A 142670-nucleotide genomic window follows, 5' to 3' on the forward strand; every position below is an offset into this window, starting at 1 on the left:
GTTGGACGTAAGTGTGCAGAATAGGATGAATTATGGTACGCCAGAACGTGGTCTGACTTGGAAACGGGCAAGGGCGGGACACGGAGGGCTCCATTTCCTCTAGGCGGACCTTCGCTCTGCTTTCTAGCGGGGATGGGCGCACCTCGGGCGGCCAAAAAAGATGGCTTCGTCCCGCTCCCCAGAGCCACTGATCCCACTTGCGTCATGGCTTCAGGGCGGCAGAATAGAATATATTTTGAAGGCAAGCAGGGTTTTAACTGTCTCCCAGCTTGGATTTCGTGACTTATGGACACTTTATGCTCCCCTGTACGCGGAGTGCGTAACACGCGAAAACGCGTTGCGGACATAAAGGTAGAAAAGGGCAGCCGGTCCCTCCCGGCATCCCAGATTTTGGAGCTTGTCGGACCTGAAGTGTGCAGAAATAATGATGTATGTAACGCCAAAACGTGGTCGACTTGGAAACGGGACGGGCGGGACACGGAGGGCCTCCAGTCAGCTAGGCGGCGCTTCGCTCTCTTCTAGCCGGGGATGGCGCCCCTCTTCGGCCAAAAAAGATGGCTTCGTCCCGGGCATCCCCAGACCACTGATCCACTGCGGTCATGGCGTTTCAGGACTGAAGAATAGAAATATATTTGAAGGCCAGCATGGTTTTAAAAAACTGTCTCCACTTGGATTTCGTGACTTAATGGACACTTTAGGCGCCCCTGGTACGCGGAGTGGTGCGTAACGCCCCGAGAAAACGCTTTTGCGGACAGAAAAAGTAGAAATGGGCATGCGGTGCCTCCCGGCAGCAGATTTGGAGCCTTGTCGTCCCTGAAGTGTGCAGAATAGATGATTTATGTACGCCAAACGTGTCTGACTTGGAAAAAAGGGGCAGGGCGGGGACACGGAGGGCTCCATTCCTCTAGCGGACCTTCGCTCGCTTCTAGCCGGATGGCGCCCGCGGGCGGCCAAAAAAGATGGCTTCGTCCCGGCTCCCCAGAGCCATGATCCACTGCGTTCTTGGCTTCAGGACTGCAGAATAGAATATATTTGAAGGCAAGCATGGTTTTAACTGTCTCCAGCTTGGATTTCGTGCGTTATGGACACTTTATGCTCCCCTGTACGCGGAGTGCGTAACTCCGAGAAAACGCGTTTGCGGACATAAAAAGTAGAAAGGGCATGCCGGTGCCTCCCGCAGCCCAGATTGGAGCTTGTCGGCCCTGAAGTGGCAGAATAGATGATTATGTACGCCAAACGTGGTCTGACTTGGAAACGGGGCAGGGCGGGACACGGAGGGCTCCATTCCTCTAGGCGGACCTTCGCTCTGCTTCTAGCCGGGGATGGCGCCCCTCGGGCGGCCAAAAAAGATGGCTTCGTCCCGGCTCCCCAGAGCCATGATCCACTGCGTCAGCTTCAGGCTGCAGAATAAAATATTTGAAGGCAAGCATGGTTTTAACTGTCTCCAGCTTGGATTTCGTGAGTTATGGACACTTTATGGTCCCCTGTACGCTGAGTGCGTAACTCGCCGAGAAAACGCGTTTGCGGACATAAAAGTAGAAAAGGGCATGCCGGTGCCTCCCGGCAGCCAGATTTGGAGCTGTCGGCCTAAAGTGTGCAGAAAGATGATTAGGTACGCCAAACGTGGTCTGACTTGGAAACGGGGCAGGGCGGGACACGGAGGGCTCCATCTCTAGGCGGACCTTCGCTCTGCTTCTAGACGGGGATGGCGCCCCTCGGGCGGCCAAAAAAGATGGCTTCGTCCCGGCTCCCCAGAGCCACTGATCCACTGCGTTCATGGCTTCAGGGCGCAGAATAGAATATATTTGAAGGCAAGCATGGTTTTAACTGTCTCCAGCTTGGATTTCGTGAGTTATGGACACTTTATGGTCCCCTGTACGCTGAGTGCGTAACTCGCCGAGAAAACGCGTTTGCGGACATAAAAAGAAAAGGGCATGCCGGTGCCTCCCGCAGCCCAGATTTGGAGCTTGTGGCCTGAAGTGTGCAGAATAGATGATATGTACGCCAAACGTGGTCTGACTTGGAAACGGGGCAGGGCGGGACACGGAGGGCTCCATTCCTCTAGGCGGACCTTCGCTCTGCTTCTAGCCGGGGATGGCGCCCCTCGGGCGGCCAAAAAAGATGGCTTCGTCCCGGCTCCCCAGAGCCAGTGATCCACTGCGTTCTTGGCTTCAGGCTGCAGAATAGATATATTGAAGGCAAGCATGGTTTTAACTGTCTCCAGCTTGGATTTCGTGCGTTATGGACACTTTATGCCCCCTGTACGCGGAGTGCGTAACTCGCCGAGAAAACGCGTTTGCGGACATAAAAAGTAGAAATGGGCATGCCGGTGCCTCCCGGCAGCCCAGATTTGGAGCTTGTCGGCCCTGAAGTGTGCAGAATAGATGATTATGTGCGCCAAACGTGGTCTGACTTGGAAACGGGGCAGGGGGACACGGAGGGCTCCATTCCTCTAGGCGGACCTTCGCTCTGCTTCTAGCCGGGGATGGCGCCCCTCGGGCGGCCAAAAAAGATGGCTTCGTCCCGGCTCCCCAGAGCCACTGATCCACTGCGTTCATGGCTTCAGGGCTGCAGAATAGAATATATTTGAAGGCAAGCATGGTTTTAACTGTCTCCAGCTTGGATTTCGTGCGTTATGGACACTTTATGCCCCCCTGTACGCGGAGTGCGTAACTCCCGAGAAAACGCGTTTGCGGACATAAAAAGTAGAAAAGGGCATGCCGGTGCCTCCCGGCAGCCCAGATTTGGAGCTTGTCGGCCCTGAAGTGTGCAGAATAGATGATTATGTACGCCAAACGTGGTCTGACTTGGAAACGGGGCAGGGCGGGACACGGAGGGCTCCATTCCTCTAGGCGGACCTTCGCTCTGCTCTAGCCGGGGATGGCGCCCCTCGGGCGGCCAAAAAAGATGGCTTCGTCCCCCCCCAGAGCCATGATCCACTGCGTTCTTGGTTCAGGGCTGCAGAATAGAAATATTTTGAAGCAAGCATGGTTTTAACTGTCTCCAGCTTGGATTTCGTGCGTTAGGGACACTTTATGCTCCCTGTACGCGAGTGCGTAACTCGCCGAGAAAACGCGTTTGCGGACATAAAAGGTAGAAAAGGGCATGCCGGTGCCTCCCGGCAGCCCAGATTTGGAGCTTGTCGGCCCTGAAGTGTGCAGAATAGATGATTATGTACGCCAAACGTGGTCTGACTTGGAAACGGGGCAGGGGGGACACGGAGGGCTCCATTCCTCTAGGCGGACCTCGCTCGGCTTCTAGCCGGGGATGGCGCCCCTCGGGCGGCCAAAAAAGATGGCTTCGTCCCGGCTCCCCAGAGCCAGTGATCCACTGCGTTCATGGCTTCAGGGCTGCAGAATAGAATATATTTGAAGGCAAGCATGGTTTTAACTGTCTCCAGCTTGGATTTCGTGCGTTATGGACACTTTATGCTCCCTGTACGCGAGTGCGTAACTCCCGAGAAAACGCTTTTGCGGACATAAAAGGTAGAAAGGGCATGCCGTGCCTCCCGGCAGCCCAGATTGGAGCTTGTCGGCCCTGAAGTGTGCAGAATAGATGATTATGTACGCCAAACGTGGTCTGACTTGGAAACGGGGCAGGGCGGGACACGGAGGGCTCCATTCCTCTAGGCGGACCTTCGCTCTGCTTCTAGCCGGGGATGGCGCCCCTCGGGCGCCCAAAAAGATGGCTTCGTCCCGGCTCCCCAGAACCACTGATCCACTGCGTTCATGGCTTCAGGGCTGCAGAATAGAATATATTTGAAGGCAAGCAATTTGTTTAACTGTCTCCAGCTTGGATTTCGTGCGTTATGGACACTTTATGCTCCCCTGTACGCGGAGTGCGTAACTCGCCGAGAAAACGCGTTTGCGGACATAAAAGGTAGAAAAGGGCATGCCGGTGCCTCCCGGCAGCCCAGATTTGGAGCTTGTCGGCCCTGAAGTGTGCAGAATAGATGATTATGTACGCCAAACGTGGTTGACTTGGAAACGGGGCAGGGCGGGACACGGAGGGCTCCATTCCTCTAGGCGGACCTTCGCTCTGCTTCTAGCCGGGGATGGCGCCCCTCGGGCGGCCAAAAAAGATGGCTTCGTCCCGGCTCCCCAGAGCCACTGATCCACTGCGTTCATGGCTTCAGGACTGCAGAATAGAATATATTTGAAGGCAAGCATGGTTTTAACTGTCTCCAGCTTGGATTTCGTGAGTTATGGACACTTTATGTCCCTGTACGCGAGTGCGTAACTCGCCGAGAAAACGCGTTTGCGCAAAAAGAGAAAAGGGCATGCCGGTGCCTCCCGGCAGCCCAGATTTGGAGCTTGTGGCCTGAAGTGTGCAGAATAGATGATTATGTACGCCAAACGTGGTCTGACTTGGAAACGGGGCAGGGCGGGACACGGAGGGCTCCATTCCTCTAGGCGGACCTTCGCTCTGCTTCTAGCCGGGGATGGCGCCCCTCGGGCGGCCAAAAAAGATGGCTTCGTCCCGGCTCCCCAGAGCCAGTGATCCACTGCGTTCTTGGCTTCAGGGCTGCAGAATAGAATATATTTGAAGGCAAGCATGGTTTTAACTGTCTCCAGCTTGGATTTCGTGCGTTATGGACACTTTATGCCCCCTGTACGCGGAGGTGCGTAACCCCGAGAAACCGCGTTTGCGGACATAAAAAGTAGAAATGGGCATGCCGGTGCCTCCCGGCAGCCCAGATTGGAGCTGTCGGCCCTGAAGTGTGCAGAATAGATGATTATGTACGCCAAACGTGGTCTGACTTGGAAACGGGGCAGGGCGGGACACGGAGGGCTCCATTCCTCTAGGCGGACCTTCGCTCTGCTTCTAGCCGGGATGGCGCCCCTCGGGCGGCCAAAAAAGATGGCTTCGTCCCGGCTCCCCAGAGCCACTGATCCACTGCGTTCTTGGCTTCAGGGCTGCAGAATAGAATATTTGAAGGCAAGCATGGTTTTAACTGTCTCCCTTGGATTTCGTGCGTTATGGACACTTTATGCTCCCTGTACGCGGAGTGCGTAACTCCCCGAGAAAACGCGTTTGCGGACATAAAAAGTAGAAAAGGGCATGCCGGTGCCTCCCGGCAGCCCAGATTTGGAGCTTGCGGCCCTGAAGTGTGCAGAATAGATGATATGACGCCAAACGTGGTCTGACTTGGAAACGGGGCAGGGCGGGACACGGAGGGCTCCATTCCTCTAGGCGGACCTTCGCTCTGCTTCTAGCCGGGGATGGCGCCCCCGGCGGCCAAAAAAGATGGCTTCGTCCCGGCTCCCCAGAACCACTGATCCACTGCGTTCATGGCTTCAGGGCTGCAGAATAGAATATATTTGAAGGCAAGCATGGTTTAACTGCTCCAGCTTGGATTTCGTGCGTTATGGCACTTTATGCTCCCCTGTACGCAGAGTGCGTAACTCGCCGAGAAAACGCGTTTGCGGACATAAAAAGTAGAAAAGGGCATGCCGGTGCCTCCCGGCAGCCCAGATTTGGAGCTTGTCGGCCCTGAAGTGTGCAGAATAGATGATTATGTACGCCAAACGTGGTCTGACTTGGAAACGGGGCAGGGCGGGACACGGAGGGCTCCATTCCTCTAGGCGGACCTTCGCTCTGCTCTTAGCCGGGGATGGCGCCCCTCGGGCGGCCAAAAAAGATGGCTTCGTCCCGGCTCCCCAGAGCCAGTGATCCACTGCGTTCATGGCTTCAGGACTGCAGAATAGAATATATTTGAAGGCAAGCATGGTTTTAACGTCTCAGCTTGGATTTCGTGAGTTATGGACACTTTATGCTCCCCTGTACGCTGAGTGCGTAACTCGCCGAGAAAACGCGTTTGCGGACATAAAAGGTAGAAAAGGGCATGCCGGTGCCTCCCCGCAGCCCAGATTTGGAGCTTGTTGGCCGTGAAGTGTGCAGAATAGATGATTATGTACGCCAAACGTGGTCTGACTTGGAAACGGGGGCAGGGCGGGACACGAGGGCTCCATTCCCTAGGCGGACCTTCGCTCTGCTTCTAGCCGGGGATGGCGCCCCTCGGGCGGCCAAAAAAGATGGCTTCGTCCCGGCTCCCCAGAGCCACTGATCCACTGCGTTCTTGGCTTCAGGGTGCAGAATAGAAATATAAGGCAAGCATGGTTTCACCTGCCTCCAGCTTGGTTTTCGTGCGTTAGGACACTTAATGCTCCTCGCTCTCACCGCTGTCCATGGTCTGAACCAAAGATGCCTTGACCCACGCATCACTTACCTGCCAAGTCTATCGATTTCCCCCCTCCACTCAAAAATGTGTTTTTCATATTGTTCCTACACTCGAATGTTTGAGTTTCAAACTTTGGGATGTCATTATTTGCATATTTCTTAATTCTGGACTTTTAATGAGGGAAAAGGAGTTTAACAAGATAATTTAACTTTTTGGGTGTGAAAACGATATCAGTTTTCATTATTTCATATTAGCCTATTATTCAAAGAAAAGTATTTTATAAAGGCTACACATTGAAACACGTCTAGGAGTCTTTAATGGTGAAGTGAATTGTTTGATTGATTATACACAAAAGATTGACTTTTGTTGATAATATGCACAGTTATTATGTAACGTAACGCATGCCACAGATGAAATGCAGAATGCTATTGTTTCGCCGTTTGAAGATTATTTTGATGAAACACACATATGCTGTCGCCCATAAAGCAGAGACGGGCACACGCCGGTGCTCTCGGAGCCCCAGAATTGGCCTGAAGTGTGAAATAAGGATATGTACGACAATGGTTGGACTTGATGACGGGTGGGGCCGCAGATATACTGCGGCAGTACCACAGATTTACTGAGTGTATGCGCAGTACACTGGGGCATACACTTATTAGTAACTGAATTGCAACGCCAGTATACTGGGCATACACATATTTGAGTTACGCCAGTATGGGTACGGTAGTAGCAACATGCAAAGAAATTTTTATAAGGAAGAACCCTTAAATAAAGAGGGATGGGTCAAAATTCAAAGTGTTAAGTTGAATTTAATATTCTTGTACAAGAAGGAGCGTTTTAACAGTGCAAGACACAAGAGGGTTTACAGAAGGAAAAGGTTCCCTGAGGAGCACTACTCAATAGGTTCTATACATTGTCAACAATGGGCTGTCTCTGACACTCCCTCTGGTACAGCTAACATCATAACATTCCTTTAGTTGGTTTATACTGCCTCAGTATGAAGCACTCTGATTTTACACTCCACATGGTACTCTCGTTATCGCGTCTATCCGTCCTTATACCACAATTTATTAAGTGTCCCTCCCACCAGCCTCAGTAAATCAGAGGCAACTAAGGGAGGTATGCGAGACAATACAAGAAACAGGACAGCCACCCCACTATCTGTATGAGTTAAAGAAATCTGCACCACAGTATAATCATAATTTTTATAAGCATTTCCCCCCTTTTTGTACTATTTGTTAAACCAGGTACAAAATATAATCACAACGATAAAAATAATCCGTGTTACATAATGATTCAAATAATTATGAAGATCTGTGCGAGCAAAAACCTGTTCTGGCGTTCTTAAACATTCTTATTGTTTCATACTTTTACTTTCAGACAGGAAAATTCTCCACCGGCCACTGCTGGCCCCAGCGGCTAATAATTGGTGTAGTAATGGTTACAATCATATCATATGCTTAATCACTCATTAAATTGTAAAATTCAGATGTAACAGCAAATTGTATAGTACATTTATGACTTCTAAAAAGAAAAATAAAGTCGGGCCTGATCGTCTCATCAGGGACCTCTTTCCCTGCCTACGGGTGTTGTCCCCTGAACGAGAAAAAAACAAAACCTTTTAAATGTATATACAATTTGCCATCAGTCCTTTCTCTCTTAAGCATACCATTACATACTGAAATCGGACACTATAAACTTCTTTTCAGATTTTCTATAGGTTCTTCATTGTGCTGTGATAATAAGACTAAACAGTGTGTTTCATTCTCAGTATGGGTTCTCCTCTCATGGCCGTTTTAGATGACTGGCTTCTACTCGCTGAAACGGACCCCATTCTTCGTACTGTCCTCATTCTCGTATCTACCGACACCATGTTCCCTTCATCTTGCCATGCCTCCCAAACTCCATCATGTGGGAGACAGGCTGATAGAACAATTTGTTGTTTCGTAGTGCAGTATGTAATTCATCTCTCTGTATCACATTCTCTCATACATTGGAAATGCAACAGACCACAGGGGACCAGGACTAATAGCAATTCCTACAGAAATTACAGTAGGAGTGTTCCCCATCGCCCAAACTTTATCTTCCATCCGTTGTGATTGGATCTGTGAACCTGAATGTCTGCAGCTCAATCTACAGTGAGGTCATCCTTCCTGCCTTTTTGTTGTTGTTGTTGGGGATGAAGGTTCAACAGCATAGATTCCAAAAATCTACAACACATCTCCTTTTTCAGCCAAAAGGCATGGCTAAAAGCTAAACTGTTCTGGCAGCCAGTTAGACTAGTGTTAGCTCAATTGTTTGTGGGATGCTCTAAATCCATCACAGTGTTATTAATTAAACGTTGCTGGTTGTAATAGATGTAATTTATAGCCCTCACATGTTTATTATTGTAACCCACCAGGCAATAAATGAATTCAAACCCACTGCCACCTGGTTCCATAGCCTTAAACTCATCTGGGACTCCTCTGAGAACACCAAGTGAATCCAAAAGACTCTAGATCAAATGAAGCTTATCACGTTTAACTCGTGCATGTCTTCTGTTTTAGTTTAGGAAACTGTGGAGTCATGGGAAGCAAGTATGTAGGCTCATTAAGTGAATCAGAGCGCAGTACCAACCAGAGTTTAGGCAAATTAGGTCTTACTCTGTCCCATTTCTGCATCCCATTCTTTTGAATGGTGCCAGGGTGCTCTGCCTCATACCTAAGGTGGTAAGTAGCTGTTTTATATTATCCACTTATCTGTAGGTACCGGTGCTCATTTGCAAGTGTCAGGTGTATCCAAAAGGTGACAGTCCGGTATAAATATCATTGTTCTTATCATCCACAATCAGCAGGACTAGTGGAGAGTGAATGGTACAATTAAGGCTAAAACTTAGAAAGCCATGGATGAGACAGGAAAAGGATGGTAACTGTTTGCCAGCAGTAATGCTGAGCTCACATACAACCTTTTCATTTTAATGGTCACTCAGTTTCCGCAATTACATCATTTCTGAAATGTGGTCCATTCTCACTAATAATGATTTCTGGAATCCAAATCTTGGTGCAATATGTGTTGCTACGCTTTAGCTACTGGTTATTGCATCATTTCGTGTGGTTGGATAATATAACTTCAATCCATTTTGAGTATAAGTCTATGATCAGTAGACAATACTTTTTTGTCACATTTTTTAATTCAATGAAATCCATGCATATCGTATGAAATGGATATTGAGCATTAGGCAGTTTACCTGGTCTTGGTCTGAATCTGCCTGGACATTCTGTTTCCCACACACTAAGTTTGACTGACTTATCTGATGGTTTTGTTGAACATTCCCTTTAGGCAGCTCCATCTAGTGATGCAAACGCAACCCCAGCCACTACTGTAGCTCTTCTATTCTAGCGCCTTATAATGCGCCCTATATATGAAAATAGTTTTAAAATAGGCCATTCATTCAAGGTGCGCCTTATAATCCTTATAGTGCGGAAAATACGGTATATGGACCGGATTTGAAGGTACTTAACATTTCAGGTTTTAGACAGTCTGCAGTCACAGAGACTATGTCAAAATTTTAGACACTCTGTAGGGGCGTCACTGAGACTATGTAGAAGTTTTAGACAGTCTGTGGGGACGTCACAAAGACTACATCCAGATTTGAGACAGTCAGTGGGGACGTCACAGAGAATAGTCCAGGTTTTAGACGTCTGTGGGGACGTCATGGAGACTACGTCCAGGTTTGAGACAGTCTGGGTCACAGAGACTACGTCGAAGTTTAGACAGTCCATGGGGACATCACAGAGACTACGTCCAGGTTTTTAGAGACAGTTTGTGGGGACGTCACAGAGACTACATCCAGGTTTTAGACAGTCTGTGTGGACGTCACGGAGACTACGTCCAGGTTTTAGACAGGTTGTGGGGACGTCATGGAGACTACGTCCAGGTTTTAGACAGTGTGTTGGGGATGTCACAGAGACTACGTACAGGTTTTAGACAGTCTGCGGTCACAGAGACTACGTCCAGGTTTTAGACAGTCCATGGGGACGTCACAGAGACTACGTCCAGGTTTTAGACAGTCTGTTGGGACTCACAGAGACTACATGCAAGGTTTTTAGACAGTCCGCGGGGACGTCACAGAGACTACGAACAGGTTTTAGACACTCTGTGGGGACGTCATGGAGACTACATCCAGATTTTAGGACAGTCTGTGGGAAAGTCAACAGAGACTACATCCAGGTTTTAGACAGTCTGCAGTCACAGAGACTACGTCTAAGTTTTAGACAGTTTGTCAGGATGTCACAGAGACTACGTCCAGGTTTTAGACAGTCTGTGGGGACATCACAGAGACTACGTCCAGGTTTTAGACAGTCTGTGGGGACGTCACAGAGACTACATCCAGGTTTTAGACAGTTTGTCAAGACGTCACAGAGACTACGAACAGGTTTTAGACAGACTGCAGGGACGTCACAGAGACTATGTTCAGGTTTTAGACAGTCTGCGGTCACAGAGACTACGTCGAAGTTTTAGACAGTCCATGGGGACAATCACGAGAGACTACGTCCGCGAGTGTTTAGACAGTTTGGGGGACGTCACAGAGACTACATCCAGGTTTTAGACAGTCTGTGTGGACGTCACGGAGACTACGTCCAGGTTTTAGACAGGTTGTGGGGACGTCATGGAGACTACGTCCAGGTTTTAGACAGTGTGTTGGGATGTCACAGAGACTACGTACAGGTTTTAGACAGTCTGCGGTCACAGAGCTACGTCCAGGTTTTAGACAGTCCATGGGGCGTCACAGAGACTACGTCCAGGTTTTAGACAGTCTGTTGGGGACCTCACAGAGACTACATGCAGGTTTTAGACAGCCGCGCGGGGACGTCACAGAGACTAACGAACAGGTTTTAGACACTCTGTGGGGACGTCATGGAGACTACATCCAGATTTTAGACAGTCTGTGGGAAAGTCACAGAGACTACATCCAGGTTTTAGACAGTCTGCGGTCACAGAGACTACGTCCAAGTTTTAGACAGTTGTCAGGATGTCACAGAGACTACGTCCAGGTTTTAGACAGTCTGTTGGGGACATCACGAGAGACTATGTCCAGGTTTAGACAGTCTGTGGGGACGTCACAGAGACTACATCCAGGTTTTAGACAGTTTGTCAAGACGTCACAGAGACTACGAACAGGTTTTAGACAGACTGCAGGGACATCACAGAGACTATGTTCAGGTTTTAGACAGTCTGTGGGGACATCACAGAGACTATGTCCAGGTTTTAGACAGTCTGTGGGGACGTCACAGAGACTACATCCAGGTTTTAGACAGTTTGTCAGGACGTCACAGAGACTACGTCCAGGTTTTTGGACAGACTGCAGGGACGTCACAGAGACTGCAGGGACGTCACAGAGACTCGACATAGTCTCTGTGACCGCAGACTGTCTAAAACCTGGACGTAGTCTCCGTGACGTCCACACAGACTGTCTAAAACCTGGATGTAGTCTCTGTGACGTCCCCACAAACTGTCTAAAACCTGGACGTAGTCTCTGTGATGTCCCCATGGACTGTCTAAAACTTCGACGTAGTCTCTGTGACCGCAGACTGTCTAAAACCTGGACGTAGTCTCCATGACGTCCCCACAGACTGTCTAAAACCTGGACATAGTCTCTGTGACGTCCCCACTGACTGTCTCAAATCTGGATAGTCTTTTGTGACGTCCCCACAGACTGCTAAAACTCTACATAGTCTCAGTGACGCCCCTACAGAGTGTCTAAAATTTTGACATAGTCTCTGTGACTGCAGACTGTCTAAAACCTGAAATGTTAAGTACCTTCAAATCCGGTCCATATACCGATTTCCGCACTATAAGGATATAAGGCGCACCTTGAATGAATGGCCTATTTTAAAACTATTTTCATATATAGGGCGCATTATAAGGCGCATAGAATAGAAGCTACAGTAGTGGCTGGGGTTGCGTTATGCATCCACTAGATGGAGCTGCACTAAAGGGAATGTCAACAAAACCATCAGATAAGTCAGTCAAACTTAGTGTGTGGAAAACAGAATGTCCAAGGCAGATTCAGACCAAGACCAGGTAAACTGCCTAATGCTCAATATCCTTTCATACGATATGCATGGATTTCATTGAATTAAATAAATGTGAAAATAAAAAGTATTGTCTAGTGATCATAGACTTATACTCAAAATGGATTGAAGTTATTCCAACCACACGAAATGATGCAATAACAGTAGCTAAAGCGTCACAGAGACTATGTTCAGATGTAGTCTCCGTGGACGTAGTCTCCGTGACGTCCCCACAGACTGTCTAAAACCACAATACATAGTCTTCACAGACAGTGAGCTTGAACAGGTGCGACGCACCTACTTTGAGCAGAAATGGCTAGGGACCGAGCACAGCGTGGCCTTATCCAAGGAGCTCTTCTGCCGACTCATAAGAAACACTATGACATATGATTTCTATCGCAAGAGCCACAGAGGACTGCAGATACCCCACCAAACATGAGGGTGATGCCATGGCAAAACGATTGGTGGATTACTATCCAATGATAAAAGGCCAGTCCAAACAGTGAGTGGGTGAGTAGATTTTTTGTCACTATTGCTGTGGATGGTATGATGGTGACTGTAATGTCATTTTTAATGTTCACTATGTATGCCTCGCAGGAGCATGTTGCTAAAAAGCTCATGAAGAGACTCTCAAATGTCAGAAGTCCAAGGAAGGCCAAAGTTCCTCCTTCGAAAAAAACACGACAAGACACGGAAGTCAGTTCAGACATCTCAACCACTGATGATGTCTATGATGGAGATTCTAGTGCATCCACCATATTCTGGAACATTCACCTATTAGTCCCATGGGCATCCCAGTGCTAGATCTGTCAACTAGAGCTAGTACCCCACTGCAGAGCCAGGACAGCAGTGATGAAACATGTATTTAACAGTGCAACACGCAAGAGGTTACAGAGAAAAAGGCTCCTGTGGAGCTCTGTCGTAGTTTTTAACAAGGCATTCAAAATGGGCTGTCTCGAACATCTTCCCACTAACGATTTCCTTTTTTGGTTTTCCCTTAGTAATGAACATTATGTTTCTGTGTCCAAAATGACACTTCCTTTACTCTGTTTCTCATGTCCTTGAACATTTTTAAAATTTCCTTCCCAGGCAGCTTTAACAAATACATGCTAGATAAGGGGAATACAAAAAGACAAACACACATACACTCCCTCTAAGAGTTAAAAACACCTGCAGCCCAGTACAATCCTAATTTTTATAACAACTTCCCTTTGGACCTTTTGAAATGATAAAAGTGTACTCAAAGTAACCAAACCTTACATAAAATGTATGTGTGAATAATGGAATATATAGTGTAAAATATTGCAGTAAGTCTGTAAATCTCACCGTAAGGACATGGAAAAGAGCCTCGCTGCTTAAGCCCAGTTTCTTAGGTGGCATGGTGCTGGACGGGAAGAGCAGTGTTTCCTGTGTAGGAACAACTAAGTCTCACCAGGCTGGTTTGACTGCATATACTGCATGGAAATATTATTCTCACCAAGATTCTTTGTCTAACTGAAGTCATTAAGCAAACATTAACCTATGTAAGATCTCCAACTCAGCATCAGTGTAAAAGTGCTCCACAGATTATTTTACATGTGGGTGAAAATCAGGACTTCATTTGATTCTGTTCATTCAAGAGTCCAAACTATGGTCTGAGTTACATTAGAACTCCTTTGACTTGTCAGTCTTATGATTCATGAGGTAGGCGTGTTATTCAGAATGCATGCTACTTCCTTAAAGGCTTTAAGAGTGATCATTAACACTTTGCTTCACTGATTCTAAACAAACCAGAGTAATGTGGTTACTTTCACTGTGTAATCAGAATAAAACTTTCTTGATTCATAATCGCCCCATCATTTACTTCAACCACATCATTTTGGTGTCAAAGAAAATAACAGATTACTTCAACATAAACTAAAACGTCTTGTGTCATCAGATACAAACATTTTCAGAATGATCTGGTCTGTGTTTACGAATCCACACTTTCAGCACCAAACCAGTGACCCACAGGGCTCAGTTTTAGGGCTGTAGTTGTTCTTAATTTACATAATGATCTGCCAAATGGTTCTACATTAACATTTTAGATTTTATTTGCAAACCAACCCTTTATTTTATTATTAAACTCATTGTCATCCTGAAGAATAAACTAAATTATGCATCTTGTAGTGGCAATCTGTTATCGGTCCAATAATCCTCTTTACCACCACTATTAAGCAAACCATCGGCAATACGCTTGACTGGTAATGAATCTTCCGACAAAGTAACTCTTTTCAAAAAACTTTACTTGAAAAGCAAAAAACAAAGTTATACGATTCAATCTTAACCGAACTGTCAAAAAACTGTGTTGCTCCTTAAGCTGCTTAATCATATCTGATGTTAAAGTGGCTGTGACATCACCAACAATCAACTTAAAGGAGCATTTCAACATTTTACAGCTAAACTGTTAAACACTTAACACTGTCATTATGGAAATGGCTTCAAAATGTAACTTTTACAAGTTTTTACATTGTTATCTCCAAAACTCTCTGCTGTCTGACTTCAAGTATTATTTCACCATATTTAACAGTACAATCGTATTTTATTATTAGTACTTTGCTTTTAGACTATTTTAATTTACCCTTAGGTGACTATATGTTTGCCAAGAATGTTCAGTTAGCCAGACAGTTCCTATATCAGTCAATACATATATATATTTAAGGTAACGGTGAGCCTGTCATTACATACCTCTATCATTATATGTCTAACATCTAAACTTTACATTATTTTTCTGGCTGGAGTTTACATTAAGCAGATTCATTTGAGTGTGTGGAGCCAACAATCAGCTTTGTGTTACATCTTGACTCATTGAGTCATCTCTGTTTCCGTCCTGCAGGTGTGTGTCATGCTGACTGCAGGGCTTCATGAGTGACATTGTTCTTTCTGTTGGACACATTCTTAGCACGCCTAACAACAGTTTCACTCATTGTCTTTCTCATATATCTGGGTCACGTTCACAGGGTTCACATGGCTCAGCAGATTTATCAATATAAAGATGAGTTCTTCATTTGGTTGGTGAAAATATTACACCTGTATTAAACTGCTGTGGGAAGTGTTGTTTTTTGTGTGTGGAGGGCTTCAGGATCGCACAGTTTAACATTTAAAGTATAGGACAAAGAAAAGTTGCATATGTTGCACGCGCCATGGAGACGACGTCACATATTACATACATACCTGTCCAGAGACTGATGTGTGATGTCAGCGTGGTTAACCTGAACCTCTTGTTCTCCATGTGGATGACTGAGGGGAGAGTCCTTCATATTGAGCCCATATATCAGAGATGCTTTGACATCATTTCTCACAGTTTGACCATCTGTGGCGTTAGATTGGACTGTAAGCTGTTTCATTTCATGTTGCGTCTAAACATTCTTCATGCTGGACTTAAACAACATCAATCATTTAAAATAATAAGACCAGCCTGAGGAACCGCCCTCTGAGCAGCATCAATGTGTACTCTATGACACACTCCGTCTTGAGCCTGTATCATAACCTCCTCACAGGCTCCATGGACTTCCACCAGGTCTGATGGTGCCCCCTGCAGGCTCCAGCTTGCCTCCTCTGACCACACTGACCCCAGTTCATCCTGAGAAGGCAAATCTGGATGTCCTGAAGGCCGACCGCAGAAACTGTCATGTGGAGGTTGATGTCAGGACTGTGGCTAGAGTCATCTCCACTGTGTACTGCACTGAGACAGAGATTTGATTTGATTTGTCCATTTCTATTGTGTGTGCGTGTATCTCATCATGTGTGCGATTTGTTGACTGCACTAGGAGTTTTTTGGGGCCACAAACAAAACAGTTATTAGGGCCACTAAAAGCTTAGGGCCGGCCCTGCTGACATCAACAGGAAGGGTTCATTATATTTGTATATAAATCACATATATATTTATACAATACCAGTCAAAAGCTTTGTGGTGTCCCCCCAAAAAACACATTTTAAATAACAGATGATTACAATAACACTAAAATAAATAACAGTAAAAGTGCATTCTGCAGGGTGTCGATTAGCTCAGTTGGTAGAGCATCTGCCTAAACTCCACGACCCAGCAACTGCGACTGAATCCAGTTGAAAACCTCGCATCCGATCTCTCGGAAACAAAAATGTACAATTGTTCAGAAAACCACACAACTTACAAGGCAGTGTGCACAACAGAATGCATCTGCTGCCGATTTTTCGTAGGGATGCTAACCGCATCGTCTCTTGGACACGCTTGCTGTGCTGCTGCCGCCGCTGTGTCACTATTGTCTCTTTGGGCGAGCGGTAAAGAGCCGGTAGAAAAGGCAAATCTCCCCGTCGGGGAATCGAACCCCGGTCTTCCGCGTGACAGGCGGAGATACTGTCCACTATACTAACGAGGAACCACGTGCTGCTGTTTTTGGCACGAAATCGAACTGGTGCCGCTGTTACAGCGGTTCCAGGGAATATACGGGGAGGCCTACCATTTCTTGATAGGCACTGCAGCTTGTAGTGTAACAGCCATCCAGAGTGTTCTCCTCTTTGATCGGGCATTTCGCAATCGGTTTGCGTTTGGGGAGTTCACGGATCAGTTCTGTCCTTAGGTTTAGCGGCCCAGGGTTCAAATCTGACCTGCGGTCCTTTGTTACAGGTTCTTCCCCATCTCTCTCTCTCTCCCCCCACAGTCAAAATTAAAGCTTGAAAAGGGCCAAAAAAGTTTGTACTTGATTATAATTGTTGAATGCTGTTTTTTAATGATGGTGCAGACTGGGTCTTGTTATTAGGGGAAAGTGTAAACAGAGGTTTGTAATTTAAGAAGTGGATCGTCTGTTTGTGTCTGTGTGGATTTTCTCATTCTTTAGTTTCACCTTTAAACTCAACAAACAACATTGAACTTAAATTTGTGTCTAAATTTAATAGTATGCATGCTAACCTTGTCAACATGGAATTTTCTAAGTGACCCCAAAGTTTTGAATGGTAGTGTGTCTGTGTGTGTGTATATATACACAACCCCTGGTTGCAAAAATGATGGAATCACCAGTCTTGGAGGATGTTCATTCAGTTGTTTAATTTTGCAGAAAAATAAGCAGATTGATGACACAAAACTAAAGTCATTTCAAATGGCAACTTTCTGGCTTTAAGAAACACTAAAAGAAATCAAGAAAACAATTGTGGTAGTCAGTAATAGTTACTTTTTTAGACCAAGCAGAGGGAGAAAAAAAATGGAATCACTCAAAGCCGAGGAAAAAATTATGGAATCATGAAAAACAAACAAACAAAAGAACACTTCAACACCACTAGTACTTTGTTGCACCACCTCTGGCTTTTATAACAGCTTGCAGTCTCTGAGGCATGGACTTAATGTGTGACAAACAGTACTCTTCATCAATCTGGCTCCAACATTCTCTGATTGCTGTTGCCAGATCAGCTTTGCAGGTTGAAGCCTTACCTGACATGCAGCCCCATATCATCAATGACTGTGGAAACTTGCATGTTTTCTTCAGGCAGTCGTCTTCATAAATCTCATTGGAACGGCACCAAACAAAAGTTCCAGCGTCATCACCTTGCCCAATGCAGATTCGCGATTCATCACTGAATATGATTTTCATCCAGTCATCCACAGTCCACGATTGCTTTTCCTTAGCCCATTGTAACCTTGTTGTTTTGAGAGATGGGGAAGAACATGTAACAAAGGACCGCAGGTCAGATTCGAACCCTGGGCCGCTGAGCCTAAGTACATGCGGCAGATGCTCTACCAGCTGAGCTAATCAACACCCTGTAGAATGCACTGTTACTGTTATTTATTTTAGTGTTATTGTAATCATCTGTGTTATTTAAAATGTGTTTTTTTGGGGGACACCACAAAGCAATGATGCTTTGTTTTCCATGTTCATCTAAAAATAATAAAAATAAAGAAAAAACATTGAATGTTGGAGCCAGATTGATGAAGAGTACTGTTTGTCACACATTAAGTCCATGCCTCAGAGACTGCAAGCTGTTATAAAAGCCAGAGGTGGTGCAACAAAGTACTAGTGGTGTTGAAGTGTTCTTTTGTTTGTTTGTTTTTCATGATTCCATAATTTTTTCCTCGGCTTTGAGTGATTCCATTTTTTTTCTCCCTCAGCTTGGTCTAAAAAAGTAACTATTACTGACTACCACAATTGTTTTCTTGATTTCTTTTAGTGTTTCTTAAAGCCAGAAAGTTGCCATTTGAAATGACTTTAGTTTTGTCTCATGTCTGTGATCTGCTCAGTATTTATGACTTCATATTATTTGTATTTGTTTGCAGTTCACAAAAACACTTCATACCATATAGATTATACATAGACGTGTAAGTCCTTTGTTATTCTTCATTCATATGTATTTACAGTGTTATTTACACAGCTCCATGTGTATTTTGACCTGTGCTGGTTTTTAGTTGTATGTTTTTGACATCTATCTAACATTTGTTATTAATGATTCAGTGTTTTTGTTTTCAGAATGTAAAATCAGCTTTTAAATTTGTGGCGGAAATGCGTTTTATTTTGTAAACAGGAAGTCATTTCCCCACGCGCGTGTCTCTTTGGCAGCCTCGTTGCTGACGTCATGTTGTGACGTCCTATATTTTCATGGCACCGTTCCTGTCAGCTCACGTAAACAGACTGCGCTCCCGTTAAACCGAGCCGCTGCAGTGCCGTTTGGACGTTTCTAATTAAACGTCGTCACAGTGTTATCAGCTAACTGGCTAACAGCTAGCAGTGAGCGCGAGCCGTGGTATTTTGTGAACCACGTTATTCCACGCGAGGAAGCTCGTGGTGGATGTTTTGTGACGTCAGCGTGTCTTCTGAGAGAAAGTGACGTTCATTTAACGACAGTTTCTGTCGACCTGCGTCTGGACCGGAGAGATGAACACGCCGCTCGGGAGGAACGGGTTGATCGGGCTGGCTGTGGGAGCCACGGCCGGCCTGGGACTGATCGCGTTCATCATTTACAAAGAGATATGCAGGAGGAAGTCCCACACGATGGTGCTCGAGGCCCGGCCAGCTCCCCGAACAGCTCCCCGAACAGCTCCCCGGCTCTTTGACGCGGCGGATGGGGCAGCTCTGCTGCGGGGGACGCTGGATGAACAGGGTGGGTGGCTCTGCTCTGCCTATCATCATTATATAGGGTGTGTGTGTGTGTGTGTGTGTGTGAAGTGTGTGTGTGTGAGAGAGAGAGAGACATGCTTTGGTTTGAACTGCGTATTATCCAGGTGTCCGCACAGAAAGGCTCCGAGTCTAGAACCTTCTTGCTGTGAGCCAACATGTCAGATGGTGCCATCTCTCTGTCAGCACTTCAACATGTATTATGAACATTTAAACTGTAATATTGCACATGAGCTGACACGTTGGTAAGGACCTGCTGTCACTGCAGCCTGGGTGAAAGCAGGAGGAAACACAGGGAATGGATGAATAGTTCATGTTTGGACAGATGTCTAATGTATCGTCTCCCTTTCTCTCCTCCAGAGTTGGAGGCTCAGCAGCAGGCTCTGGCGGCGGTGGAGGCAGCAGTGCAGGGTCTGTCCCCGGAGCAGCAGCTGGAGCTCAGGAACCAGCTGGACCAGGTGCTAAACTGCGTGGCCTCGCTGCGCTCTGAGGTGGCCGAGCTGAGGGGCGGCCTGCAAGACATCGCCCTGCAGATCATCCAGGATGTCAAGTGAGTCAGAGTGTGATGATCTGTCATACCATAAAGGCTCGTTGTAACTCAATCACACAGCTGCTTTCTGTACAACAAGTTCCAATAATCCGAATGTTACAGTAACATTCCCCTCATGGAAGCTGTGCTGTTGTTTGACTGATGTATGTCTGCTCCTCCTTTCCCACGTTCAGAAAGGGAGTGGAGGACAGTCAGCGGGTACGCCGTCGGCGCCATTTCGTACACAGGGAGCGCACTGACTCCAACAGCTCCAGCTCCATCTACTTCACAGCCAGCCAGGGTGTGGCCAGCACGTGTGACGAGACCAGCGAAGGAGGGTATGTTGTGGGCTCACTGTGGTCTGTGTTATATCATTAATTCGATGCTTGTTTTGATGAATGAATGTTTTTCCATGTTTGATGGTCATTGATTCACTGATCAGCGCAGCTTTTCACTGGTGTATGTGTCTCAGGAATGTTTTGGTTCCATGAAGCCTGGAAAGAGGCTTTGAGTCGAGCAGCGATGTAACATTGTGCACGTCCAGATCAGACTGAGATCCAGGTTTGATACAACAGTGGCTACTTTTAATGAGCTTCTTAACAAGCTTCATCAGCTCATTTGTGTTAATCTCTAAGACCATTACAGATGGTTAACTAGTTAACTAGGACATGCTAAGTATAAGTAACTGACTGACGTTCGGTCCTGCTTGCTGGCCAGTAACATAAGCACACTTATGTTACAGTGCAACACAACATTACATATTCATGAAGAAATCAAGGGAGTTATTTCCCCAAATTCCCAAACAACAACACACGTGATTGTCCATGTTAATACTTTAAACCTGTCCAGACTGCGACACAGAACCAGAGCTGAGCGTTTAGTTTCATTCTGCCAAAGAGAGCAGAGAAGATGTCAGCAGATGAGGGTGACGGTGACACTGATTCTGCTGTTGAATTTTCAATTCATTCACCTGCGACCCTCCATCGTGTGTCCCAGGTACTCGACAGCCTACGCCGAGTCAGACTACACGGATCGTGACACGGACCGGGAGGAGGGTGGGCGGGAGCCTGAGCAGGAGTCGGAGGAAGAGGAGGACAGGAGCTGTGCCACCGTCCTCACCCTCCGCCAGGAAGACTCCCAGGACGAAGAGGTGGAGGAGAGGGGGATAGAAGAAGAAGAGGAGGAGGATGATGAAAGGAGGCTGCAGCTGGTGACTGACGTTCCCAGTGGGGAACTGGCTCTCCTCCTGGCTCAGAGTGACATCCTCCACACAGGAGACGCCAGTTTAAAGGCAGAGGGCTTCCGCCTGCTGCTGGACAACAGAGCTGAGGTGAGGACATGACTCTCACTCACTGGTCACATGATGTAAAGTGGTTAGACACACACACACACACACACACACACACACACACACACACACCCTATATAATGATTATTATAGCAGAGTATTTAAGCAAAGAAACCCAAATAAAAGTCTAAAAGTTGTACTGAGCTGCATTTTTACAAAGAAAAGGATTTAAAGGTCCAGTGTGTAGGATTTGGTGACATCTAGTGGTGTAGTTGCTGATTGCAACCACCTCGCCTCAACATCTCCGTCTAAGCATAAAGGAGAAACCACAGTCGCAGGAGAGACATGACAGGCCTAATCTAGAGCCAACATGGTGGACCCAGTGTCTGGAGATGTCTCCACGAAGTAGTCTCATTGTTATTTTCAGGTGATTCTACAGTAATGAGAAGACAAGTTAGTATTTTAGATTCAGTTTCTGACTGAGTGTATGAACACATTTAAAGGGTTAAACTGCATCCATGGCTCAAAAGACTCATTGTGTAATTCCCAGAGTGAGAATGATTCAGCTGCACAGTTATGCACTGTGGGTGCAGCTGTTTCAGTACACTGATGAGAAGTGATGTAGCAGTGTAGCTGCTGTGGGACAAACCTGACATGACTACAACATCCATGTTGTTTAGGGAATGTTCGGGACAAATGTTTGCTTCTCTCCACCTCACGTATCTAATCAAAGTCTGTACATCCTCCAAACATACCTACATGTTGCAGAAAGAATGCCAAGTAGTTTAAGCAAGTTGGAATATACCCAACAAAAACTCAACTAGACTGTCTGCTCGCAAAGCTGCTGGCTCACTCGCGAGCACCTCAAGACATTAGACGGTGAAATCTGAGCCGTGTGCGCCTCATTGAACTGTGAGCTGGTGTTGCAGGTTGGGAGGAGGCAGAGGCGGCTCTGAGGAAGAACGGCCTGAATGCAGAGTGTCACAAATGGTAAAGATGATGCAGTGAACACACACTGAACAGCTCTGTGTAGATTCTGTTTCCACCGCTGACCCGTCTGCTTCCATGTTGATGTTTCTGGTTCAGGTTCGCTGTCCTGACAGGACTGAGCACACAGCATGAGAGCATGCACAGCAAACTGAAGAGCAGCCACATCTTAAAGGTTTCTGCTTTTGCTATTTGGGTTCATTTGAATATTTGGAACTATGAACAACATGACTGAGTTCTGTCTCCACTTAGGAGCATCTGGACCGGGCAGTCGCCCTCAGAGACAACGACCCCATGTGTTTCTACCTGCTGGGCAGGTGGTGCTACGAGGTGAGACAGGAAGCTGCTGGTGACTGCGATCAGACAGACTTCATTCAGGACATGACTTCAGCAGTGTGTCTCTGTGTCTGCAGGTGGCCACTCTGGACTGGCTGGAGAAGAAGGCGGCTGCCGCCCTCTACCAGAGCCCCCCCACCTCCACACTGCATGACGCCCTCGAGAACTTCCTCAAGGTATCAGCCTGCTGGGGTTGTCTAGACAACCCACAGGAAGCAAAGACATCGTCTCACACTTGTGGTGCTTTGCTCATTAGAACTAACAACCCAGCAATGACTCAAACAGCCTCTGTTGATGTGTCTATAATCCTGTGTTAAAAGAATGTCCTCTGTGTAGAAGAAGAAGAGATACTTTATTAATCCCTCAACAGGGAAATTCTTTTTTTCACTCTTACTTTATTTTCTATGCCCTGAACACACATACAAGGACTTCCCGTGCATAGACATGCAATGTGGAGAGAGATGGAGAGAAAGATGGCAGCCCCCCTAAGGAGTTGGGGGGTTCAGTGCCTTGCTTAAGGGCTCCTCGGCAGTGGTGAGGTGAACTGGCACCTCTCCAGCTACCAGTCCACATTCTATGCCCATTCGTAGGCATTGATCCACAGATTCTCGTCCAGCCACTGCATCACTTTCTCTTTATTTTTTGGCCAATCGCTACAAAGTTTTCAGGCAGATGTAGCTCTCATTTACATATTTAATGACAGTTTTATTTGTTTGTGGACAAGAGGAATCAGTACAACAGATGGAATGTATCCATGGAGTCCAGCTGAAGCTCATTCACAGCTGTCTTTTGAAATATTTGTGTGGTATTCCTGCCTGTATTGATGAGACTTATTGACGAGTGCATCAACAAAGGCTTCGCAGTAACATGCTTTTTGTTAACTGTATGGCTGTGTGATTGGAGATCAGAATGTTTCGAACATGAAATCTTTGTTTTGTTTGGTCTTCTAGGCCGAGGAACTCAGTCCAGGTTTCTCCAAGACCGTGAGGCTTTACATCGCCCAGGTAACCAATCAGATCCACCGTTTCATAGATCAGATAGAATGAACTCACCATCAACATGAACATGAACATGACTGACTCTTCCGTACACACAACTGGTACCCCTTCTTCTAAGTCATAAATGAGTCTCACAAGCGTGCACACACACGTTTTTCAGTATGAAAAGTAATCCATGGTGACAGTGCTAACATGATGCATGATTCCGAGTTGTAACTGTAAACAAATAGTGTAAAATAAAGAGAGCTCAAGGGGAGCTCACACTTTTGATGTATTGATGGGGTCAAGACATCTGATGCTGCTTTACAGTAATCGTTATCCGTAAACAAGTTCCTGCTTGTAAATTTGGGTGAATCTGAGAAGACCCTGACTTCATAAAGAAGTTTCCATATTTTTTTACTTGGGTTACATTCGTATTCATGTCTTTCTTCAGTCAGCTCCTCTGTGTTTGCATTGAGCCTGTAAACATGAATCATGATGTTGTTTGACTCGCAGTGTCACAGAGAGCTGGGAAACATCTCTGAGGCCACAAACTGGACTGAACTGGCTCTGAAGACGCCCACAAACTCTAACGATGTAAGAGATCACTGTGTGCTACATGACAGTCACCAGTGCGTGCACGTCAGAACACAGTTTATTGTTCTTTTGTTATTTCCAGGATGAAGAAACGTCTAAGCTGGAGGCTCAGCTTCAAGTCTTAACCCACAGAAAAATCTGAACCAGCAGACGGAGCCACAGCTGATGGCACCGATTGGCGAGTCAGGCCGTCAATAAGTGGTCATCCAATCAGTTGTGCTCTACAAACAGACTCCTCTTCTTTCCCTTCATTGGTGGATATCATTGTCAAACTGTCACTGTGAAATTCTATTGAGTTTATTAATGTCTAATTTATTTTCTTTAATAACTTTAATTGATAATATATATTGTAATGGATGTGGTATATTTATTGTTTTTAACTCTTTGTTTGCTTTTTAAACTGATTAAACACATCAGCTCCATTTAAGACATTTCACCTGAACTACAAAACACACACACACACACATACAGTACTTGCATGGCAAGAAAACCTGTTTTGTAATTTGGGTGTTTCAACCTTTTTTAGTTGGTTTTTGTATGAGACACTGTGCAGTTACTCAGAGCAGTGAGGTCAAACATGGGGACTAATGACCAAAGCCTGCTTCTGCTTCTACTGTTGAAACGTGTGGAAATGTTAACTGATGAGGAAACAGCAGGAATGTTTCACTGGTTCACTTTGCTCTTCATCGTTCAGATTCATTAATAGATCATGATTCTTGTTTATATTGTATGATGAATCACATATTGACCCCTCAGTAAGCAGTGAAGCAGCTGAACCTTCAAATGATCCTGATATTTTTTCCTTTGCGATTTGCTGCCTTTGAACTGTGTGTGTGTGTGTGTACATTCCTGTTATTTTCTGAAGTGACAGTGAAGCTGCTGTATGTTACTTTGACTTTATTTTCTATTCATTTATTGAAGTTCATTTTGCTGTTGCTGCTGTTGACTGACACTGACAATAAAATTCTGCTTTTGTAATTTTATGACCCTCCCTTTGTAACTAATGTGTCACTGAGAACATGTGAACAGGCGACAGTATGAAACTGATGATCCAGGACAACATTAACAAATGAGACATTTAATAGTAAAACAAATTTCATTTAGCTCTGGAGCTTATATACAGAAGGCTCTGGAAGAGACAGAAAAAGGACAAACCAGTAAAAAGACAAAATAATTTTTTTTTTTTTTTTTTAGTAATTCCATAAAAATGTAGCTTAGCATGAACTCTTTCCCTGCTAAATAATGTTTCAGCAGCATTCACACACATTTCACTGTCAGACCACTCAACAGAAAGTCAAAGAAAAAAGTTCTCAAACTATTTCAGATAGTTTTTAGGTTTCCTGCCCACTCGTCAGATGAACTGCAGAGGCACGCTGCATTCAGACAGAACATGGAGACTATTTATGGCTTTTGAGATTTAAATGACAAAGATAGAATAATAACTAATAATAATTACGTGATTAAGAGCTCATAATCATCAGAGAGCTTCTTGGCAGATGTAGTTCCGTGATAAAGATCTCCACATCATGAGATTTTTTTGTGATGGTGGAGATGCTATCAGGTAATTATTTCACGTAGTATTTCATAACAGTATAACGGGTCTTGTAATTATGAAATACTGCATCAAAAGTCTTGGGCTGAGTGCAGCGTGCTTCAGAATGAATGAGCCCTCAGGGAAGGTTTCTGTTGCATCAGGAGGGTTGGACCGTGCGATCGAGCCCTGACATTCATCTCTGATTCCACATCAGTCTGAGGCTTCATGTGAAGGCAGTAGTATGGAACCAAGATTACACATGCACAGAGACACACACACAAAACACTTTAAACCAAAAATGAGTCAGCAGTGTGTGTGTGTGAGAGACCCAGTGAGCTCAGTCCTTGGCATCACCCACTCCGTCAGCATTAATGGCAAACATGGCTTCAGCCTCCGGCAGGCAGGGCGAATCATAGATTTTACAGATCCTCGTCTCTCCTCTGCCTTTCCTCAGATACAGACTGCAAACACATCAACACGTGTTACACACTGGTGTCATTGTGTACACACTGTGCTGTCCTGTTATCAGGCTCCATTAAAAGATGCAGTGACAGTCAAACAAACACACAGCGTCACTCACCGCGTGGTGGAGGCGTGAGCCATAATGTTGCCTCCAATTGGTTTCTTGGGATCTGCAGAAAACATGGCGGCTCCATCCACCTGTGCTACCACCTGGTTGGTTATCACCACGGCAACACCAAACTGTTGTAACATAACACAGTTTTAACCTGCGTTAACATCACAGACTGGACTGGAGTTTAGTTTGACATGAATCATGTAGTTCTATCTCTGTTTTTTTTTTGTGAAGCACTCGGTCATGTCATGTCTCTGAGCTGTGTTTCCTGTATCTAAGCTGCTACAAAGTGATCATCACCTCGTCTGCCAGCCTGAGCAGCATGCGGAGGAAGCGTCCCAGGTGTCCCTGTCTGGCTGACAGCTCACCTCTGCCGGAGTAGTCTGTTCTGTACAGAGCTGTGGCGCTGTCCACGATCAGCAGAGCGTACCTGACACACAGCCAGAGAGAGGGAGTGTGTGTGTGTGAGTGAGTGTATGCTGCATGGAGACATGGTTCCACACGACAGCAAGTCAAGCACACGCCAAAATTGACTGACCTGGATTCAGCCATCATGGCAGAGGCTTGGTACAGCAGCTGTGTCTGATGGTCTGTGTTGAAGGCTCGAGCGTAGGCCACGTTGTCCAGAACATCACTTCCTACCAGTCCGTACCTGACAGCGGAGAGAGGTCACATGACATTCAAACACCGACTCGGACATTAAAGAGTCCTGTGCAGGTCCCACATTTCAATTCGCTTTCCCATTCTCAGACTGTTTTTCTATGATGAGTGCTGTCAGACTGAGGAGGAAATGTGCTGATTCACCTCTCCGCGACAGCGAGCAGCCTCTCTGGTCTGAAGGTGCCCTCTGTGTCGATGTACATGGCTTTACCTTCTCCACCACCCTGATCGATAGGCAGCTGTAAAACAGAGTGCAGAGTAACTCTCTCCATTCTGAACTAGAACTGATGCACTTTACTTCCTCTTATCACTTTAAACTACTACTACTCTTCAGTGTGACTCTACCTGACAGGTGACAGCTAGTGTGTGGCACAGCTGTGTCTTTCCTGTGCGAAACTCTCCAAACATCTCTGTGATGGAGCCCGTCTCTATGCCACCTGCAGGAAGAAAGACAGGTCACTGCTCGTCCTGGTCTGTGGTGGACGCTGTCCTCCTGCATACAGTAACAGACCACGATCATGTGATGTACCAACCCTGCAGGAGTTTGTCCAGCTCCTTGGAGCCGGTGGAGATCTGGATGATCTCTGCTCTCCTCTGGTGGAACTCGGTAGCTGTGGTGAATCCCATCGGCACTAGTTTGGCAGCTTCTGTCTGAGAGGGAAGAAAGAAAAGACTGCTGACTAAATATAGTACACCTCATGTAGTGATACATGCATCTGTATCATTGCACGTGCTAGCTGATACATAAACACACGTCAGCACTGAAATACTCATTTTGTTCATTTTGTCACTGAAACTAGAAAATAACTCAATGAAAGTGATTTTATGATGACAAAAACTCTGAAGCAATCTATTGACATTATTGTGAATGAATAGAAATGAGATGAATATGAAGAGATCCAATCAGAGCTGGTCTCTCTGTGTGGTATGGAAGCAAACATCATTTTATCAGCTAACGTGAGCTGTTTAACGCTGCATCAGGACAGTCCAGTTAGTGAGGAAGGTGGCCGCTGTCTCTTACTAGAATCTTGTCGGCCTTGGCCTCACTGATGCCCTTGATGTTGAGCAGCTCCTTCTTGGGTGCGTAGGCCACAGCCTCGATGGTGTGGAAACCTGCGTCCTCCAACTTCTTGATGTCACTGGCGCTGATTCCACATTGCTGAAACAAGAGACAGTGGAGCATTTATTCATCGGGAGAGAAAACCTGTAAACACTGTTGGATCAGGAACAGTCCTACTATTGTCCTGTGGGTGAAGCCAACCTGTTCTCTGAGCAATGCACAGGATGCTGTTGGAGATGTCAAACACTGTAGGTCTTTGTAAATGTCTTATCATGGCAATGATCCAAATCACCTCTATCATCACCTCTTTTAGCCACCATCTGGAACTCCACAAATCACTGTGTGACTGTATGTGGAGTGTTTGCAGTTGTGGCATATTTAACGTTACTTTGCACACCAAAGTGTGTGGATTAACAGAAGAGGCATTCTATTCTTGATTAGAAAAGAGAGCAGTGTCACTGCTGCACTACAACAGGGAGTCTTCTGTTCTCTCTCAGACTGCATCAGTGATTTTTAAACTGAAGTAAGGCAGCATGTAGTGATGACACGAGAATCAGGTTCAGTTCATCAGGTCGTGACTCTGATTTACTCTCATACTGTAAGCAGCTGACGTGAAAGAAAGCTTATTTCCTCTATGTCCTGCATACATTTTTATAGAGGAGTGTACGCCCTGCATTTAACAGTGTTTGTTCATTTTATTATCATTGTTTTTAAACTGATCCCAGAAGACTGTATTTAACCCGTGCAGCTCTGGTCTTCATGTTCAGACCTAAGCTGACAAGTCTTCTATCTGATTGTCACACTGATGTCGTGAAGTTACTGAGGTGGTACCCAAAGTGCTTTACAACAAAGCCATAAAACAATACATAACAAATAAATACAATTAAAAGTCCTGCAGCGCTGCAGAGTATTAAAGCCTTCCAGAAATACACAGAAAGGAGCAGACAGAATGAGTACACCTGAGAAACAGTACTTCCCTGGTCAGAATTTAACACCAATCTAAAGAAGTGTGTCTTAAGCTTTGATTTAAAAAGGCTGAGATCATTAGTGCTGCGAATGTCAGGGGGAAGTTTGTTCCACAGTCTGGGAGCAGCGACAACAAAAGAACGACCAACCCCTTGTTTCAATCTCAAACTAGGGGCCTCCAGCAGAAGCTGACCTGAAGAGCGCAGGGCTCTGCCACAATTGCGAAAAGTTAAAATCTCAGCCAGGTAGGGGGGAGTCAAGCCATTAATGGCGTTAAAAACAAACAACAGAAGTTTAAAATTAATTCTAAAACGGACTGGGAGCCAGTGGAGTGACGCCAGCACAGGGGTAATATGTTCACGTCTGGGCGTGCCTACTAAAAATCGGGGCAGCAGCGTTCTGCACAAGTTGGAGACGAGCAATAGAAGACTGACTGAGTCCAATGTAAAGGACATTGCAGTAATCAAGTCTGGAACTGATAAAAGCATGGATGGCCCTCTCAAGATCCTGCCGACTGAGAAAAGACGTTGGCCAAGAAACAGAGCTGAAAGAAGCTCGTGTTGACAACAGAGCTAATCTGTTTGTTAAATTTTAGCCTATTATCAAATGTTACACCAAGATTTTTGACATGTGATTTAAAACGGGGGCCAGAGTGCCAGAGTTTGTGGTGAAAACATTTGACATGGATGGTGAACCAAATAAAATGCATTCAGTTTTGCTGTTGTTTAAGTGCAAAACATTCTGTGCCAGCCACTGCTTTATATCTGTAATGCAGTCCAGTGTTATTGTTTGGTCTCATGGGCAAATATATCTGCAGGTCGTCAGCATAGAAGTGAAAGGACAGGTTGTGTTTTTATAATTGACCCCAGAGGTAGCATGTACAATGAAAACAGGATAGGGCCGAGAATAGATCCCTGTGGCACCCCACAGGGCAGGGATGCACTTGAGGAGCAGTGGTCACCAATCACCACTGAACCTGACCTAAACCACTGAAGAGCGGTGCCACAGATGCCAACGTGCTGCTCTAGGCGAGATAGAAGGACTGCATGGTCAACTGTGTTGAAGGCTGCTGTGAGGTCCAGCAGCACCAGCACAGCAGGATTCCCAGCATCCACAGACAGGGCAATATCATTGTGCACCTTTAACAATGGAAGGTGGACTGGTAGCTGGAGAGGTGCCAGTTCACTTGAGCAAGGCACCAAACCCCCCAACTGCTCTGAGGGCGCCTCTCTGTGTGTCTGCCCATCACTCCACCATCTTGTATTTGGGGTAAAAATGCGTGTAAACAAACTTGAGTGAAAAAAAAGAGTTTCCCCCTCGAGGGATCAATAAAGTATCTATTCTACTGTGGAAAGAAAAAATGAAACGTGAAACACAGCATCATTTCTAATAAGGAACACACTGTGCTCAGGATACACACCTCCAGTCTGCACAGAGGCTGCGGTCCAAAGTTCTCCTCCTCCTCCACCTCCACCTGCTCCCTGGCCTCGCTCCTCATAGCCATGACGTGACCTGAGCCTGCTGAACACAGAGGACGCAGTGACGTCATGTCAACACATGTCTGACATGTACTCCGTGACTTCACTTCCTGTGTGACAGTATGAGTACATATGTCTACACATATAATGTTACTGTGTGACAATGACCGTTAACACAGAAATAAAGTAACGTTTTTAAGTTCAAAGAACAATTACAATATTCATTTCATCACAGCTTTATTGTACAATTCACAAAACGTGATGCTCATCGCCCCAGTGGCTAAGCAAGTTAACGAACATTAGACTAACGTTAGACTAACGTTAGACTAACGTTAGACTAATGTTAGTCTAACATATTTGCTGCGAACTGAACACACCGAGTTGTAGGAGTGCAGCCGTTATGTTCACAGCCGGTTTAACGTGAACGTGTTTTATGACGCAGCTTCATTTCACATTCAAACTGTTCATTAGCATTAGCGCTGTTTTCGACAGTTCGATGCTGCAAACCAGCTGACGATGCTGCGAGCTGAGAGTTCATTAGAGTTCATGTTGCTCATATCTCACCTGTCCTCTGGTCGTGAGCAGCAGACGTGAGTGTTGTTTTGCTCTCTGCTGTCTTCTTCTTCTTTCTCTCAAACTCCACTGTCTGATAACCAAAGCTCCCGCGCGCAGCCAACTCAACAAACGCAATGACGTTGTACGTAAAGACGCCGCCTTTCACAAGGTTTCTGATTGGTCACATCCACAGAGCGTGTAAAAAACATCACATCCGGTCACATCAACGACTTTCTCTATCCTTCAAAGTAAAAGCTCACGGATTTCATTTGGACGATTCTAACAGGAAGTCTTAATCTGACAGTTTGAAAGATCGCAGAAGCTATAGTATTTTCATTTATTTTGTTCTTACTAACTCCATTATTGTAGGAGTTGCTTTATTTTAAATTCAGTTGAATTCATTTCATTATTTGTCACATATAATCAGAACAATTCAACTGAACCAACCAATGAAATAACTATGCTGTATACAACCATAGAATAGAATAGTTAACAGTAACTAGCCCTAACTTTACCTGGAGGGGTCATTTCTTCATTTGTTTGCATGGCTTACATGTTACACTGTTTTGGTTGCTGTACTCACAAAGATTAGATTAATATAATTGCCTTTAAGGAACATTCAGGATTCATTCAGCAAAAAGGCATGCCACAAAACAGCCTCATAAAATAAATAATAATACATTTCACATGACATGACAAGTCGTCAGCTCAGGATATGGAAACATCTACAGGTCTATGACAACTGAGCAAATTCAATCTTCTGAGGAAGTTCATGGGATATGATCAAAAGCAGAACAGATGTTTTGTCAGCTCCTGTTTCTAAAGGTCTTTTTTAACCTATACTAAATCCCATGCTAGTTACAGTTTTAACTAAAAGTCAATGTTGTGCAATTCAGTGCTTTAACAAACTTTAACAAAGTCACTGGATTCAAACATGACAGACAACAGTTGTGTAGTTATGAAGCTTTATTGCAAAAAAACTCTAAAACGTTAAAAAGACAAAGACATTTGAATAATATTGCACACAAGGGGAACATTTCACTGGGTTTTACACATCTCTTCTTGCTTTGGAGACCGAGGCCACCACTCCTCCTTTCTGTCTGCTCCCACAGCGGCATCTGAAACACCAAAGAACTTTATTAGACACAACTCTTCTCAGGGAACGTGTTAACATGATGAATGAAGCTTAATGCTCTCCGTCTGCCAGTGGCTGTGACATTCATAGAATTCTTAAATGGCAACATTTGGTCTTCTATGATATTTCATTTGTATTTATTTGGTCCACCCTGTTTAAGTGCACAGTTCAATCAGTCTGTAAAACAGTTCCAACACACCCTAAACCCGAGAACCTTTATGGAAGACAACTGTTGGACTACGCTGCATTAGCTTTAGTCAGATTCTACTGGAGACCGACTGAAGAGTCTCAAAATTCTCTTAGACACTCTTAGAATTCTGACTTTGAATTTGAACCAGTTCTCTGTGGATTTTTTGTAGTTCCTTATTTTTCCTCTGTTTTAATAAGCTCATGTGGTAAATGAGCTTTCATAATGTCAGTTTTCTTGTTTCAAGTCTAATACCTGGTTGCGTCATTTTCCCAACCCAGTTTAGACGAAATCACTCCCACTTCTGCATGTTGAAAACCTTGAAGATTGTTCCCATGGAAACTGCAATCATGTGGGTCACTCCCTGTAACTGTGAGCTGTAATTTTTCCAGTAAACACCCTCCTGCCCAGCTTGTTGTTACCCCTCAGCTGCTCACACACTGAGATTGGGAAAAACGACACAGCCAGGACTATCTGGTTCCAGGAGTAGCAGGATGGGGTTTGTCTTCAAGGTGGAGGGGCAGCCCACCCTGCCTGCTCCAGAGACACTGTGGCAGTGCAGAGCAGCTCTCAGGGAGGAGAAAACTCAGATGAGGTGATATGGTGAATTCATCAAATTCATGCCTCATGTCATTATTTTCTATGTAACTGCAGCTGTCATATGCCGTCGAAGCTTTGGTGATGAGATGGTAGAGCTGGGCAATATGGGCCAAAAGTCATATCTTGAAATTTTTTAGCTGAATGGCGATGCTCGATATATCGATATTTTTTCTGTGGCCGGATAATTTTATACGTCTATTATTAATGGCCTGCCGGTAAATGGCACTCATACTACAAATTCCACAATGCACTGCAACAGCTGACACACAGGTCAAGACTCTAACCCCACTGCTTTGGTTGTTTATTGACACATTAATCTGTGGTCCAGTGTTGACAACTTAGAGTCTTTTCAGACCCTTTAGTAATTTCTTTTTATCCCAATAAAAGCGACTAGCGACAAATCTAGCGACTTTTTCTCGTGTTATTGAAGACTCTGACGTGACGACGTCAACGAGCAGCAAGAGACCTGGACAGAGGGAGAGGAGAAATAAAAGCCAACTGGGGGCTCAAGGGAAGAAATGTATAGTCATTTTAACGCAAAATAAACGATATGGTCTCATGCTATATCGCGTTTGAAAATATATCGATATTGATTAAAATATCGATATATTGGGGCAGTGTTTAGCTCAGTTGGTAGAGCAGCTGTCCCATGTACAAAGGCTCAGTTCTTACTGCAGCAGCCCAGGGTTTGAATCTGACCTGTGGCTCTTTCCCGCATGTCATTCCCCATCTCTCTCTCCACATTCCTGTCTCTCTTGAGCTGTCTCTGTTAAATAAAGCTTGAAAAGGCCCAAAAAAAACCAAACAACATTGATATATATCGTCCAGCCCTATGGGATAGTGCTTTGGAGAGATGTGGACCTGGTTTCATCTGAACTGGGTTGGAAAAATTATGAAAAGTGCATCAGTCCTGATCCGGGTTTTCAGGTTCAGTGGATCACTGGTAAAGTCCCAACACCTCATGCCCCTGTTAGTGAACCCTCAGTGGTGACCCAAACACACAGTGACATTACAGCAGTTACCCTTCTCTGCATCTGATGTTTCAGGAACATTGGAAACCTCTGGCAAAACAAACAGCTCGGGTCTTTATGATATCAACACTTCCAGACAAACAACAGAACAGGGATGGGAACTTTAGATGGAGCTTACCTGGAATGGTCCCAAGACTGGAATTATCAAAGAACTGCTTAGGATAGGTTCTGGACAGCAGCTCTGAACTTCCACCCACATCAAAGAAGCTGCTTTTGGGGGAGTCAAGCAGAGAGACCTTGGGAGAGTCAAGCAGCTTCCTGGGAGACTCCAAACCCTTCCTGGGGGAGTCAAGTACTTTCCTGGGGGAGGCCATGACCTTCTTGGGAGTAACCAGAAACTTCTTGGGTGAGTTAAGGAAGTTGGAGTCAGAGGTCATGGGGAGGCCCCTCTTGGTGGGAGTGCAGGGTGAGGGAGGCCTGTCCATCTCAGACTTAGTCTTCACCTTCAGCCTGATGGCTCTGCTCTTCCACTTGCTGATCTCTGCATGCTGATTGGACACCAAGCTGTGACAGGGGGAGGGACAGGTGTCAGAACGGGACTAAAAGATGCGATGAATCACATGACCTGTCTGAGCAGTTCTACGCTCAGACTGCTCTTCTCACCTTTCCAGCTCTGTGATTTTCAGCTGAAGATGTTTGACTTCCTCCTCCAGCTTGGTCTTCTCCTGCAGGATGCTGCTCTTGATCACTACACCTCTAGGGTTGGTCAGTCTAGCATGAAGGTCTACACCCTGCAGGACTGAAGTCAACACGAACACATCAGTGTGAACAGCTGATCAGTCATTTCAAAGTTTTCTGATGTGACACTCCTTAAAAATGTTTTTTTATCTGCAAGTTTAAATATGCTGACTTACACGACTCCTCTCCTTGTTGCTGTGTTTTCCTCAAGGCCTCCTTCAGCTTCCTCACTGAATCTTCCTTTTCATTGAGCAATGTGGTCATCCTCTGGATCCTGAGAAAGAAAAGCCTCTGGTCAGAACACTCAGTCATGGAATGAACAGAATAAACCTATTCTCTCCTACGTGTGTCAGGTGTAGTGCGCCCCGCAAAAGATGGTAAACCTTTGGACTGAAGTGTGTCACAGTGAAGCCACACTCAATCAAGTATTTCTAACATGACAGAGAAGCCTTTCACCACCTGCAGACACTTTGAAAGAGCTAAATAGAAGCTAACCACACAGATCCTGACATGTCATGACAATAAGAGAAAAACAAAGGCTCAGGATGCATCCAAAGAGCTCTTACTCTTGCTGGTGTTTATCAGATGTTGAAGTCAGTTCCACCTCCATTTTGAACAGTTTATTCTGTAGTTTTTCCAGCTGAGCAGCGCTTGGTGATGCATTTTTCTAAACAGAGAAAGAAAGAGAAATATTCAGAAAAGCTGCTCAGTGTGTCAGAACAAGCGTGTGAACTGCTTGATGAAAATTAGATGTTCAGATGAACCTCAGACTCTCGCAGTTTGCTCCTGAGGGTTTGGATCATGCTCTCCTTCTCCTCCACCTGTGCTCGGGTGTCCTGCAGCTTGGTCTGCAGGAGCTGGGTGGCCTGTTTGTGGTTGGAGACCGTGTTGTTGGCTTTGATCTGGGAGTCCTCCAGCTGCTCGTTCTTTGCACACAAAGCCTGAAAAACAGAAACATCTGTCACAGACAGCTCTCAGGATGTTGCATGTAGGACTGCATCAGTGTGTGTTTATGGTACTGAAAGAACACAGTGTGGGTGTGGTTGTGTGGCTCATGGACAGCGTATGACATCACAGACATACCTTGACTTTTTCTGCAGTGGTCTGGAGCTGAAGCTGCAGCTGCTGGTTGTCCTTCAGCAGGGACAGCTCTGTCTTCACAGGAGCTCCCTCCAGCGCCTGCAGCACAGTGGAATTCTTGCTTCTCACCTCTCTGAGTTGAGAATCAGCCTGAGCCTGCAGCTGCTTCAGCTCATCAAACACACTCTGTTCATCAATGATGCCCTGCGGGAGTCACAGACATAGAGACTTTATTGTCATCCAACTGCACATTTCCATTTGAGCAAAATTATGATAACATGAAATTAGAAAGATGAACAATTAGCTCAAACAAACAGTTCTGTGTTGAGATGCTAACTAACAGACAAAAACATGTAACAACACTGAGGAATGAACGATACCTGCAGAGTCCTCTTCCTGCTGTTCACCACCGCAGATCTGCGCTCCATCTCGCAGCTCAGGACGCTGTCCAACTTGCTGTAGCTGACTGGCTGCTTGAACACGGCCTGCAGCTGCTCTGTGAACCTCTCCCTCTCTCTGACCTCAATCGACAGCTCACTGGGGAAGAAGGCCACGCTGGCCCAGAGCTTCTCTGAGATGCTGCCCATTTTCTGCAAAGAGCAACAGAATCATCAAATTGCTTCACTACAAGGTGTAATAATGATAATAATGAATAGGCTCAAGACATTGTCTTTTTGTAGAGACTGTGCATCAGAGCTCACCTGCAGGTAGAGACTCCTCTTGTCCAGCAGCTCGGTCAGTCTGGCCTCCCACAGTGCGTGGAAGTCCTCGTCCTTCACAGAGAGGCTGGGTGCCTGCACTCTGCACAGCAGCACGTCTTGCAGACGCCTCTCCTCAAAAACAGCCAGGTCTTTCTTCACCAGCTCCTCAAACAGATTCCTATAGCCCTGTGCTCGCACCTGGAGGTGTTCCTGGAGACGCAGAGAGCAGGAGGTCTCAGATTATCACTCCATCAAAGAGTAAGACCTTTAGAACATTTGAAATGGGAAATAATATAGATACGTACCATAATGTTGCCCAGACTCTGGACAGTCTGCACTCCCAGCTGGCAGAGAGTGCTGTAGGTATCCATGGTGGGTTTTGGTAGAGGGGTCATATAAGGGTTCTTCAGGGAACACTGCACTCTCAGGGCTTTCTCCAGAACTGATGAGTTATACTTAGAACAAGTGTCTACAAAGTGCTGGAATCTCTTGAAGGACTCCTGTAAATTCAATCATTTCAGTGGAGTCACAGTTAGATTGAGCTCTCTTAGCGGTTCAGCTGATGAGTCAGAAAAGTTCAGTGGTTACCTGAAGCTGCCCAGTAGAGTCCTGCAGCCGTGATGTCAGCGTCTCCTTCACCCCACCAGCGCTCTGAGCCAAACTGCTCAGCTGCTGTCGGAGTGCTGAGATGGTCGTGTTCGCTTCACTCAGCAACTGAAAGGAAACGAGAAATAAAACCTCAAACTAATAAGATCTATTTTTATGCAGATGAGATTATCTTGTATGCCCATATTTCTTCTCCTTTACTACTAACTGATCAGAGACAATTGCAGGACAGGCCATCTCAATTTGATGTCAGTAAATATTGAACTGTATGTTACAGCTTCTCTAGCGGTGTAGTTTTATTGAGTTAATACGGAGGTCTGGTGTAAAGTCCAGGTAAGTTTTTCTCCTCTCAGGCTACAATATCACTCCAGGGAGCAGAGATGCAGGATACAAAATAGCTTGCGTGTTTTTAAAGCGCTCGGAAAAAACAGTCTGTTTAATGCATCAATATGGAATTAGAACACTAACATAAATCGCACGCACTCTTTTCCCACACTGTACATGAACGCACCACAGAGGACCCATTTAGAGCTGTGTTTTATCTGGCTCCAGTAGGACTTTGGACAAACCTGCTGTGACGTGTCGGCTTGTGCTTCAACGCATGTTTGTTTCTCTCTGGACATCTGAAGCTTCTGCTCGAGCTGCTGCACCTGATAACAACAGAGATGGTGACAGACATTCAGAAACACTCTGAATGACTAAAAGATGATGGTGATGAAACAGATGACATTTAACTATTTTTCAGTTATTTCATTCTGTAAGTTTAGGATGGAAACTGTTCCTGTCTTGCTCTCAAATAACCACACCTGTATTCAGGTATCATATCCAAAAACCTTCCAACTGTACAGAAAACTACAAACTATAGGCACTTGCAACCTCCAGGTGACTTGTGGTCAGGTGACCAGTGAAAACACCAAGAGGTAACTGCACCCAACCTCCAATAAAACCACAACATCACTTTTACACTTTGCTTCTTATGTGGATGAAACAAGAGATCCGTTAATCAGTAAAAGTTTGAGGAGCTGGTAAGTTGGATTCTTCCCATTGTTTCCAGTCTTTATGCTAAGCTAAGAAGAGGCTTGCTGCAGCTTCATATTTAGCAGACACACATGACAGTGACATCAGTCCTCTCATCTCAGTCAAATCCTTGAAAACAATGACGGTCAATGATTTGAACCCACTTCTTGTTGCAGCTTGGCCTCTTGCTCTCCTCTCTCAGCCTGCAGCATGTTCAGCTTCTCCTGCATGGCTGAGATCTGTAGAAAATAACATACAAGTTGTTTGAGACTGTCTGTTTTAAGCCTCATCTAAGTTACCAATGACTATATAACTGCACAAATGTACCATCTCCATGCTGTCCTCCAGCTGTGCTCCGAGCTCATTCTTCTCCTGTGTCAGTCCCTCCAGGATCTCCTGCAGCTGATCTCCCTGAGCACCAGCCTCCTTCTCAGACAGCAGACTGTCTCTCTCTGCTTCAGTGCTCCTCAGTTTCTCCGTTAGGGTTTTCACCTGTGAGGCAGGGAACAGTTAAAAAGACAACCTGAGCTATGGCCTAAGCATGACTTAGCTTTGGGTGCAACACGTAATCAGGGCTGAGAGTGAAAAAAAAAAAAACCTTTTGGCACCAGCTGCCAAAGGGCTTGCCATCACTTCCAACCTCCTCCATCCACGCCCAGTGCCATTTATTTTTGATACCCTTCGACATCTTTAGTGTCATCCCCAGGCTTCATGAACCTGCAGTCCATCCTGTGGGTTAGGCTACAATGCTTGTTACTGCAGACTAACGATGCTCACTTTAGCCTTGTCAACGACACATGAAGTGCCTGAGTGTCAACACCTAGCCTAAGTTCTGCCCAGCCCTGCTTCTGATTGGTTAGTAGGCCTAGAATGAAAGCTGTGATTCTATTGGATTCAGAGAAATGTCTAGATAAATCTGGCCGAACCAAAGAACACGCACCCTTTCCTTTTTTTTGCAGTCAACAGCAGCATGCCGGAGCTCCAGCACACAGTCAAGCTGATACGCTGGAGATCCAGACGGTGCCGGAATATCGGCTATCAGCCATGCTTAACAGCTATTATGTGTGCAGCCTTCTAACAGATGATGTTTGACAGAAAAAGCTCTCTGATACAAACCTCAGTCTGCTGTGTCTCCATGCTGTCCTCCAGCTGTGCTCTGAGCTCATTCTTCTCCTGTCTCAGTCCCTCCAGGATCTCCTGCAGCTGATCTCTCTCCTCACTGAGAGACGTCACTCTGCACAGCAGCTTCTCCATCTCCTCTGTGGAGGTCTGACCGCCAGCCTCCTTCTCAGACAGCAGATTGTCTCTCTCTGCTTCAACGCTCCTGAGTTTCTCCGTTAGAGTCCACATCTGTGACAGAGACAACAGCAGTGTTTTAGGAGTTCTGGTGTTACTAGCCGATATCCAGAAAACAGTCCAATTAGGCTTGATGTCAGAATGACACATCTCTGCTAATACCTCTCTCTATTGTTCTCCACATTGACAGTTCAACCAAAGCCTGCACAAACACTTAAACTTCTTAAACTCTAGCTTCATTTTTAACTGTTTAGGATCCAAATATTCTACTCTAACTATTCAGTTACAAACCTCAGTCTGCTGTGTCTCCATGCTGTCCTCCAGCTGTGCTCTGAGCTCATTCTTCTCCTGTCTCAGTCCCTCCAGGATCTCCTGCAGCTGATCTCTCTCCTCACTGAGAGACGTCACTCTGCACAGCAGCTTCTCCATCTCCTCTGTGGAGGTCTGACCACCGGCCTCTTTCTCAGACAGCAGACTGTCTCTCTCTGCTTCAATGCTCCTGAGTTTCTCCGTTAGAGTCCACATCTGTGACAGAGACAACAGCAGTGTTTTAGGAGTTCTGGTGTTACTAGCCGATATCCAGAAAACAGTCCAATTAGGCTTGATGTGAGAATGACACATCTCTGCTAATACCTCTCTATTGTTCTCCACACTAACTGTTCAACCAAAGCCTGCACAAACATCTCTGGTATAATGCTACTCGGACTACAAATGGGAACCAGAACAGTTCCATTACCAAAATCTTGGTATCAAGTGTGTCAATTAAGTGTTCTTAAACTCTAGCTTCACTTTTATCTGTTTAGGATCCAAATATTCTACTCTAACTATTCAGTTACAAACCTCAGTCTGCTGTGTCTCCATGCTGTCCTCCAGCTGTGCTCTGAGCTCATTCTTCTCCTGTCTCAGTCCCTCCAGGATCTCCTGCAGCTGATCTCTCTCCTCACTGAGAGACGTCACTCTGCACAGCAGCTTCTCCATCTCCTCTGTGGAGGTCTGACCGCCAGCCTCCTTCTCAGACAGCAGATTGTCTCTCTCTGCTTCAATGCTCCTGAGTTTCTGAGTTAAATTCTTGATCTGTGATGAGGGGAACAGTTAGAATGATGATCTGGCTCTTACAACAAGTGTTTCATAAAAGCGTCAGGTTTTTATTGAGAAGAAAACAAAGTGTCAGACACTAACCTGCTGATCAGAACAGCATTCTTTTTCTTCACTCAGTTTCTGCAGATCAGAGTTCATCTGCCTCTGCTCACACAGCTCCTCTTGGATGGACGTCAGAAGCTCTTGTGTCATGGAAGCCTTACAACAAAACATTATCTTTTGTCAGTCAAATATACAACCATGGACAGAACATCCAACCGTGGAAATCCACTGAATGAAGATTACAAAATGAATTTGGCAAAATACTTTGATTACAGCCAAGTTGGACCATATGATGAGCATCTGTCTCACCGTGTTGGTGCTCTGCTGCAGATCATCTTCCAGCTGTTTCTTGTGCTCAGTGACAGTCTGCAGACACAGACTCAGCTGGGCTATCTGTGGATCAGATGTGGACCCATTATTTTTTTGTCTCCTCCAAATATTTCAAAACATTTCAAACACAAGACGGCAAATGTGAAAGAAAGTCAAGAAAATCTGATGATGATGATCAGTGGATTTCAGCAGAGCCCCAAAACACACCTAACTGATGGACTAAAGCCATGCTGCACCATCACAGCCTGGAGCCATAATACATATTTTTATTGTACAACTCATTCTTAATGATTTTGTTTTAAAGAAATGTGACAAAAATAAACTATACTTGGATAACAAGTTGTTCCAACCATGCAGTCTGAATAGTCAAGTGGATATTTAGAACATGCCCAAATCAACATGACAGCACACTGTGCTCGTCACTTAAAATATTACTCTATGATTTGTCCCCTGCCTTTTTTATTAACTGTAACTACAAACCTAGGTGTAATGGATAGGAGATAGAGACAGAAGACAGTGTGACTCTTTACAAACCTCAGTCTGCTGTGTCTCCATGCTGTCCTCCAGCTGTGCTCTGAGCTCATTCTTCTCCTGTCTCAGTCCCTCCAGGATCTCCTGCAGCTGATCTCTCTCCTCACTGAGAGACGTCACTCTGCACAGCAGCTTCTCCATCTCCTCTGTGGAGGTCTGACCACCGGCCTCTTTCTCAGACAGCAGACTGTCTCTCTCTGCTTCAATGCTCCTCAGTTTCTCCGTTAGAGTCCACATCTGTGACAGAGACAACAGCAGTGTTTTAGGAGTTCTGGTGTTACTAGCCGATATCCAGAAAACAGTCCAATTAGGCTTGATGTCAGAATGACGCATCTCTGCTAATACCTCTCTATTGTTCTCCACATTGACAGTTCAACCAAAGCCTGCACAAACACTTAAACTTCTTAAACTCTAGCTTCATTTTTAACTGTTTAGGATCCAAATATTCTACTCTAACTATTCAGTTACAAACCTCAGTATGCTGTCTCCAGCTGTGCTCTGAGCTCATTCTTCTCCTGTCTCAGTCCCTCCAGGATCTCCTGCAGCTGATCTCTCTCCTCACTGAGAGACGTCACTCTGCACAGCAGCTTCTCCATCTCCTCTGTGGAGGTCTGACCGCCAGCCTCCTTCTCAGACAGCAGACTGTCTCTTTCTGCTTGAGCACTCTCAAGCTGCTCAGTCAGAGTCTTTATCTGTTAAAGTTTGAACACCTCTCATTAGGATTCATTCACAACATGTCCAACATGTGTATTGCTCTTAAAGAATAAAGTATAATTTTTTTATAGATATAACATTTACAAAAAAGTTAAAAAAAAAAGTTTTACTTGTGTTTGCAACTCTTCTTGCTGCTCACTCAGATCCCTGGGAGGTGCATCCTGTTGGGATTTTTGTGCAGTCTCCAGCTGTTTGATGCGTTCCTTCTGTTCACAGTTCTTCTCCAGAGCTGCCCTCAGCTCGTCCTGATTCTCAATCATCTGTTTGGTTGAAAGATGTTTTCATTTTTCATGCAGCCACAGAGGCATGGATTAAAGCAAAAAAACTAAATAATCTTTTAAATATTATTTTTTTCAAGCTGCAGCCAAGTCATATTCTCCATTTGTAATTTGTGAAACATGTTACAGGTTACGTTACTTGACCAATGCTATAAAAAAAAAAAAAAAAAAAAAAAAAAAAAAACACTCCACTCAGCCATGTTCTCTAATGCAGCCTACAAGTTTAAATACCAACAGTGTTTTACAGGTTGATGAATAGCTGTTCACTTTTCTTTTGTCTTTTCAATCTATGAAATCAAACAGACTTTTTTGCCAAGCTTATCTCAAGTTTTACTCTTTCAAATAGTCAGCCATCTACAGAACTTTTCAGTACATTATTTTTCTACCTCATTATCATTAATGGTATTGTTTGAAGTGAGCCTCTTATGATTTAACAGAAAAATACATCATACAAACAGCAACTTTTGCAGCCGTGTCAGTCTGATGGCGAACTCTCACCCTTCTGTCATCACTACCATACTGTTAATAATCAAAGAAGCTCTGAGGCTTTACATTTGTCACGTACACTTATGTTATAATACAACATTTCAGCATCAAGGTACTATCAGGCTTCATTCATGATTTTGTACAGTCATAGTAACCAAAAACTTCTTATTGATTATCATAAAGTATCAGGGCGTTCCCGTAACCATGGTAATCATGGTGCCAGAGGAGAGGGAGAGACTGAATGAAGCCGTTCACACAGAAACACTGCAGACAGTCCACACTATAGTTGTTATTTCACACATGTAGCACACAGCAGGAGACTGTGTGTCAGACGAGTTCTCATGTGTTGACTAAACTCAAAATGACGTAGTTAAGCAGCTAAACTTTAGCATCGCTCCGTGTTTAGATCCCGCCCTGATGTGGGTCAATATATTGTCATTAGTCTCGCGCATACTGTTAACACTACCATTGGCTGTAGAGTGTGACAATCTGCCAATAAAAATCAGCCATCAGCAAACACTGTTTTGTTCTCCTCCGGTCTACACTGTTCTGATAAGTCGCCTCTGTGAAGTCTGAATGACGGAAATCCGTCGGAGCGAGGAGAACTTTAATCCATGCAGAGGGCTGTCACAGCTGACAGAGCTCAATGCGTTTTAACATCTGGTGAAGCAGTTGAATGATAACTCACCATGTCCACATTTTCCTGCAGGTCTATCTTGAGCTGGTCTCTTTCTGCAGTGATAGAAGCCACAGCAGACAGCAGCTTCTCCATCTCTCCATCAGAGCTCTGAACACCCGCCGTCTGGAAAGCGTCTTTCTCAGATCGCACACACTGAAGCTCCTGTGACAGACTCAGAATCTGCTGGGAAGATTTCCAACCATCAGTCAGAACACTGACAATGAAGGATCAAAAGAAATTAACACTGAACTCACATCAGATTCCTTCTGCTCGATGAGTTTAACCTGATCTGAGGTCTTCTGCCTCTGCTCCTGGAGCTCGTCCTGAAGAGACTGAAGAAGAACTTGCGTCTCTACAGCCTAAAAACAATCCAAAGAAACTCAGCTGTAATGATTGTTTCAAGAGGACCCTGCAAAACACCCTCACATGTACTTTTAGATTTTCTTCAGGTGTTTTGTATTGATGCAGTCACTCACCATCTGCAGCTCATTCCTGAGCTGGTCTCTCTCTGCAGTCAGAGATGTGACTGTAGAGAGCAGCTTCTCCATCTCCTCTGCAGAGCTTTGAACTCTGGCACTCTGCTCCTTCTCAGCTTGCACACACTGAAGCTCTTCAGTCAGCTGATTCAGCTAGAACGAACCAAATATACAAAAATAATTAGATTCATGCCGTCACTTCACTGATGTACCGTTTTCGATCTAAGGACTAACCAGAGAAAAGCTGACAGCAAGTCTGAGTTTAATCTCCTTTCAGAAAAGCGTCATGATGTCTTACTTGTTCTTGGAGTTCTTTGCTGATCTCCTCCTCTGTGCTTCTGGAAACTTCACTGTCAGCAAGCTTCTCCTCCAAATCCTTCACTAGCTGCAGCGCCTCGTTCAGTTTTTCTTCCAGTGATGCTCTGTGTCGTTCATGCTCCTCCAGCTAAAATGAAAACCATTACTTTGTGGTTGGGATTTACAGAACTCTATTCCAGCCCTTCAGTACAGGATATCTGCTGATACGATGCTGATTTATAAATGTTGCTGAAATATGGGACCAACTTCTCTACTAAAGGGGATTACCAATAAAATCTAAAGAACTCATTATTTCAGAGAAGCCGGACCACATTAATTCCACAGCTTACTTTCAGGCCTGTCTCTTCAATGGTGACCATGAGCTGCTGGCTCAGCTCCTGCTCCCTCAGCACAGCAGCACTAAAGTCTGCTCGGATTTTTAGATTCTCATCCTGGGACGTCTGCAGGGAGTCTCTGAGCTGCTGAGCCTCGTCCTGGTGCAGAGTTTGGGCTGAGAGCAGGTTGTCTCTGTGAGTCTGAACAGCGCATAGCTCCTTGGTCAACTCACACACCTGAGACAACATGGGGTAAAATCGCATGTTTAATATGATATGCTCTCCATCTTAAACTGATACTGTGTTCAGAGGATGTTTGGAGGACTGACCTGCTTCGTCAGGTTAGCCACTGTTCTCTCAAGTTCCACGCTGTCTATGAGATCTGAAGACAGACAGAGAACATCTTACAACTCCTGTCTGACTTTACAGACGGAATGATGCGCTCACAACCTATGCCCTAGTTTAAACTTACTTTTTGGGACTTTTCCATCGAGCAGAGTGGTGAGCTTGGTGTTCTCATTAAACGCAACATTCAGCTCTTTTTGGAGATCGTTCTGCATCTTTCTATAGCGGGACTTCTCTGTCTCAAGTTGAGCACGCAGGCTGGTCACCTCAGTGTCCAGCTTCTCATAGCTGGCAGTCAGAGTCATCTAAAGAGGACACCATGACAAGAAACACTCATCACATTCCATGGGACTGTGTGACTGTACATGCAGCACACAACACACAGTTACACCACTTTCAACATATTACGGCTCAGTAGACTGTTAATCCCACTTACAGTCGTCTCCTCCAAAGCAATGTTTTGACTGCGCAGGACAGCCCATTCCTTCTTGGTGTCTCTGCTGAGTCCTTCAGCATCATCCAGAGAGCGACGGAGCTTCGCCACCTCCTGCACCAAGTCCTTTCCGTTCTGCAAGGAGGCAACGTGACACAGTTAGCCTGCTTGATGACGAATCACCAATTTCAACCACTTTCAACTCTTCAACCACATGTCGTACTTCGACTTAACTTTACTCTACTAAACTACAATGTCTCACATACACCAGATTTACATTTTAATGTTGACTGTTGTTACAGTCAGCATCTCATCTTTACACTCAACTATTAAACTACACATAGTCTGCTCATGTACAGTATATTCTTTGTCTGCAACATGTTTTTATAACAGCAGTAGTTGTGGCATAGTATTGTGCATTAGTGTTGCATTTATCACTTATGCTTTCATTGTAAATATTGTACATCAGTTGTGAATTCCCTTATTTGAAAGATTTTATCATCTAGGTCCTTTAGAGTTACACACAATCTGTCTGAGGTTAACTGTAACAGCATCCACACACTCTGCTGAGAGAAACTTCATGTGCTGGCAGCATGGTGTACTTCATGATTTTTACATGTGATAAGACAGACATACCATACTCTGAAGTTCCTCCACAAAGTCACCTTTCCTCTTCAGCTCCTCAGACAGAGTTTCTAGTTTGTTCTTGAAAAAACAAGACAAGAATTACAATGAGATACAAAACTGGCACAGTCGTATGTGTTATGGAATTTTCTCTTTTTGGGTTACACGAGGTCACGTGTGAACCTTTTGGTCCTCGGCAGTATTAATTGTTTGTCTTTGCCTGGGTGCCACCATATCTCAACTCTGTGGTGTCCAGGGTCGAAGAGACCTGTTGCTGCATTCCTAGACATAATAGGTAGCTAATTGTTGACGTTCCATTACCATGAACAGACAACAGTGTCTCCAGACTAGAATGTGTTGAAGGTGAACACGAACATGGGTAAATGCCTTCCCTTTGACTATTTTGGGCGTAAAGTATTTGTGGCGTCATCTATGAGGGTTTAAAGTGTGACCACCAGCATGAGTTCATCAGAATGCGAGACCGACTCAAGCACTTCAGGTGTACTTTGAGAGTGTCTCTAGTTCTCCTTGGCCAAGAGTCAATAAATAATACAGCATAAGACATCAGAGGCTCCTGAACACTTTCTTCCCTCCTGACTTCACCATTGACCTTTGACTTCAGCAATTTCTCCACAACAATTGGCGTCACGAACAGGATTTCAACAGAACAAAGATGTGGTAAGTGCAAAGTTTTATTACTATGCCTTACCATGTCTGCGTTTGACGAAATCATAAAAAACTATGTGCTTATTTAATCTGCCTGGAATATAAAAACATCTAAAACCCACCAGGGGGTCAGGAGCTTCAGTGTCTTGGGGACAACGTCCTGGCTGAAACCTCTGGCGTTGTTTGGAACGTATGTGTCATACAAACATCCCAGTTAGATGTTCAATTCGGCATATTGATTAAAGTGAGAAATCAAGAAAGCTGACAATGGTGTAAAAAACGACTTTAAAAATAAATGGAGCTGTAACAATAATTGATTACAGAGCAGTGTACAGTGTGTGGATCTGAAGGGGGGCAGGTTGGGTTTATGACCCACTGCATTGCCACTACGTGGCTGTTTGTTTCCGGGGCAGTTTCGGGCTGCACTCGGCACAGAGAGACCCACCTGAGGTTTAAACTATAGAAAAGACATTTTCGGGGGAGTTTAAATACACCCTCGTTTGAATCAAGATCGGGGATCTACTCTGTGTCCTTTGGGAAACGTTGATTTTAAATGTGTATACACTGGGAGAGAAAAAGAAATACATTTTTCATCCTTTCACCTCAGATCACCACTGCTGTAGTTAGAAAGGTGTGGAGATTGACCTTTGATGCTGCTGTATTGTGGTTTGAAATCTGTTTGTCTGTATGTGTAATGTCCTACTGCGCAAGCGAAAATGGGTAATGATCTGTCCAAAGCAGTAGACAAATCTGAAAATATGCAAACTGACTCAGCAAAGGCTAAATCAAAGACAAAATATTTTTCTGTAAAAAAAACAACCAATGTGAAATTAGATGGTCAACCTGTCATTGATAAGCAGTGTGCTAAAACAAACACACACACACACACACATCTGACCAGGCATCACAGTTTAAGGCGATGTTTTCTGTTGGAATTGTCGGTAGACTGGAGGATGAGATTTCGTGTCTCCGTTCACTTCTCTTTTGTGTGAATGGATGAATGGCATGTGACCGTATGAGGGAACATTTGAGAAAGAAAAGCTGCTAATGGCTGAGATAAATGTTAACTTTAATGGTGGAAATCCATCCTGTGAGTCCAGATGCATCCAATAATGTATGCAGCGGCGGTAAAAAGAGATCTAGATGGGCTCCACATGCCAGGTGGCTCCACTCTCTTGCAGTACGCTGATGACCTCCTAATAGCTTCTCCATCAAAAGAAGCTTGCCACACAGACTCTATCTTTCTGCTACAGAGAGCCGAGTGTGGTCACAGAGCGTCGCTGGCAAAGTTGCAATTCTGTCGACCAGAGGTGACATATTTGGGTCATGTTCTGAAGGATGGACAACGCCTTTTGTCACCGGAGAGGGTGAGACTGCTAGTTAACATGCCTCCCCCCACAACCAAGAAACAGATGCTCTCTTTTCTGGGGATGGCTAATTACTGCAGACACTGGATTTTTGAATATGCAACTATGGACTCTGTTTTGAGAGCCGCCACACTGCAATCAGCTCCACCCGTGGTACAGTGGACTGAGGAAATGCACAAAGCCTTTCAAGATCTGAAAAATGCTCTCACAATGGCTCCAGCGTTGGGTTTGAGGGTTCCATCTACATGTGCATGAGAGAGATGGCTTCGCCACTGGCATTCTGGTACAGAAACATGGTTCTCATTATCGTCCCGTTGCGTACTACTCCTCTCGACTGACCCCTGTAGTTCTCGGTATGCCAGGTTGTCTAAGAGCAGTGGCCGCTGTTGCCATTTTGATTGACAAATCTTCTCCCATTGTACTGGCTCATGACTGTGTCGTGCATGTTCCACATGCAGTGTTACACATTTTGAACACATCTGCAACACAACACATGACAGCAGCACGCCGCTCAGGTTACGAGGCAATAATTCTTTCAAGTCCCCACATAACTTTAAAGCGCTCACCTCCAATAAATACAGCTACTCTGCTACCATTGATTGATACAGATGATGAGCATGACTGTATCGTCCTTATTGAAATGTGCACATCTCCGAGACCAGATCTGCTGCAAACACCGATACCAAATTCTGATATGGTTCTTTATACTGATGGTTCGGCTAGCAGACCATCTGACAACGTACATTTGGCTGGTTATGCAGTAGTAAATGGTTCTGAAGTTATTGAAGCAGGATCTTTGCCTCATGGAACTTCAGCCCAAGCAGCTGAACTGTATGCTCTTAGTAGAGCCTGCATACTTGCTTCTGGTAAAGTTGCCACTATCTACACTGACTCGCGATATGCATTCGGCGCTGCGCATGACTTTGGACAATTATGGAAAATGAGAGGTTTTGTCTCATCCTCTGGTAAGCCATTACAGCATCACGCGTTGGTAAATGATCTATTAGAGGCTATTTTGCGCCCGTCACAGCTCGCGATTGTAAAATGTGCAGCCCATACTAAAGGAAATGATCCTGTTTCACGAGGAAATGCAATGGCTGATACTGCAGCCAAACAAGCCGCACTTTCCTCCTCCTCCATGGTCCATCAATATACCTCCACACAACCCGTCAATCCAATTCCAGAACCTTCCGCTAATGATGTCGTGAAAATGCAAAATCACGCTGATGACAGGGAGAGAAGTCGTTGGTTGCGTAAAGGTTGTGCAGTTGATTCGGAGTCTGGCTTGTGGCTCCACCCGGATGGGTGACCAGTTTGCCCAAGAGCTCTCCTACATGTCTTGGCACGTGTGGCACATGGACCAACACATGTTGGAAGAGGGATGATAAATGATGTTATTCGTTCACAATGGTTTGCACCAGGCATTACACAAGTCTCACAAACGCTTGTAGACAGTTGTATGACGTGTCAACAGACCAGAAAGAAGAATAGCACAGTGAAGCATGACCATCTGGAACCTCTGTCAGGTTATTTTTGCAAATAGACTGTACATATTAAAATTGTTAAGGCATACTGTACTCCATCTAAAGTGCACTAAGTGCAACAACAGGACTGAGTCCTCATGAGATGTTAATAGGGAGACTAATGTCCACAGGGACAAGGTAACCTCTGACACCAAACAAAACTTCTGCTTTGGACGGATGAGTTTATGACTGATGGTTTCGTGAGCCGTTCAGACACCTGTAATGATAAAATTCAAAACGTCAGTTAATCTTTTTACATATTCAGAGGAACCAATTAATTCTTTTAATGACGGAAATTTTGTATTAATCAAATATCTAAAAATGTTTTGTCTCCCAGGTGGAACCAGGTGTTGGTGGCAATGAGGACTTGTATTTTCTGCGCTTTAACCAAACTGCCTAATAACCAAACTAACCAAACTGTTAACCCTGTTATGTTTGAGTGTCCAATTGACAGATGTGATGAGAATGATTGTTATGTTGCTCACCCCTTGATTTTCTCCCAAGGTAAATGGTCGTGGAAAACGCATGATAAAGCTCTGATTAAGACGGAGTTGAGTGCATCCAGGTTAATGAAGGTAACATTCACACCTACAGTGTCTATGATTGAACCTCTGGAGCTGTGGTGTTTCAAACTGCAATTGGAAAATGACCCAGATTGTAAATTGTGGAATGTTAATTACCAAGATTTCCCAGGGGAGGTGCACAGCTGTAAAACCTCTGATGAGGAAAAAACAGATGAAGGTGATAGGTTTCTCTATGCTGGTCATTTTTCTTCCATAAATACACTTGAGGCAGCCAAACCTAAATCAACAAGGCGTGATGGAGGTACAGGTGAAGTTTCTCAAACTCTAGTGCAAAAAACTAATTCGGCCTTCAGTCTAATGAATGATTATGCTCGTGATCGTAATCTCAGTAACTGTTGGCTATGTCAAAATATGCCTTCGTCCATACACTCACCGATGTCACATCCAGTTCCATTCACTAGAGCGGATTATAAAGTGTTCAACTGGAATGATTTGGCCACGAGATTTGAAGATGAAGCAGATGAGTGCTATACTCCTGCCTACCCTGTAGTCTCCACATGATACTGAAATTGCCTTATACATTGCTAAAACAGTCAATGAACAGTACCTACTGAGCAGTTTCAGTTATACTACAACTTTTCGCATTAATCATACACAAAAGTATCTAAAATTAGGTTTTGAATATAGAGTTTAAATAGTTCTGGCCCAAACAAACTGTTCAAAACCTCTTGGAGATCAGGTGTGTGTTCCCCAACCATATGTTGCATCTTTAATGGTGGAGGCCTTAGTTTCTGTGCAGCCGTGGTCCGGTGTTAGGTCCATAGAGTCAGTTCAGATACAGAAACGTAACTGCTCAGTGCCACAACAGACGGAGCGAACTCCACAATGTGATTGCTCAACTTATGTGCCTCCGGTGTTCACCCATGAGCTGCAAAATGTTTCCTTGTGTTTTCAGGGAGTAGGAGACGGACCTGATCATTTAGGACAAAGCAGTTGTAATACAGTAGTAAATGTCACTCTGAGACAGTCGTCGTTACCTGAGAGAGTGTATCTAGTCTGTGGAGATAAAGCTTATCGCTGCATGCCCTATGAGTTGTTTCATGGCGTCTGCTATTTAGCATACCTAATTCCCTTGATCAGGGAAGTGGAATCCGCTGAGACTGCTTCATTATACCCGCCTCTACATAAATATAGAAGAGAAATCTCAACATCTCAAAAGATAGCCAGCTTCCTCTTGCCTTGGTACGGTATGTATATAACTCAACAGGAGCTTGAATCTCTGTCTAAAGTCCTGGAGAATCATCTCAATGCCTCCAGTAGAGCCATGTTAGCTGAACATACTGCAGGAAGTTAAAACTGTAGCTTTACAGAATCGTATGGCGCTTGATCTCCTGTTGGCAGCACAGGGAGGAACTTGTAAAGTTATAGGTACTGAATGTTGCTCCTACATCTCCGACGCGACTGCTGAGGTCATGGATATGGCGCATGACACAGCTCAAGGTATCAAAGAGTTACATGATAAACATGGGTTTAACTTTGGGGATTTTTCTGGTACCTTGGGGTCATGGGGATCAGGGTTAGTTAAATTTTTTGACTACTCTATTTGTCGGTGGACTCCTTATTCTTTTCCTCTGCACTTGTATGATCTCATTGATTAAACTAATGGTGATGAAGACAACAAGGTCAGTGGTCCAAGCACCCCAGGTGTGTATGTACGCCCAGAGGTTTCCAATCCAGTTGGTAGGAGGTATTATCATTTTGAAGGTTTTGGGGAAAGGATTCGAGGCTTTGACCTTGATGATCTTTCTCTTGGTGAAAATGATGAAGAGGAGACTTATGGTCTGTAAATGGATGGTGTCTATGTTTTCTGTTATCTCTGTGTTCCATTTTAGGTTAACTTTATGTGATGATTCTGGCTTTACTGGTTGTTTAGTATTGATATAAGAGATGTGATTTTAATCATTTAGAAATAGCCATTTTATGAATCAGTTTTAAAATCTATTTTCAATGATGGTTTTCACAGTAATGTAATACATGCTTAAAAGTTCAAAGTTACAATTTGGTTATGATGAAATGCAACTGATGGATATCGACTGTTCATGGAAAAGCTCTACGAAGATGGATTCCATGCCACCATGCATCGTATGTGCTAGTAACCTCTCCATGGTGTTGACCCTCTACTGTACATAATGTACATGGGTTGAAGATTTGGCAATATCTTGATTTCAATGATGATTGATTTCAGAGAGAGAAGAAATTTGCTCTAAAAATGTTAAATCAATTGTTTTATGGAACCCCTTCTAATTGCTAGGGTTTTATCTACTAGGTGAAATAATAAATTTGATCTTTCTCCTCTCCCAGTGGCATATTTGCACATGATCTGTGACCTCCCTGATGACCTTCTTTAACACCTTTGTGTTGTAGGGGATCCTCGCTAGCTTAAAGGCCCTTGTTGACCTGAAAGTGGAACTCACACATCATGGGAATGGGATGATGGGGTACATAAGAGGGGTTCTTAAGGTTTTTCACTGATTGTATGAGTTAATCTAAACCGATTGCTTTGTTTGAAAAATGATTTTAATGGATGGCCTTTTAGATAATTCTGTGTGATTACGAATGTTTTAATGTTTGTGTCAATCCCATTCTGACTGTACTCCCTGGTGGTCTCTAAATTTGGTAATTATTATTATTATTCGGTAGGTAGTATTGATCTTATGATCAATAAGAGGGGATTGTTATGGAATTCTCTTTTTGGGTTACACGAGGTCACGTGTGAGCCTTTTGGTCCTCGGCAGTATTAATTGTTTGTCTTTGACTAGGTGCCACCATATCTCAACTCTGTGGTGTCCAGGGTCGAAGAGGCCTGTTGCTGCATTCCTAGACATAATAGGTAGCTAATTGTTGACGTTCCATTAGCATGCACAGACAACAGTGTCTCCAGACTAGAATGTGTTGAAGGTGAACACGAACATGGGTAAATGCTTTCCCTTTGACTATTTTGGGCGTAAAGTATTTGTGGCGTCATCTATGAGGGTTTAAAGTGTGACCACCAGCACGAGTTCATCAGAATGCGAGACCGACTCAAGCACTTCAGATGTACTTTGAGAGTGTCTCTAGTTCTCCTTGGCCAAGCGTCAATAAATATTACAGCATAAGACATCAGAGGCTCCTGAACACTTTCTTCCCTCCTGACTTCACCATTGACCTTTGACTTCAGCAATTTCTCCACAACAGTATGGTCTGGTCTATAACAATTAAAAGGATTTTTTTAATCTTGTACATATTTGTTGTTAGTCATGGAGCACGCAGCTGTGGACTGAGGCTTACTGATTATTAAACTCAGCAGTAAACACTAAGACACATGGGATAACAAGAAGACCTAACTGATGTGTTGTAATGTTTTGTGTGTACTGTGACTTACTTGAAGCTCCTGGCACTGCAGCTTAGAGGATTCTACGGCCTTCTTCAAGCTAGAGATTTCATTCTGCAACTCATTCTGTAAGATCACAAACACAATAAACACCGATAACAAAGCCAAACACATACCGTATATCTAACTGTACAGTCTGAACGGAAACACACTTCACCTCATGCTCTTTCCTGAACTCCTCCTCCAGAGACTTGAACTCGTCCAGCTCTCTCCCCTCCTTCAGCTCCTGTGACAGAGTGGCTTTCTCTTTCTCCAGACTTTCAATCTGCTCGATGAACATCCCCAGCTCCTGCTTCAGATAGTCCCTCTCACCAGCCACCATGTCCTACGAACAGAGTTTCATCAGTTAAAGCAGCACTTGAAGTCCTAATGTTCTCTTTTCATTGTTGTGAGATGAAGCACAGTCACTTTACCTTCTCTGAGGCCAGAGTTTCACACAGCTGGATGGTCTCTGCAAACGCTCTCCTCATCTGGAAAAGCCAGATCAAAAACAATGAACAGTATGTAAAATGAGATGATGTGGACAGTTTGATAAAGGAGATCAACTTCTAAACAACAAACTGAAGGTGTCAGATTATCTCAACATTCTGCTCCTATTTGGAAGCCAGAGAGCGGGTACATTAAACACAGCACACCTGTTCATCAGTTCCACTCTCAGTGTGGCTCTGCTCTTCCAGCCGTCTCTCCAGGTCTCCCACCTGGAACTCCAACATCTCCACCTTTTCTGCAGCCTTATGTTTCTGCTCAGCCTCTGCCTGCAGCTGCAGCTCGGCTGCCTTCTGGTCCACGGTCTGGATTTTCTCCAGGGCCTCATGTTTCTGCTGGGCTTCTGTTTGGAGCTGCAGCTCCAGCTCGGCCACTCTGCCATCTAATGTTTCGATCTTTGTTATGGCCTCCTCTTTCTGTTGACTCACAATTTCCAGCTGCTGCTCAAGGTTGGACACTTTCCCTGAAAGCTCACGCATCCGGTCTGGAGACACAAAGTCTTTAGGACTAGAAGAAGAAAAAAAGGATAAGATAAAGATGATTCATTTATTTAACAATGAGCTACAACAGTCAGAGACCAGGGTTATGTTCTACACACAGTAGTAAAGTACAGTGTAAACACACAGAATAAAAAGACACACAGTGCAGTGTACCACAGCTTAAAGGCCAGAGTTACACCTTGTTTCATTTATGCCACACTGGGTGTCATACACAGACCTGTTCACACAGTCCATGCCGTCATACATTTAAGGCTGTGCATGAACCCTCGTAGTCTTATGAATGTGGTGAAGTTAAATTTGGGCTTTACAGGGAAGGGTTCACAAATATGTACGTCTCTTCCACTATGAGAATTTAATGATCTATAAAGAGCTTCTCAGAACTTGGCCAATAAGTCCTGTAATTCACAAAATATTCTGTTTTGTTCAAAAGTAAAGCAAATGAGTACCCTAAACTGTTATTCCTCATTGCTACTGTGGTTATTATTTTACTATTATTACTTGTTCTGTTTTCTTAATGTATAATAGGCACTCACAGAAATACATTTGATTTAGTTGTTCTTGAATAGAAGAGTTAGTTCCTCATGTTAATGAAACAGGAAAACAAAGCTCTAATTCATGACACACTGGTTACACATCATACCATCATGAATTATTAAAGGGAAATGAAAACTATTCTAAGTGTAGCAGAAAGACAGTCACCTGTCTCCAAAGCTTTGCATGGTCACAGAGCTCTGACTCATCTCCATGTCATCTGGTGGCTCATCCGGAATCTCCCACTGAGAGTCAAAGTCCTCATCATCTGTTAAAACACACCACGTGAGCACTTGACTGATGGGAACTTTGATTGGCAGTGTGCACATTTATGTGCTTGTCCTTACCTTCGCCCAGCTCCATCAGACAGGAGCAGTCTGCTTTCCTCTTCCGACTAAACGATTCTGCAAAGCTGAGGTCCGATGAGCCGCCACAGATGGACGGACGGGCAAGTCTGAGCATCTTTCCTCCCCACGTAACCCTGCGTTTGGGCATCTTAAAAACAGGACACAAGTCATTATGACTATGATAATGGAGAGAAAGATGTACCCTAACCACTGCTTCATTTAGAGTCATATTTACCTTGTGAACAGGAACCAGGTTTGAGCTGGTGACAAGAAGTTTGGTTAAGTTTTTGATCCTGTCCTCCTGCTCTCTCTGGAGCTGATCCTTTTCTTGGAGCAGCTGGGAGAGAACCTCCTTTTCCGTCGCTGTGGTCTGTGTGACTGAAGAAACCTGTAGGGAGGTCATCCACGCGTCAGAGGGGAGAACGTGCTGCTGTCATCCAACATGCAGTGTTAGGTCGAACGCAACATGACTGAAGAAAAAAAAAAAAAATTGTTTTGACACTTGCCTCATGAAGCCGTCGCTTGAGGTCCACGATTTCATTGCGATATCTTTTGAGCAGGGCACCGTCATCAGACACCTCTGTCACATGAGGGTCGTTCTTCATTTTCTTTGCAGTGCTGGCAAACTGATAGAAACAAACAGTCTGCTTTAATGCTTCATGTTTTTAACTCTCATAACTGCTCTCTCTGGACAGAAATCTGCATGTTTCACAGACCTGAAGAGTGCTAAGTGTCTCATCCAGAGTGACAGGAGTAATAGTGCAGATGATGACAGTTTTAGCGTTCCCACCCAAGGAGTTCTGCAGGATGCGGGTCAGCTTACTGTCTCTGTAGTTGGTGAAGCCCCTGAGAATGACGTTAGTCAGGTCAGCACCATGAATTCAAGTTGTCCCGTGAATAACTGTCATCCTCTCATCAGCTCCCTTCATGTAAACATGAACGGTTTACTCCTAAACAATGCAAAATACTTTGTTTGATCCCCAGTGGTCCATACACTTTATTCTTTACTTGGCAATGTTCGCTAAACATTAGTCAGCCAGTATCTTTCCTAATATATGCAAAGGATCACCTGATGTGAATCACCTGTTAAAGATAATGAGTGTAATGACCTAAAAAACACCCGCCAAAGAAAAGTACTGGACAAAGTGTTACAATTAGAAAGGAAAGCTACAAGTGGAGCTGTGGCAGGATACCCAACTAGTCAGCTTTTTAACATCATCCAGGCAGATGCTATAGTGAGTATAAGTCATGTTAACACAAACAGGGATGTAATAAGTGCATTGCATGTTCAGTTTACTCACTTTTGGCTTTCGTCAGTCAGCTTCTTGATCACTTGGCCGAGTGTGAACAGGCTGCGGTTAATGTTGCAGCCTTCTTTGAAGCGCGCGCCTAGAATATCAGGACAGATGGATTACTGTAAACTCAGTACACACTCTTCTAACATAATGCCAGCTCTGGTATGCATTTCATGCTGCAGTCTCACCTTCAGCTCCTGTTTGACTTGCTCTCTCAGATCCAGCTAGATCAACTAAATTCTAGAAGATGAAACAGAACAGCAGGTGACCACATAAATTATCACACACACACGGTTGAAAACAAGCCAATGATAGGAACTAGCTTACCAAATGAGACACGATAATGGCTCCGTCAGCGTTTTCCCCTGACGCTGGGTCACTTCTCTCTCGACTCTCCAGGATCTGAAAAAAACAAAAACAACAACTAAAATTATCAGAAATCCACATTTCCCAGAATCCTGCACGTTACTGTATGTTGTGGTGTTGCTTACCATTCGAAAAATGGTGTGTGAACGACTGCTCCGCTGGTTCATCTTTGTCTTTCCGTAGTGACGGTTCTCTACAGAGGCAGAGTGAGCAGAAAACACATTGGTTGTTACAGTCTGCAAAGCACGCTCTGTATGGATGACTCATGTATGACAATAACATCAGATCCTACTTTCTCCTTTGCGAATCCAGGCCAGGGCTTGTGCAGGAGAGGTAACCAGCTCCTCCGTGAGGTCAGCCACAAAGATGTTTTTCTGCACACAGTGATCATCAACACACAATCAAAGTTCATCTTTTCAGGATTACTGCCATTCAGTGCTCCGTCTTCCTATAGAGCTAAGGCACAGGAGAAAATTCTAAATCATCTCAAGTGATTCTCAAGTGAGGAGAGCCTCTCCAGAGGCTAATATATCCTAACTTTCCCCCATAATGCAACCCTATTAGCATTTCTAACTTTATCCCCTCTAGTCTTCCTCATGTAGCCTCCAAACCCCGAGCTGAGATCACTCCTTATTTTTACTTTTATCACCTGTCGCTAATTCATGTTAATTCTGTCAGTAACAGCCTGCTGTCTGTGAGTCAGTGTCTGTACTCGGCCAAAGATCATCTGTATCCTCTCTCCTCCATTACTCTTTTTGCAGTTCAATGCAACATCAAGTGAGTCATGAATCAGCTAAAATGTTAAACAGTTACAGAAGGACCTTTTCTGTATATATCAGTTATATCAATATTTTAGTTTGAATTATGCAAATTTTATTACAATGTGTCATCGTAAATCAAATGTATTTCATCATAGTGTCATGTCTAATGCTGCGGATTTCATTTTCAGGCTTCTCGGCCAACAGGATGTGATTTTTTTAACTTTAAAGTTATGTGTGTGATTTGATAAACGGCATCAAACCTCCACTTACATTGATTGTCTCTCGGACTTCCAGTGGTTTTCTTTTCCAGCTGTCAACGAGCAGATCAGTCACTGTTTCATTGTAGATCTCCATGTAAGAAACCCTGAGAAGGAACTCCTTCTTTGGACACTTTGGGCAAAAAAAAAAAAAAAAAGTCATTGGTTAAAACAAACTGTGATTGCACAACTGTGGCATGATTCAATTGTGAAATAGTCCTTACGTTTTTAATGGTTTGGAAGACGTCTTCCACAGCGAGCGGAATCACGCCAGGAAAGCGATCACTCCCCATCATGGTGAAAGTCTTACCAGAAGAAGTCTGCCCATAAGCAAATATGGTGCCTGTAGATCAAACACAGAACAGGTGCACAAAATAAACTCCATGCAGTTACACGGAGTGTATGAAACAACTCGCTGTGTTCACTTTACATGACATACCATTGTATCCTTGAACAGATGAAACGACCAGAGGCTTTGCGATGTCCTGGTACAGCTGGTTGGTCGTTTCTTCAGCAGTGAACACTCGGTCTGTGAACAACAGAGGAGGAACATAAGTGTACAGCAGATGACTTCATAGTAAATGTGTCAAAGGAACCAAATCATCCAACACATTTCTTTATCCTGTACGTGCTGCAAAACATACCGAAACTAAAGCTCTTAGTGGAATTCCCATCATCGATCTGATGAATTGATTTCTTATCTGCTTTCCAAAACAGCTCGACAGGCTCTGTGTTCTCTGCACCCTCTTCCCTGAAACAAACAAACACATTCAAGAAGGAAACATTAACTCTGTAAGTCTTAACAAGAGACAAAGTTTATGTCATTCTGTGAGAATTCATTAGAGGATGGATTGCTAAAGAATCAGCTACAACAAAATGTTTCTTATTGTCATTATTACTCTTGTCACTGCATTCTTTCCCATGACACGTTCTTATGTCTTGGGCCAACTGTCTTTCTTTGAGAATCCATCCTAATAATATTGTACATGTATATTGTATTCCCTGGAATATTTCTGTTGGACCTAATGAAAATTAAAATTTGATTGCAAAAAAACAAAACGTAAGATCTGGAGGAGAACATCGGTTTTGTTCTGAATGGCATCCTCAGTTATTATGTAATGACATCAGACAATGGTGTCTTGATTAATGTATTGTGGAAACAATGTATAGTAACAAGAGGTCACATCTTATTATTAGACAAAAGATAGAGTCACAATTATCAATTGTGAGGTGAGCCCTGTGTATATCAGCTCACTAAAATCTTTACATGAGTATGTCTGAATCTTTTTGACACTGCGCTCACAGCCTGGCTGTGTGTATGGATGGTAATGTCTGTTAGAGGTTCAGACTGATGCGTCTGAACAACAATTGGACTGATAGAACTCCGTAAAATCTGTTCCAGATGACTGGAGTTTAGGCAGGACTCTCGGAGAAACAACAAAACACATTTTTAATTAATTTGTAGTAAAAAAACAAAACAAAAACATGCAGTGTGTTTCAGTACAGAGTTTAAATTTGCATTTACACATGAAATCAGTTAGCTTTGACATAGACTTGGTATCCATGTTGTCTTTAAGGATAGGACACAGATAAAATGTCCATGGATACAGCTGCAGACAGAGCTGTGTTCCTAAGGCCCCGTTTACACGTACACGGGTATTTTTAAAAACGGAGACATTTCCCTTCGTTTGTACCTATCTTTTACACGCAAACGGTGAATTCGCCTCTGAAAACGAATCTTTCTAAAAACTCCGGCTAGAGTGGAGATTCTGGAAAACTCCGGTTTTGCGTTTGCGTGTAAACTGAGATAAACGGAGTTTTAGGCAGCGGATGCGCCAAAAGTGCGACCAATGTTTACTTGTTGCTATGACGATGCTCATGGAAGCATTATTCTGATTGGCTTGCAGAGGATTCGCCTTCTTCCTACACTGCCACCCACAGGCTTGGCGTAGTTATGACGGCGCTCGATGGCGTATTTATGCGGGTTGACTTTTTTGAAGACGATGCTATGTGCACGATGTTATTTTGGAAAACGGAGGGAGGGAAATATTCGTTTCTCAACATACCCGGCTACGTGTAAACGTAGCCTTTATGTTCCACAGTGGGCTGAATAACGTCACCAGACTTAACGGCGCCATCTCAGGACGTGACGTCGTGACGTTTGTTCCAACAACAACGGTTCAAATATCCAAAGTATGTAACTGTCATTCACATGCAGACAATAAGCTCCGCAGCATTAACGTCAGGTTAGTCCAGTAAATACATGAATAAATAAAGTTCACAGTAACGTTAGAGCAATGTTTTATTGTCAATAGCTACACAATGAAACAATGAAACACAGACCGAAGGCTTCAGACTGAGGCTGACGTTAGTCGTTAGACGTTAGTCAGCTGCAGACCGGGACTCCGCTCAGTAACCGACTGTTGCTTCAGACTTACCTCGCTATGAGCGGGCGGACTCGAACACAGACCTTAACGGCCGACTCTTCTGTCATCTTTCTTTCGGATAGTTACCCGCCTAAAAATATTACGCCTAAAAAGTGCAGCGCGCGAGCGAGCGAGCGAGCGAGCGCACTGCTGACTGCCTTCACCGTTCAAAATCTGCTCCGCTTTTATTTGATTGGTCAACGTCATCGGGCGGACTGATCCACGTGACCTGACGTGACCAAAAAACCGGTTGGACTAGTTTTAGTAGCGACTGATATTTATTTATTTTTAATCGTGACAAAATATTTAATAGCTCGTGTAAGTGCAAAAGCGTCCGAACGCAGAACTAGTTTGTTTATCTTAATTTAAAAATAAAGTTAATATAGACGCGCCCGATGGGTGACGGGTGAAAATGCGACTAGCTCGAGGGACGTCATCAATCCGCGTCTAAGATGAAGACACATTGGAGGAACACATGAGAGAGTTGTGGCTTTTGTAGTCCATTTGAAGTGAATAAAGTGAGCGTTTACAGCCTCATCTCTGCTGAAATGTCTCTGTTTCATGTCAACAGGTACGTTTATTATATTATACGTCAGTTATTATGTCACGTTACTTCATGTAGCAGCCACAACATTTTACACATCACATAGCAAAACTAATATGCACTAAAGTTTTCTTGATTTCTGTTCTAGATCAAGCCGATGAGCGTGACATATTAACAGGCAATTAAAGGTCCAGTGTGTCAGATCTGGGGCCTTTATTTTCAAAATAAGGCAGGCATAGAATATAATATTCATAAGTATGTTTTCATGCATGTATAATCATGTTTTTGTTTTTGTTACTTAAAATCATCCTTTTATATCTACTGTACAGTGGGAGCGGCTCCTCTTTCTTGGAGGCCGCCATGTTTAAACACCATGTTTCTACAGTAGCCCAGACAAACTAAATCCTGACTCTAGACAGGGACCTTTTAAATGTTGTTTCTTCTTTATACTAGGGAGGTGAGGGTGATGTGAGGAGATTGCAATGCAGCGATTACACCACTAGATGCTTCTACACACTGGACCTTTAATCTTTGTTAAAATGCACAAAATACATGTATTATGTATATTAATACATAATCACTGAAAGGAGTTCAAATTATATTTTGGCACACAGAGTAACCATTATTTATTTTAGACATTAAAACATTTAAACTGGCAGATTTGTGCTGAAAACATGATTTATGAAGATTTACTAACAGCACAAATAAAAACAATATGGATCATAATGTTTTGTCTCCTGTATGTTTCACTTCTCTCTCTGCTCTCCTCATCTCAGTCTTCATCTTTTCTACGATCTCATGTTTCTTCTTGTTTTTCCTCTTCTTTGTTTGGGCACATTCCAGTCATCACTGTTAGTCTTTGAGCCGTGAGTGTAGTGACTGTCATCATGTTGTCATCTGCAGCACACTGTAATAAACAGAGCAGCAGCAGATCACTGCAATGTAACATTCAGCTACTATTTCACTTCAAACCTGAATTTCTATTCAAATTCTACCGTCATCTAGCAGTCACTGTAATGTAGTATTAACTACGTATTAGTGTAAGTAACGTTAGCCATCTGTCTAGTATGGTAAAGAATAGTCTTGCATGACTAGTTCATCAGAACTGTATAGCTCAAACATCACAGGCTACTAAATGGGCCAAAAGCTGCTGTGCTTTGATGGAAGTGAAGAATCTGTAACATGACATTCAATTTTGTCACGTTGCTCTCAGATATCTTGGAGAGGAGGAAAACGAGAGCGCCTCCAAGGAGTCTCGGTCTCAGGCGTTGCTGGCTAAACTGCAGCAGAAGGCAAAAGAGAAGCAGAGACAGAGTTTGACAGAACCGAGACGACTGCGACCTGAAGGACAGACAGAACAGCAGGACATCAAAAAGGAAAGAAAAGCTGACGAGGACCGCAATCAAGAGCGTCAAGGCCAGAAAAAGAGGAAATCAGAAGCAGAACCTTTGTTTGGGTCGGACTCTGACAGCCAAGATGAGCCGGTCAAAGAGAAGATGAAGGACAAGAAAGGAGCAAATGAGAAACAGAAGAAGAAGAAAAAGAAGAAGGACCAGTCAGGTATGTGCTGGTTCTTGTGCGCACTCATACATTATGTTGACATATCAAATCATTTATGTGATCAGTGACTTCATGTTCTGCTCATTTTAGACTGCAGATCTCTGGTTGGCTACCAGTGTTTATGTTGTTTTAATATGAACAATGGATCAAATCATTATCTTTAAAGTGAAACAAGTCACTTGCAGTTATGAACTCAGAGAGATCAGAAATGTACGATATACTGAACAGACTGTAAGAGAAATCTGAATGAATATGAAGTCTAAACTCAACACAGAAATGGAAAAATGTAACTTAAAAAAATATATATATTTTTTTTAGATTTTGTGGTCTCTGTACACTTTTTGCATCTGAGTTGGTTATAGTTGTACCTAGTCCTCCCATTGTTTAAAACTTACTCTTATGTGTAGAATCACACTATGTATCACAACTCTATAATAACCAAATTTAAGCAGCCTTATTAAACAATTCCTTTATTTTATTAGTTTAAAAAATTAAAAAGAAAATCATCTGACATTTTTAAAGCTCTAAGAAATCTACTAGAAGTAGTTTTTTTTTTTTTTTTCTCACTCTCTCAGCGGCATACACTCATCGAGAAAAACTGATAAAAGACACGCTCAGGGGGCGCTCGGTAGCGTAGTGGGTTAAGCGACCGCCCCGTGTGTAAGAGGCTATAGTCCTCGCTGCAGCTGGCCCCTGGTCCCCCATCTTCAGCTGTACTATCAATAGAGGCATAAAAGGCAAAAAAAAAAAAATCTTTAAAAGACACGCTCAGAAAAAATGATGTTTTTCGTTATATAAAACCCTGCAGATTAGGACTGAGTAAAGTGGTTAAAAGTGTCATCTCAGAGGATTTGCTCAATATTGTGATGTTCATTAATATCAATTAAAAGTTCAAACTAGGGATGAAAAGTAATGTACTCCTGCTCAAGTCACTGTAACTCTTTAAAGTGACTTTTAAAGTCAGTGGTTTTACTTTCACTACAGGTCTTTCAGACACTGTGACTGGAACAGACGGACAGAAGGACGCAGCAGGAGGAGAGGACGTGGAGACAGAAGATAAAACACAAAAACAAACCACAGAGAAGACTTCTGCTCCAACTGGGTTCACAGTTCTGGGAGGATTTGAGAACAAACCTGTCCAAAAGGTACAGTGATTCTGTTAATGGTGTTAGAGGGTCAGGGGGGGGTCAATGTTCTCATCCACAGTGTGTGTGTTCGTCTGTCCACAGGTCCACAGAGTCCTGCCTCAGTGGCTCGCTCAGCCTGATGTGATTCACAGAGACATTAAAAGTAACCTGGTCCCCGTCTCTGACATCCCAGGACTGTGTGCTCCGCTCGTGAAAAAGTTACAAAATAATGGAATTCAGCACTTTTTTCCAGGTAATGATGCAGACTGAAGTTATGAATGTATTCAACAGCCAGTTTCCAAAGTTCTCAAAGTGGTTGAGAATAAGCCAGAATTATTTCACTCACATTTATTGAAGTGTGGAAGTGTTTTTTTTATTTAGGCTCTCATCCATGGAGGGTGTTACCTACAGTAGACAGCGGTCAGAAGCTAAACAGTATTTTTATTTCAGACAGCCCTTCCTAACAGAAAACTGAAGCTTTCCATCTTCACTCCAAAGCCACCAGACTTCTTTGACAAAAACAGAATGGTACATCGCAGAACATGGGAGCTGCTGGTCTACGGCTGCCTTGATTGATTTATTTATTTCTGTTATTGTGTAAATGTGTTTTTTTACACGTTAGTTCAGATCTGAACTAAGTTTAGCTGTTTCAAATCAAGGCAGCGGTAGACCAGCAACTCCCGTGTTCTGTGATGTAACTTTCTGGTTTTGTGAAAGAAGTCTGATGGCTTTGCAGTGAGGATAGATCAATATAACAAACCTTCAATAAATCCAAACTAACTCTTAGTATTGCTATTACTTCATATGTTTGTCACTCTGAACAGTGTTTGCTTTGAAAAGATGCTGTTGAAGATGTTTTGGAACTGTTGGTGTATTAAGTGTACACTAGAGAAATGAATCAAACGTGTGAAGAATACTGTGACCTTTCACAGTGCAAACGGAGGTCATCCCAGCCATCTTAGAGAGCGCACATCAGGGCCTGCTGATTGGACGAGGCGGCTACAAGCCCAGAGATATTTGTGTGTCCGCACCAACAGGCAGCGGCAAGACACTTGCATTTGTCATGCCTGTCATTCAGGTGAGCTGCCCATCCTCTAAGTAGCAAGGCATGCATACAAAATGTACAGACACTGCTGTATGTGTGAAGAAGGAACATGTAGAAAGCCTCTCCAATTGTCTCTTCCATGAGGTGCTGATGGAGCGGGTGGTGTGTGAAGTCCGGGCTTTGGCTGTGTTGCCCACCAAGGAGCTCGCCCAGCAGGTCAGATTCTTTCAAAACAGAGTCTGGATCACACAGTCCAGTTATCCAGTTCACACCACAGCAGAGCTCAGCTCACATGTTCTCCTGCACAGGTTTGCAAAGTGTTCACATCGTACGCTGAGGGAACCACTCTCAAAGTGGTGATGCTGGCTGGACAGAAGACCTTCGCTGCAGAGCAGGCTTCACTGTCAGAACTCAGGTGAGTCCAGCCTCATGGGAACTACATGTTAGTGTATGAAGACACGTGAGGGTGGAGCGTCATCATGAAGCATTTATGTCACTGATGAAATGTATTGAAGTAAATCCACTGTAGTATTATACTGCACCATCTGTGCAATTTTAAGGTACTTGCTGTTGTGGTACTTTTTTTTTCAATGATTCCAAACTGTAAATATTAGGAGTAATATTTAATTTTTATTATATATCTTTATATTAGAATGGTGGAGCTGTTTATTTTCAGATGGTGCATGGTGTAAACAATTTGGGAACCAGTATAATGAGTCCTTTGACCTTCTGTACTCTAACAGAAGTGAAATGCTACAACCAGTTTTTACTTGTTACTAGTTATCTGGATTCTGTCTGGAAGAAACAAATAATGAATATCTAAGGTTTGATGATTAAATATGTGAATTTGGATTTCATATTGATTATTATAAAAATGATCAAGTACCAAAAGTGTGTCATTTAATCTGATTTAATTGACTTTACTCCTACTTGATCACATAGATATTAGTTTAGATATAAAAAAAAAGAGAATTTGAGTATTTTTACTTCATGTTTGGCTGCTTGTCTTCATTCATCAGCAGTTGAAAATATAAATATATATAAAATTGCTCTGAGATAATTCAAGTCCAATCTACAGTTGCTTGTACAGTAATCCACCTTGCCCTGTGTGCCGGCTCATGCTAATAGACGTTTCATTGAAAAAGTAGTGACATCATGCAAATAAATCTCTTAAAGTGAGACTGTGTCAGTTGTGTTGAAAAGCCACTGTGGTGGTTCTTCTAGGATAATAATAAATATATTAAACTGAATCATGAAAGTCAGTGACATATCAGTATGTATCTAAGATTTGCTAACATAAGCCAGAATTAAGCAGAGGTCCTATCAGACCATGTCAGGCTGTAGCAGTGTCCATCATGAATTCAGTTATTGTTTTGTTAGAGGAACACTGTGCTGCTGATTCTTTCAGGTGATGCGGTTTGTTTTGTTTTTCTGCATGGCGTTTTATATATATTAGCACCAGGGGCGCCAAAGTCGATGAAGAACTTGTCTTATTCAGCTGGTATTTGAAGGAGGAGTTGATGTTTGTACATTAATTCTAATAATAAAGAATTCTTCTTGCTCTGATTGGTCTTTTTTCTTCCAGAGGCGGCATGAGACGCAGTCTAGCAGACATTGTTGTGGCTACTCCAGGTCGACTGGTCGATCATATCAACAAGAACTCTGGCTTCTGTCTGGAACACCTCAGGTTTCTGGTGAGTTCAAGTAGTAAAAGCTGCAGAGATATAACTGACTCTCAAGTCCACAGACCACTACGACTACTAGACTGTTGTACTTAATTAAAATGTGTGCTTTCATTCCAGATCATTGACGAGGCTGACAGGATGATTGACAGCATGCACCAGTCTTGGCTCAGTCAGGTGGTAAAGGCGGTGTACAGATCAGGAAGTGGATCAGAGACCATGTCCATGTTTAGGCGGACTGAGCCGGCATACATCACAGCGGCCAGGTGAGTGTGTGTGTGTGTGTGTGTGTGTGTGTGTCCGGGGGGGGGGGGGGGGGGGTTTAGTCTAGCTTAGCATAAAGACTGGAAGCAGGGGGAAACAGACTGTCCTTTTTACATTTCTGTCTGTGCTCAGATCAGTTTTGTAGTACTCAGGATTGGTCTGAGACCGGTCTCAAGAACACTTTTTCAATGCTTTTGGGGATATCACTAAAATGCCAGTGAATTGTCTGATTTCCTTGTTAACATCATTACTGTGATTATATGTAAAATTAAACCAATCACTCATTTGTGATCTAAGTTTTTTTTTTTAACTGCTGTCAGCCCCTCCTTTACATCAAGCAAATGAATGCAGGAGAGTGAGGAAAAGTTGTGTCTGTCTGGGAGAAGAAGCCAAATCTTCCGTGATTCAAATTTTAAATGAAGTTTTAAAATTTCTTAAACCACAAACGTTTATTTGCAAATCACGTTCAAAAGAAAACACACAGCAGCCTGTGAAATCTGCAACACACCACAGACAGAGACAGTTACTACAGCACGGGTGTAGATTGAACAAAGACAACATAAAGTGTTAATGTTGCAGCAGATGTGGAGGTGTTGGTTGGTGTATCTTTTACTGTAGGTAAGATCTGGATGGAGTGTTAAATGTGTTTCTCTCTCAGCCTGTCTCCTCCTCAGATGCCGCTGCAGAAGCTGCTGTTTTCTGCCACGCTCACACAGAACCCAGAGAAGCTGCAGCAGCTGGGCCTCCACCAGCCCAGGCTCTTCAGCTCCATCCACGGTCAGTCCAGCGCCTCATCAGCAACCCCCACCCAGAAACAAGACCGCTTTGACTTCCCCCAAGGCCTGACGGTAAGCGATGACCTTTGACCTCCAGGATGGATGAAACTGTCAGGGAATTGGGTCACTTTGCTAATGACTACTGATGATCTTTGTATTTTTAGGAGTATTATGTGCCCTGCACGTTAAGCAAAAAGCCCCTCCTCATCCTCCACTTCATCCTGCGCATGAAGCTCAGCCCCATCCTCTGTTTCACCAACTCCAGAGAGACTGCACACAGGTTGAAGAAGACATTTCTTGAACTGTCACGTGCTGTACGCTCTTTCAGCATGCTCTGACTGTGTTCTCCTCCTCAGACTTTACCTGCTGGTGCAGCTCTTTGGTGGAATTCAGGCTGCTGAGTTCTCCTCCAGACTCTCTCCTGGTGAGAGGAAGAAGACGCTGAAGGAATTTGAACAAGGAAAGATCCAACTGTGAGTGTCTGTGTGCATACATGTGATATTTGTATACCTGTTTACAGACAGTAGTCTGTCAACATTTACTATGGTGTAGTTGTGGATTGAAGCCCAGTCACATCACCCTATACTTTCTAGCATGAAGGAGAAACCTGAAATCTGTCTAGAGCCAGTGTTTAGTTTGTCTGCTCTGGGCTGCTGTAGAAACATGGTGGTTCAACATGGCTGATACCAGCAGTATCTGTAGATGTAAAGTCAAAGGTAACAAAATCATGATACTTATTTTCAGGTTATCATACACTAATGAAAACAGAATTATGAATATCACATTCTGTAAATAGAGTCCTCTAAATCTGACACTGGACTTAGTCCATCATATATACTATACATCTGCATATTTCAGATTAACATCAACCAGTCCTAAGGACCAAGTCACCAGTTATCCAAAGAAATATTAAAGTCAGTGTAAAGGGCAATTCTGAGATTTCTTTCAAAATACATTAAATATGTTGGAAAATAGTTGCTAAAAATGTGAAAATACTGTGGATAATAATAATGTGGAGTTAGAGGTTCCAACTGTTTTTCACCAGTCCAGGATTTTGTGGGCCGGTCCCAAAGGATGGTTCAATGGCACGCTGAGGCCACCCTGAGCATACATATTTTTAATCATTCAAATTTGGCTGGGTGCTTACACTTTCTTCTTTGGTCTGACAAACTCAGAACACATTTATTCTTACTTTACACAGACTTTAATGATTACATGATATCAGTCTTAGACTGCTACTCTGAGGATGAAAAATGTTCACGAGGCAGAAAATTCAGCTCAGTGAAGGTATGATATGTTTAGCAGCATGATATTACCATGTGTCCTTGACATCTGCCAAGCATTACAGATGTTCAAACCTGAAGTGCTGCATACAGCAAGAGGATATTAGCTGAAAAAAAACAGCTGATAAGTCAGCACTGGATTTGATCAAGTCTTAAATATTTCACCAGAATTTCAGCTCTGGTGAAATATTATTTTTCAAATTAAATCCAGCCTGTCACGGCTCCATGTTCTATTTGACCCAAATCCAGCAGAACAGAGACAGAATCGGAATCATTATAAAGAAGTGACTCAGTAACTTTGACTGCAGACAACAAATGTACACATCACACAGATACAGATGCAAAGCTAACAAGATGAAAACCTACAAGCAAGAGCTCAGTACCTACACACAGGTGCCTGTGTGTGTGTGTGTGTGTGTGTGTGTGTGTGTGTGTGTGTGTGTGTGTGTGTGTGTGCGTGTGTGTGTGCGTGTGTTTTTGCAGTGTGAGCCTTGAATGAACTGTGATGATGTCATCCTGAAGGTTGATCAGCACAGACGCAGCTGCCAGAGGCATCGACGTCAGCGGGGTCAGATGTGTTGTGAATTATGATGCACCGCAGTACATCAGGACGTACATCCACAGGTGAGCCGCCTCACACCTGGACTGCAGGTTATCCTCCATATCATGTCCTGACTGAGCCTTTGTCCTGACCTGTCTTTGTTCAGGATTGGAAGAACAGCACGAGCGGGGAAAGCAGGCCTGGCCTTCACCTTTCTGCTTGGAGTACAGGTGAAGCATTTCTCTATACTCTATATGCATAATTACTGGAGATGTCGATATATTGATTTAATATTAAAAATGGATCCGTGTGTTTGAATTTCAATGATGGAAATCAAAAGCAGGACTGATGATTGTCCCAGTAAACCTTCAAGTGACTGTTTTAGGTTTAAAAAAAGTATTTTTCGTTGTCACGCTCAGGAGAAGAACTTCCTGCAGATGGTGGCAGAAGCAGGAAGCCCCGGGATTCAAAAGCAGATCGTTAAACCTGAGAACCTGAAGGGCATGGAGGCCCGATATGAACAAACACTGCAGGAGCTGGCTAATGCCATCAAGGTAACACGTCTCTTCTGTCTGTGTTGAATGCAACCAACTCTAATCTTTGATTCAATAAATAATGAATCTGTCCGCTTCATTGATCTCCTCAGGAGTAGTCAGGCTTCACCTTCCAGCTGTGAGATATGAAAGATTATTGAATCACTGTTTGTTTCTGTCTGCAGGATGAGAAAGCCAAATGATGGAGGAGCGGTGCAGGACGTTCTCCTTTCTTCTGAAGATCAGCTGTACAGCAGCACACCAGCCCAACACATGACGAGGAGCTGCAGACAAACACTGACTGATTTATGTGGCTGAAAACTTTTTGGTTTTTGTTATTCTTCCCATCAGTCTGCCTGACTCTGACAAATAAGCCGTGTACACAAGTGAGATTATCAAAGAGTATTATGAAGTGAATAATCGTGTGTTCATAAACTGTTCTATCATTTGTGAAGTGAAATTACATCATCTGTTTTAATACGTTTTATTGGAAATACGTGTCTTTAAATGTCTTGACCAACAGTCCAAAAGCCAGTGAGCTCCAGCTGAATGCTATGAACAGAGACACACTGCACATGGTGTCTGTGATGTGATGCTTCTTGTCCTGACTTCAACCTGTGGAACAGAGGCAGACAACAGGCGACTTGTTTCAGTCCAGCCAGGCTTTAATTCACTCTGTCCGTACAGAACACACACACACACACACACACTCTGTGTGTGTCATCAGTCCCACTTGGAGCTCTTCCTCCTCATGTATCTCTCTCCCTCGCTGTCGATGGCCTCGTACAGCTGCTGGTCGTTCTCCTTCATGGCGTGCATGTAGCCCAGGTATCCCACACAGAGGGTGATGGTGACCAGTCCAAACGCCATCACCGGTTTGTTCTGGAAACACAGCATGACACATGTTATCACGTACACACACACAGTCACACTCTGGCTGAAGGGTCCCGCCGTTAACGTCAGTGTTGGCCTCACAGGTTTGATGAAGAGCTCGGGGTTGACGGCCCGGAACAGTGTGGTGGTCTGCGCGCCCCTCAGCCCGGGTGTCCTGTAACCTTTCTCCCCGGCACTCTCCTTCCCTTTACCGGCCTCCTTCTCCGACATGTCGGGTCGGACCTGCCCTCTGGCAGGTCTTTAAATAAAAATATGAGATACCACAACTCCAGATATGTTCATGTTATGCTTCTGCCTCCGTGAATGCGGCCATGTTTGAAAGTCAAAGAGGACTGCGCGGACAAGAGGAGAGAAGAGGAAGACGTCTGACGTCACAGCGCCCCCAGCGGCGCGAAACGCCATGACAGGCACCGTGTTACAGCAGAGTCAGCCCATGGACCCTTAATATACCATTAATATACTGGATTATTAGACCATTAGTGTTTATGTTGATAAAAAGATCATGTATAATTATGATCCTTGATGTTGATGAGGCTTATATTTTCTATTCTTATTAAACCTTCAGCTCCAGGATGGCAGGTACCTGGCTGCTGTGATATGATGATGACCTCTGCAAAGTGGAAGGAGTAGCTGTAGGATCTCGAGCTCGAGGCCTCGTCACTGTGACAAATGGATCCACTCTGCTTCACTAATAATATCAAACGAATGGAATAATTTTTTTTGTAAGTAGTTTTTTTTTTTTCATTTTTTTATTGCATTTTACTAATGTCATTTTTTTTTAAATCCTTTTTACTTTCTTCCTGGTTGAAGACCCCTGGTTTACAGTGTGGAGAAGCAATAAACAGCAAGCCAGTAATTGTCCCCATCTATTATACATTTGGGTTACAAAAGGGTTTTCTTCACTCGAACCGAGGACAGAGGACAGAAGGTGTCACTCCCTGTACAGATTGTAAAGCCCTCAGAGGCAAATGTACTTTGTAAAGCCCTCAGAGGCAAATGTACTTTGTGACTTTGGGCTATACCATTAAATTTTGATGATGATAATGATGATGGTTTTATTAAAGGGTCAGTGTGTAGGATTTAGTGACAGCTACCAGTGGTGTTGCAGATTGCAACCAAATGAATACTCTCCCATGCCTCGCCCTTTCCTTTCAAGCATGTAGGAAACACTCTGGCAGCAAATATACATAAAAAGCAAACGTCCATATGTAGATCAGTGTTTGGTTTGTCTGTTCTGGGCTACTGTAGAAAAATGGCGGTTCAAAATGGTGGCCTCTATGAAAGAGGACTTGCTCTCAACTGTAGATATAAAGGGCTCATTTTAAGACAACAAAAAGCACAGCAATTCTTATATACAGGTTATGATGAGTGTCATCAGCAGGTTGGAATAAGTCCACTTGTCCACAGGATGAGACGTCCAGTTGAGCTGTGATTGATGGTCAAGGTCACATGACAAGTTACTGAGACACTGACATGTTTTGTTGTGGCGTACACACCACTGTTGTTAGCGTTTGTTTCAATTAATTGTTTGAGATGAAGAAATTACCATTGCATGCTTCTTCTTAAATGTCATACTTTTATAATATTTTTCTATGGCTTTCATGTAAAGCACTTTGGGTACCGTCTGGCTATTGTAAAGGGCTATATAAATAAACTTGATTTGATTTGATCATAATATAAAAAGAACTTTTTACATTTTCCATTAATTTTAACCAGAAAGTCAAATATCCCGAACTAGTGGTGTATGATGATAAGTAGTATTCATATAGACTAGGTAGAAGACTAGACTACACTGTGCGTACTAGACTAGGTAGACTAGTATAGTAGTATTCCAGTTTCCCTTCCTTTACTCAGATGTACCATTTAACTGGGCACCTCCCAGTGGTTTGAATAGCCTACTGCAGGGATCCTATTGGTTTTTCTTATTGACTGATAACTGCTATCTTTGTACTAAACAAATACCACAACATTACAACTACACCAGAATCACATGAGAAGATAGTGTAGTGACACTGAACTGAACAATCAAAGTGATTAGAATGAGCACAGCTGGAATATATATGGACCACCATAAGAGTAAATTATTACAGGCTTCGGGATTTTCAGACTGGAGATAAACGCTGACACACATGAGACACAGGCAGCAGGAAGGCACACGCCTGAGGCTACATGTATTATTCATCAGCAGTAACATGATCTGACTCATCAAAGTTACATGTGTCAGTGCAGGTGGGAGAATAGGGAAATAAAACATAGCTGGTGTGTGTATTTGATAATGATGATATTTACGATGTCCTCCTCCCCCACACTGAGCATGAACACAACAGGCAGCACATATTATTTGCATTGGCTCCATGGTGATGTTCTCTGTGTACACACACACACACACACACACACACACACACACACACACACACACACTTAACTTCATGCTGTCAAACAGGTGATGTGGGAAGTTCATTCTCATACCATTTCTGATAAAATCACAGTAAACATAGAAACGAAAGAGAATGCGATGTGACATACAGCTGATCATATCACACAGAGCTGTATGTGGGTGTATATGACATGAATGTGCTTAGATAAGGTGTGACACAGAGCCCTGCAGGTGAGGAGGACACAGCACCGAGCCGACGCCATCTGCTAATACACAGAGGACAAAACTCCCGGTAAGTTTTCTATTCTCTCTTCTATTTGAAACCCACACACACACACACACACACACACACAGCTTTTTATATAAGATTTGAGCATTGGCATTGAGATGAAATAACATATTGTAGTTTTCGGCCGACTGTGTGGATGAGGTCTGTGCTTTGTAATCAGTAAACACAGAGCGGACTGTTCAACGACGCGGCTTTAAAGTCATTAATATTATATATATATATATATATATATATATATATATATATATTCTGTGCATATTTGTAATAAATAATAGATTACTTATGATTATATTCAGAGGACGAATATAATTATGCCAACAACCTACTAACAACCACTGATACAAAGCTCTGTATAGAACAGAACAGACACTTCCAAGACAACTCTAAATTTTATTTTGTATCATATACTGTGTAGTACATATATACATATGTCGACAGTACACTTATACATATTGGATTTAGATTTTATTTTTTATATTATATATATATATATATATATATGAAATATATTTTTATTTATATCACTCCAGGTTTACTTAAAGTTTTATTTTTGTATGTTTATCTTCTGTCACTCATATTGCATCTTGTGCTGAGCTGACCTGTTTTTCTCGTCCACCATATTTCATATTTCTGTTGAATCTGTGTTAACCTATATATGATATAAGTCAAAGTAAAACCAAAACAAGTGACTGAATCTTATTAAATTGCTCATTAAATTATCAACACACGCCAGCCATGGCCTGATGTCGCCTGGAATTTCAACATCTTGTTGCTGTTAGAATAAAGCGACCATCCCCTAAGTGAATCTCAATCTGCCACCACCTAAACCAAGACCAAGTCAAAACCTTCTCGAGGCTTGAGGTGGAGTCAGGATAGAGCTACTTAGGTAGCTAATCTTTTTCAAATCTCTTTGGGCATGTGTGGTCACAGCTGTAGGCGGTGCAGAATTTACAGACTGCTGTGTGTTGTGCTGTGTCTTTCCGTGTTTTGTAAATTTGAATATTTGGCTGCCATCTCCTCAGACAACCAGAACTTCCCCTTCTCCTGTTTCCCACATTTGCTTTCTTTGAGTGCATGTGAACGGGGGGGAGGAGGGCTCACAGCCGTTAACAAAAATTAGTTACTGGATTCACTTAGTTGCTGCAGGAAAAAAACAATAAATAAAATAAACAATAAAATTAGATAGTGCTCAGGCAGTGTAGTGATAACCCCACAGTTGTGGTCTTGAAATAAAATCCAGAATGTCTGAGACTGAGACAAGATCAGAGACATTAAAAAAGTGGTCTTGAGACCAGTCTTAAAAACGAGACTGATCCGGTGCAATGAATGGCTTACAGGAATCTGTTGTGAATCTAAAGCACGTTATTGTAGGTATCTGTGTAGGCTGTGCTGTATTCAGTTCCGACTAACTCTTGGTTTCTCCCTCAACAGGAGAGGAAGATGAACTGGGGTTTTTTGGAGAACATCCTCAGTGGGGTAAACAGGTACTCCACTGTGATTGGACGGATCTGGCTCTCTGTGGTCTTTCTCTTCAGGATCTTGGTGTATGTGGCGGCGGCCGAGCAGGTGTGGAAGGATGAGCAGAAGGATTTTGTGTGCAACACCGAGCAGCCGGGCTGTGAGAACGCCTGCTTTGATCACTTCTTCCCCATCTCACAGGCACGTCTCTGGGCCCTGCAACTCATCATGGTGTCCACCCCATCCCTGCTGGTGGCCCTGCATGTGGCCTACAGGGAGCACCGGGAGGCCAAACACAGGAAAAAACTGTACAAGGACAAAGGGAGCATTGATGGAGGTCTCTTCTGCACCTACGTTGTCAGCCTGGTCTGTAAAACAGCCTTCGAGGTGGGCTCCCTGCTCACTTTCTATTTCCTGTACAACGGCTTTGAGATGCCCATGCTGCTCCGCTGCCGCCAGGATCCCTGTCCCAACACGGTGGACTGTTACATCGCCAAAGCCACGGAGAAGAAGATCTTCCTGTACATCATGGGCTGCACCTCCATTCTGTGCATCACTCTGAATTTTGTGGAGCTCATGTACATCGTGTGGAAGCAGCTGTGGAAATGTTTTGTCAGACACTACGCCCCCGTGGAAGAGCAGGCCTTCAGCCGGCCATCTGTTTCCATTGTCAACAAGTTTGCCTCCTCTGAGCCGACAGTGCACACAGACAGCAACACACAACCTGTGTCAACTGAGAACCAGCTCGTCCAGTAGAGGACTGGGACTGACTCACAGCTCATGTTGCCTGCTCAGAGTGAAACCACAGCGAAACTGTGGCTCACCTGATAAACAAACACAGACAGCGTTTACTGATTTTTAAAAAAAAAATTTAAAGAAAAATTTAATTAAGAAAAGCTACGACAAGCTGCCTTTTCAGGTACAAGTGTGAGGAGACTAATTACAGATACTAGTGAATAATTAAATATAATAACACATTGTATAAGTCCGGATATCTGCAATTAAAGATTTTGTTTAACTGGAAGCATGAGTTCTTCTTTACACTATAATAGGATTAGAGTTATAATGGTCAAATTTGGTTCATTTGGCATTCAGACAATTTTACACATGAAGACAGTCCTTATATTATTTAGCATGAGAAAACATTTGTTTTATGTGGCTCTGGAGAACATTAATCAAGTCTGAGATAATAACCTGATGACCTGGTCACATCCACATCATCAGAGTTCATCTCTCATTGGGCTTGGAGATCACAGATTGTTCTGCATGGAGGTAGGGAGGGTCTAAAGATGCTGTCAAGTTCATTCTTGATTTTTTAAACATCAACAATTCTTTTAAAAAGGACATAAACACATGTTTTGCTGACACAACACTTGTTTTAAAGAAAGTGCATGTCAAGACGTCTTCATGGCAGACATTTTGCCTTGTAAAAGGAAAAAGGAAAAGATGATGGTTCCATCAGGCGTCCCAGTAAGTCAACATGTAACCTGTTTAATGACGTTAATGACTTCTTTGTTCCAGCAGATTTATTTCAACTGTCTTCTAACAGTTGTGTTGGATTGGCATTTCTTCATGTAATGTTCTGAAAATGTCATTTAATATTGAACACTAGAGTCAGAACTATATTGGACACCAAATGTAATAGGGACATGCTTGGACGTCTATTTTTATGCACACAATGCTGTTTAGTTCTTAGATATATTAGTTAACCTTGTTTTGTTTAACTAAACAAACTGCAGACATCGATTATAATTTTGACTGGTAACAAAAGCTTCATTTAGTTATCTTGAATGTGGTTATAGAAAATGAAATTATTTGTATAAAATGTAAAAAACAAATACTTAAATGAGGTTAAAAAAAAACAAACAGACAGTATGTCGCTGTCAAACTAACTCAGGGTCCCATCAGTTGTAGCTGTTTATTTATATAAGCTTCAAAGTTAAGATCAGTTAATCACCTTGTGAACTTTCTGTTGATCAGCACTACCCATTATGTCTGTGTTGCTTGTGAACATTTTAAGTGTGATAATAAATGTATATATACACACACACCTTTAAATCTGCTCTTCTTTCTCAACACACTAGTTAAAGAGCCATTCTGTCAGATTTAGGGGGCTCGATTTACACAATATGACAGAAATGGAATACAATATTCCTTACTATCTTTTCCTAGACACGGATGTCTTTAGCTTGTATATATTTTTATATTTGTATATTTTTATTTTTTATATATATATATTTTTTTACATCTTTTACTTATATTTTATACTTCATGTCTATGCTGTTTGGGATAAGAGGGAAACGTAATTTCACTGCTCTGTATGTCCTGTACATATAGCAGCATTGACAATAAAGTTGACTTTGACTTTTTATGAATGTATAATCACCTGAAAATAAGAATCATTAGTTATCTCAGAAGAAAACGTATAGCCGCAGATACTGCAGGTCTCCCACAGAGTAGTCGAGAACAGACACTTGTACCACACTGGCTCAAGGGGCTTTCATGCATGCAGTCACTGTAACCTTTCCTTCATACTAGGAAGGGGAGAATTGCAATTCACAATTGCACCACTAGGTGCCACTAAATCCCATACATTGGTGAACTGGCAACTGCAAACATTGTTAAAGGACCTCACTAAAGTACCTTGTCCTCTTACTGAAGTGCATTTCTTTTCCCCCACATGTACTTGTCTCAGCCTATAAAGTAGACGCAACAGTGATGTAACAACACAAATGGTTCCCATTTTGTATGAATATGTATACATTATTTTTGGAACATTCAGTCTTCATGATAAGCAAACAAATAATGGATAAACACATCCAAATGGGGGAAACAATGACCTCTGAAATACTGATGAACATTTATTAGAAGAAACCCATGTACTACTGTAGTTCTAGCCCATTTGTTTTTAATTGAACAACTTCAACAAAATCATTTTCCATTCAGTTTGCATGCATCCGCTACAAACTCGACACCATAAAAAAACAAACCAAACAAGTCAAACTGGTTGTAAAAAAGCTGTTCATTTTAATAGTAAGACTGCTGGTGGCAGTGAGTGATTTCAAACTATATACACCACACGATAATCAACATCTTCAAATCACGAACTACACACAAGACAATCCATTTCATAGTTCATCTGTCTGAGTCCCACATTTCAGTTTCCAGCCAAATGTTCAGACTGTTTTTGACTTTACAGTCCATAAATAAAAACATGCTATACACTATTCTATTAAAAAAAAGACAAAAATCGTACAGACGGTATTACAGTATATTTCATAACAACTTTTTTTTCCTTTTTTTTATTTAAATAACAGGATGTGTAAAAAACAAGTAGGGCACCAGTCTGCAGCAGATTTTACTCATTCTAGTCCTGAGATTCTGCTTCTCAAAAATAAAAAGACAAGTCAGTCACTTTTTTCCAAAAGTATGGTGGGCCACATTTCCTGCAGCTGTTTCAACATCATGTCTGCGACATCGGAGAAGGCCTTGTCTATAATTACTTTCACCTTACTAAGTGATTTCAAATTCTGACGGTTGTTGAACCTGACACACGTGTCTTTGGTGTTCGGATTGGATGGTTTTTTCCACGTTTCCGGTACCTCAACTTTCCGTGTCAAGGGATGCTCACATTTATTTGACTGTTCCAGAAACTTTAAGAAAGACATTTCGAATCCCATTGGTTTAAAAGCAGCCAGTGGAGCGCTCTGCTCAGCCAGAGTCTCCTCCTGTATTACTGCAGGGCAAGAGGAGTCTGATTCATCGTCCCTGCTGTACACCACGGCGACCTTGGTCGTACGTGGAATTTTCTTACGTTTCACAATTTTCCCGATCAGTTTTCGTGGACGTCCTCGTTTTCGCTTCAGCACCACAGAGCCATCTGAACTTTCATCATTTGACAATTTGCTGTCAAACAATGCAGCAGGGATGCTGCCTGCTGCTGCCCTTTTGCGTAGGACAGGCTTTGAATATTCATATTCCCCTCCTTCCAGACTGGGTTCTGCTGTCAACTCGTTGTCTGACAGGTCAGAGGTGTTGTCCGACTTGGAATCATCACTCCTGATGGAGCGGCATTTCTGTCTGGGGAACTTTTTGCAGAATATGAAATGACTCCTCTGCTGTTCCAGGTACTTTTCTGACAGTCCGTGTCCAATGTAATGTTTTAAAATGCTCCGCTCTGATTTCATGACTGACTCACAACCTTTAATCATACAGGGGTACTGTAGAGGAAATTTCTTTGTGCACATGGCGGATGCCTCCACTTTTGATTTCAAGGAGGGTTTTCCATATTTAGTCCAGTGATTATTTTTTACTTTGCCAACTCTCTTTGCCTCATTTCCCCGCTGTAGAATCTTTTTATTGCTCTCAATGTTTTCCTTCCCATTACTTGTCTTGGTAATTTGGTAAAGCAAAGTCTTAGAGCTCTGTTTCATCCCATCTTCTTTTATCCGTTGATTCTTTAGTTTGGGCTGGTACAGGTCTTGATGCTTTTTCATGACATGTCTGAGCAGGTTTGACTTTGTGGCATATGAACGGTCACAGCCTTCAATTTCACACTTGAACGAGCCATTTAATTGTTCAGGTTTGGCTAGCTTCATATCTTTATGCTGTTCTTTGACGTGTCCTACATACTTCGAGAAACCAGTAAAAGATGCTGTGCATCCTTGGTGGCCACAGGTAAACTTGCCAAGTTTGATGCTGGACAAGATATTCCCAACCTTATCAAGACTGAACTCATGCAGCTGAAGATAATGCTGCAAAAGGTTGGGAACTTCTTGGAAAACCCTGGAGCAGTCTTTGACTTGACATCTGAATTCATAAATTTTGGGGATGTCTGCCTCTGGATCCTCCTCATCGTGGTCCATTACTTCATCCAGTCCCTCACTCTGGTCCTGCTCTTTGTTCACCTCTAATGCTGACAAAGCAGACTGATGAACTGCCCTGTAGTGGAGGATCAGATTGTGCTGGATAGTGAAGGCTGCCACACAGCCTTGATGAACGCAGCGATATGGTCTATATGGACTCATGGCGTCACCTGAGTTGGGCTTCTTCTCTTTTGTCTTCTTAGAAATCTCTATATTGGACTGACTGTTGATTGCAGATGGTTTGTTGGGATACAGGGGTCCATTCATCTGAGGCATGGCAGACAGAGTGTGGGCAAGAGGGGCTGACATTTTGGGCAAAGGGGCTCCGACTAGTTGACCACTTGCATGTTGAGTGGGCACCTTGGGGAAGTTTCTTTGGTGTCCATGTGACCACTGTTCTGATGCCATGCCTGCTTGTACTGACTGGAACGCTAAGGTGGAGGTCTGGGCCTGTACTGGTGGAGTCATTGCTTGGTTGTGCACTGGAGTTGGTTGCAAAGGATGAATGACTGTCAAGCGACTGTCATCTTGAAATTTCGTATTATTTATGTCCACGTTAGCACGTGGTACAAATGCCTGTGATGGGCATTCACGTTTTACTGGATCTTGGGGTGAATACAGATGTGCTCTGTTCTCCACTGAAGAATGAGTAGCCGCTGTGGTTTGGGCCTGTTTTTGAATAGCAGCAAGTGCAGCAGTTTTTTCCTGTCTGCGCTTCATGTCTAGATCTGCAATTTCCTTAGCTGATAATTGGTGAGCTGTCTGGTAGTGGGTGCGAAGGTTTGAGTTACGAGTGAATGCTTTACTACATTTCTGACATTTGAATGGAGCATATTGGCCATATCTTTTTTTAACCACATTCACCATGTCAAGTGTGTAGTTGTGTGTTTTAGACAGGTGCTTCCAAAGAGCTTCACCTGACATGGAACTGAATGTGCAGTTTTCATTCTCACAAGCAAACGGCTTGACAAAGTTTGGTGATGTTGATGTCGTTGAGCTTGGTAAATAGACCTTTGCAGCTCCTGCTTGGCTGTTTGCAGTATTGCTATTTTGTACCATGGAAGCTGACAACTGATCAGGTATTTCTCTGACCAAGTCGAGCCTCTCAAATGCACTTTGAATTTCTGTCATCCACTGTTGCTGGCTGGCAGATAATTGAGTGGGCTCGAGATCTGCATCATTTGCTGTGATGCCTCTGGGGCTTAGAACCTCCTTCTGCGGGGTAGAGGTCTCTCTGAAAGAAGTAAAGCTCTGTGTGTTCAGTAGATGCTCAATTTCGTCTGAGGGTCCTGGGATCGCAGAGTTTTCTTGAATGACTTGTCCTTCACTCTTTGCATCACAAGTATTATTGGAAGGACTACACAATGGACCAAAAGACATGGGATTCTTTGAATTTGCATTAGGGTCAGTGCTTGAATGACATGAGCTGTGTCTACGCTGAAAGTCTCCAGCCAAAATCTGCTCCCGCAGTCTCTTTTTAATATCTTGGTCAGTTGTCCTTCTTTGTGTCTCAGCCTGCTTGCTACTTGTTACTGGACTAAACTGACTATCAGGTAACAGTGTCTGCATCACTGGGTTTGAATCTGTATCTGGTGTCTGAATGGCGATCTCAGAGTGATAGCCTTCAGTGGGGTTTGTGGGGACACCTGCAGGAACGGCAGTGGACGAGTTTCCTGTGAGCATTTGAGAAAGAAGAGGGTCTGGAAATTCGCTTGCAGCAAAGGTATCAACACTTGGCTGGGGGTAATGAGCTTCACTATACGAGTTGTCCTCTCGCTTCAGCTGGACATTTTCTGTATGTTGTATGACTGAGCTCCCTGGCAAACGTTCACCAGCTCCATAGGGAACACACTGGTTTCGGAACAATGGGTGGGCAGCATGTGTGTGCACAAAAAGATCGGACATGTTGGATTCGGTCATGATTTGTTTAAGAATATCATCATTTGTCTCACCATTCCCATATACTGGCAAATTATCTTGTGGATAACTAGCAGTGGGGTAATCTTTTGGAGCTGTTGAACCATTCGTTACTGACTGATGGGACTTCTGATAAACAGCAGCAGGATTATAAGACAACTGGGGCTGGGCAGTGCTGACAGTTTGCTCTGAATTAAGGAGGTCAAGAAATGACGCTGGCAGGTCTGTGTTCAGTTCAGACTCATCGTATGGTTTACAACTTGCACGCTTGGACAAATGACCTCCGAGGGATTTGGGACTATTAAATTCTCTAAAACACCTGCAACAAATAAATTTGCCATCCCTAAGGATAGCTGGCCATTTGGTCCTTCGGTTTCTTTTGGCGGGCTTTTGATTTTCAGAAACGTTTTCAGAGATGACAGGGGCATTTTGAGGTTGGTTGTTACCAGAGTTATTTTGGCTGGCAATGTCTGGAGAAGAAAAAATGGACTGCACATGTGTTTGCACTGATTCTGTTTTTTCTGGAGGCACGGAACCACAGACTAAACCACTTTGCATCTGGGATGTATATGGCAAAAGCAAGTTGTTTGTTGCTTGTTGTGACATTTCCTTAGCTCCATCCATATATGAAGGCAAAACTGCTTGGGACCCATTTTCCATTAGTGGTGACTGTAAAGATGCTGCTGGTCTGGTCATGGCTGATCCCATCATAGAACAAGATGGGACACTAAGCGGCAGAGCAGTACTGGAAGAATCAACTTGTGGGATCGCTTGCATGTTAGATGGATAGACTTGAGAAGAGCCACAGTTTGGAATTTGTTCACTTCCAGGGACTGAAGGCCAATTTTGACTACCTGGATGTGTATCACTTCCTAACTGAGAAAGAACAATGGGATTTAAAACATTTTCCATCACATGTGAAGCACTGTGGTTGTTGGCAGATGAGGAATGGGGATGTAGGGCATTATATTTTGTGCTTGTACCCATGTTAGCATAAGGGGGTGATTGGATAACATTCTGCCTCTGCACTCCATGAACTGGTATACTGTTGCCCTGCTGGTTCTGAAATGAGACAACTGAACTGAGATGTCCGACAGATGACATGCTCGGTGCTGGAGCGTAGGTTATCTTGAGTTTAGTTCGAGCAACTTTCCATTGTTCGTAGAAGTCTGGGTGAACCGTTTTCATGTGCTTGGTAACGCTTCTATGGGAGCTGTAGTGTCTTGTACATGTTTCAGATGCACAGTGAAATCGCTCTCTCTGTCCTGGGTGGGGACCTGTGCTAGTTGAGGATGTCACAGAGTTCTCTGGTCTGTTCCCAGTTAGTGGCTGTGGGGTTACTGTTGGAGGAAGTGGTTGTGACATTGCTGGCTCTATAGAGTTCTGGAGAGGTGATACCGTTGACAGATTGCTATTACACATTGGCCCTTGTTGCCCTGGCAATGTTAAATTGCAGCCAGAGTTGTAGCTCACTGATCCAGTAGTTGCATTACTGTGGAACATTTGTGGCCGACCTTGTGGGACATCTGTATTATAGTTATGCGTCACATTACCTAAGCTAGCTTCAAATGGAGGTATTGGTTGATTCTGTTGGGGTGGGCTCGTATAATCTAAAGAATGACCACCTGAACCATCTCTGTGTCTATTAGTATCAGACAAGTGAGAATTCACAGGCTGAATCACAGAATTATTTAAACTCTGTGGATGACTGGATGAGAAAGGCATATTCTGTTGTTCATGTTTGACTTCGTATCGTTCTAAGGTTTCTACAGGTCTCTCAGTGGACACTGGCATCCTTCCATGATCTGGATTAACAGCACATTCAGTATTCCAGTTTTCTAGGGAATTCTCCTGTTTAATTGGAGTGTGATTGGAAAGCATCTGTTCAATGAGTGAGGGGCCAGGCTGCATATTTTGTGAGATCTGTTCAGAAGATTGGCTTTCCTCTTCCTGGGTGTCGTGCTTCTCTTGGTGCAAATCCAGCTGCTGTTGTGTATGGAATACCTTTCCACAGTCCACAACTTTACAAGTGAAAGTTTTATAATGTTGTGCCTCGTGGTCATAGAGTTTGAAGGCCTCATTGAAAATCTTTCCACAGTTTGGAAACATGCATCTAGCCTTAAATACAGAATGTGTTTTCCTGTGTACTAGAAGCTCAGTGTTGGACAGGAAACTTGCCTTGCAGTTCAGCTGGATACAGATGTAAGGCTTCACGCCACAGTGGACCTGTAAATGATCATTAAGGTGTGTGACGTTAACAAAGTGGCGGCGGCAATACTGGCAGACAACCTTTTTGCTCTGCATTTCAAGGAAAGTTTTCGCTTCCTCGTTGTCCCCATGGGCTTTAACATGTGCAACAAGATTTTTGAAATATTTGAAGCTCCTTCTGCATTTTCCGACAGGGCACACGTTTTCCTCACTACAGTTCACGTTAGAATTAGCCACTCTGGCCTGCACGTTGTTGACCAACGCACCATTTTGCCCCAGGGAATCAGCATTTTCATGAAGTTCATTCTCTGTCTTTGCCTTTAATGCAGCCATAACAGGGGCAGCCGTTTTAGGATTAGCCAATTTCTTGTTTGTTTTCATTGCAGTCAGCCTTTCCTTGCAAGACTGCTTAACATGTGATGTTACGTGGGGAATCAATGTGTCTTTTGAGGTAAAGGTTTGAGCACATATTGGGCAGCTGTACACTCCACCACTCAGATGAGTCTGTGCATGGCGTACAATCCTGTGGCCAAGAAACTCTTTGTCACATAGCACACAGTACTGCATATATGCCTGCCAGTTTCGGAACCTGGCTGATATGAAACCCTTTTCTCTCAGTTTCTTCATTTCTCTGTTTTTTTGTCTCTTGTCTGTTATATCTTTCAGTTCATAGGTGCCGCTGATTAAGTGGTCTGGGATACTCTTATACTCCTCCTGACTGAGAAAGTCTTCCTCTTCTTCAGGGTCCTCTGTATCATTCAGCAAGTCAATGGATGACACAATTGAAGCTTCTTCACCCATTAATGCTAGACAATGGCGCTTGAGTGTTTTCCAGTCCCAGAACTCCGGGTCAAAAGGCCACTGGGTTTTAAAAACCAGCAGAAGCTCGCAGCGTAGTGAGTTGGGAACAGGCATATTCTCCTCCTCTAGTTTTTGATCTGGTTCATTGTAAATAGTCTCTACAGCATAGTATGAATCCACTGTGGGCTCCAAAAGGAACTCTGTCAGCTGGCAGGCTCGCTTGACTTCCAAGTCAGTGGGAAGCAAACAAGAAATAGTTTTACACACAGTGGCTTTGGTGCTTCCATCCTCTGATTCCATCCGCAAAGCCCTTATGCACATTTCAATGCACACTGGCAGTCCAACGCTGTCAATCTATAAAAGAGGAGGAAAATCAGTTTAAATTGACAAATACATGGAACACAATTTTTCTGAAACTCACCTGGAACTTGTACAATTGATAAAGCAATAAAGCAAGCAATTCATTTTTTGACACTCTCCTGCTCGACAAAGTTACCAGCTACAAGATATGGCTGCTGGTAATGTACATTTTTCACATCAATAGCAATGTGAGTCATTACTCAATTAATAATGAATCATTAGAATTCTTACTTGTGAATATATTAAAAGGGGTACTACATCAACAACCTACTGACCTGAAAGGTGGCTTAGACATATGTACACCAAATATGGCTATATACGCTTCCATTTGTCTTGACCATGCAGGGGAAAAAAAATAAATCACAGACTGCTAAAAACACTACATTGGGCGACATTGGTTCATAACAAAATGATCAAACAGACAATGAAAATGTTGATTATGAAACCATTGTAAATCAAATTAATTCAAACTGATCATGGCAGCTGTTTCACATTTCGAACTGCCACATAGTGAGCATTTGATCCTAAAACGATTCCTTCAAACTTAATTTCATTCACTTCATTTGTATGTACATGAGTATGTATTGGAATGTGATGAATGTGATGGTAGCATCTGTTTGTTGGTGGGTACACAGTGTGATAATACCACAACAGTTTACTGACCTCTGATTGGATGACCTTGATGAGGAACAGGATGTGGTACATGGTTTTGGAAAGTAAAGACATCTGGCGGCATCTGTCGAGAAAGGCCTGCTCTGATGGTTCCAATCGCTTCAGCAGCTTGCTCCAAAACAAAGTGAGTTCCCTAATTTAAAAAAAAAAAAAAAAAAAAAAAAAAAAGGGGGGGGGAATCTCAATATTATTAATACCAACATACAACAGTCACAAGAAAGTAATAGAAGTCTATCAACCATAGACACTGAGCGTGCATCAACACTAAATACTGACTCATTATGTGCTATTGGTTCATTCGGAGTAAATGAACATACGCAGGCCACTGCATTAAACTTCACAACATGACATTTTACTCAAAAATCAGACTACTATGACATCACCAGCAACCTGTTATGTATAAACACATACATGTTTGTTAGTACGATAAACATATAGTTGGCTGAATTCCAATAGAACCATACTGAGGTATCATGAACAGCTCTGTACCAATTTGTCCAAAACGGACACATTCAGATTACCTAATGAAGTTAGTCTATGTTCTAACACAACACTGTTCATCTTGGAGACCCAACTCATCAAAAACATTTAAGTTATCAGCAAGCATGCAAAGAGTTTAGCTAGTAAAGACAGCTATATTCTTACCAAGCACAGTATGTGTCTCCTTGGAGGAGCTGTCGGGTCAGAAAGGCCGAGCATAAGCTGAAAGCTGCCCTCTCGTCTCCGTCAGACTCCAAGTTGCAGATCATCTCTAGTGCATCACGGCAGTCCACCTTTGAAAGCTGCATAGATAGACCACATATACAGTAAGTACAAGTATGTTTTACTAGGAAACTAAATATACACTTAATCAAACACCCACAAGCTTCATCAGCTGATATATTAAACAACAAGAGATTCCAGAAATGCCTCCAACAGTCTCAAATTACTTTCAGGTGTAGTCTGCCATCTTGTGGATGATGAACTTATCACAGTAAATGGTCTAAAGGTATGAACTGAATGGAAAGCATAGCACAGACAGCAGAGGAGGAAGGACTGCAGCTATGGATAGTAGTAGTAGCAGATGGATATCAGTACTGCTTATTGATGTGGTACTTTAACTGGTACTCAACTGTACTGTTTTCTTGAACTACAAACAAATACAAGTGTGGTTGTCTCAGCTCTGTTGCTCCACTTACCTCATCCATCAGCTGATTCTGTTCTGAGGTAGCACAGAGGCAGACGAGGTACATCTGCTTGAAAGGTCCCTTCCCTTGGAAGGCAGGACACTGGGAGCAAGTCTTTGCCAGCAGTGCAGCCTTCCCTAGTTGATTCTCCTTTATCAGCTGCTTCACTCTCATCTCCAACAGGACAAGCCCCTCCTGCTCCAGGAACTCCTCAACTGAAAGCCAGTCAAAATATTGATGTGACATTTTATGATTTTTTTTAATGGTTTGTGCAACAAGAGGGCAGCAAGCACTTTTTTCTTTTAGACAAAAACAAGAACAGTAATTAGCCCCTGATCCATTCAACCTTGTGCATGATTCATTCTGATCATGCACAAATATTATGATACTGTTGATCAAACATGCAGGTCTCATCCACTTCACATTACATCACATGCACACTGTATAAGAGAGAGTGTAGATCACAGGGCTCGTCATTGTCATCTCCTGGTAACTAAATTGATAATACACATTTATGACCCAATCATCATTAAAAACGAGATGTGGTTAGATTTTGGTTGTATATCCTGATTGCACCATTTTTATAAGCAGGATGGGAGAGAGGAGTGAACAAGAGGAGATGAGGAGTGCCAGTGGATAAAGATTTGGGGATTTCTGGTCTGGGCTCAGCCACCAATGTTTCATGATCCTGATGCTTATGTTTGACAACATATTTTTTACTCCACTGTATCATCTGTTATCCTGCATGCTGGGGGTTCGACTCACTGTCATTAGATTATACTTTATTTATCCCACAATGGGAAAATTCTCTGTCACTGACATAAGAGATCTATCAAACATTGGATCATCAGTAACAGAAAACCTGTGTCTTCATTTATAAGACCCCTCTTGTTGATGCTGCTGAGATACTGTACTTAACATCACTAGTTGGCTTCAGAGCTAATAAATCCTCGTATCAACTCTAAAGTGGGGAAAACTGGTTTCTTGTACGATGCACCTCACTACTAGAATGAAGTGCAACAGTTTGAAGTTCCTCAGAGACTTGAAAGCTTTTCAAGTTTTAACCAGTGTGGCTGTGATGGATACTTTGAGTGAAGTGATTTTCTTGTGATCTCAGGTTATATCATAAGATATATTCCTTACTTTTAACAATTAGACTAAATATCATTAACAATCTTATGAAGAATAAAATATCATTATAGAGATCTACAATTATAGTTCCTACTTGGATACATTCAAACCACAGACTGTATGCACTATGTAAGTTTTTAGAACCTTGTTTGTTGAGATGTGATGTACAGGCTCTATCTGCAAGAAACACCATCAGCATTTCTCTGCATAAATTATATTTTACTATACTATCTTTATGAGCCTGCTGCAGAGACAAATCCCTGCTGCATGATACTGCCACTATCAATGCTCGTGGCCATGGTGCATCAGCAGACATAGACAAAAGCTCATTCTACAGGTTTTCAGTCAATGAAGTGGAACTGTCAGACATGTTTTCATGTTGTTTAACGCTGTGTGGCTGACCAGCTTATTAGCCTTCTTGCTTGAAAGATGATATTAGAGGTGCACTTTTACCCAGTGAGTGTATGTTTGGCATGACAAAAATGTGTGTTCATGTTTGTGAGTAAGGACACTTGGGTTGTTGTTAAAAGTCTGTATGTCTTGTGCTGTGTAGCTCAGAGCAATCTCAGAACCCATCAGCTATCATCCGACACCGGTTAAGCCTTTAAGGGCAACAGCCCTGTGGTGTAGCCAGTGGATTTCTGGAAAACAGGTAAGTAATATCTGTGCCAAGACTTCATCTGCAGTCCAATGAGCAAACTGATACGCAAGAATGACAAGAAAGACACATTTGTGCTAATCTTGACAAAACATATCTGCACATGAATGTTGTTCAAAAGTTCAAAAAAGCTACATCAATGTCAGATTAGATTACAAGTCAGCCACTAAGTTATGCCTCTTAAGCTCTCTACACTGACTGTTTCAACTGAAATGTGATTGGCTAATGCTACTACCAGAAACCTGAATTCTTCTAAACAACATTCACTACTCATAAAAAGTTAGTAATATTCAACTTTCAGGTGAAATTTATGGAAAATGTAAAAGCTGATGCTACAGTGATATTATATCATGAAAGTAGCATGAAAGAAGCATGCAATGCTAAGTTCTAATAACAGTGGTGTGTACACCACAACAAAACATGTCAGTGTCTCAGTAACTTGTCATGTGACCTTGACCATCAATCACAGCTCAACTGGACATCTCATGCTGTGGACAAGTGGACTTATTCCAACCTGCTAATGACACTGTCACACTCAACGCTCAGCACTAACTTCCCTCTGAGGACTTCCTGTTTGAAGCCTCACACTGACCAGGTACTGTTGATGATTGTTAGGTGTCGTCTTGGTGTCATGATGTCAGAATGTGAACAGCATGAGGACTGTTTCAATACAAACTGTCATTGAAGCAGAACATTTAGTAGAACATTCATGGATCACACACAAATGAAGGTCAAATGAAGTTCACTGTAAAGGTTAGAGTGCATTTTAGGTGCACTCTGAAATTTCATCTAAAAGTAGTGTATATATGCCTCCCTCCTTTTACTTTTACTGACCTCATAACCTTTTAGAGAGCTCTGAAGACCAGCACGGGAACTTACCATGTTCACTCTGAAGGTCCTCATTGGACAGAAGGCCTTGCAGGACCCTGTTGGTCCAAACCCCATCATGCTGGCCCAGAGCAGACAGCAGGGACAGCTGAGTGATTCCATTCTCCTGCAGCTTACTGTAAGCAAACTGTACACAACAAGAAAGCTCCATGACTATCTGAGCCGCAGTGCGTTCAGTCAAGGTTTGAACAAAAAATGAAAAACAAGTTTACGGTATCTTATTTGCGAACACGGTATATAAAATCTGTCTGAAATCATATTGTTCACTTGTCATCACTTCATTCTGAAGATGAATAGTGTTTTAGCACAGGTTGGACTGGACATTTTGAAAGCAGAGATATTTCACTGTACACTACACTACTGTTTTTACAAAGACAAGAGGACGGTGTGGGGTGGCAGTGTTTTGTTTTGCGGGCCTGGCCTTGCATGTTTTTCAAATAAATCAACATGACTTTGAGAAAATGTGATTCCTCAGGTTTACCTGCACAGATGACTTGAATTCTTTCCATAAACCATCTGGAACAGCCTTCTTCAGTGAGAGTAAAAGCTCCACAAAGCTCCTGTAGAATGAACAGCAATCAACCAAAACATGACAGCGATACTTTTGAATTTAAAAAGCCGTGATTTAGCTTTTGGGACAGTCTGATTACAGAGGTGAGCTCTCAGCTTTATCTGCAGTTAATTACATTTTAATGGTACTTACAGTGAGAGCCTCTCAATCACAAGAGGGACATTTTCACACTGCAGGGAGAGGTATGGAGAGGCCTGGGCATAACTCAGCAGGGCAACTATGTACACTTCCACCAACGGCAAAGGCTGGTCCTCTATACTCCAACGGTCTGCGTACTCAAGCAGTGTCTATAGAGAGGGAACCACAGTCATTACTTTACAAGCAATAATGCACATTAGGGCTGAAAAGACAAAGACAGAAACAAAAGGTTCAACAGTAAATCTAAGGAAGCATCAGAAGACCTGTGGGACTCTGTTTGAAGTCAGTTAGTCAGTTAATTCAAGCATTTTTATTTTTTTATTTGATATTTTATTAATGTTTGGCTGGATTTATAGTGATTGAGGTTTGCTAAGTTACTATTTACGAAAACTTAGTAATGCTGGTGTTTGTAGTTAGCTAAACTGTACCCTAACTGAATGAACTAACTAATTAGCCCGTTAGGTAACGTCAACATGTAACATCATTTAGTTTTTTGATGAGGTGAACGGACAAATAGGATTACAGTCCTGGTGCTGATTTGATTACATTGATCATTAAGCTGTCTCCAAATGACAATAAAAGGACTAACATTTATCCTAACCTCAGTATTCTCACTTACAACCTTTTTTATTTCATTTGACACACCATGAGCCTTTTACAGTATTTCTGAGACATACAGTTAAAAAAAATGACCATGCACATTTGAAAATAACATTCCCTGTTTTTTTTTCTTCATGAAAAGGACACGAGACAGATATGCTGGCTTTTAGTGTACATTCATCTCTCAAAGGCTTCAACAGGACTAGCATAACTGGCATAATAATAATAATAATAATAATAATAATAATAATAATAATAATAGAAAAACATTACAACATTTATATGATGCAGTAATGACTCTTCTTTCTATTATATAAGGACATGGTAATATCACAACCCATCAAGACTTCATTTCTGATCTGCTGGCTAATGTCCAATCAGTCTGAATCTTTTACCAATATTTGACGGTTTGCTTTATGGCTGCCAAGTTTACTGGTGACTTGTTTAAACTGTCTAATCCTTGAGTTACTTTGGTCACTAGAGTTGTGCTGTTGTGACCACAGGTTTCAGGTTTTCAGGTGAATAGTGTTAGAACCAACATTTGAAGAAAAGCTGGGCTGTGGACCATTCTTTACCAAGAGCCATTCAACTGGATACTTCTACACTGCTGAATGCATAAACACAGAGTGGTCAGTCAGGTTCATGTTTTACCCTGACAAAGTTAACATTGTGAAAGATGTCCATAACTTTAGCATGCATGTTTATGTCTTTGCATAAAATATAATTGGAAGCACAGCTGTGGGAAAAAAAAAGCAACTAGTAAGTTTTTCTGTGAGCATCCTGATCATTGAGAACATTCGTGCTGACCTTGGTCAGAAAATGAAGTGCAGTCTTGTTATTGTGGATTTGTGCCAGAGAGAGCAGGCTGCAGAGAAGAGAACCAAGAGCAAACATGGCTCTGTTTACAGAGCATGCTCTCCGCTTCTCACATATCTCAACTTCAGCATACACACATGATCTTCCACCCACAGCATCTCCCTCTGGGCTTTTTACTCTATGTTGAACTTAACACAGTAACCATTACAAAGCACTGTGCCTTTCAAATGTATCATTTCTGAATATTGTTGTGTACTTGATGCAATTGATGCTCATCTCCATCCTCATCTCATTCTACACACTGGTGCTTTAATGTTCACTTGACTACAGGTGACAGTTCTGCTTTGTCCAACTGAGATCACGTTATTCAAGAAAATCTCATTTTTATGCCTGCATCTACTAGAGTTGTCACGATACCAAAATGAGTAACCACGACACTATACCAGACAATGTATCACGCTTCCGGGTATTATCGCGATACTGCAGCCTTTTTATTATTATTATTATTATTATTATTATTATTATCATTTTTACGAATTTCAATGTATTTGTACAATATATAAATACTGTCTAATTATATTATATTAATTACTTATAATGTTGTTCGGTGCATGATAAACATAATACTGGTGAAGTAAGAATTAGACTGAAACAAATATGTGAGTGCCACTGACGACGACGCCACAGCAGACTCAGTGCTCGGCCCGGTGCTTCTGCCATGGTGAGTGTGTTGTCTCGTGTTTGTGACTGTAAGCCATGCATGCGTCTGGGCGAGACAGAACTTTAGCTTGTTGTTTGTTTTGAAGCGAGTTTCTATCGAAGCAGAGCTGTCTTCATGGAGTTCGTTCTTGCCAGCAGAAACACACGAACAGCCAATCAGTGTGCAGAAACAGCCTATCATATCCCCAGATGACCAGTAACAGGCAAACAGCCAATCATTCAGCAGCTGTGTAGTTCGGTTGCGGTTCCATGTTGGTTTGTTTACAAGGGAGTAGCATGCAGTGAGGAGCTGGGAGGAGCATAGAGGCGGCCGCTATGTAGCGGAAACTGGCACCGGTAGTATAGTAATCCACGGTAGGACCGTCGTGAAGAATTTCTAGTATAGTAGGAACCGTTACCATTTGGCACCGTGAAGTACCGTGCAACTCTAGTATCTAGTATTGCATCACACTTTATAACATACAGAATGCATTTTGATAATCAGAACAGTCTGTGTGCCAGTTCTGCACATTAAAAAAGATCTGATCCTTCCTGATGCAACCAGACCAAACCAGGGTACTGGGTTCCTGCTGGTAAAGAAAACACTCCCTGATAAATGGTGTGCTTTAGTGAAGTTACCTTAAGATCAAATTTGTTGCTGGAATATTGATGGATATGAAATGATCTCAGTGCTGTGCTAAAAAGAATGACTCATTTACATTTGATCAGTGCGTCTTTGGGCAAGCGTTCCAGGAAGTGACAGCAAGTTTTGGAAGTTGCCATCAGGCTGGAAACCTGCCAGCTCCATTTGTTTGCCAAAATCAACATGTGTTGCTGTGGGCGTGTAACATTTTATTTCTTTAATTAATGACAGCTTTACTCTATGTCTCTCTACCAACCATGATCTGAGTGTCTGACTGGCGGCCGGAGCATGATGTGGGGCTCCCTTTTCCCAAAAGTTGTATCTGGCTTAACTTCTCTCCCAGACGCAGGTGACGTTTTTTGTGGCAATGCCTGCGTGGAAATGCATGACCCCCACTGAAATGAATTGAAAAACACAGCGGGCCTGTCTGTCCCTGTCTGAACGCACACTTACTGCTTTGTCAGACTAGGTGTGCCCCAAAAATACCAACAAATATCAAATATCAGTGTTCATAGAGATTCGATCTGAAGCAAAACATTCAATCTTTGGATCACAAAGACATCAAGTAGGTCACAGCGGATCGTTCGATGCACTAGATAGTCTACATTGAATCAACATGTCTTAAATGTAAGCATCTGACTGGACTAAATATTAAATGGACAGACTAACCATAGTATACTACAGTTGACGACAGACATACTTATATTTGGAATACACAGAAGGGGAGAAGGAAATGAAAACTCACGTTCTGTTAAATTATATAAACACTGTTCATATCAGTGAGAGCAGGCTCAGTAACTGATCATCCAAAATGATCACAGTTGAATTAACAGCTCTCTAAAACAGTTTCAACAGGATTTAGGTTAACAGAATAAAATGGCAACTGGCTGGATTTTTAATAACGATATTGGACATATAACTTAATACACAGATTAGTTCCACATAATTTAACCAATTATGTCGCAGCAACTCAATGCATAAGACCATGCAGAGGTGGTCAAGAGGTTCAGGTATTGTTCAGACAACTTTGGAGAGGAACTGTGAATGTGTTGGTGCCACACAGGTGGTCTAGGCATCTGGAAACAGCTCTTTGGAGATTTTCATGCACAACAGTCTTTAAATTTTACAGAGAAATGTATGAAAGAACCAAAAACAGCCAGTAAGTGGCAGTTCTGTTAACAGTCCATTCATCCCAATCATTCACCCGGATCCTCTTACTGACCCGGGATTAACGAGTCTATGGCCACATATACAAAATTAAACCATAAATGTTGTCAATTATTAGGGATGGGCCCGATCCGATCCAGTATACCAACGTAAATTTCCAATCCATGAATTATGTCTGTGCTTTAATGTCTGCTGAAATGACTTCACAAGTGATTTCTGCCAGCTAGCAGGTTAGCATTGAGCAGCACTGGGGCTAGCGAATTTTTCCACATTGTCCGCTGTGTGGAAATATTTTACAGTGGAAGCGCCGCAAAGCAAGACAGCAACCTGCAATGTTTGCAAAGCCGAGAGGCGGAACCTCCGTTGCAACGTAAAATACCATTAACGTAGGCACCTAATGCATCGTGACTAGAGTTGCACGATACCCACGGTATACACGGTACCCCGCGGTGCCAAATCATAACCCTCGCTACTATACTAGAAATTTTACATGACGGTACTACCGTGGATTACTATACTACCGGTGCCAGTCTCCGCTACATAGCAGCTGCCTCTGCTCTCCTCCCGGCTTCTCACTGCATGCTACTCCTTTGTAAACAAACCAACATGGAACCACAACCGAACTACACAGCTGCTGAATGATTGGCTGTTTGCCTGTTACTGGTGACGTCCGGAGATATGATAGGCTGTTTCCGCACGCTGGGTCCACCCGTCTGTTAGCTGATTGGCTGTTCGTGTGTTTCTGCCGGCAAGAACGAACTCCATGAAGACAGCTCCGCTTCCATAGAAACTCGCTTCAAAACAAACAACAAGCTAAAGTTCTGTCTCGCCCAGACACGAGACAACACACTCACCATGGCAGAAGCACCGGGCCAGAGCAGCGAGTCTGCCGTGGCGTCTTCGTCAGTGGCAACACTAATTTTGCTTAAAAAACAAACGTCGTTGTTTCAAACTAACTTGTACAAATACACTGCAGTTTATAAAAATAATAATAATAAAAAAAGGCCGCAGTATCGCGATAATACCCGGAACCGCGATACTTTGTCTGGTATAGTATCGTGGTTACTCATTTTGGTATCGTGACAACTCTAATTGTGACACGATTAAAAATCGGTACAAATGCGCGACGATTCGCATCTATTGACAGAAAAAATGAATCGCGATTCTTCTCGAATGCAAGAGGTAGGATGTGTTATTTTACTTCTTTTTTTTAAAATTAGAAATAGGTTACGTTATCTTACAAAAAGTCACTGGTTGGTGATTAATTTGTTCAACATCAGACGTCAAGTCACGTGACTTACGTCACTACATAGGTACGGACCACAGAATGAGGGAAGACATGGCGACGGTAGAAAATAGCTTTGAAATAGAGGATGCACCGAGCAATTTGAAATCACCTGTGTGGCGGCATTTTGGATTCCCTATATACGCAAATACAACCGTGAGAAATGGACAGACAAAACCAAAACAGCATGTAAATATTGACATATAGCAGCAACACGAGCAACATGCAGCAGCAGCAAGTAACGTTACGCCATCCCGTGAGTGAAAATTGCACATTACACCAGTTAACTTGTGAGACTGTTTCTAAAGAAAGATAGTTATATAAAGATAAGATAGAGATATTTGTCATGTATTTTGTTGTTTAAGATGACCATGTAAGTTGCATTTTTTATAAGAACACAAACTGTTTGAGAGTTTCTGTAAAGAATTTTTTTTCCTACAAATAAAAAGATAATTTTATTTGGTCATAATTTGTCTGTAGCTCATTATGATTTAAAAAAAAAGTAAGAATATTGTATTGTGAACAAAAAATCATGAAACGTATCGAGTCGTGAGTTGAGTGTATCGTTACATCCCTACACTAACGTAATCAAAGGTTAACGTAATCAAGGCTTCAAGTCCTAGTAGTAGTCTAACCCTGTCTTGGAATTTAATAAATACTGACAATCATTTTGAAACCCTTAGAGTTGCATATTTGTTTTCAGGGTGGTATTTTTCCTGTTTTCTGACCTCAAGTTGCCTTTCAGGACATACATGCATACGTAACATATACTTGCCTGTAGAGAGGAGCTTGTTACAGCCTCATAAAAATCAACAATAATGATAATAATAAAGCAAACAGAGCTCTGGTGTCGGAATAGTATCATATCGGCAGATATCGGGATTGGATCGAAATTGAAAAAATGTGCATCCCTATCATTCATTACTCGACTTTTAACCTGTATAATCTCATTACAACATGTCTCAGTCCATATGCCTAAAACACAGCCAGAAGTCCTGCTACTATCGTAGTAAGCAGTTGTTGCCACTGTTAGCAATAGCTTCGGGAGTCAGGACAGGGCTGAGCTGACAGTGGATCAGTGTAACTTCCTGCAGACTCAGAATCAGTATCACAGATCCATCCTGCACGAGTTCATTTTTACAGAGCCAGAAACACAGGGGACCCAAGTATGGCTGCCACAAACGATTATTTTGATAGTCGACTAATCACTGATTAATTTTTCGATTAGTCGACTAATCGGATCATACGTAAACGATTAGTCGACTAATCGGATCATACGTAAATTGACTGTCCTGGAGAGTGACGGGTCGGCGGGCGTTGTAATGCTCGCGGACGGAGCCATGAGCCACCTTCCCCCCCGACTCTTTCCATGCTGACCCAGAGCCGCCGTGGAGGAAATGCGCCCGGCGGAGGCCAGCCAGCGCCGGGGAGAGGTCCCACGAGGGGATCCTCCCGTACCGTGCGGCCGTCTCTGACCCGCCAAGTTCAATCCCCCGGGCAGTTGTGGAAAAATCACGGTGATTGGTTAAAATTACAACACCGCCCTGAATTCACGGGGATTCACTAAAGTTGCGTTGAAGTTGCAAAACGCAACATCGTGAATTCCTGGAGGGTCTGTGTTATGGTATCATTTACGGTACAGTCAGGCCTGACGCCGATTACCACAAGTGTGTGTGTGTGTGTGTGACAGAAAAGCAGACGTGGCAGTGGAAGCTGCAGCCGCAGTTTCGAGAGAAAAGCAAAGTAAAAAAAAAAACAACAAAAAACGATGCGTCGACTACTAAATTTGTTGTCGACAGTTTTGTTTGTCGACATAATCGTGACTAATCGACTAATCGTGGCATGCCTAGACCCCAGAGACTCAAGAGACCTGTGGATCGCTGACTGATCCAGCAGACCCAGGTGATTTAACTCAGACAGGTGGATCATTTCCTCCACACAGCACAAAACAAGGAAGATTCAGACTCGGGTGGATTTCAGGGAGTGGTGTTGTCATGCTCTGCATACTGTGTGCACTGATGATTTGAACCAGAAGACTTCCTCTAGTCAAATGTAAGAAGACAAATACAGCAATAAGCAAGATGATACACACTTTAACAGTAAAGCAAAGCAATGAACGCAATTTTAACTGCAGCACTGCATGTTGTAATCAATGCTTTTATTGGCCGCACTTTATTGAACACAATAAAGTGTTTTTAGAGGCTAGGCTAATCTAGCCTAAACACTGTGAGGAGCATTTGAATTGCAGCATTATGTGTTAGCATAACCTGTTGTCATGCCACATTTCTATTGTGTGGCATTGAGTCTACAGTTGAAGAAGTGATGCTGACTGTGAGATGTGAAAATACTGTTGTACTCCAGTGGATCACCTCACAGGACTAGTCAGACCAGACGAGCTCTGAAGTCAGTAGAGTATGGGAGCGAGTGGAGCTGCACGCAGTGCACACAGACTGATTCGCAGACGCATGTAATGAATGTAAGCGGAATACTGCTATGTAGGTCAACCTACTTACTTACAACTGGTACAGATGTATTTTTTCCAGATGGATATAATGCCATAAAGATTTGGAAGTACTCGCAGCCTAACAGATGTTTCTGAATGAATGAAAGTTGAAAATGTTTTATTTCCTGCATCAAAGTTTTAAATGCACAAACAGTAGACTGCCCTTGTCGTAGAATAGCTCTCTAATGTGAATTTATTCAGCTTATACAGTGGGGCCTGTATTTCACTTATAGAATGCATATGCCTATGGACATGCTGACTCAAATGACTTAAAGGACTCGTAAGATTCGGATCTGTTTACTGAGTGACTCAGAAAGATTTGAGTCTGTAAAATGATCAGAGTTTGACATCTCTGGTGGAAAATGAGCAGACTGGTTTAAACTCACAGGAAAGTGAGAGTAACTCCGATAATCTTGTGTTAAAGAATACTATGAAAAGAGTACAACAACAACAACAATAATAATCATGACACATGAGTGTGATCAGTTCCTGTGTGCTCTGGTCAATGCTTGCACTTCATTGGTCAATTGACCAAAACAGGCTGAAAAAGAGTGCTGCTAGGCTTGGTTGTTTGGTGAAGGGCTGCACCTGCTCACTATCAGAGCACACAGAAGTGATCACTGTGCATGCAGAGTGTGTATCACCTGCCTGTAAACATGCAACACAACATGTCCACTGTCACAGACAATGTCACCTGGATACGAGAAAGAGCTCGGTCGAGGCCGCTTTAAACTAAAGTACGGGAATGTGAAGTGTTTACAGAGAGGTGGTGCATGGGTAACAGAGTCTTCAAACCACAGTGATCAAATGTCTGCACTATGACCAACTCACCTGTAAGATGCTTTATTCATATGGAAGAACAATGACTTGACTATACTACTGACTGACTTTGTGTGTTGTACATTAAACTAGATATCTTCTTTTTACTGCCACAAGCCTGAATCTCACAGCACTGTTTCTGGAGACAGTGGACAACATTTCAGTACAGCAGATCCAGCAAACAACAGCAATACAATGCAAGGTTAGTTGAGATGGTTGGTGCAGATCCGCCCTCCCCGTACTCTCTCACGCTCACAAAGCACGATGCACACGTATCTGTATCTCTAACCACTGGCTTGTGCAGATGATGGCTTACTAATGGGAATGCTTCGGGACTCGTGGGAGGCTGGCTTAAATGTGTGTGTGTGTGTGTATTGATTTTGGTGTACTGCTGTGCGTGCCTCTTCTGCAAACAAAAAAAAGAAAAAAGAAAAAAAAAAAAAGAGCGTGCGCTCGAGTCGGCACGTAGGCACACGCATTTCACCGCGGGAAAAAAAAACTCCAAACCGTGTGGTTCTGCCCTGAAGTCTTGTGTATTTCACTTTACAGACCGCTCTGCTGTTCGAAGCATGACTGTGAAGCAGTGAGCACGACAATGCCTCACACGGAGCCTCGCTGCTGGCTGTAGCTGGGCTCTACGTTACAACACACAATCAGTGAAACGACTCTCACGTGCACGCGCATGTAACCAAACATACGGAGCTAACAGCTAGCGCTGTGCTAACTGTTTTGGCTTCATATGCTCACGAGTAGCAGCCAATTATTAGCATGCTGAATCAGATATATAGAGACATGGTGGCGTGAAGATGTTGCTGCCAGTCTATGAGAGATCAAATCATTCACAAACACCACCTTCATTAGCATTACGGTTAATTGCCTCCTGCATACACAGCCACTAGTCAGTGTGTGCTAGTAGCTGGATGCGCTAGCCGTGTCAGAGGGAGTTGTATTCGGAAACTCCAGTTCAAGCACTGCGCGTACTTTTGTTCTGTGAGTGGGCAAAACACAAACTACAAGCACACAGTCCATTCAGCCACCGTTTGGCACTGCAGTCAAACATTATCCAGGAGCCAGGAGGTAACGCTACCGTTATTCTAGTGCTAGCTGGCTAGCCTGTTGGCTAAACATGTAAGGGAAAACAGCTCACCCTGCAGAACTCTTGGCAGTACTCAGAACTGGACTGGGCCGGAGGGTCGTCGCTTTGTCTCACTACGACTTCTTGCAGTTGTTGCAGCCGTTGTCTGAGTTCCCCAATCGTTTCGCTGGTACCGTTCACAAGAGCGCGGTCCCGTTCGGCCTGCTCGGCCTCTTCGTCCGCCATCTTCACACCCAGCTCCAGCGCGTACCACCAGCACCGCGTAGCTACGTATGCAGCGCGAGACGTCAGGCTCGTTTGAGCCGGGACTCGCCGTTCCCCGAAAATACACGAGAGGAGCCGAACGCTGTGGGGGAGGTGTTTGATAAACGGAGAGCCTTGCTGATGAAGTGGGTACCATAGAGATCCCATCCCATCTGTTATTGAACGTGGATGGATCATAATCTGATGATGATCTGATTGCTTTAGTTGTGCAAGAAACATTTGATACAATTCCTTTTTTTTCTAATAATCCAAAATATACTTAAAAATATAGAAAAAAGTGCAGAGATACCATAAATTAATAACAACAACTGCTGAATAATTACTCATGCTAATTATTTACTCCAGGGCTTCTTGCCTGGGCTGAACTCAGGCCTGCTGTGCTGATGATGAAACTGATAGTTCCCTTTAGTGTCAAACACATTTCTTCAACAGGAAGATGTCCACAACATGCATGTATATGTATGTTTGAATTGTAGTGTATCAAGTCAATCAATCACAATCAATCAATTACAACTTGAACCTTTTGTAATGATTTCCAAAAATGTTAATTAATCACTTGATAATATTAATTCTTCCGTTTTATGGGCCTTCCTTGTTATTAACTTTTTTCTAACTGTACTTTATTTTGTGAATTCAAGTGTAGGCTGTAGTTCCCTTGTACAGTGAATTTTGCTTAAAAGAAACATGTTTTAAAAACTGTTCACAAGGCTTTAAACTTAACACATTAGTTTTATGATGAGAGACAGCTGGACTAACGTGATATTTTGATGTAAGTTACAGTGTAAGCTTACAGCACTGCTGGCTGCCATCAGATGCTCCGATGTACTGAGCTCAGATCAGCATTCACACCAGGACCTAGCTGTAGTCTAAGCTGTGATCTGCTGGAGGTTTTGAAGTGATACTTCAACAGTGGGAGAAAAATCATCTCACCTGAAAATGAATTGATATTAATAGAACTGGCTATGAATGTTTTAAGATGGCATTTATGGTTCTTAATTACACGAGTGAAGCCCTGCGTAGCACTAAGTTTACCATTGTTGATTTCACAAAATGTCTCGATGACTACTCGACAGATTGACATGAATCTTGGTACACACAGTCACTGCCCCGATCATCAGGTTAGAATTGATATTTACCCAATACTTACAAAACTAATGAGATCTTCTTCAACCTCATTGGTATTTGTGAAAGCTATGTAATGAATGAGTAGGAGTTATAAAGAATTCTTTTATTGAGAAAAACAGACAATACATTTTTTGTTGAGATGTAACTTTTTAACTTGAAAAGCACAACATCAGCTGACAGACTGTAAGGTGTGTTTGTTCTTTTTGGTGCTTGTAACCTCAGACTTATACATGCTCCTTTCTCTTGAGCAGCTTTTTAAAAGCCAGCTTGAAGTCATCATTGAAGCTGGTGTACAGCAGCGGGTTGATGAGAGAGTTGATATAACCCAGCCAAGTCAGAAAGTCCGAGAGAAGTTGAGAAGGTTGTAACACTCGCAGACCCACCAGAAGCTCCTTTAAAAAGAAAGGCAGCCAGCAGATAATGAAAGCCCCGAGGATGAGGCCCAGGATTCTCGCTGCTTTCCTCTCACGTGAGGTGCATATCTGGTTCTTCTCATCCTGCCCATCCACATCCGTCTCAAAGGATGGGATGCGGATGGTGGTGGTGAGTTTGTCAGTAGCCAGTGTGGGATCTGAGTTGGACAAGTCTGACACACAAAATGTGTGCGAAACACGACAATGGTCTACAGAGTTCTGACTGCCCATACTCCGGCTGCTGAGGTGCCGAGAAGAGCCGCGCTTCTGGTAAAGAGTTTTAGCAGCGTTGTAAATCCTGTAGTATAAGATAAGAATGATGATCATGGGAATATAAAATGCCCCCAAAGTAGAGTATATAGTGTAACCCAGGTGGTCATGCTCTATGATGCACTGTTGGAGACCATCTCTTCTCGGCCTCTGCCTCCAGAATAAGGGTGGCATGGATATGAACACTGAGATGACCCAGACTATCGCCACCATGATGGCTGCACGGCGTGCCGACCTCTTGCGAGCGTACTCGATAGCTTTGGTGATGGCCCAGTACCGGTCCAGGGCGATGGCGCATAGGTGCAAGATGGAGCATGTGCAGCAGGTCATGTCCATGCTCAACCACATCTCACATACCACCTGACCCAGGGACCATGACTCCATGGTGATGTAGAGGATGCTGATGGGCATCACCAGGAGTGCCACCAGAAAGTCTGTGACGGCCAGAGAGCAGATGAGGTAGTTGGCCGGCAGATGGAGCTTCTTGGTGGTGCAGATGGCGATGATGACAGCACCGTTGATGAGCACAGTAAGGAGGGTGAGGAGGCTGAGAACAACCACCACCACTGCCATCCCGTCTGTGAACTGGACCGCCTGCAGGCTGCCGGCAGGTGGGCTGGAGCAGTTTGTGATGTTGGGTCCAGAGGTGCTTCCCCCTGGGTAGCTTTCCATGTCCATCCCTGGACCCTCCCTCTCTGGAATCACACCCAGGGAGACAGCGCTCTCTCTTAAGGGTCAAAGGTCAGTCTGAAACAACAAAACAGGCAAATAGTAGATTAGCCAAAGTGAGCCCTGTCACCACATGATGCATACTGGGATACTGTGGCAAACTACCATGTCCCTGATCAGGAACCTGAATGAAAATATGTAGTAGTTTGCTTTTATGTTTAGGTTTCATAGTGATGTTGGCTGGTTCAGTAGTTTCACTCTTAATCTTACAGATACAAAAGTATCTTAATAAATGGTCAGATTGTAATTAAATTGGACTTGATCCCAAATGGGTAAATCCACTGCAATTTAGCGCCACTAAGATTTTTTTCTGTTGAATTCAGAGAAGTGATACATGAAAATGTGTTCACCAAGAATTGATGATTAATCATGCTCAGTTTATACACAAATGCATGTACTTCAAGGCACAAAGAACATTCAGTATAAAGACTTAGACTGGCAGCCACCCTGGATCACCGTGTGTTTAAAGCTTGGCATCTTCCTCAGGCAGGATTAAGAGCTCATTGTTGATGTCTGTCTACATAAAAACAGGAGGTGATATGATAATTGCATCCAAACAAATTGGCAAAGCAATAGATGCTCACACTATTGAAAAGGTAATACATATGTGATTTAGACTACGAGCAGTGGCACCATCAAATCCAGATAAAAAATGCAATATTTATCTGAGCTCACACTTCCATCTTTCAGTTCCACAGCTATACATTTGTTAATGTGTTGAGAACAGATGAATACATCTGAATCTGTTTTTATTTTTTTGGGCTGGTGGATTCAGGAGTCAACATGATCACATGTTTATACTCCTTACCAATCCTGTAAGCACCCCACTCTTGTGTCTATGGCTTTTGTTGTAACATTATCATAGTTCTGGTTAATAAATCTGATGTCACAAACAGATAGAGACTATCTGAACTTCTGATGTGAGTGACTCTCTCTCCTCAGAACACTATGAAAGTGGCTCAGTTGTCAGTGTCTTTTCCAGTCTGACTCCTCCACATTGTTGCTGTAATGAATGCTGTGGTCTGTAGGGGCTGTTAGCAGGAGTCCACTCTTGTTTCAGCTTGTCCAAACATCATTCATTATTGATTAGACATTATGAATAAGTAACATAACAGACACTGATTGATGATTGGTGATTTAAAGGTCCGACCATGGTCTTATTACTCCCATAGGTGTTCATGGTATAAGCAAAGTGACAGATTTGATTAATAGTAGTATTGTTAGCAGGGTCACTCAAGTTTTGTAGTTTCTCTAAAGTCAATAGTGTCATTATGGAGCAAAATGCCACTTTTTACTATAAGTATGTTCAGGCCCAGACAAGAGGAGGGTCTTCCTGATCATGTTCCTTTACTCCTGACATTTTTTCTATTTCATGTGTTTTTTTTTATTTCATAATAAGATTAACAGCACATTCTAGAGAAGCAGTAAGCCTACATTAACATTAGTAAAGCAATATAAATATATGAGTCAAATGTAATCTTAATCCCCAGAGCTTCCAGTTTCATCTCATGGTCTTCGTCAGAGAATGGCATTAGCTGAGTTAAACAACTCCAACCAAATTTGAGCTGAGCAAGTTAGCAGCCTCCATCTGGTGCTTAAGAGGATGAGATGTGGTTAACAATGTCCTGAAAAGTTTGTGGGTCAACTCCAACTTTTCCACCATAATTTTAAGGTTAAAACTGTATGACAGTATGTATAGTGGCCTTTAACAAAACAGATTTGCTTTTAACCTATGAACCCTCTAGAACCCTCAGGTCTTCTGGAAATTGACTTTTTATTGTCAGAACAAAAACTCACAGCAACCTTTTATTACTGTGGTCAACGTCTATGGAACAGCCTCCCTAAAGACGTGTGTGTGTGTGTGTGTGTGTGTGTGTGAAAAAACTTTGTAGTCTGAGTTTATGAAATGGTTATTCTATGTCAACACAACACACAGCTGCTGTTTGGATTTAAAGTTTGTGGAGCTTTTACTGTTGAGATACACTGAGGGGAGAAGCTTAATAAGGTGGAGTGGGTGTGTTGGAGCAGCTATGTGGTGACTCAGATGCAGCTGTCAATGTGGACATAATTGACTGCTGCTTCTATACAACGTCTCAACACACTCAAGCTGAACCAGTAATCACAGACAGGAGGCCCAGAGCAGCAGCATGCTGTGAATACAGTCAGCACTCAGGGAAAACACACCGACAGTGGATTATTTTAGACACAGATACCTGGGATGAACCCTGACTGACTTAAACATTTAAATCTTAAATCCCACGGTGACAAAGTCCCCCTCTGTAAAGGTCGCTGTGATGAATGACTTCATGAATGTGAATCACTCGCTCATGTATTAAAGATTAAAGGCCATTAATAAGAACAATTTCTGGGTTGTCAGGTTGTGAAAAATCTTTCAGGCTGCTGAGTCAGCTGAGTAAGTTAATGACAGAGACAGACAAGTGTCCCACTCTCTTTGACATCCATTAACTCTGTAAATGCTAATAAGACACTCTGAAACACTTTTCAAGAGGGTTATTTTAGGTTATGATTCCAGGTAAACACATAAATCTTTCAAACTCAACACCCCCAGTTTGTTACACAAGCTCTGCCTACAAATATGTCTCCAGGTGCAGATGACATCATTAGGGACTTTACAAAGTTCCTCCACACACACACACACACACACACACACACACACACCATTATACAATATCTGTTTACTCAAAGTGAGTAATCCTCCTCATGACAAAATGAGTAAAGTGGCTTTGACATGTTACGTTGGTGAAATTACTCCTTCACTTGACAGTCACAGTGCTTTTATCTTTTTATCTTCAAATCTGGAAACTTAAAATTCATAACAGGAACAGACATAACTGCTAATTGCAAGTCAGTTGACTTTCATGTGAGTGCTGGAATTTCTGCTCCTGTCAGCATTCATGGTTCATTAAATCAAGTCAAATCATAGATCGTAGATCACATCCTCTGTTGTGTCTGGATATTCTCAATTATCTGCCGAGCCATGAGCAGTTTTTGTGGAACTAGGACTAAAAATAGTTTTAGTACACACAGAATCAAATGAAACTGGGACTTGACATGTCTAAATTAAAACAAATCAAACAATGAAACAAAGTGAAATACACACACTAATTAACATTCATTAGCCTTCTGTTTTTATTAACTGAATGAATTGTCACATGGACTGTCTGTGTTACATTGACATCAAATCAAACACAGAAAACAAAGTGAAGAGGTGTACATTCCCATGCTGTCTAGCAGAGGGCAGCATACACCAACCAATGCCTAATACAATCCCAATTCCAAAAAAGTTGGGATGCTGTGTAAAATGTAAATAAAAACAGAATGCAATGATTTGAAAATCTCAGAAATCCATATTTTATTCCCAATAGAACATAAAAAGCATATCACATGTTAAAACTGAGACATTTTAAACTTTTCATAGAAAATATTAGCTCATTTTGAATTGATGGCAGTAACACATCTCCAAAAAGTTGGGACAGGGGCAACAAAAGGCTGGAAAAGTATATGGCACAAATCAAAAACAACTGGAGGAGTATTTGACAACTTATTAGGTTAACTGGCAACAGATCAGTAACATGGCTGGGTATAAAAGGAGCATTTCAGAGAGGAGGAGCCTCTCAGATGTAAAGATGGGCTGAGGTTCACCAATCTGCAACAAACTACGTCTAAAAATAGAGTAACTTTAATTTCAGAAAAGTGTGTAAGACCAGTGTAAGATCCCACCATCTACAGTGTAAAATAACATCAAAATAGGACCATCAAGGACAAGGTCAAAGGTCTTCGGGCCTTCAGGCAGCACTGCATTAAAAACAAGCATGATTCTCGGGATGCTACACAATGGTGAACATCGCTCTGTTCCAACTTTTTTGAGATGTTCTGCTGCCATCACTTTTAAAATGAGATAATATTTTCCATGAAATGATAAAATGTCTCAGTTTTAACACGTGATCTGTTAGTTTATGTTGTATTGTTTTGAACTGAATCACATTCCGTTATCATTTACATTTTACACAGCGTCCAAACTTTTTTGAAATTAGGGTCGTACAAAGCTCTGCCATTCGTTGTCATGAGAAGCTTGTTAATGACAAAATGAAAATCAATCAACTGTTTTATCACAACAGATAAACTATGTTAAATATTCCTAACTAAAAAAGCAACCATAACGGTCAGAGTAATTCAGAGAATTCAGAGTTTAACAGTAAAAAAGAAAAATGAATCTGCTTCATCAGGAGTGAATGAGTGTGGTTTGATGAATGAAGTAACAGCTCTCATCAGATTCTCATTCAAATATTGTTAAACCTGGACTGGTGGAAATACGTGACATCATGTTTCTTTTTCAAAAAAGCTCTCCTGAAACAGAAACAAATACACAAAATAGACTTTGTCAGAAAATTGTCTTTTCAGGGCCACATTTTTTAGTAAGAATAGACGTCTATTCGGCTTCAGCTACTAAATGGCTCCAGTGATTAATGTTTCAATAGGAACAGAGAGTAAATCTGTGGAAAAGATATCTGTAAACACGGTCTGACATATGACGACTGATACTTGCACATTGGTATGATACGTATAGAAAAATAGAACTCATAGAGAGGGTATTGTAGTCAGGTTGCAGTGCACAAAGAGAAAGTAAGAACCATTAACACTGGTCGACAGAGATGTGATTTCGCTTACAGGCCTGAATGCTGCACCCCTGCAGTGAGGGGTAACAGGGCTCTGTTACACTGAGGGGGCACTTTGCTGACTTTTGATCAGAGCTTTTGATGTGAGTTAGATTCTATATCCTTCAGTCACCACGTCACAATAAAACTGAGAGATTTGGGAGATTTTGGACCAATGTGTTTGACAGCACTCTCCACAAATATCATGAACAGTTCATCCCTCCAGTAGAATCAAAGCCAAGACCAAATGAAGCTGCACTGGCAGCGCGTGGTGGCCCATCACCTCACTAAGATGCTTTATGTTGTTTTAATTTGTGAACTGCCTTCAGATGAAGACATGTTCACTTTAACACAATGTTGCAATTCATTCTATGTAGAGAGACATAAACCGTGCTTCCACTGGCATCTGGATAGTTCAAGCAGTGGTCCACAGAGAAGAAAGCTTTGCTTATTCACTACTATAGCTGCACTATGAAGGGAAACCTTACAATAATATTTAAATAAAGTATAATAATAAAGTTAGTGTTTGTCCATTTTTCTCTTTCAATATGACACTGTGCACAAACTCCATAAAGAGATGGTTTTTCCCAGTTTGCTGACTGGCCTGAACAGCCTGGACCTCAAACCCTGTCAGACCCATTTGAGACAGCCAGGTTCCAACAACGTATGGCAACTGAAAGCAGGAGAGTGGAAGCTGTTGCTGAGATTAATGCTCATGTTCAACTTCAGGTGTTAACATACTGCAGAGCATTTAGTGAAGACTCCATTCGCAGTTCACATTATACTGCCTTTGTAAAAAAAAAAAAAAAAAACAGCTACAATGAAACCAAGTCTTGATTCATTTTCTTCTAAACTAATGACAAGTGATTCAGCCACATGGTGGAGTCAGAGGAATACAAATCCATCTCAGGAAATAAATAGTTTCTATGTGTGTTAACACAGAAAGAGGCTTTACAATGATGTTAATTGCAGTGTGTGTGACTGGTGTGTCATAATTTGTTACATAGCACTTTGATATGTGTTCACTGGGAACCAAAGCACAGTATCAATATAACCTGATCTTGAGACTCTCTCTTGAAGACGCCTGAGTTCATATCTTGTTTTGAGGCCTTTATTGTTTCAGTTTTCTACTTCTATGATGCACATCCTTCAGTCAATGAAATTAATGTAAATGTAAATGTAAATGTAAATGTAAATGTACTTTATTTATACAGCCCTTTACAACAGTCCTTTCGGTGTACCAAAGTGCTTTACAGCAGATAATAAATAAAGAGAACAATAAGTAAAAACAAACAAATTAAAAACAATAAAGGAACAGTAAAAACAATAAAATACAACAAAATCGAATAAGATAAGATAAAAGTGTCATCATACTACTGGGTGTTAAAAGCCATCCTAAATAAGTGGGTTTTTAGCCTGGATTTAAAGAGGCCCAGGTCAGAAACAAGACGCATCTTGACAGGGAGCTTATTCCAGAGCCTGGGGGCTTCCAGCAAAAGTTGATTTGTAGACCTCAGAGCTCTACCAGGATTGCGGACAGTTAAAAGTTCAGATAAATACGAATGGGCAAGGCCGTTAAGAACTTTAAAAACAAACATTAAAAGTTTAAAATCAATTCTATAAAGGACAGGAAGCCAATGAAGGGAGTTAAGAACAGGAGTGATATGCACACGTCTGTTGGTGTTGGTTAAAAGACGGGCAGCAGCGTTTTGCACAAGTTGAAGGCAACCTTGAGCTTATTAAGGCATGGATGGCTTTCTCAAGGTCGTGACGGCTTAAAAACATTTTAACTTTGGCCAGGAGACGCAACTGAAAGAAACTAGTCCTGACAACATTGTTGATTTGTTTGTCAAACCTGAGGTGACTGTCAAAGGTCACTCCCAGGTTTCTGACGGTTGAACTCAGCTAATAATGCCCACTAGGTAGTATTTCAGCATAGGAAACATTTGTACATTGCACAGAGAGTGTGAGTGACTATAGGATCAATAGTGGCCAGGGACGGCTCAGCAGCAGCCACACAAGTGGTACTTTGTGAACATGAAAAAAAACCCCAGCAGTGTGACAGACAGGATGGAAAGGAGGTCATAATAAGAGTAGTGGTGATATTGTGCACTCTCTTTTCACAGTCTGACACCCTTTGATGTCAGTGTGCTGTTTACCAGCATCCCCCATGATGTAACAGAAGGTCATTAGACAGTGGCTAGCACAGGACCTCAGCTGGCAAGATACAAACATATAAAGTTGACATGTGAACAGGAAGTGGATGGTAAGATGCTGCTCCATGCTTAATTCTGACTCTAACTACTGTGTACAACATCAAAGATCAGTGAGGACCCTCCTCGAGAGAACATCTCATGAGGCACGAGGAGGAAGAGGAGGAGGAGGGTAGAGAGGGTCAGTGGGTCTAGGAGAGAATGAATGAATAAAACAGAGAATGGCTGGACTGCGAGCTCAACTTATCAGAGTCACAAGGAGACCACAAACTATTCAACACCGTTAGATCTCTGCTGTAAAGACAGGACCCCCCTTGAAAGGAAGACATCTTCATGACATCATCATGACATCACGTGCCAGCTGTGGAAAATACTACATCAGTGAATCAGCAGCACCAAAACTACTCAGAGCATCCACTAGAGGTCAAAGGTCATCAACCAGGTGTTAGTGGATGACCCTTCACACTCTTGGCATGCTTTAGGCTCTGGGTGTCCAGAGGTACAGATAAAATGGGCCTTGGATAAATTCAAGACTTCCTTGAAAATACTGACTGCGAAACTACATGGAGAGTTACCAGTATCGTTACAGGTGGTGTGATTCGTGAGCCTTATAAAGCTGTGTGATATGCAGTTTAGAGATGCACCGATCCGATATTGATCGGATCAAGATCTAGATCAAGTATCTTTGACAATAGGCCGATCCATAGTGGCCAATCTATTCAGTCTAATTCTATGCTGTGCAAAACGCAAGCAACGTGCGGAAGCCCTCAGTTTTTTCAAAATGGAGCGACCGAAAGGATCGACTATCTGGAACTTTTTCACACTACCTCAGTCAACAAACTCGACGGCTACTCGCAATACCTGCGGAGTAAATGTTCTGAGTGGTGGTGGTAAAACTTCAAGTTATAAGACAACCAACTTAATCAAGCACCTACAGAAATTTCATGCCAGAGAGCACGCAGAGTTCATTGAACTGAGTAAACAAAATGGATTCGGTATAATGCAGCTAACTTTGAAGGAGGAAAAAATTCCACTTAATAGTGTGCAGGCAATACAAATCACTGAGAGGATACTGAACTTCATCGTTATGGATGGGCAACCGCTGTCATTTTTAGAAAAATAGGAAATGCTTTTAGATGTTGAACTAGAGTACAGCATCTCAGACCAAAACATATGGATGCCCAGCAGAATCCGCTGAGAACACCAATAACTCAGAATTGTGCAGAGAATCGTAAAACAGACATCAAACTGGACAGGAACAAAATAAAACTAATCAAAACCGTCTCTGTAAGTCTATCCAACAATTACTAATGCTGGTTTAGTTGAAATCAATCGTTAATTTACAGCGTTAGATGTAAAAATGGGCTGCAATGACAGCAATGTAACTAATCCTTTAAGGACAAACACACCATCACAAAGTATGTCCAGGAAAGTACAAGTTTTTGACTTACTTGATTGTTTTTCTGACAACCTATAGAGAAATGATCCAGAAACATTTAGAAACATTGTTATGTCTCGTCAAGTATGTTGAAGTTAGTCATGTTCATGTTCAGTGTTTTGTGTTCAGCACTTCCTGTTTTATTTTTGTACTCATCTTTGCCTCTCATTTCATTTCACCCAGACTTCCTCCCTTTGTGTTATTTTCCCGCCTTTGTAATTGTTTGCCCCGCCCCTGATTGGTTTCACCTGTTTTCACTCCCCTCATATATAAATAGTCCTTGTCTCCCTTTCTTTGTCAGTTTGTCTTGTTTGTTTCATGGAGGTGTTTGTCAAGTGTGACCACTCAGTGTTCAAGTATTCTTGTGTTCAGAGTCTGTGAGTAATTTTTTTGATCCTCTTTGAGAGTGCTTTTGTTTTTTTGCATCCTCTTTTAAGCGTCTTTAGTTTTTTTCTTGGATAATAAATACTTTTGCTTGATTACCAGGTAATCAGAGTCATGCATTTGAGTCCCTCAGAACTGTCTCAGGTCGTGACAAACATCTGTTCTATCACTACTGCTTACCACCAGACTCCATAAACAGAAACTGTAATTTTACTTTGTAAATCATCTTTGATAGTCTTTCCACTGTTCCCATAATCACCAATTTTGGTCAAGTTTAAATAAATTCTCAATTCAAAAAGCGGTTTTGGTCATCGTTATGGAATTTTCCAGCCTTGGGTTACTTGAGGTCCTCAGCTATAGTATGACCTCAAGGCCCACACATGACATAATAGATAGCTTGCCCTTGACGTTTCTTTAACATAAACAGATATCTGTGTCTCCAGACTAGAATATGCTGACAATAACACCTCCATGGGTAAAGACATTCTCTTTGACTAATTCTGGGCGTGTAGTATTTGTGGTGTTATCTTGGGGTTTAAAGTCGATCCACCAGGATGAGTTGGGCAGAATGTGAGACTGACTCAGGCACTTCTGATGAACTTTGAGAGTGTCTCTAATTCTCCTTGGCCAAGCGTCAATAAATAATACAGCATAAGACATCAGAGGCTCCTGCACACTTTCTGAACTCCTGACCTCACCATTGACCTTTGACTTCAGCAAGACCTCACCATTGACCTTTGACTTCAGCAATTTCTCCACAACAGCTATCATCTTCACATGGAGAATGAAGAAGCACACATGGCCAGTCTGGCTTTGCGAACAAAGCACAGAGAGACTGAGATCGACACAGGCAGAGTGTGATGTCTCTCTCTGTTCATCGACTTTATTCTTTTATTCATCATGAACACTGACAATGTACAAGTTTTCCACATGATTGAGTTCTGAATTTTTGTCAGACCTGTAGCCTGCAGCACAGAAGAGGAGCAGAGATCACTTTCTAACTCCACACACCCAGATTTCTTTTTTCCATTTTAAAACCTAGTCTAATCTTCAGCCCCAATCGATCCTGACTGATTGACATCACAAGGACATTCATCCAGCTTGCAGCAAAGTCTCCTTTTTGAATGTCATAGTAAAGGTTTTGTTGCTTGAGACAAAAAAACACTTCTCTGCTGAATCCAAGATGAATCATCAGTGACTTATCTCTCAAAGTACAATTCAGCAGGAGCTGTTTGGGGCTGCGTGCTTCCTGCTGTCTCACGTGGTCTTCCACTCCTCCTTCATCTCCAGTTTGTAACTTTGAGGGGATAGGATTGAATGTAGAGAAGGCAGGAGGCAATATGGGACAACTTAGATACTCCATCATGAATCTGTTATTGATGAAGTAACATTGTTATTAACTGAAGCAGTCTGAGGCCACGATGTGAATCACCAAAGCCAAGTTTATGTGCACTATCCGCATTTTAATTTAAAGCTTGAAAAGAGGAGATATCATGGGAGAGGGTTGAACAGTAGAGAAAAGGATAACCTACTGAAGGAAATAAGGCAGGCAAAAAAAGATGGCGGTAAGGAAAGACAAAGATGATGCAATAATGAAGGAAACAAGAACATGACAAAGTGGCTAAGGTGAAGAAAAAGGAGCAAAAGAAGGGAGCAGATAGAAGAGGAAAGAAAATGTACAAGGACAACATTTATGTTTTTGTAAAAGGACAGAGGACCTTGCATGATCACAAAATGACGAGATAATGCTTTAAGTTTGTTTGTATTTGTGTCCCACTACCAAGTGGTTTGGACCACTGACAATATAAAGAACAGGCAGCATAGGCGTGATGTCATATGGGGTGGACCTGAGGTGGGCTGGGTGCTCAAACAAGCCATCTGTAACAGTACCCACCTGTCAATCAAAGCGCCCACACTCTTAATTCTGCATAAATTTAAGCCTAATCATTTGAACAGTTAACAAATTCACCCTCAATACAGTTGTCATGTAATGATTTTAATGTAATCATTTTAATATGTGGACTTATGAACCCAGCGGCAACCTCCATGGCTGGAAAATTAAGCCAATGCGAAATTGCGGCCTTTGAGCAGCCGCTTGAGGCTGGCTAATCTCCTGTTCAGATTATATTAAGGCTTAAATTTATGCATAATTCACAGTGTGGCCGCTTTGACTGTCAGGTAGGTGCCGTTACAGATGGCTTGTTTGAGGACGCAGACGTCAATTGTTCGGCCTCAGGTCCACCTCAGGTCTGTGTCTTTACTGATTTTTAGAATAGCCAGGATGCGGAAGAAGCAGTACATCCAACATGGTGGCGGCCAGTGCTGCATATTTTAGGCTTCCACATTGACTTAAATTCCCAGTCACGGAGGGGAAACTACTGGCAGCTAGGGCATGATCTACAGGCATTGTTTAACGCTAAGTGTGTGTGTGACAACATGTGAGAAGTGACTGTTTGCTTGAAAACAATGGTAGCTGCTTAAGGTGTTAAGTGGCAGAAAAAGTCAGTCCAGCAGCTGAGGTTTTTCACTGGGTCACTTCCCAGAGAAGTTCACATCCTCTGTTGCACCTAACAATGTGACAGAACCTGAAACGGAATGCGTTCTGTTGTCTGCGACAGTGACTGTTACATCAATGTGACTACCTCCATTTTTGATCATGGATTACTCTGCTTTATCAAGATGTTTTGTGACACTGAACATCAAGTCAAACTATTCCTTCTTCATTTCTGTAACAGATGTTACCTGCCATGACACAGGTCATGACAGCTGTTTCGCACTCACACTAAATTTGTTATGCTGATTCCTGAAAGAATCAGCTCTGCACTATGGATGGGTGACTCATGGGTGAGAACTTTGTGAAAGACATTTGTCCACAAACAGTGGAGAACAAGTATTCATATTTGGTATTCAGGGTTGTGAATTATGCTGCTCATTGCAACCACTGCCACAGTGGTTACATCAATTTATAAAATGAAATACCATAAACATGGTGTCAACTATAATAAACAGAGAGGACTACCTGGTTCCATGTGCAAGAAAACATAACTGGAAAGTGATATTTCTTATCTAGTAATGTTAAACTGATTGTTTTCCTAAAAACATTTGCAATCTTTGAGTTAAGCATGATTGATATAAACGTGGGTGGACTATCCCTCCTTTAGGCTAGGCCATAAACTCTCTTCTGTCATGGACAGGGCTAATCCCATGTGACAACACCCTAAGGCCTGAGATCTACAGTAGTGGGGTTATGTCTAAATCACTTACCTCCCTAGACAGGGACAAAATCTTTGAGAATGACAAACATCATCACAGATGTTTTAAAGCAGATTATACCATTGTATTTTTTCCCTTCAGCAAAGAATCAAGTGCTATTTTGATTCCGGCCAAAGCACCAACTGTTAGGATTGCCTTGCCTTGTGTTTTCTGCTCTTCTTTGTGTCACATGTGTTATGTCTGTCTCTGCCTGGTTGTTGGCGCTGCTGGGTGTGGCCCTCTCACGTGGCTAATCCCACACTTGCATCCCATCATCCAATCAAACCTGTTCAGTATGAAAGACCAGTGCCATTCTTTCTACCTTAAAGACCTGCCAGCCAAGTCTTGTCATCCTCACCGGTTCTTTTTGCCACTATAAACTCTGAACCTCTCTGGACACCACCTCATCACTGACAAGCACATGTTAACAGCACGTGACACACAAAGTCATTATTAACTTGAAAATATCATAATGCCATAAGTGAGTTTCCAAGTTGTGACAGTTAATAAGAATAGGACACTTGAATGGGAGTCAAATTGGAAGCTCATTCTATCAGCCACCAAAGTGCACTTGAAGGCCTGATCCAATCTCTGACAGTTACTGAACCCAAAACACTCAACTTCCCCTTTCATCTGCCAGCTTCACGCCCGGTCCACTAACAAAAAAAAAAAAGGTTTTATGACCAACCTCTGTTGGAACTTTCAGGCTTACTTTAAATCTCAAAGTGCACTTGAAAGTATGATAAACCTTCAACAGGTACTGAGCCCAAAACACTCAAGTCCTTTTTAATCCACCAGCTTCAGTTTCAGTCTGCCAATAACAACAAAGAAACTTTGCCAGTCAATTTTTAGGCTTACATTAAATTTCAGTGTTTAAAATGGTGCACCATCTTCTTTTAAGCTGTTGGTTTGGATGGGCTGGTTTAGGAAAAAAGTGTTTTTCAAGTCAGCCAGTACTGGTGTTAACTACTTTTAATTACAAGTACACAGCAGAAACAGAAACCTAATTTTAAACTGAGATTCAAGAAATTTGATATAAATATTTATCCATGGTGATTTAGAATATTTTGTGGACTGCCTCATCTTTTCCACTAGTCAAGTATATGAACACTATTGCTAAGCAAAGAGCAGTATGGGTATTGTACTTGTTTTTCCATTTTTTCTTGTTAGTTCCAGAAATAGCTGCTTGTCACTCCAGTCAATCCACAAATAAATCACAGCAGACACTACTATTAATAATCACTGACACTGTTCATAAAACGTATCCTTAGGTTTATTAATATCATAGAAGACATATTTTCCTTATAAACTAGCTATATTGCTTTAGATATCCTTCAATATCTCCCCTCAGTCTTGCAATATGTGGGGTGTAGCAGAATATATCTGTAATTCAGGCTCTGATAAGACACTGGCTTTAACAACATGGTAAATTCAGAGCGATACTTGAAGGACTTCAGCCCCAAACCATTTGCAGAGCAGCCAGTCAGTCACGCCTGGGGAGCCCGTCAGTGAGGGCCATTACTCAGCTGCCATCTCACCTGGAAAATGGATGACCTTTCCAGAGTGGAGATTGCAGAGGTGATTTTGCGTCATCATAAAACTGCCAACATTCTGGCATGTCTGCAATTTAAGCATCGGCACAATTCAGCCCATATGCAGACAGTCCACTGTGACCTTTAAACAGTCAGATTCCATCTTTGAATTTAACACCACCCTGTGTTGATGTGACCATACTCAAGATAATACTGAAGAAAACAGGAGAAATAAATGCAAGCAGAATGAGAGGGTAGAGAGGCTACTGTCACTTAATATGACCAGATATGGAACAAACAGCATGATGGAGTGTTGAAATGACAGACGAGAGAAAGTGGACTGACAGATTTAGACAGATGAAAGGATGGGTCACATATAGCTCCACTTCATTTCACATCCAATGACATGTTCTGACAAGCAGGTACTACTGATACATCTTTATTATATGAAGAGGAAGGTTCAGGCACAATGAATCAACTATTGTTACATGGAAGTTATCAAGTCAACATGTTTGAAAAATAGAGTTATATTCTGCCACTTTAAATTGGATGACACTGAGCTTTATCCAAAGGTTGTACACTATGCTCCCCCTGTCCTCACACACTCCACCATGGAGATCTGAATGCCACATCTGTACTTAAAGCCCTATGAAACAGGGAGAAGAGTGCCGTTTACTTCCTCATCATTACAAATTTCCTGTAAAACAGTTAGTTCCCATGGGCCCACCACCCATGGGAGGGGTCTCAGGGGGGAGAAGGTGCGAAGAGAGATGGGCGGCAGTCGGAGGCGGGAACCCTGGCGGTCCGACCCCCGGTTGCAGAAGCTGGCTCTGGGGACGTGGAATGTCACCTCTCTGGCGGGGAAGGAGCCTGAGCTGGTGCACGAGGTTGAGAGGTACCGGCTAGATATAGTCGGGCTCGCCTCGACGCACAGCGTGGGTTCCGGAACCAGTTTCCTTGAGAGGGGCTGGACGCTCTACCACTCTGGAGTTGCCCCCGGCGAGAGGCGCAGAGCGGGGGTGGGACTGCTTGTTTCCCCCCGGCTCGGCGCCTGTATGTTGGGGTTCACCCCGGTGGACGAGAGGGTAGCCTCCCTTCGCCTTCGGGTGGGGGGACGGGTCCTGACTGTCGTCTGTGCTTGTGCACCGAATGGCAGTTCAGAGTACCCACCCTTTTTGGAGTCTTTGAAAGGGGTGCTGGAGAGCGCTCCCTCTGGTGACTCCCTCGTCCTCCTGGGGGACTTCAATGCTCACGTGGGCGGTGACAGTGAGACCTGGAGGGGCGTGATTGGAAGGAACGGCCCCCCCATGTGCACTTGGCACCAGGATGCCCTCGGCTGTAGTTCGATGATCGACTTTGTGGTCATGTCGTCGGACTTGCGGCCACATGTTTTGGACACTCGGGTGAAGAGAGGGGTGGAGCTGTCAACTGATCACCACCTGGTGGTGAGTTGGCTCCGATGGTGGGGGAGGATGGCAGTCAGACCTGGCAGGCCCAAACGTTCTGTGCGGGTTTGTTGGGAACGTCTGGCTGAATCTCCTGTCAGAAAGAGTTTCAACTCCCACCTCCGGGAGAGCTTCGCTCATGTCCCGGGGGAGGCGGGGGACATTGAGTCCGAGTGGACCTTGTTCCGTTCCTCCATTGTCGAGGCGGCCGACCGGAGCTGTGGCCGTAAGGTGGTCGGTGCCTGTCGTGGCGGTGGCCCCCGAACCCGCTGGTGGACACCGGCGGTGAGGGATGCCGTCAAGCTGAAGAAGGAGGCCTACAGAACCTTTCTGGCCTGTGGGAGTCCTGAAGCAGCTGACGGGTATCGACATGCCAAGCGGAATGCGGCCTCGGCGGTTGCGGCGGCAAAAACTCGGGCGTGGGAGGAGTTCGGTGAGGCCATGGAGAGCGACTTTCGAACGGCTTCGAGGAGGTTCTGGACCACCATCCGGCGGCTCAGGCGGGGGAAGCAGTGCACTATCAACACTGTGTTCAGTGGGGACGGTGTGCTGCTGACCTCGACTGGGGACGTCTTGGGTCGGTGGAGGGACTACTTCGAAGACCTCCTCAATCCCACCAGCACGTCTTCCGTTGAGGAGGCAGAGTCTGGGGACCCCGTGGTGGTCTCCGCCATCTCTGGGGCTGAGGTCGCTGAGGTAGTCAAAAAACTCCTCGGTGGCAAGGGCCTGGGGGTGGATGAGGTCCGCCCGGAGTTCCTCAAGGCTCTGGATGTTGTGGGGCTGTCTTGGTTGACAAGTCTCTGCAACATCGCGTGGACATCGGGGGCAGTGCCTCTGGACTGGCAGACCGGGGTGGTGGTTCCCCTCTCCGGGGGTCCTGGAGAGGAGGGTCCGCAAGATTGTCGAACCTCGGATCCAGGAGGAGCAGTGTGGCTTTTGTCCTGGCTGTGGAACTGTGGACCAGCTCTATACCCTTAGCGCGGCCCTGGAGGGTGCATGGGAGTTCGCCCAACCAATCTACATGTGTTTTGTGGACCTGGAGAAGGCGTTCGTCCGTGTCCCTCGGGAGGTCCTGTGGGGGGTGCTCCGGGAGTATGGGGTTCCGGACCCATTGATACGGGCTATCCGGTCCCTTTACTCTCGGTGCCAGAGCTTGGTCCGCATTGCCGGCAGTAAGTCGGACCTGTTTCCCGTGGGAGTTGGACTCCGCCAGGGCTGCCCTTTGTCACCGGTTCCGTTCATAACTTTTATGGACAGGATTTCTAGGCGCAGCCAGGGCGTCGAGGGGCTGCGATTCGGTGGCCTTAGGATTGGGTCGCTGCTTTTTGCGGACGATCTAGTCTTGTTGGCTTCATCGGATCGTGACCTTCAGCTCTCTCTGGAGCGGTTTGCAGCCGAGTGCGAAGCGGCTGGGATGAGAATCAGCACCTCCAAATCCGAGGCCATGGTTCTCAGCCGGAAAAGGGTGGAGTGCAGTCTCCAGGTTGGGGATGAGATCCTGCCTCAAGTGGAGGAGTTCAAGTATCTCGGGGTCTTGTTCACGAGTGTGGGAAGGATGGAACGGTAGATCGACCGGCGGATCGGTGCGGCTTCTGCAGTGATGCGGACTCTGCACCGGTCCGTCGTGGTGAAGAAGGAGCTGAGCCGAAAGGCGAAGCTCTCGATTTACCAGTCGATCTACGTTCCTACCCTCACCTATGGTCACGAGCTTTGGGTAGTGACCGAAAGAATAAGATCGCGAATACAAGCGGCCAAAATGAGCTTCCTTCGCAGGGTGCCTGGGGTCTCCCTTAGAGATAGGGTGAGAAGCTCGGCCATCCGCGAGGAGCTCAGAGTAGAACCGCTGCTCCTCCGCAACGAGAGGAACCAGTTGAGGTGGCTCGGGCATCTCGTGAGGATGCCTCCTGGATGTCTCCCTGGTGAGATGTTCCGGGCACGTCCCTCCGGGAGGCGGCCCCGGGGAAGACCCAGGACACGCTGGAGGGACTACGTCTCTCGGCTGGCCTGGGAACGCCTTGGGGTCCCCCTGGGAGAGTTGGTAGAATCATGGACCCGATCATGGATAAGCGGAAGAAAACGAATGAACGAACAGTTAGATATGTAGGGGCTTGTTGCATATATTGATTAGTGTTTTCAATAGCCAATAGCAAGCCACAGCTATACACTGTAACTAGTGTTATAGGCTAATGTCAGAAGACTAAGACAGAAGCCTACTGACGCCGGGCAAAGTACCGTTCCACTTCCGTTCCGCGTTCGGTGTGAGTCCCGTGTGAGAGGAGGTAATGTTACTATTTTGCTCGTCACTTTTAAACATTTATTTTGGTTTTTGGACAATGTAAACCTTGTTTTATGTATGTATAAATGTTCGTTTTAGGTTGTAAACATGCAGTTAATGTGCCAATTGAATATAAAGCTTGTAAACGGACTTTTTGCAAGTTAAAGTAGACATGTTTCCACATGCTAGTCTACAGGGTTTTCTGTATGCTTATTTGCTAACAGGAGCTTGAGACCTGTGTGCTGTGTGGAGGAGACTGCATGTTACAGAGCCTTATATGTTTTTCTGTTGATTTGTACAGGTATGTGCATTATGTTTATTACAATTCATTTGGCATAGTGTTCACATGTGTTTATATTAGTTGTATTAGTCCTGTATGTACGTGCAGTTCGCGCCAGACTAGCTGAGAGGAGGAGCTTGAGACCTGTGTGCTGTGTGGAGGAGACTGCATGTTACAGAGCCTTATATGTTTTTCTGTTGATTTGTACATCGTCCTGCCTTCATTAAAAGAACAACCAACAGCTGGTCGTGGTCCGAGTCCTTCTATTCGGCGCAACATAGAACACAACGCAGACGTATAAGGGTTAACGGACGTGCATCCAACCTGATAGAAACTGTCAAAGACAATGCACGCCTGTTACAATGGTGCCGTGACCTTCTAAGTGACTACTATTGATTGCTGATTGATGTGATTATCCAAATCTTTTATTTTGTGCTCTTCCTATTTAACCATTCAGGTTTCATTTTTTCGTTTTTTTTTCTCTCGTGTTTTATCTGTGTGTGGTGTGACTGAAATATGGCAGAGGGCTATACATATTGTTGGAGGGTGGAGGTGACATGCTGAGCGTGACTTTGTTGAGGGCCAGTTTGGTGTGGGGAGGGTTTGTTTATTCAACCTTTAGCGTCCAGAACACCAGGGCCTAGTGTCACAGCATTACACACCCCAAGCTTACCTCACACGTTATGTAGATCGTGCCATGCCAAGCCAATTCGAGCAGAATCCAGACTTAGGCTCACTCATTACTCAGTAGCTGAAAAGTAGGTGAATCCATTACAGCTAAGCTGCAATCTGACAGGAGCACACTAAACACGAGTACTCCTGTACAGCCCTCAGAGATGACATTGCCTAACGTCAAGGTGGTCATGCAGTCAGATGCAAAGGAGCCCTCATTCAGGGGTGATAGCTCAGACAAATTCACAGTTCATGAGTGGGAAAATCTTATGACTCGTATTTAAAGAAGCGGGCTATTCCAGTTCATGAGCATTCACAAGAAGTCCTGGCAAGGCTTATGGGCAGAGCAGGGGATGTGGTAAAGATAAAGCTGCGTAACAACACATCTATAATCACATTGTAAATCCTCATGTGATCTTTGACATCTGAAACAACACTTCAGTGAACTGACATTTCAAGCATGCCTCTAGCAGATTTTTACAATACACTGCCATGCAGGTGAAGATGCTATGGAATATTGGATAAGGCTAAATAAAACAGTTGATGTGGCGGATGAATGTCGAGAAAAGGCAAGGTCGGAGCATGATGACCCAGGCCATGAGGTCAGTATGATGTTCATCAAACACTGCCCAGACCAGCCTCTTGCAAGTGTTTCAAGTTCAAGTCTGCAGAGAAATGGTCGGCATGTGAGATCCAAGAGAGCTTGATGAGCACATGCAAGGAAAGAAAGCTCAAGCTGCAGCTGTTAGGCCACTTAAACCGAGCATAGTAGAGCACAAAGTCCATTCCCAGTGTCATGTGCATACCTGATAATATACCAGTCCCGAACACCACTGTACCTCGGTGCCACCTCCAGCACCCATGACTACTGCAAGTGTTGACAATGTCTGCATGAGGATGTGGTGAACTAACTGGTCACACAGCAAACACAAGTACCAGCAACCTCAGGGCTCAAGCCACAGTGCCTCGCTCTTTTCAAAAGGGTGCAGGGTTTGTGGGGCTTCTGATCATTCCACATTGTCTCACTGCAGGCAAGAGAACAGGTGTTTAAAGTGCTTATCACCTGGTCACTGGAAGAGGGCTGCCCTGATCAGACCAACCAGCGCTGCTCTCAGCCTGCCAACAGCGCTGGTGGACAGAACCAACAGTTAAACTAGAAAACCCACGCCTGGAGAGGGGCGGTGTGGGTATTGTGGATGATCCCTCGACACACGACCCAGCTCATTATATGAGAACTGCTGTGCCAAAGCACCTAAGGGGACTCGAATAGTCATTCAAGCCACGCAGAAGATCAAGCTTTCAGTGAGTTGTTTTATGCTCCTGTCCTTGTCAATCACAGTGTGCAGCTTAAAGGCATGTTGGACTCTGGCTCTATGGCATGTAGCATCAGTGAACATGCAGTAGAGAGACTCAGCTCTGCTGGTGTTTTGCCTGAAAAGCAGCACCCGAAGAAAATATCGTTTTGATTGGCTGTGGTGGTCTGCAGACTCGACCTGAGGTTTTTATGACTTGGATGCAGCTTTACGGGTTCGCTGTGTCGTACCTACCTTAGTTGTGCCTGGTCAGCATGACGACTCATCTTGGGCTCAAACATCATCAAACATGTGATTCGTGTCCTGAAGGGTGATGATACTACTGGAACATGGCATCCAGACCTGAGCATCAGTCTGACCCCGAAATTGAGCATTTCTTGTCGATGTTCACTAATGTTGAGCGCTGGAGAGGAAGTGAGGTTCCGACAAAAATAGGCACTGTCAAGCTCACCCAAGCAGTGACACTCCTACCCAGGCATGAACACTTAGTCTGGGGTAGACTTCCTGCTAATGTGCCGATGTCACCTGGAAGCACAGTTGTCGTGGAGCAAACCAACTCCAAAGCATGCCACGAGTGTTTCAGTGGGTCGTCTTGTCACACCTCTCTGGGGTGATAGATGGGTGCCAATGACAGTTGTAAACCCATCCGACAAAGCTGTCACACTGAAGAGAAATTGCAAATTGGCTGATGTGTTTCCAGCTTGGCAATCGAGGATCTAGATGCTTTTCAGGGTCTAGATAAGGCTTCAGAGAAACAACCAGACGCAGACAAAAAACAACCTGACATTGAGATACAGCAATCTCATACAGAGAAACAAGTACTGACACACTGAAACAGAAACCCGACCCTCGCCCAGTGCCTTTCTGCCGATCAGTTGACTAAAAGCTTGCAGAGTTAGGCCTAAGTGACATTGACATTGACTCATGTCAGGTCAGTGAAGACTGTAAGTTTCGGCTCACACAGCTGCTAACTGAATATCAAGACATCTTCTCCAAGCACTCATTGGACTGTGGTGAGGTCAAGGGATACACACACCGCATTCATCTCACAGATGATCGCCCTTTTCGCTTGCCATACAGGAGAGTCCCTCCAGCCCACTATCAGAAGTTGAGGCAAGTTCTCACTGATATGGAGGAAAAAGGGATTATCAGGAAGTCCTCAAGCGAGTATGCTTCGCCACTGGTGATGGTGTGGAAGAAAGATGGTGGGTTGCGGATTTGCACCGATTTCAGGTGGCTGAATGCCCGAACCTTAAAGGATGCTCATCCTTTACCGCACCAATCTGACTGTCTGGCTGCTCTTGGTGGCAATTGCCTCTTTAGCACGATGGACCTCACTTCTGGCTTCTTCAACATCCCGATGCACAAAGACGACAAGAAGTACACAGCCTTCACGACTCCCCTTGGACTGCATGAATATAATCGCATGCCACAGGGACTGTGTAACAGCCCAGCGTCCTTCATGAGGATGATGATTGGGGTCTTTGGGGACATGAACTTCACCAAACTCCTGTGTTATCTTGACGATCTTCTTGTCTTTGCACCGTCAGAGGATGAGGCCTTGTCCAGACTCCACACAGTGTTTCAGAGGTTGCGAGAGAACAACTTGAAACTGGCCCCTAAGAAGTGCCATCTGCTTCAGAAACAAGTCAGATTCCTCGGCCATGTCATTAATGGTGAGGGTGTGGCCGTCGATCCTGCCAAGGTGGAGGTCATCACTAAGGTGACAGTACGAGACCTCATGGAAGACGATGAGTGCACGCCTTCTCTCCGGAGAATCAAATCATTCCTCGGCATGGTATTTTACTACCAGCATTTCATCCCAAACTGTTCCTCCATTGCGAAGCCCTTGTTCGCACTTACGGCTGGACAGAAGAGACGGGGACGGTCAGCTAAGGATAGGAAGCCTCTAGGTGCCTATCGTAAGCTTACACCTGCAGACTGGTCAGCGGAATGTGGCAATGCTTTTGACCAGTTGAAGACCATGCTGTTGGAATGTGTTGTGCTGGCCCATCCGAACTTTGACGAGCCATTTATCCTGTCAGTTGACGTGTCATTGGATGGACTTGGAGCGGTGCTCTCCCAAGTGCCACAAGGAGAGTCCAAGGCCAGACCTGTTGCTTTTGCAAGCAAGACCCTCAGTGCGTCGCAATGGAAATACCCAGCTCACAGACTGGAGTTCATGGCTTTGAAGTGGAGTGTATGTGAAAAGTTCAGCCACTGGCTGAAAGGCCGTAGCTTCACTGTCTGGACAGATAATAATCCACTCACTTACCTTCTAACAAAGCCGAAGCTTGACGCATGTGAAATCCGCTGGGTGTCTAAACTTGCATCTTACTCCTTTGATCTCAAACACTTGCCTGGGAAAAGAAATGTGGTGGCTGACGCCTTGAGTCGCGACCTCTTCACAAAACCCATTTGTCAGAGGCTGCTGAGGGAACCATACCCCACCCTGATGCAGGAAGCTAACAGGATAGAGGAGGACTCTGTTCAGGATGTTTTCAGGGTCAGCTGCCAGTCTCAAAGCTGCAGATCAGAGAACCATCCAACACCCATGGTGGTGTGTGATTCAGCCGAGATCCGAGCTCTCTGTCAGGCACACTGTGACTGGATTGATGCAGCGGAGTCCAGAGCACTCTATCTGGCCCAACATGTCCAACAGCTGGCCAGTGGTCAGGATGTTTCACCCATGTTCTCTGCCCAGGAGCTGCAGCTGAGTCAAGAGCAAGACCCCTGCATCTCTAAGGTGTTGCCCTTTGTTGCAGCCAGGAGGCGACCATCTAGGCGTGAAAGGCATGGCGCTGACTCGAAGGTCCTCAGGTTGTTCAAGCAATGGGACAAGCTGGAAGTCCATGACAGAGTGTTGTATCGGGTGACGAGAGATCCCGTGTCCAAGCAGAGAAGATCTCAATATGTGTTGCCTCTGAGTCTAAAGGAAAAGGCATTGTCAGGCATTCACGATCTGGCAGGTCATCAGGGTCAGGACCGTACTCTCTCATTGGCAAGGCAGCGATTTTACTGGCCTGATATGGAGAGGGATGTGAGAGCACATGTCAAATGCTGTCAGAGATGTGTGTTTGGAAAGTCGCCAGAACCTGCTGCTCGTGCGCCCTTGGAAAGCATCAAGAGCTCCGCTCCGATGGAGTTAGTGTGCATGGATTTTTGGTCTGCGGAGGACAGCAAGCAGCGGTCTGTGGATGTCCTAGTGGTCACCGACCATTTCACCAAACTTGCTCATGCATTCCCTTGTGCCAATCAGACAGCAAAGCAGGTCGCCAATAAGCTCTGGGACAATGTGTTCTGTGTTTACGGTTTCCCTGAGAGAATACATTCCGATCAGGGCACCAATTTTGAGAGCAAGTTGATTGCAGAGCTCCTTCATCTGGCCGGTGTTGCAAAATCTCACACAACAGCCTACCACCCAATGGGCAATGGGGGGACAGAGCGATTCAATCGCACTTTGGGCAGTACTCTTCCCCTTAAGGAAAAACACCAGTGGCCACAACAAATTCAGACTCTCACGTTTGCCTATAATGCCACCATTCATGAGACTACGGGTTATGTGCCCTTCTTCTTGATGTTTGGGCGTGTACCCAGATTGCCAGTGGATATTCTGTTTAAGCAGGCGTTGAATGATCCAGGCGTTGTTGACTATGACTCATATGCCAAGTCCCTGCTCTCCTGCCTCAAAGGTGCTATGGAAATCGCCCAGAAACATTCTTCCACTGAGCAGCAACACCAGGCCCGGCAGTATAACAGACGTGTCAAGGGTACCTACCTGTCTGTGGGAGATTGTGTCTTGGTAGCAAATAAAGGAGAACGGGGGAAGAAGAAGTTGGCCGACAAATGGGAGGATGGAGTGTACACAGTTGTTGGTGCAAATCCCAATATCCATGTCTACAAAATACAGGATGCAGAGGGACACACGAGTTGTGCACAGGAATCTTTTATTGGAGGTCAACTTCTTGCCACTCTCTGGGTCGGATGAGAGCCAGAATGCCCATGCAAATGATCAGTCTTTGACCAGTGAGGAGTCTTATCAGGAAGACTGCGACTGTGGTGATGATGCAGCCTCAGTGTCTGAGTTATTGACCCAAGATGACAGTGTACAGAACCTGTCTAGTTCCAGAGATGGAGAGAGGCTTGCAGTTTCACCTGAAGTCTCACCTGAATCTGATTCAGCTGATTCAGAAGAGCTGGTCCAGTCTACTCCTGCACACAGTCCTGCTGGTGCCATTGCTGACTGCCCATCCATTTCACCTGCACCACCCTCAGACACTTCACACTCACCACATGCTGACGTCTTGGTTCACACTGACCCGCACACACACACTGCAGTTGATGGTCATGTTAGAATACGTGCAGGGAGAGTAGTGAAATCAGTGAACAGACTGATAGAATCCATGGTTCAGAAACCATTTTTGAGGGGATCAAACATTTTATTTAGGAGCCGTTCCCAATCTTTCATTGCTTTGTAGAGATGTGCCTTGATATATGTTGGTAATGTTATTTGGACATGTTTTTGTTGTTGTTTCTTTTTTTTAAGGGCTGGGTTATGAGCGTTGCTACATGCAAATGTCTGTGGGACAAGTTTTTGGGCCAAGTGTTGTGTGGCGTATCAGGCGTCACATTAAGCTAAGGGGATTCAGAGATCTGATCAACCTCTTTCTTCCCTGAACCTTGTATGTGAGGTAACTTTTAAGTTGACTGTGGACTAGGTCCTTTGTTTCATTTGTGCCAGATTGTGTCAGTAGTAGACTTATTGTACGCTCTTTGCAGTCCTGAGCCTTTCCATTATCAGGATGTTGGTGAATTTCAGGAGGGGTGAATGTAACCGGGTTGAAATTATAACTTTACTTTTACATTTGAAATGTCACCAAATCCTGATGAATGTTGTTTTCTATATGTTTGAGATGTGTTTTATTGCCTATTTCTATGCCTAAATGTTGTATTCAGATCAGGGTGTTAAGACCTGTACTGCCACTTTAATCACAGGCTTCTTGTCGTCATCCCGGTGCTTCTCTCAGTTCGCGCCAGACTAGCTGAGAGGAGGTAATGTTACTATTTTGCTCGTCACTTTTAAACATTTATTTTGGTTTTTGGACAATGTGAACCTTGTTTTATGTATGTATAAATGTTCGTTTTAGGTTGTAAACATGCAGTTAATGTGCCAATTGAATATAACGCTTGTAAACTGACTTTTTGCAAGTTAAAGTAGACATGTTTCCACATGCTAGTCTACAGGGTTTTCTGTATGCTTATTTGCTAACAGGAGCTGAGACCTGTGTGCTGTGTGGAGGAGACTGCATGTTACAGGGCCTTATATGTTTTTCTGTTGATTTGTACATCGTCCTGCCTTCATTAAAAGAACAACCAACAGCTGGTCGTGGTCCGAGTCCTTCCTTCATCCAACCTGATAGAAACTGTCAAAGACAATGCACGCCTGTTACACTAGCAAACTGACTGGCTCGCTTCAGCTGAAAGTGAAAAACATATGGTAAATGGACTGTCCCTATATATCTCCTTTCTAGTCTTCCGACCACTCAAAGCGCCTTACAGAACATATCTCATTCACACACACACACACACACACACACACACATTCATACACTGATGGCATTGGCTGCCATGCAAGGTGCCAACTGCTCATCAGTCTGAGGAGCTAACGATTCATACACATTCACACACTGATGCCACAGCCTTTGGGAACAATTTGTTCAGTATCTTGCCCAAGGACACCTCGACATCCAGACTGGAGGAGCCGGGGATCGAACCGCCGATCATCTGATTGATGATCATCTGATTAGTGGACGACCCGCTCTACTTCTGAGCCACCCCTTAGATGCATACATATATGCTTAAGACCAAAAAGGAGAGTGGATGTCAAAATTCACTAGGTGGCCAGAAACACAACACTGCAATGCAAATGCTGTGTCTGCTGGATGTGTTTATATAGTCAGCTGTTTGCAGTAAGGCTGAGAAACAACTGGTATGAACATTGCAATAAATGTTAACATTAAGGTGACAATACATATGCAAGTGTAATAAACTATCAATGCAGCATTAAACAGATGAAGCGATGATAATGCTAACTATAATCCATTTCATTGAAAGAAAAACCCTGATGATTCAAATATCTGAAATATAAAATATGGACTTCATATTCCCTGCTGTGGTTTCAAAGTAACATGACGTGTTTTGTGTGAATGCTGTGAAATATTCGGTGAAATCACGAGTCTATTGTTCACAGGCTGGACTAAATTTGCTCCCTGGTGCTTCATGCTTGTCTGGGGATGAGGACCCTATGAGCGCTCCATGCGGAGGGTAATGTCACACACTCATTCAATTTGTCACTCAGACATTGAGCGACAGTCACTTGCAGGATTCAATTCGCACTATGACAGAGGGATCAATGTATGGATCCCTGTCAGCACAGTCAGCTGCCGAGGCCACAAGAAATCTGCTTTTTTAATGCTACGTTGGAATATCTTTCTTTTTCTTTGGTTCTTCATGGTAAACATGAATCAGTGTGTTTTCCTCGTTTTCCATTGCGTCTTCCTCAATCAAGTCAATCACTCAGTGAGGGAGAAACAGTGTCTAACCTCATTCGGTGTAACAGAAAAATGATCTTCTCAAGTTTGATTTGTGTTTAGCTGCATTTCTGCAGCACACACCAACATGACACATATCAACAGCAGGACAGATGAACATATAACACGTTGGAGGGACAGCATGTGTGACATGGCAGTGAAAGGTTTCCCTACTAACAAGCATAAATCTCTCCTTCTGGCTGTCCTTCACTGTCGGCCTACAGAATGAGTTGGCATTAAGACAAAGCCCTCGCAGGCTGCAAAGTTTATCATGTGGAGAATCAACAGCACAGAGTCACTAATTTGCTACTCGAGCAGTGAGAACCAGAGGAACTTTAGAGGAGAACCGAAATAAAAAATGACCGTACTTTGTCCTGACTGACTGTTTATTAACACTTCATGAACACATGTTAGTTAGTGATTCTTTTAAGCCCCAAATAGTTAAGAGTTTTGATGAATAACTCTGGATGTTTCAGGGTTTACATACAGCCTTTGGCAGAAGAAAGAACTGAACAAGAGCTTTCATTTGATATAAAGAACTCATTTTCGTCCAAAATGTCACTTGCACCCCTCTGGTTTTCACCCTTTGCCTCTGTTGTTTGAAGTGGCCATGGTGCTCAAGGGGCTCATTTCAGGTTTGGTTCCGTCTCTCGTCATCTCTTGTTGTGGTCCAGCAGGCATCTGTGATGTGACTGAAATTAGGTTGGTTTAGATTATAGGTTATAATGTCTGTTTTGATTCATTTTCAATTAAGGCCCAGTCCTTCTCCTAACTCACAAAGCCCTCCATAACAAAGCCTCCTGCTACCTCACAGACCTGCTCCACCACCACAGACCACCACCTCTGTCCCACAGCCTCTGCCCCTCTGATGCCAAGCACCTGTCTCCACCTGTAAGGACAAAACACTGGACCTGTGGTGACAGAGCCTTCTTCATCGCTGCCCACTCCCTCTAGACCTCACTTCCCAAACAGAGACTGCACCAGCCTAACATTTTTGGGGCCCGAGCACGGCACACTGGGGCGAGGCCCTATTGGATTTCTAACGTTTAACAATGTTTAAGAGTGAATCGCATTTTCGACGGCCTATATGTACTCAAAAACTCACGAAAATTTGCCTACCTCCCCCGAAGTCCGGTGTAAAATTACGTATTTTGGGGGTCTCGCACATGGATGTACGCATATGGCTCGACAGCGCCACCTAGATGTGTGTTTTTGGCGGTGCCCCTCGCCACGGTTTCGTCCACGTGTACGAAATTTGGAGGAAGTATGTAACATGCCGAGACACACAAAAAAGTCTCTTGGTGACCCGGGCTACAGTGAAGCGTGCGCCGTCCAATTTTTGCCAAAGTTGGACTTTTCGTGTTTTTGGGGTCATTTCCAGGGGTTGCATTTGAACGAACTCCTCCTAGGGATTTTATCCGATATTTTTGAAACTTGCCATATGTGTTCTTAAGGCCTCGACAATGCAAAGTTATCAAAATCACAACTTTTCATCAGAGGGCGTGGCCGTGACGGTGCGTCAAAGTCAACGCTGCCGATTTTTTCGGAAAAAAATGAGACTTCATTTACTTTTGGGCTGATTTTCGGGCAAAAGTGTTGGGCTATCATATACTTTCTCAGAGCTGTCTAAAACTTCTTGTGTATGGCAAAAACACTCCATAGCGCCCCCTTGAACTTTTCTTTGAGGCAGCCCCACCACAGTTTAGGACACAGAGTAACCTCAGCCGAATTGTAGAACATGCCAAGACCTACAAAAAAGTCTCTTGCAGCAATGGGCTACGATGAACAGGAAGCAAGATATTTAGAATTAAAATCACCATTTTTGCTGTTTCGGGCTGGTTGAGAAAGGGTCATGTTTGAACGAACTACTCCTAGGGATTTTCGGTGTGTTCATATAGACGTACTGAGTGAAAGTTATCAAAATTATGAATTTTGAGGAAACGGTGTGGGCGTGGCGATCCAGAAAAATCATTCAAAGAAAAAATCGCCAGGAAGCACCTTCTCAGAGCTGTCTGAAACTTCTTGTGGTCATTAAGACCGATATTATAAAGACCGATATTATAAAGACCGATGTTATGCACATTTCGACATGCGCACATTTCGACATGCGCACATGTGCGAAGGCCCGACCATCACTACTTGCAGCTTTAATTAAAACTGCTTTTAATAATTAATCATGTGTGCTGTATATTTTCATCATGTCTGAGGATTTGAACTCCTGTAAAGTGTCAGTTAGAGTATCATGAAAAGTGCTCTATAAATAAAATGTTAGAAATGGTTATTATTATTGTCATTAAGGACACAGACCTTGGGGTGATGAATGGCAGTGTAGCAGGTTTAAAGTGTGAACCCTGAGTCAGATATACTGTTATATCTATACAGTTATAATATGTAACTGATAACATGTGAACAGCATGAACATGCACAGCAGCAAATAAGCTTTTTGGATGTTACTGACCATGAAAAGGCTAAATGCAGGTAATGTCAATGCCAGTGCTAATTTTAAATCAAAATCGGACTGTGATCCAGTGAATCATGACACAAATAAAACACAACATTGACTCATCAGTATTCCATTGATGAACTGTGCTTTTTATTTCCTGGAATTACCGTCAGTAATCAGCCTTGTCAATATTGTAATGAGATTTTCTGTGGTGCAGGAACTGTGACACAAAACAGCGTCCCTGTAGCTTCATTCACACTGCACATTGATTTGTTAACCAGAAGCCTCTTCATCTTCTGTTTTTTTACATTCTACACAATTAAATAAAGGAAGGAGTAGTTTTAGTAAGCGGAGTGACTCATGTGAACTGAGCATGGATCAGAGAGTTATGCTGTGGAGTTGGCATTCAAGGCCATCATCTGTCTGTCTACAATACAGTGTTCAATGGCGCCTTGCAAAGAGAAGAAGACTATTGATTTGTTGTCCTTGATTGCAAAGATGGGAAGATAGGTAGTCCTGGCTCAGAGGCCATCCTCTGCTTGTGTGTTACATAACATTAGTCAACTTTATTTATTCTCTGACAGAGCAGGAAAACATACAATGAAGTTTAGTCAGTGTAGTTACCATTAGTTTGGCTATTAGCCAAAAAGATCCATTTTCCCAGCTGTTGTTAGCAGCCACATTGAGACTTGGGTCAACTATAGCTTTGAGGAACAGTGTGTAGGATTTTGGTGGCATCCAGTGGTGTAGTTGCGGATAGCAACCCTGTCCTCTCACCCTCCCATTCCAGACTATGGTGGCCATAAAAGACGTGTAAAACGCAATAGGCATCTCATGCTATTTAGTTTGGTCGTTCAGGGCTACTGTAGAAACATGGCTCAACATGGCAGATTCTGTGGAAAAAGTGTAAATCGTGGAATAGCACATACAATAGCACAACAATCAAGCAGCCATGAGAGTCATCTGTTCTGGTAAACGATACCAGACCCAGTGTGCAAAAACAAACCTGAAACCAGAATAGATTTGTACAGCTTATTAGAACAAAGCGAGCAGAATGACAGGACGAGGTCTTGAAGTGAACAGTACAGATCTGCTGGTTATAATGTACAACTGCTTCATTACTTGTTACTGTTAAAATACCGAGTATACATAAATTCACTGATCGCACATCAACAGTCACAGCAGGCAACAAGAGTTATTGCTTGTGTGATACACCCGCAGTCCCTCATTACATTACATCATCAATCCTTGTTAGTGGCACACTTAATAAATTCCTTGTATGCGTGTGTTTATGATCGTCTTACATTATAAGTAATTACAAATTTGCTTCCTGGACAGATCACTGTAGTGTAAAATTAAACTGCACAGGGGCATGTCCTATCCTGGTGCTGACACTGGCCATCTTTGTCCCTCAACATCTTCTGTCTCTTATTGATTTACTTTTCTCTTCCCAGTACTAAATTGTGATATCGATGTCCCCAAATACTTCACTTTATTACACAATCTCTCTACTAATGTGAATTTATCTTTAAAATTCATTATCTGGGTGCAGTGTTTAGCTGTTTAGCTCAGTTGGTAGAGCAGCCGCCCCATGTACAAAGGCTCAGTCCTTGCTGTGGAAGCCCAGGGTTCAAATCAGAACTGTGGCTCTTTCCCACATGTCATTCCCCATCTCTCTCTCCACACATTCCTGTCACTCTTTAGCTGTCTCTATCGAAAATAAAGCTTGAAAAAGCCAAAAAAATATCTTTAAAAGTCGTCATCATTTGGCTCTTTGTCTACATAATAGTGTTGTATATTCACATCTCCGAACCCTGAACATCACAGATAACATTACTTTCCCACTTTAAAAAGCTAGTCTGCACTCTGCTCTCTATTTCCTGAGCCATTTTCATGAAGTGCCACTGTGTTCTGAAAAGCTGAATAAAGGTTTTTAAAATGAGTAATGTGACAGGCTGAGAAAATAATGACTGATAACCACACGCTCTGATTTACACTCCACTCTGTCCACCTCCCTAACATCTAATGTGTCACGCTGCTTAATAACACAAGTGCAAGGAAGGAGGACTGGCATACCTTTTCCCTCGTGTGTGAAAAAATTCACACACTGTCATCAGGTCTGATGTGTGAAGAATTCAGATAGCTCTTAAAACATCACCTCGTCATCTTATACAGCAAAAATAGCTAATATGATTGTATGATCAGACTGCGGGCGCCGCTTTTCTCTCTGATGTCCTCCAGCTGCTCCACCTCAACTCTCTGTGATTTACAGAGTTTCCTGATGGACAGTGAAGTAAACTGCTGCCAACTACAGCTGCTGTTAGCTAGTGTTAGCTTGGTTTGTTAGCCAGGCTGCCCGGACTGTGAGCTCAAGCAGCCTTTGTGGATATAATGACAGAGGTGAAAGACACTGAAGGACATTGATGGAGGACGTTAAGAAGAGAAAAGGAGAGAGCGAGCGAGCAAGAAGTTGCTGGACAAGAGTAAATGTGGAACTGACTCAGTTGTCGGCGAGAGCTTGGTGAAATAAAAGGCTGAAAGACAGACACTGAGCTGGGCTGACTGCTGTTGGACTAGGCAGTGATATTAGCTGCTGCTGTGTCTGCTGCTGGTGACCTGGCTGATGTTTGGCTGTTAGTAAAGTGTTTGACTTGCTATTTTTTTTTGCTACTTAAGTAATATAATGATACACACATACATACATACATACATACATACATACATACATACATACATACATACATACATACATACATACATACATACATACATACACACATACATATATTTACAGCAACTCTGAAACTGGAGTGCTAAATTGTATTCTGATTTCTATGTAATGTTGCTTTAAATGAGTAGAATGTTCTCACTAAAGAAAAAATGTTCTGTAGGCTCAGTGAATGGAAGTGAAAAAATATGACATCAGTTATCAAAAGGAGATCACATAGAATAGCCTCACTGTGTGTGATTTGCTTAAAGAAAGAGAGAAGTTTGCTGTTTGTTCTACAAACTATGGTAAGTGTATGTTAACAGAGCCGTGCACCTCCAAATAAAATGACAACACGTTTGTAAGTGTACTGTGAATGCTACATTAATGTGTATTCATGACAAAGCTGTGGTTAGGGTTTGTTCAGGTTTAGGCACAGAACATGTAAATGGTAAATGGACTGTACTTATATATCTCCTTTCTAGTCTTCCGACCACTCAAAGCTCTTTACACTACATATCTCATTCACCCATTCACACACATTCATACATTGATGGCATTGGCTGCCATGCAAGGTGCCAACTGCTCATCAGTTTGAGGAGCTAACCATTCACACACATTCACACAGTGATGGCACAGCCTTCAGGAGCAGTTTGGGGTTCAATATCTTGGTTAACAATGAACGGTCCCCATGCTTAAGGCCAATGTTTTTGTTGATCCATTCATACACCCCACCCTTTATAATATCTCTATAATAACTAGATCCTAGCAGACAGTCATAGTGTCCCCAGCTGCTCCTTTTGCTAGACTGCTAGTGTGTGAGGCTGAAACATGTTTCTTCGGGCTACACAGGCGTCATGTGGCGATATATACAAACTATACAGAGTATGACATCCACCCCTATGGCTTTATCACCAAAATAAAATGTTTTGATGTCAAGTGTTCCATGCATATTGCAAAGTGTCGGTTTCAATTGACTCAGGACCTTTGCATGTCATTCCCTTTCTGTCTGTTTTCAGTCCCGTCTCAGCCTCTAATGAGATAATGTTGTATTTGCATTTTGACTGAAGACCTTGCTGTCCTGACCTGTATTCATCTTATCTCTAATTGATGTTCTGGTCTCTCTCAATAGTGTCTTTTTGGAAAACTACTGACTTTAAGTTCAAACACAGATGAAATGAAAAGTGCACAGGCAGTGACCGGGCATACCCCCCTGTCGTTAATGGAAATGACATCCTGGCTCGTATCCCATCCCCTTACATACAGAGCAGGGTTACTAGATGTGACTCGTGCAGCAGGGATGTAATCCCCCACTGGCTTCCCATCTGAAATGATTGTGTTTGATGAGCTTGGCTAAACAACAGCACAAATACGTGTTGGTGTCTAGCTAACATAACCTTTACACATTATGACAGGAGCCAAACATGGAGGCTTTTTTAGGGTCTTTGGAGCTTTCTGTAAAAATATACTGAACTTGAGCGTATTTTGTATCACACTGACTAACAATATGTAAGTGACCTTACAAATGAACACTGACACTCTCCATGAAATAATGCAATGTGGTGTAAGTAAACTAAGCGTCTTCTTTCGGGAGCTCATCGAGGCTCACTTCCACGGCTGCTTCAGCTGTTTTGTTGTCCAGTCCTGTGTACTAATTGCTGTTTAGGAAACAGTTTGAATGTTACGCTTAATTTTCATCACCTCTTGTGTGCACAGTGATGAAGGATAGAATTTCAGGCTGTTGTACACCCAGAGTGCCTCGTGTGCTGTTACAAATCAGAGTGCAGCATCAATAACAACCACTTTCTCTTCCTCTCTGCACAACACAGCCTGCATCACATGACCTGCCTCCTTTGCGATGTATACCCCAGTTGTATCAGAAGTGTTATGACTGTGACATTAATAATTTAGAAACAGTTGTTACTACTTTTGGGACCCCGTTTTAACACTAATTCAATATTAGAAAATACAGCAATACACATCTATAATTGTCCCATGAATATAATATGAAACTAGATTTAATTAACACTGACTGATCCCTTTCAGGGTGGCACCCGCTAAGAGAAATAGCTAATATATTCAAAAGGGCTTATTTATTTCCACAATACACATTCACACATTGGTGTAATAAGAGGTCATGAATAGTGATGGTGTAGGGCCACGTGTGAAGTCCAGATGAACTGGTCAAAATCATATTAACACCTTGATTTTAGCTCTGCCCTCAACACAATGAATCCTGTCAAGTTAAACATCTGTTCCTGCACACAGCCTGGTGAACAGTGAAGACCCTTTAACCCTCTGCACCGCTACCCTTGCTCTTCTCCTCATGCAACAACAGTTTCACATCCCAGTACCCTGAGGATCCAATAATAACAGGCCTCATAACCCAAAACAACAAGCACAGTTATAGAAAGCAGGAAGCCCAGACAGTCACGACAACCTCCTGCTTGACACATCCAAAACCCATCATTGACTTTCAGGCACAGTGCCCTGCCCAAATCTCCCACACATATTTCAAGTGAACCCAGACCCGTCATCATTTTATAGTTCAGCCGTCGCCCAATGTCTCCTCACTTCATCTTTTACAGTACAGTGGCCCAGACTCTAACAGGCTCAAGACCACAGCACACTGTCAACATATCTTCAGAATCAGGCTCCACACCAGTATCGTCACAGGGCGGTGTGAGGCACTGACATACATGCAGCTTTACATCAACAATAATCAGTATGTTAGAATTCCATATTTCAGGTTTACATATATTTTGCACACTTTGCACAGCTTATGCAACAATTCTTCTTCCCACTCCATCTGTTTCAATAATAGCAGCTGGATCATTACTGCATTAAAATTCATTCAGCACTTCAGTATGTAGGAATACTGTGGTTATTATTTATTGTGTGGTATGTTATTTCTTCCTGTATGTTGTGCTGCTGACAAGATAAGATGTACTGACTGTTGTTTTTCATGCTTGTGATGGCCACAGCTGTGGCCACACAGCCATAAAAGTCGGTAACCTTTTGCACTCACATTTGTTTCTTTAGTTAAATTTTGGTTATAGATATTATACATTTAGTTATTAGTCTAAATTGGTTTTAATATTTAGTTGCAATAAATCACACTTTCTGTTTCAGATAACACACTTTACAGTACATTGTTTTCTATTTGAAGCATGCACATTTAGTTAGCTTTTGTACAGTCTTCATTCAATACAATTTCTAATCTGTTTTCTTTGATTTACCGGTGCTGCTGGGAGCTGGGAATGCTGGGCAAAAGGATCCACCCCACAAGCTCAGCCATTTTGTAGCAGAGGATGCTGATTGGGCCGGCACATCATGTGGGGGGGAATTTAGTGCTTTACTGTTTATTTCTTACAACTAGTAATTTTACTTGGTTTTGTTAAGTATGGATTACGTTTATTTCAAGGAGTTAATTTTCCTGATTTGCTTTGATAATTAGCTGTTGTCTTTTGTGTTTGTTTATGTGCTTGTGTTGGTATGGGCTGATCACCCAGTATATAAGTTTCCCTCTTGTGTTTAGTCATCAGGTCTGTTTATTTTGTCTTCTGTTAGTTTGTTCAGTTGGCGTTTATACAGTTTTGTTAATTTGACCTCTTTTATGGGCCCTGTTCTTTATTGCTTTTGTTTGGAAATTTAGTTTTTTCATACTTTGGGTAAATAAAAACCCTTTTTTTGAAAATACTACCTGTTGTGCTCATTGCCAGCTGACTCGGTCCCTCACAATGCTGTACTGATAAGATAGAAGAAGTTGAATTCCACTGTTGCCAAGTGAAGTGTCTGTACGTAAGTCATTAGGCTACTCTGGGTTACAGTATTGTACCTTCATGGAAAAAGACTATAGATACTGTATCCATGGTGATATATAGAGACTCGATTGCCAACTTGGCAAAGCAGGGAAACATTCCAGACCAATTGGTTTAAAACCATCTGACATCTGCCTCAGGGCCATAACTATGTAATGCTTTCAATTTATAATTAGTGTGCTGAGTTGTTCAAAAGTTGTGTTTCATAAAATGATCAGATATGTGTTTTTGATCTTAACCACCTCCTGACAGAAATATTAGCTGTTAATTGCACTAATAACTAACTGCCAGTTGCTAGCTGCTAACATAATATGCTGTTAAATAAGGCTAATAGGAGCTCTGACACTGAACCAGCACAGTTAAGTTGCATGTTGTAAAAAGTAAAGTAGAGAAGAATGTAGCGGAGCTGCAGTGTCACAACACACAGTCATTAGATCCATTGTTCACATTTAGAGGAATACAATAAAAATGTCCAGCCATAAAAACAAAAGTCATTTTACAAATGATCTCTCTGCATGTCCTTGTTTTTGTGAAGACCTGAAAGTATTCACTTGTTAGTTTGTTATTGTCTGATAAGTGGTGCACAAAGTGAAATCTCCTGCTGCGATTGAAAAGAGTGATACTGCCATTGTCTCTGTCTTATCTGCTTCATACAGCAGAGAGGCAAATGCTGGAGACATGTGGCCTAATTGTACAGTTATTGAGCTGTGAAGGGGTCCACACATCCCTTCTCAGTGTGCTGGGATGGTTATCAATCAGTATGAAACTGCAATGACGACGATTAATCAGTCTAAATTAGTTGTCAACTATTTGAATATAATAGTCAACTATTTACAGAAATCTAAAGACTTGTTGCATTTCTTTGACATGATAGTCTTTGGGTTTTGGACTGAAAACAAACAAACAAGCAAAACAATTTAAAGACGTCACTTCCAACCCTGGCTTGACACATGCTAACAAACGAAACACAAGCAAAGTGTGTGTGTGTGTGTATTAAAGCCTGATATATGGTCTTTCTCTGTCCCGTAGAGCTCCTAGTTGTGCAAAAACTATTAAAAACACAAGAATGAGCCACGCTGTCACACTCAGTGACATGTTCCTTTATTACCATGAACACACACTCTCCTGCTGCCACAAATACTTAGATTGACAATAAAATATTTACACTGAGTAACGATTACAGAGGATAATACAGCCCATATTCAGAAACTGTTCATTTAGATGAGCCATCAGGACCAATCATCAGGTTGTGATGTCACAACTCACCACCCTCAAGACTGTTGCCAATGCGGCAACCTCCATAGCTGTGAAGTGAAGTCAATGCAAAAGTGCCAGAAACTATGGCCAGACTACCAACATGGTGGCAGCCAGTGCCACATACTATTTTGAGCTTCAAAACGGCTCACCCATGGGTGACGTCATGGATACGTTGTCAATTCTGTGACTGCAGCCCACCTAGATGCACAATGTACAAGTGGGCTAGAATCTGTTATCTGTGGTTGAAATAAATCTGACGAGTGTCACAAATTCCAAGTTTTTTCCCCGCTGAATTCAGTTCAGTTAAAATGACACATTATTTGGTTGATTTCAGTATTTTAATTTGACTGCTGACCCACTGATAAACGTGACGTGTGCAGTGTTCAGATGAGACGTTCAAATAGAAAACCTCTGTTGTTTGCCAGAAGTACAGTGTTTTCTGATCTGACGTCATGATAGACAGGATGACATCAATGTTTCTAAAATAACAACATGTCATGGTTACAGGAATAACTATCTGTGGTTATGGAATGGTCATGGTCATGTTTTGTTGTTGGTGAGAATAAGGACATGGGTGTGTTTGAATGAATGTTTAGTTGATCCATCTGTGAACCCCGACCTCCCTCTGAGAGCTTCCCTTGAGAGTTTTTCACTCTATTATATAGTAAGACAATAACATCACCTGACTTCCTTCCTCCACTAGATGACTTTGTGACATGAATACAAACGTGTGGTTTCACTGAAACGACTGATGCAGTCTTACACACACTCACTCAACATTTCAGTGACTTCACTGGTTCAATAAGGATCAACAAGAAAGAAATATACAGCTAATAGCTTTATTGACTTAGTGTCTCTTTTCTATCGCCTGCATTCACTTCCCCTGCATACTGAATCCACTGCATCATGAGAATGATCATTCCGCTTTACTGCTGATCACAAAACACACACACTGACTCAGCTAAACACAACTTCACACACACAGAATACTTATAGAATGGACACATTACAGCTGTGACTGGTGATAGATGGTTGGACACGATGGTCCTCCAGAGGCTTACACTGCCATATACCTTATACTAAATCCAACACATATTGTTTGATTGAGCATGTATCAGACATGTCATTGCTCCCATTTTTAATTGTGTTTTAACCACAGAGGACACTAAGGTCAGAGCCATGCTTCAGCAACCTGGGGGGAGTTCAATAGTACAAATGATTGATTCCAGTAATATCTTAAAATGTGATTCATTTCAAGCTACTAAAAAAATGAATATGGGATTCAACAGCTCCTGAAGATTATAAATTATATATTTACCACAATAGAAAGCAAGTATGCAGTAAAAAAAACAAACAATAACTGATATTTATTTTTGTCTATGATGCTACAGTAAAACTCACTAAACATGATGACGATGACTAGATGATTTGATTGGTGCAGCCTTGGGTTGGAAATCTCATTGTAGGTCAGTTTCCTTTTTAGATTTGGCACTTTTGACACTATCTAATGATAATATTGTATAGTTTTAAAAATGTGATATGTAAAAAGTTATGTTCAAGATCCATATCTTGAGTCTACAAATGACACAAATACTGTGGATGTTGTTCTATACTGAAGTGCCAGTATTGGACAGACGAGACATACAGAGTGAGCTTGACCTGCAGATGATCAAGGTTGAATCAGCACTGAGTGAACTTCTTTGGAAAGGGATATGTGTTCTCCACCTGCTCCTGCTTTAATATTGTGTGTGTTCAAGTTCAACCACATAATCTTTCAGGATTCTTTATCTGCCCCCCAGAATTTTTCTCCTGTCTTTGTAGACACAGTCTTGAAACTGTATTCAGACCTACAGGCTTGGAAATAATAGTATACAACTATAAACAGAATATGAAAAATAGAAATGAAGGGGGGAGGTCATGACCTTAATGTATTTCTGAAATACATTCCTGCCTACTGTTTAATGATCAATGATCAAATGTTTGTTCTGTCTGGCCAACAGTCCAAAACCAGAAGAGATTTCATTTCTAATCACGTGAAACACAGGAGAAGAGAAAATACTCACATCAGAGAAACTGCACACTTTCTTGGTTGATGTATGACCAACATGAACACGTTTCAGCACTAGATGAGTGAATATTAAATTTAAATTATTATTTTTAAATTACACATTACATGAGCATAAAAGTCTCACAAAGCTGTTCCAGCAGGACACTCCAGTATGATCAGTGCTTTAGTAAATGCAGTAACGGACTACTTTTAGACTGCATGGCACTTTGTGCTGCTTCATTACAACAAGATATTAGTAGCTGCATGATTTTCCTAAAACACTGGCTGTCACCTGACTGTGTCATCCCCACAGAACACAGAGCTGCTGCAGGACTGACAGCGTGAGGCAGCAGGATGGATGCTGACAGACAGGGAGGGCACCTGTGGCAACGCAAAGCGCATCCTACTACACCGCATCGAGGGTTAACGTAAAGCTCAGCCCTGAGTTTAGTTCACTCACCGTGGATGCTGTGTCACCGAGCCTCCTCTCATGATCTGTTCAGGTCCCGCGTCTTTGCAGTTAAAGAATCAAACTATAGATGAGAGCTCCTGTTGCACAAAGCTGCAGCGTCTCTCTTCACAGCATGCGCAAACATAAAACAAATAAACGCACTATTAATTAATCCACGCGGCGAGTCAGCTGTCACTCCTGTGCGTGAGGAGAGGCAGCAGGAGAAGTTCATGAAGCAGAGCTCCACAGCGGTCATCAGGTGCTGCTCGTCCTCCTCCTCCTGCTGAGGATGTCTTACTCTGCTGCTGGCTTCAAGTGCTGTCGGGAACATTTATGACTCGTGCGCGTAGAAATGACTCAACAATACAGTAAACAGCCCACAGGTGACATTTTCATTGAATTACACCACTGCCATCATGTGGTGTTTGTTAATGAATCGAATCACCCTCCTTCCTTTTCTCTTTCTCATTGTCCTGCAGAGTGAACAGGTCACGGTTCCTCAGTCACCAATGGTGCAAGCAGAAATCACATTAGAAAATGGAAAAAACATGTTTAGCACGTTGATATTCAAGGATGGAGAGAGAAGAAGAATATTCACTCATAGACATGGGTCATTGGTGGACTTGAGGCAGCCTGAATGAAGCCTGGTTGCTCAAACTAACCACCTGTCGATCAAAACATCCAACTCTTAATTCTGCATAACTTTAAGCCTTAATATCATGTGAACAGGTGAGTTGTATATAAATTCACCCTCAGTACAGTTGTCATGAAATTAGCTATAAAGACTAAAACTGTTTTTTGTACCAGGCTGTAAACATGTTTATTTCTGCTGTGAAGTTGGACATTTGAACATGTTTGAGGAAGTGCAGTTTTGGCATTTCAGTGTTGGCTTCACTTCACAGGTACTGAGGTTGTTGTTTGGTCCAAACACACCTATCAACCATCAACACTGATAAACAAAGTCCTGAGGTCAGCCATCAGGTTCTGTTTGGTCATAATAAGTCTATTTTTGGCAAAAAAAAATTATATATTTGACACAGGTCACCACTTTGGCTTCATTTCTATGATGGCTCAAATGCTCTATAGTTATTTTATGTTTTGACCATTTATGGACTGATTTAAAAAGACAGAAATAACTCATATTCAGATTACATAACTTTTTTTCACAAAGTGCTTGCTCATGGTGGGCATTGTCAGGTCTCTGTAAATAATATGATATTGAGTACGGTCTAGACCTGCTGTGTATGGAAAGTGTCACAAGATAACTTCTGTTATGATTTAGGCGCTATATACAAAAAAAAACTAGACTATTTCACTCAAATCAAACTACAATTTTAAAGATATTCA

The 142670-nt window shown here is 43.2% G+C and overlaps 8 protein-coding genes and 1 non-coding gene across 11 annotated transcripts; 3 read left to right on the forward strand and 6 right to left on the reverse strand.

Annotated features, from left to right (window-relative positions):
• Positions 1-16538: 16538 nt before the first annotated feature.
• trnad-guc (transfer RNA aspartic acid (anticodon GUC)) lies at positions 16539-16610 on the reverse strand. Its single transcript has one exon. It is a non-coding gene; the product is annotated as a tRNA-Asp (tRNA).
• A 2164-nt stretch (positions 16611-18774) lies between these two features.
• rmdn3 (regulator of microtubule dynamics 3) lies at positions 18775-25023 on the forward strand. Its single transcript, XM_027284291.1, has 12 exons — positions 18775-19317; positions 19692-19881; positions 20055-20198; positions 20857-21190; positions 21699-21735; positions 22078-22138; positions 22235-22310; positions 22388-22465; positions 22549-22647; positions 23422-23475; positions 23965-24045; positions 24128-25023. The coding sequence occupies exons 1-12, from the start codon at positions 19092-19094 to the stop codon at positions 24185-24187; spliced, it is 1440 nt and encodes a 479-aa protein (XP_027140092.1). The 5' UTR covers positions 18775-19091; the 3' UTR covers positions 24188-25023.
• Positions 25024-25671: 648 nt separating this feature from the next.
• rad51 (RAD51 recombinase) lies at positions 25672-31018 on the reverse strand. 2 transcript variants are annotated; one of them, XM_027284297.1, is made up of 10 exons: positions 30882-31018; positions 30260-30360; positions 27835-27972; positions 27347-27464; positions 27159-27250; positions 26958-27052; positions 26692-26805; positions 26454-26583; positions 26160-26281; positions 25672-26040 (listed from the first exon to the last, which is right to left on the reverse strand). In XM_027284297.1, exons 2-10 carry the CDS (start codon positions 30341-30343, stop codon positions 25917-25919), a joined length of 1017 nt encoding a protein of 338 aa, XP_027140098.1. In that variant the 5' UTR covers positions 30344-30360; positions 30882-31018; the 3' UTR covers positions 25672-25916. The 2 variants fall into 2 exon arrangements, with proteins under 2 accessions (XP_027140098.1, XP_027140099.1); XM_027284298.1 differs by having other exon boundaries at positions 30260-30357; positions 30882-31013.
• An 805-nt stretch (positions 31019-31823) lies between these two features.
• cenpe (centromere protein E) lies at positions 31824-60528 on the reverse strand. The gene is made up of 51 exons (XM_027284292.1): positions 60363-60528; positions 58569-58675; positions 58364-58453; positions 58149-58267; positions 57938-58057; positions 57199-57280; positions 57032-57099; positions 56868-56942; positions 56729-56780; positions 56547-56634; positions 55962-56091; positions 55752-55871; positions 55481-55633; positions 55246-55393; positions 55067-55166; positions 54017-54374; positions 53795-53851; positions 53539-53706; positions 53373-53447; positions 45884-45952; positions 45251-45382; positions 44942-45119; positions 44799-44851; positions 44485-44706; positions 44136-44282; positions 43838-43990; positions 43616-43720; positions 43371-43544; positions 42029-42178; positions 41687-41896; positions 41208-41516; positions 40653-40736; positions 40383-40499; positions 40044-40277; positions 39495-39728; positions 39024-39257; positions 38235-38399; positions 38072-38146; positions 37460-37540; positions 36873-36998; positions 36590-36784; positions 36285-36494; positions 35964-36173; positions 35587-35787; positions 35268-35444; positions 35070-35170; positions 34680-34777; positions 34429-34564; positions 33944-34329; positions 33817-33855; positions 31824-31990 (listed from the first exon to the last, which is right to left on the reverse strand). Exons 1-51 carry the CDS (start codon positions 60416-60418, stop codon positions 31911-31913), a joined length of 7251 nt encoding a protein of 2416 aa, XP_027140093.1. The 5' UTR covers positions 60419-60528; the 3' UTR covers positions 31824-31910.
• A 112-nt stretch (positions 60529-60640) lies between these two features.
• ddx51 (DEAD (Asp-Glu-Ala-Asp) box polypeptide 51) lies at positions 60641-70199 on the forward strand. Its single transcript, XM_010754301.3, has 16 exons — positions 60641-60921; positions 62108-62454; positions 63439-63599; positions 63684-63834; positions 64514-64659; positions 64771-64842; positions 64935-65041; positions 66212-66320; positions 66429-66574; positions 67231-67420; positions 67513-67628; positions 67705-67821; positions 69154-69255; positions 69339-69402; positions 69592-69726; positions 69891-70199. The coding sequence occupies exons 1-16, from the start codon at positions 60899-60901 to the stop codon at positions 69906-69908; spliced, it is 2004 nt and encodes a 667-aa protein (XP_010752603.1). The 5' UTR covers positions 60641-60898; the 3' UTR covers positions 69909-70199.
• On the reverse strand, positions 70176-70936 carry smim8 (small integral membrane protein 8). Its single transcript, XM_010754300.3, has 2 exons — positions 70681-70936; positions 70176-70587 (listed from the first exon to the last, which is right to left on the reverse strand). The coding sequence occupies exons 1-2, from the start codon at positions 70807-70809 to the stop codon at positions 70429-70431; spliced, it is 288 nt and encodes a 95-aa protein (XP_010752602.1). The 5' UTR covers positions 70810-70936; the 3' UTR covers positions 70176-70428.
• Positions 70937-72883: 1947 nt separating this feature from the next.
• gjb7 (gap junction protein beta 7) lies at positions 72884-76474 on the forward strand. Its single transcript, XM_019257494.2, has 3 exons — positions 72884-73268; positions 74697-74831; positions 74925-76474. Exons 2-3 carry the CDS (start codon positions 74706-74708, stop codon positions 75477-75479), a joined length of 681 nt encoding a protein of 226 aa, XP_019113039.1. The 5' UTR covers positions 72884-73268; positions 74697-74705; the 3' UTR covers positions 75480-76474.
• Positions 76475-77618: 1144 nt separating this feature from the next.
• znf292b (zinc finger protein 292b) lies at positions 77619-100063 on the reverse strand. The gene is made up of 8 exons (XM_010754297.3): positions 99778-100063; positions 90093-90247; positions 89871-89949; positions 89381-89516; positions 86725-86927; positions 86192-86328; positions 85538-85679; positions 77619-84868 (listed from the first exon to the last, which is right to left on the reverse strand). Exons 1-8 carry the CDS (start codon positions 99949-99951, stop codon positions 78131-78133), a joined length of 7764 nt encoding a protein of 2587 aa, XP_010752599.2. The 5' UTR covers positions 99952-100063; the 3' UTR covers positions 77619-78130.
• Positions 100064-101327: 1264 nt separating this feature from the next.
• htr1e (5-hydroxytryptamine receptor 1E) lies at positions 101328-141589 on the reverse strand. Of its 2 annotated transcripts, none has more exons than XM_010754303.3 (2): positions 141333-141589; positions 101328-102545 (listed from the first exon to the last, which is right to left on the reverse strand). In XM_010754303.3, the coding sequence occupies exon 2, from the start codon at positions 102474-102476 to the stop codon at positions 101340-101342; it is 1137 nt and encodes a 378-aa protein (XP_010752605.2). In that variant the 5' UTR covers positions 102477-102545; positions 141333-141589; the 3' UTR covers positions 101328-101339. The 2 variants fall into 2 exon arrangements, with proteins under 2 accessions (XP_010752605.2, XP_027140225.1); XM_027284424.1 differs by lacking the exon at positions 141333-141589 and adding an exon at positions 110868-110953.
• Between the last annotated feature and the right edge of the window lie 1081 nt (positions 141590-142670).

The sequence above is a fragment of the Larimichthys crocea genome, chromosome XI (assembly GCF_000972845.2).
Source record: "Larimichthys crocea isolate SSNF chromosome XI, L_crocea_2.0, whole genome shotgun sequence".
In the NCBI taxonomy this organism is placed as follows: Eukaryota; Metazoa; Chordata; class Actinopteri; family Sciaenidae; genus Larimichthys; species Larimichthys crocea.

Excerpts from the sequence above, each read along its gene's own strand:
- rmdn3 (XM_027284291.1), top strand. The coding sequence starts at position 19,092 with ATGAACACGCCGCTCGGGAGGAACGGGTTGATCGGGCTGGCTGTGGGA. Across the intron at positions 19,882-20,054 it reads CAGATCATCCAGGATGTCAA|AAAGGGAGTGGAGGACAGTC; the intron begins GTGAGTCAGAGT and ends TCCCACGTTCAG. Across the intron at positions 23,476-23,964 it reads TGAGGCTTTACATCGCCCAG|TGTCACAGAGAGCTGGGAAA; the intron begins GTAACCAATCAG and ends TTTGACTCGCAG.
- rad51 (XM_027284297.1), bottom strand. The coding sequence starts at position 30,343 with ATGGCTATGAGGAGCGAGGCCAGGGAGCAGGTGGAGGTGGAGGAGGAG. Across the intron at positions 27,053-27,158 it reads CACTAGCTGTCACCTGTCAG|CTGCCTATCGATCAGGGTGG; the intron begins GTAGAGTCACAC and ends TCTGTTTTACAG. Across the intron at positions 26,806-26,957 it reads CTGCTCGCTGTCGCGGAGAG|GTACGGACTGGTAGGAAGTG; the intron begins GTGAATCAGCAC and ends CTCCGCTGTCAG.
- cenpe (XM_027284292.1), bottom strand. The coding sequence starts at position 60,418 with ATGACAGAAGAGTCGGCCGTTAAGGTCTGTGTTCGAGTCCGCCCGCTC. Across the intron at positions 45,953-53,372 it reads TGCAGTGCCAGGAGCTTCAA|AACAAACTAGAAACTCTGTC; the intron begins GTAAGTCACAGT and ends TGTTTTTTCAAG. Across the intron at positions 44,852-44,941 it reads CGATGGAAAAGTCCCAAAAA|ATCTCATAGACAGCGTGGAA; the intron begins GTAAGTTTAAAC and ends GTCTGTCTTCAG.
- ddx51 (XM_010754301.3), top strand. The coding sequence starts at position 60,899 with ATGTCTCTGTTTCATGTCAACAG. Across the intron at positions 65,042-66,211 it reads GCTTCACTGTCAGAACTCAG|AGGCGGCATGAGACGCAGTC; the intron begins GTGAGTCCAGCC and ends TTTTTCTTCCAG. Across the intron at positions 67,629-67,704 it reads TCCAGAGAGACTGCACACAG|ACTTTACCTGCTGGTGCAGC; the intron begins GTTGAAGAAGAC and ends TCTCCTCCTCAG.
- smim8 (XM_010754300.3), bottom strand. The coding sequence starts at position 70,809 with ATGTCGGAGAAGGAGGCCGGTAAAGGGAAGGAGAGTGCCGGGGAGAAA. Across the intron at positions 70,588-70,680 it reads CCGAGCTCTTCATCAAACCT|AACAAACCGGTGATGGCGTT; the intron begins GTGAGGCCAACA and ends CTGTGTTTCCAG.
- gjb7 (XM_019257494.2), top strand. The coding sequence starts at position 74,706 with ATGAACTGGGGTTTTTTGGAGAACATCCTCAGTGGGGTAAACAGGTAC. Across the intron at positions 74,832-74,924 it reads ATGTGGCGGCGGCCGAGCAG|GCACGTCTCTGGGCCCTGCA; the intron begins GTGTGGAAGGAT and ends CCCATCTCACAG.
- znf292b (XM_010754297.3), bottom strand. The coding sequence starts at position 99,951 with ATGGCGGACGAAGAGGCCGAGCAGGCCGAACGGGACCGCGCTCTTGTG. Across the intron at positions 86,329-86,724 it reads AGAATCAGCTGATGGATGAG|CTTTCAAAGGTGGACTGCCG; the intron begins GTAAGTGGAGCA and ends CTATCTATGCAG. Across the intron at positions 85,680-86,191 it reads GGAGACACATACTGTGCTTG|GGAACTCACTTTGTTTTGGA; the intron begins GTAAGAATATAG and ends TTTTTAAATTAG.
- htr1e (XM_010754303.3), bottom strand. The coding sequence starts at position 102,476 with ATGGACATGGAAAGCTACCCAGGGGGAAGCACCTCTGGACCCAACATC.